Raw genomic sequence first — 144,179 nt, 5'->3', positions numbered from 1 at the left:
TAATATTTTCCTCCTAGACTTGCAGCTCTATTTGGTCCAAAAAGATCCATGTGTATCTGTTACAATGGTCTAGTAGTAGAAATATGTTTCTTAGTTTTAAAAAAAGTTTTTGTTTGTTTACCAAATTAGCATGCATTACAAATTTTGTCTTTAAGAAAATTTATTTTTGGTAAACCTCTCACAAGATCATTTTTTGAAAGTTTAGAAATAAGTCTCATGTTGGTATGACCTAATCTTCTATGTCATAGCCAACTAGTTTCATTTTGAGCTGAAAAGCAAATAGCGTCTTGTGAGGTAATTATTTTTGGGCCAAAGGGGATTTTTTGGCGTGCGTGCAAAAATGTGAATTTTTTGCACATCTTGTAGTGTTTGGATTATTACTTACCTGCAGCACTATTTTTGGTACCGTAGATTTTGATGCAGAAGTTGAGGAGGAGGAGGCTGAGCCCGAGGAGGCGGCTCCGCCAAAGTATTGACTTGGAGTTGTTTTACGTTGAAAATTATCTTTACTTGTTTTTCTGTTATGTAATTTGTATTGGAAATAATATTGAAACTTATAATATTTTATTACGTGTGTTTTAAGCTAGTTTGTATTTAAACAAAATTCTGGTATTTAGTTATAAGACTTTTATTATCCGTTACGTGGTTTTATTGTACATATGTTGCATGTACACACACTTGGCACTTACCGATAGGATGCGTGACCCATGTTGTCATCATCACAACCCCTCGAGAGGGTTGCTTGATGGAGTGGACAAAATCTTCGGTGTTGCTGATTGACTTGGTCGATTGAGTGGGTATGGGAACGGGCAGTTTGTTTGAGTGTGGGAGAAGCTTTTAGGGGTGACATGGGAGGTACCAGTACGGCATGGGGGCTGGGTTGGTGGTACTATGGGGAACCATAGTTGCTTGTAAAGAGGATTAAGTCAAGAGGGAATGGGAAGGTGCAAATTGATTGGGTGAAGGGCAAGGGTTGTATTGATTTTTGGGGTTTCAAGTTCAATTTAAATGGGGGTTAGTCTTGGGCAGTACAAGGGTATAAGTGGGAGGATGGTGTGTGTAAGAGGGGTGCAAGGATCTAACACCCCATTTAAAAATACCTTAGGCTTTAACCCTAGTAGCTTCAAACCTAGCGAAGTAGAAGTTGGAATACTACAAGAAAAGGAAATTTTTGGAGCTTGATTGATTTAGTAATATTTTTTTGAAGAATTCTAGTGCTTTAATAATTTTGAAGAAATGTGCCAAGAGGCCAATGGGAGAATGACACATGGCAAGCTTGACACATTAATGGGCTAAGTGACTTGGTTAAAATATTTGATGGATTTGGAGAAAGCCCAAGAGTGGTTTAATAAGAATCTTAGTTTACTAGGACGAGATGGACTAAGGATAGATACAAAGATTTTAAACCCAACTTGATGGACAGAAGACATCAAACCCAACTTAGAAGACACAAGACTATTGGGCCCACCTTAGTCAGATTCAAGGCTATGAGCCCAATTCAGGAAGACCCAAAGTTAGGACCCAACCTAGTAGACTATTGTTGTGCCTAAACTTTGACTCAAATTAATGAACTAAAAATTTAGTGCAGTTTTACCTGCAAGTATACAGGTGTTGTAGTATCTTACAGGATCGAATCCACAGGGATTGACTTTTGTGATAAAGAAAATAAATTCAGACAATGAAACGAAATTACTAAAAGAAACGTGCAATCAAATGAAGATTGATAAAATAACTGAATCAAACTAAAATGATAAAATGAATTGATATAGAGAAAGACTAAGGTTTCGAGGATCCGTCTAATAATTTATGATATTGTTTCCGATCGATTTACTTCAATTAAACTAGAATAATGATTCCGTTTAATTGGAAGATTTAACATTTAAGATCAAGAAAAATAGTCGCTTATGATTGAACGTGAACGATTGATGATTAAAACATTTACAAATATATTTGAATACCACAGGGATTCCTCAAGCATTCACTGTATTCAGAAATCATAATAAATCAAGATGAGTATATAGATAATCAAAATATCCAATAATAAAATCCTTCAATCGATCAAACTCGTAGAATAAATTTTACATGGATCCGAAAACAATATTTAAATTATTAAACTTCACCTCTAACCTTAGTATGAAAATTTAGCCAATCATATTTATTATAAGTGCTATAAAAATCACATAAATATTATTCATTAGAAAACTAAAATGAAATACAAGAAATATTAGAAAACAACTTAGAAATAATAAAATTTGGAACCTAGTTGATTAATGATCTGAACTACAAAACATTAAGAAGGAACTAAGCAAGCTGCGAAAAATACAACAATGAAAACGGAAGAGAGCTGCCACTAACTCCCAACTTTCTCTCAAACGAAAACACTCCTTTTCATCCAGCTCCCTCACTGAAAATTTATCAATTCCTTACAGCCGACTCACTCAACTCCCTACATGTCTCTCCAACTCCAAACTCATGCATCGACACCTTTTTTACTCTCCAATCAAACTTAACCTCAGCCAATTAAATTCCTTCACGTCTACCCCTCAACTCCTACACCCACCGACTGCTTCTCTCTACACGTCCAGCACAACATCTCAGCACAACATCTCTCTCTCAACTCACACTTCTCTATTCGGTGCTTCCTCAATTACCACACGTCTCCTTTCCAACATAAAAGAGTAGAAACAACCAATTAAATTCCTCCAACCAATTCCCTTAAATCTAATTAATCTCAACTCACCGACTCCCTCTCTTCCTTTTCACAACACAACAAATTAATTCCCACCAATAAAAATAACCGACACTCCCACTTAAGAAACCGACTTGCTCTTCCTTTTCACAACTCTCTCTCGCCTACAGACTTCCACGTCCAATTCTATTTAATTTCTCTACTCTCACCACCCCTCTCCTTTTACATCCAGCACTATATATATATATATATAGCTGCTTCAAGTCTCCTCCAATCACAATTCATTCCACTTCAATCACCACCGATTTTCACTCTTCACTCCCCTTCAATCACGGCACCTCTCTTTCTTTACACACCAACCAACTAATATTCAACTCATGCACCGATTTCTCTCTTCAATTCAATCAAGCACCTATTTTCTCTCATCACTCCTACACGTCTCCCTTGGTTGAAAAATTAAGCACAACACTTCTCTACTCACCCACTCTCCTATCTCCTCTCCGTCCACTTTAGCTGCACCAACCTTCTTTCTTTTTTATTTGTTTCCAGCCCACATGCCTTCACGTTTCAGCTCCCTTTTTAGACTTTGACTTTGCATGTATTTGTCCACCGCAAAACATTTTCTTCATCGCATGTGTTTATAAGCAATCAAGATAAGAAAGTCACCACCGAAGAGTCATCTTCAGTATCTTTTTTCAGCTGCCATGTATACTTCTTTCCTTCTCTTCTCAATTAATATGCACTTTTAGTCGAAAGTTCCAACCGAATTCCATTTGAATTTTATTTAAGCTGAAAATAAAAAGAAGAAAAATAACATTAAAAAATAAATTAAAAGAAAAATAGATTATAAAAATAGACTATATATGTGAGAAAATATTGTCCCATTAAATCATAGTTATAAAATTAAGCAAAAACATGATATCAATCAATTAAAAATCACAACTCGTATTTATGCTTATTAACCATTTTTTTTTATCTAAAACCAATAATAGTGTCACGAAGAATTTAAAATATATTGGTTTTAAATAGCTAAACTATGTAATATTTCAGCTCAATCAACTATTGAGGCCAAGAAAAGGCCCAATAAATCTAGACATGAGACCTATGGATAACTCCACTCCTAGATACACAACAAAGGCTTGTTCATATGGCCCAATTAGAACCCAATACTTGAAGTCCAAGCCTTGTATTTCATTTCACTCTTCCAAATGGGACCAACATATGCCATACTATTGGTTTTCATCTTACCCAAGCCCCAACCACACGCCCCTAGGGCTCTCTTCCAACCATGCTAAGGCTCCTAAGATTACTCTTCATCTCACTCATGAATAGTAACTCAAGCATCATGACTTGCATAGTTTTCTTGAAACCCTTTTTTTCATAATTTTAGATCTGAAATCTCTGTCTTTTACACTAATTTTGCATCACTCTTAGGCAATCCTTGAAGGTTAGATTAACCCAACCCATGTCACTTGAGGCAAAGGCATGTCATTGTCACCACAATGCACCAATAGTCACTCTTGGTGCAAAACCATGCAACCTTTCAACAAGCCACCAAAAACCAATGCCCCTTCCATATGTTTTTCAAGAGGCATTCTACACCTTTCAACCCTCATTATGTCACCTAAGAATTAGACCTACCAAGAGGATGAAATAGTTCCAAGGGTGTAAAAATTAACCGGGATGCTAAAAAACTGGACTAGCCCGACCCGAATTGGTGGAAACTGTCCAGTTTTGGACCGGACCAGTCCAGGACCCAATCCCTTAGTTTCGAAACTAGCAAGTACCGGTTCGGTTCCAGTTCTATGCTTTTTAAGATAGGACCAGTTCGCTATATTATATATTTTAAATTAATTTTTTTAATATTATATATAATATATAATAATATAAATTAAAATTATATATAAGATAATATTATAATAATTTATAACATAAAATTTTAATCTTAAACATGGAAATTTATTTAATTATATGCTTTAATAATAATATATAGATATTAGTAACATTTTATGGCCTAATAAATTCTCAATATATTATTTTTGATAAGTACAGTAGTAAATTAGTAATACTAATCTACATTAGTATATAATGTATATTAATTACAATTTACATTTTATGGCCTAATACTAATAATCTAATACTATATTACTATTAGTAATATATTTTAAGTCCATATATAAATTACTATATAAATCACTATTCTAAATAATTATATATGAAATAATGATATAGTAATACTAATACTATCACTATCAATGATATAATTATAATAAATTAAAATCAGTATGACAAATATTAATATATAGTTATTCTAATTACTATAACTAATACTAATATATATACTAATACTATTAAAACCGGACCGATCCAGACCGGAACCGGTAAAATCGGAGATATCGGTTTAAGAGGGTAACCGGTGTATAATCAATTTTCAAAAATGAAAAACCGGTACATACCGGTTTGGTCTCAAATTTTATCTAAAACCAAACTAAACCGGACTGGTTATACCCTAGTTCCAAGAAACAAAGCCAAGAACTCAACTATTCACCTAGAAACTTGAGGTGTTGACTAAAGCCAACTGCACCCCCATCTTCAAGGAATTTCTGCACCAAAATCAGCCATACTCCACACACCACCTCCTTTGATATTTAGTCACCAGGATGTGATTCAAAGCACTCAAGTACATGCTTTTCCAATTAACTCCCAAAGGCAGCAAAACCGGTTGGCAAAAGTAGAGGTATATATGCATAGGTCGCTCGGCTGAAAGCACCACCATTCCATCTTCTTTCATTTTCTGTCAAACATGATCATTTGGCAGCCAATCACCCCTCCTTTCCTCACTTGGAAAAGCTACCAAATAAAGGTTACCATACCCACCCACAAATCAGACCAAGAAGAAGGGGCCGGACAGAAGAGGAATAAAAACTGGACGTACAGTAGTTTTGGAGGAACCAACCATCAGCCTTGCCTTGCTTCCTTGTGAGGAACCAAAACCACCACTCACAACACTAGCACCTTTATTGAAACGATACGTTTTGCACCTTTGTTTTTTTTTTTTCTTTTTTTTTTTTTTTTTTTTTTGGGCCTGTTGTGCTGGGTTTTTGGTTTAGAACTTGTGGTTGGCACAAAACGTACTGGGCGATTCATTGCATTGGATGCCTAAAAATCTCAATTGTCGAAATTGAAAAAATTCAGAGCTAATTAGAAAATATTTTTGTGAAATTACCTGATTAGAAAAACTCCAATGGTCTTTCTGGTTAATTTAGAACTTAGGGTTGGCACAATGGTCTTTCTGAATTAGAAAAAATTGTGTGAAATTACCTAATTAACCTCCATCATGTATATTATGCCAATTTTGTACACTTATATGTATGATCAATATGATCTCAAATTGTCCAATATATACTAATATGCATGGTATCATATCCCTCTTATCTTTTATCAGCCAAAAGACAACATACAATGAATATATCCGCCATGCATATTATCCTTCAAAGGAATATTTAATTACCCCAGACACATATCAGAGCTAGAGAAGAGAGACTTGAAAGGAATATATTTTGGCGTTTATATGAAGATCACTATGACAAAAAGAAATCGGAATACTTATTAACATTATCATCAAAATCAAATGATTCCTTTCTTTATCTTTTTAACGAGAGGACGAGATCATTTCATATCTTATTGACCAGTGTTCTCATTTTCTGCGGAGGAATATCATGTAAAAAAATCGAGTAATTCCAAGAAACATGCTTGTTAATGAAATACCTCGAATGAAAGCCAATAGGAATCATTGAAGTACTAATCATAGACCAGTTTGAATGGATTATTTCAGCCTGATTCTGTTCCAATCATCACATGAATTATTACTTTAAGTGATATTGGTAGTACTGATCTTCGTATACAAATTGGAATCCAATATTTCTTGCCTGAAAGGGTTAATACATTAGTCGAACAAAGTCTATATAATCTTTTGATTAAGTATTTGAGAGATTCAGATCAAATAGCAACATACTCAAGGCTATAAAACCCAGAAAGCTAGAGAGGATTTATTGTACGTTAACTAAATAAGAAAGCTGCAGCTTGCAAAGTATACAACCCACATGTTTTCCACAAAGTATACCAATACTTTTATGATCCCCCCATCTGCTATATGTATATAACATAAAGTTAGGCCTTGGGAACGGTGCTGAGTTTCAAGGCATATTTTATGAGCGTACCGAACTCGCTCAAGCTGATGTATCCATCTTGATTTTCATCAGCATGCCAGAGTACTGATTTAGCTCTCAAATGAGGGAATTCAACTCCCATCTCTGTTAAAACATTTTGCAGCTCTGCCTGGCTAAGCCTGCTGTCTTTGTCCGTGTCACAGCGCTCATACAAAGATTTCAACTGTGCATCACTGCATTTCGCAGATGCATCCTTGACAGCAACTTTCTGAGCCATAGGCGCAGGACAAGACCTTAGTCTTCTGCTGGCGGAGTGGGAGTTTTGGTTTCCCGTGCTAAAAACTAACAAGGGAATATTATGGGTATCTGAAATGATATGTAGTTTGCTGGCTGTGGGCTGGCCTGTATGGAAATGACGGGTTTATATAGAAAATCAGGTGCATGCATGCAACTTCGTTTAGTATTGATGCGAATAAGTTTTTATTCATTTGTTGATTTTTTTGAGAATATTTGGGCCCATAGATCGATCATTACTGCATAATTCATTGTTGTGGAGGACAGACGTGTTTTGGTAGTGATATTTCTTTAGTGGAGTAGAATATACGACTTTTTTTTTTTTTTACTGCGCCAGATGATAAAAGAAATGATATTTCTAGAAGAACATCTCCTCATGTTAAGACTTCAACGTACGACCAGCATTGCATGTTGGAGAATGACCTTGCAATTTTAATAAAACTAAATTTGAAGAGACCAGTGAGAATGTCCTTGCATTTGCTATGTTATTTATGTGTTTGTATATAAATATATTATTCATTATAAATATTAAAAAAATATAAAAATATATTTGATACTAGTTATTATATTTAATTAATGGGTAAATAGACGGTTTTTTTTTATTATTAGCGTGTTTAATGGTTAAATAACTATTTTTATTTTTATTTTTATTTTTTTATTGAAACAATTACGTATAGGATGCAATGTGTTGGGCACATAAAAGAATAAAGTTATTGCAAGTGGAGGACAAAATTTCTTTATTTTTTTAATATTTATATTTTTGCTAGTGCCAGCGTGGAGGACATTAATATATTTTTTATTTTTTACTATTTATAATAAATAATATATTTATATATCAACACATAAATAATATAGCAAAAACAAAGATCTTTAAAATTTATTTTTAGTAAAATTCTGACAAAAATTAACAAATCAAATATTACTCAACTTGAAGTCCTGATCATGTGCAATCAATTAATCGATCACATCATGAAATTATAATTTTCATAGTCAAGTAGCTAACATAAACCAAGCTATATATATATATATATATATATCAGAAATGCTATATGTTCCAAATTGGTGTCCCGAATAAGTGTACCGAATCCTTTTTCTTTTTTCTTTTTACTTAGTGATTAAGGAATTTTTTTTAAATAATGTTATGATTTTTTTATTTTATTTTTTAAAATGTTTATGATGGTTAAAAAATGCATAAAAAATAAAATAAAAAATAAAAAAACTGTAATGCACCTTTTGAGAGGTTTAATCGGGAGCACCTTTCGGTGACTTTAGAAGCACCCTATATATATTATCCAATTACATTGCTATGTAAGTCTCGTGTAATCTCTTCAAGAAAAGTAGGGTCTACTAGTAATAAGTGGATATTTTCATGTGGGTCCTAGATCTGTACACTTCTTTCAAATAGAATATACGAAATTTACACAACGTAAGACTATAAATTATTTTTCATAATATTTAATTACAAGGAATGGTGACTATCGAGATCTAATTAGAGGTTGTTTAGATTGAGAAATAGAACTCTCAACCTATCTCATGTCATTTCATCATCATTATAATTTTATCAAATTTTCACATAAAATATAATAAATAATTTAATTTTTTTAAATTTAAAAATAATAATAATATTAAAAAATAAAACTCTAATAATATTTTATTTAACTATCATCTAAAATTAATACGTACCTCGTCTCATTACAATATCTAGACAACCTGTAAATCATCCATACATATTATTACTTTCTGTGATAAGGACATGTTATTAATCAATCCAAGAAGTCACTGTTTCAATGCCTTTAAAAAAGAGAAGAAAAAAGTGAGTAATATGGCCTAGTGGAGACCGGCTCGTGATGTTATCTGGGGATGAAACGGCCGGGCAGGACATGGCTACAGATCAGTAGGAATCCAGTCCCCACTAATCTAACCGTGAGGGAAAATAATCCAAACATGATCGTCATCCCATCACATCGTCATATATATTATTTAATCATTTATAAATCTTTATAGACATATAATAAAAATCACATACATATGATGTTAAGAAAAGCATATATAATAAATCACATAATATTATATGTGTATATATATATATATATCTAAACAATTGATATATAGTAATACGTGATCTAGCTATCAGAAAAACGAATTTTTGCGATCAAAATAACTATTTATGATGAAAAGGTACTCGTGACAGAAAAATATTACTAGTATATAATATTATTAATTACTTAATTTATATATTAGTCCCTATGCCTATGATCATGACAGAAAAATATACGTACGTGTGGCTAAGATTTTGACGATAAATACATGTATATAAGGATCTAAATGAGTATCTAAATGCATTTCAACGCTATAATTCAAATATTAATGATCAAACAAGCAAAGCAACCAGACTTGTCTTTAACTTCATATTTTGGAATACCAAAACCTAGCTAGCTATAATTGGAGCTCATGATAATCATCTTGAGCTTTTGATAAGGTTTATTAATCGATGATGGTTCAGGAAATTGAGGAATAGTACTTCCAACCTCCAGGGGTGAGATATCGCATTCTATCATATCATGAAGGGCATATTTTCCATATCCACTTCCAAGCATAAATACTTTTTGCTCACTTTGCGTACATTTTAAGCTGGGTTCCTTGATGTTACAGGTAGGAGATCATATCAAGTGGCCGGGATGGGTGCTATCTCTAATTAAAGAGCGGGGTCTTTATATATGTCCCATGCCAAAGATTCTAGAGTATATATTTCGATACCCTAGCTGTCTTCTTGTTGAAAAAACAAAACCAACAAATTACAATATCATGAGTGATGATCCCCAAAAAAAAAAAAAAAAAAAAAAAATTAAAAATTAACTATATAAAAATAACAAAATTGATTAGAAAAAGAAAGAAAAATACACACATCATGAAAGAGATCATATATATATACAAGAAATATGTAGTATCATTGATCTTAAAATGTCTGAAAACATGCAAGGAAATAATATCTAGTTATACCCATATATATATAGTTCAAAATAAATCCGAGGCCCTTGTTTACAGGTTTTTAATCAATTATATATTAACCAGGTACCGATAATTAATCGGTTTCAAAAATAAGAACATGGACAGGTAGCTAGTAACATTGGAGTACAAAACCAATTTTTAAAGCAAAAGTCTCTGCGAAAATATTGATACCATGACCCAATTTACAAGAGAGATTAAACGAAGCAAAGGCCATGTATGTGAGATCTTAGAATTCAGTGTTATTGATATTTAGTATATTAACATGAAAAATGATAGTAGTCATGAGTATGCAAGCGACATGTAATCATTTTGAAAAAAATAAATAAATACATGACCCCCGGCCATAAAAAAAAAAAAAAAAAAAAATTTTAATAGTAAATTTCACTTTTTTTCAAAACAACTACATGACATTTGTACACTCCACGAATATATATAGCATTACTCTAAATTAATTTACTTATTTAAATTATATATTACATAAATCTATCCTCAGGTGTTATTTAACGTACAATGGAAAAATATTAATTTAATTATTTAAATTATATTTAAAAGCCTAAATTGATTGAAGTTGAAGAATCATGCAATTCGCCGGAGTCAAATGAGGAGGCTTGATTTTAACATGATTTTAATCTAAGAATATATATATATATATATATATATATATATATATATATATATATATATATCTAGATAGATCCGTGATTCCCTTTTTCATTTATTCTTTTCTTTTCCTTAGCCAAACCATAACCTGAATTTCTTTCCGTAGGTGCATAATCATGTCCTAGTTAGGCTAATATCCGATCTAGATAGACATTACAACAAATATTGGTTTTTCTCACAAGGGAATTTGGTCGAAATAGGTGGGGACTATGTGAGAAAAAATATTTTTCCAACAATTTTGTTTGTGAGATATTGGTGGAATATAATTCATGAGCAATAAACTTTTCCTAGGAAAAAGTTAATTCGTGGGAAAAAACTACCTCTCGTCATGACTAGAAGTTGTGACAAAACCTATTTTCATCCGTGACAAATGGAGACAGAAACCTAACCCTTTGTAGTGACAGTAACATCAATTTCACCAGAACCACAGTCCGAAAAAGTGTATTAGTCACGTATGATTTTGTCACACATTTAGTGGTATAAAGTTTTTGACCACTCCCTAAATCGTGACTATTATTAGTATTGAGATGATACTATTTGGTGATAAATATGTTTTAGTCATCTCTATATTTGTCGAAAGAACTTATTATTCTCTAATTGTACTATTGGAAATAAGTATTCCCTGTGACAAAAGCAATGGCAGATGATTTAGTGTGGTGGCTTACTGTGTCATTTCCGTGAGAATAATTAGTCGAAAAAAGTGGGGAGTATGTGAGAACAAACCTTTTTCTACCAAATTTCCTGGTGAGAGGCTTGTGGCATATAATTCATGAGTAATAATAATTTACCCACCATTTCTATGCTCATTGGACAAATACTAGTATAATTAAGAAGTAAATATTAAATCTGTCCACTACAATCTAAAATTACTCTCGAAACCCATGAACATACTATTACTAAATCCATAGTCCAGTTAAACTCAAGCCAAAACATAAGGCTGCATACAATCAAAATAGACCATATGTTTTCAAGCCACCAAGTTTTCTTGAGGTAGATGATAGTTCTGAACCTACATGAAAGGAAAAGAAGATCTAAATCAATTCAAAACTCCATAGCCAACATAGGCAAAATAAATAAAGCATCATATTCCAGTGAAACAACCCTGAATGTTAGGATAAAATAAAAACATATAAATTAAAACCAGTAGGGAGACAGAAAGCGACTAACCCATAGCTAGTGGCAGAAGCAAAAAAATGGGTACTAACTTCAGGGCTTTTGAGAGGCCATTTCCCAATTTCTTGCTTTATCTTGATATTTTCCTGTCAACATATAAACATGACAAAATATAAATAGCTCATGACTATTAAAAGTGCAAAATTCAGAGAAAGGAAATCTAACAAGAAAAGATAGTAGCTAAGCATCCTTACTACTAAGGTTTCTGGAATGTGATAAAAATAATAGTTAGCTAAGCATGTTCAGAAATCCAAACAGTAAAATGTAAATAATAATTTCATTTTTCCAGACAAAATATCCATCTATGTTGAGTTGTAAACACTCACCTTCCAATTTCCTGTATGGTCTCTAAAACAACCATAACTTGTGCATGAACTTGGGGAGTAAGAAGATGACTAGTCGTGCAGGTAAGAAAACTTAGGACTAATATTATTGATAGATATATTATTTCATTGGATTGGACTTTATTGACATATCGATTATTTTATTGACATATCTAGTAATTTTCAAATGCCCTTTCTCTTAACTTAGAACAATATAAGGTTGACATTATGCAAAACACTAAGTTTCCTAGCCACTGATGCTAGACATTTATACTCTCTGATTTTGGCTTTTGAATTTAACAAATATCATAGGGCCCAAATTCTATAAACTAACCATGTTTTGTTAAACACTATGCATGCAACAATCACTTCCTCTGTTGTGTGTCTTAGCACAAGAGAATAAGTGTAGTCAAAGAAACAAGTTACAACTACAAGTATTGTATAAAAAATGTACAAAAAGCAACAGAATGTCCACACAAACCAAGTTCTTTCCATTATCTGATTCCTAAGATAACAATCACTCAATAAGAAACTGATTTCAAAAGCACAAAGGAACAACTTAAAGTAACTATAGCTAAGGAACAAGCCTCTAGCTGCATCTTTCCACCACCACCAATTCCTTCCAACTCCACTACCATTTCATGTGAATATCCCAGTAAAAGACATATTCAAACAAAACTTGTAGCCTTGCATTGAACTAACCTGCTGAACATTAGTACGATTATTATTAAAGAAGTTGGACATATCTTTACCATTACAAATACTACAAATAAAAACATGCTTCAAGTTAGAAAAGTTGAAACAAAAATAAAAGTTTTACCTTGGTACCAAGTCCAATTCTTTTCTTCAATTTGAAAAAGTCGTGTGTAAAATATCTTCAAAGGTGCTTCTTTTGTGGAAACCCCCTTGTCAGAGAACTTCTTTACGACATTACAATTTTTTAAAACAATCAAATATCCCAAGTTAGCTAATATCACACTTGAAAGGGCCTAATTGGTATGAACTACAAGTTATTGGCCTCCACATATACAGAATCAATTCAATTTACACTAAGTAAACCATTCTCATTTCAAATGTAAAACGAATGAAATAATCGCCCACTTCAAGTTCTACCAAAAAAAAAAAAAAATTAAGCAATAAATATAAGGATTAATTATCATCAATCCACTTCAAGTTCTACATACTTGAGCAAAATCAAGCACTTAGAACCAAAAATTATATTACAAAGAAAAACGAAAATAACCTAAAGGAGGACTTACAGGAGGTGAAGGGTGGGGCTTCAAAGGTGGCGGATTGGGAGTGGGAAAGGGTGATTTCGGTTGCTAGAGGACCGGTAATGAAATGATAAGAAGATGGTGGCCAATGGTGGTGCTGGTGGAGTTTGGCGGCGCGAGAGGGGCTAAAAATAGAGGGGTGAGGTCGCCAACTGATGGGGAAGAGAATGGGAGCAACAGCGACAGAAATGGGCAGCACATGGCGGCGCAACAACCCACAACCAGAATGGATTTTGCACGGCCAACGGGGATGAGAGAGAGAGAGAGCGTGTGTAAGGAAGGTTGGGGTGGGAGAGGTAGCCGGAGTGTGGGGGAGCTGGTGAGCTGGGCGATGTTGCCAGACGGCAAGGCACGGTGTGGCTGGGTGGAGGATAAAAGATCGAGAGGCTGGGTCCCGCACGAGCTGGGGGAGAAATAAGGAGGAGAAAAAGAAAAAGAAAGAAGAAAAAAGAAAGAAGAAAGAAAAAAGGAAAAAGAAAATGAGGAAAAGGAAAAAAAATGAAGGGAAATAAATAAGGTGTAGTATTTTTAATCTGAGTCTCAAAATAGACCTAACAAAAAAAATTTCACAATAGAAAATTTAAATAATATAATTTAAATGCAATGATTTAGTAAAATAAAATAATAAAATTTATTAACTACAAAACAATAATTAATAACAAGAAAGTACATCAAAATAATTTTCATAACTAAAAAAATCATAAAATAAATCCAGCGAGAAATTTGATAAATTTAAAACAAAAGAATTAATCTTTTAAATCTCTAAAATAAATCTCTAAAAAAAAATAAAAGAAAGATAATCGACGTCAGGTGTGGACGTGGGATATACAGTACGCTGATGTATAGTATTCCTCTATTTAAAAATATTTAGATATTTTTATGGCGAGTAATATTTGTGGGAATTACTTATTTAGTAGCGAGCAAAAACAATAAGCCACGGTGATGAGGATACAAGTTAAATAGTAATTTTGCGGCAACTTTAATCCGTGGTAAAAAGTCAATTTAACTCGTTATAATAACTATTTTTCTACTAAAGGCGCATATGTTGCCCATATTTATTACCAGGAAACAAGTTGGTCACAAAAATTACAGACGTGATAAAGAAAAATCTTTTGTCATCAAACATTATCGATCAAGACAATTTCATAGGAAAATGTCTATATTTATTCTCTCCAAATATTTTAGTGACAAAAAGCCACTTTTTCCCACGACAGTTAGTCGCAGAAAAAGAACCCGTGGCAAAAGCCACAAAAATTTGTAGATATGTGATTCCCTTTTTTATTTGTTCTTTTCTTATCCTTAGCCAAACCATAACTTGAATTTCTTTCCGTAGGTGCATGATCATGTCCTAGTTAGGCTAATATCCGATCACCAAAATATTTATGGAAATGTTGAGCCAGCTTCATGAGGAAAGGATCGATAAAGTTGAGAACGAGCATTAATATTGAGGGAAACGGAATTCAAATTTTCATATGTGGATTTGTCCCTTTATGCGAAAGATTTGCACTAGCTCTTCCCAAAAGTATTCCTTTCCGATACGTCCGGCCGGCTGTTTTCTTTGTTTAATTTTTGGAAATGCTATGGCCACGGAGAAAGGGGACCCCTACATGTTGTACCAATAGTGTAAATTACATTTTTCTTTTTCAAACATTTTTTAAACCTTTAAACATTTAAAAAACACTTTCTTAATAACCATTAAGTTAAAAAATATATATATTGGTCACTTTCAGGGGTCACATGATTTCTCAATGGAACAAGCATTTTCCTTTTTTTCTTTTTCCTTTTTAATTTACTTCCTTTACAATAAGCTAGCTACATATATGTTGATGCTCGTAATCTTTTCCGATGTTATTAGACATCTTAGAATTACTTTTTTGGTTACTAATTCATGTTGGGCCTGTTTTAGTCCTGAGCCTGGTTTTCTTTATGGCTCGGTTGATGACCTGATCCACCCACTAGATTAGGTTAATTAATTACTTGTATCTTGTAATATTATCTTTTGTATAAGTACCGTTGTATATCATCATCTAAAATAAAAATTCTTTATAATTTCTAGGTGTTGATGTGGACATATTGCTAAACTATGTAAACAATTTTATATAATTGTTATTCCTTGGCCAGGCCATGGTTTCTTCAAAGCTTTTGAGGCAAATTAAATAGTTTCAGGCCAGTTTAACAATTTAATATTTCAAGTTGATTGATTCTTATTTTGTTTCTTATTTTTTTATTCCTTAATCAATTTAGATTATTAATCTAACTTGGAATTATTTAAAATCTAATCCTAATTATATTGTTAACTATTAACTAATTTGCTGAGGAGTTCGATCTTTGCAAATATTTGTCTAATATATGGTAAAAAGCTCACAATATTGTTACAGATAATGATCTCAATCTAACACTTTCAATCATCACACATAACTTTATTCGTGACCATTACATCAAACTTTCTAATTTCTTGACAAGTTTTTTGTTTATTGTAGCAATATCAAACAATCAACGAAGAATGAATTCATTACATGAAAAGAATATAGTATGAATTAGAAGGGAACAAATCATTGAGAACTGCTATGAATATGTAGAATGGAGGTGATCATGAACAGCCCGAATTCAGAGACTAGTAATATGCATGAACGTGCTCCATGTGTGTAGATTTTCCGGCCTCTCGACACTTTTTCTCTTGAGAAAGTTTTTTCGCTAACCTGCAGAAAGAATTTATGTGTTAATTATTTTTATAATAAACTATGAGTACAACATCGAATAATGAAATGTGTAGTACTTAATGCGAGTTCAATCATTTCTTTTTCATACATTCTCAAAGCCTCCTCATTTGTACCACAATTTTTGACCGGTTCTGAATAACCCGTCTGCAAATTCACCCTTGATACTGGTTTCTTCAATAGTTTCTCCCCTATCTCAACAAGTTTGTTCAAGTTCTCTTTTGTAGAGTCATCAACCGAAGCTGCTGTCCCAGTCAAGGTGTCATCCTAAACCAATATTTTATAGAAATAGTAATTAATAATATAACTTGAAATTTTAAAACCCTTGCAAGCTGCATTCAAACCCTAGATCAAAAGAAGTTTCCTACTTGAATTCGGAGGTAATTCTGTTCTGAATGAAGGGCTTGGAAAACCACAGCAAGATGCAAATCAACCATATCTGCACTTGCTTGAGTAAACACATCCACTATGGGAACTGAACCGCCATGAACTAGCCAATCAAGAAGGCCCCACTTTGCTGCCATTTTAGCACTGTATTTTTTCTCTATCTTTCCCGAGCCAGTGCCTAATGAGATTACAAGAAAGCGACCATAGTCTGTGGGCTTTATTGGGAAGAAATCAGGATTGGCATCGAAGATCTCTTTAGTCACTTGGTTTATGGCAACTAAGGCCTGGACCAGGGAACCAACAAAACGCCAAGAAAGAAAGAATATCAGCTCAACTCTTTCGAAGTATTATAAAACTTTAAAATGTCACTTTAAAGATTATATAATATTATACCGGATTGTTTGCAGCAACACCTCCATCTATAAGATTGAATTCAGAAACCTTTCCCGCCTCGTTTTGGTGCTTGAACTGATGGGCAGGAAGGTATGTTGGAGCTGCCGAAGTACCAATGCATATGTCGGATAGTCGAGCATTCAAACAGGAGTGATGTTTCTTCGCCTGCAATTAAGAGGGACGAGGTCAATGACTTTGAAATACATATTTCTCGCCCTGTCAGACTCGTAAAACTGAAAAGAATTCGATTTAGCCCGAAATTATTCACGTCACTTTTCTGTGTCCTGCACCAGATAGAAATACTTTTAGAGCTATTTATATCATTCTCTCCAAATTTATGAATACTAATTTTATATGAAAGGAAACTAACATCTGAAGCTCATGATTCTAGAGAGAGAGACTAGAGAGAAAGATCAGACCTCATAGGATGTGAAAACTGTTGGCTGCAGATTCTTGATATCAAAAGTTGGAATCACAACATTGGTCAATGTGCTATGCAGCCGAGTTTCTCCTAATTTCTCCCTTAGAACCCCGTGAAGGTATTTCCCGTCATACTTGGGCCCTATCAGTGATTTGAAGATTCCATATAAGCCACTGCAATCAAAAAGATTCAAGACCAGTACATTTTCACTAGTTAATATTTAAATATGCAGATTATACAAAAGCTTTCATGTGCCGTACAAATAAAATACACAGTACGCTACTATTGTGAAGGAGGGAGTAGTGAAGTATATATCATGAATACCCCTTCTGTGGGAAAATCCGAGGACCATGTTGGAGATAGAAGGGCTTGATATTCTTCGCATCAAAGAGAGGTCGATTATTTTCATTTGGAGCAGCTAACATGGCGGTCACAAGACCACCTGTGCTTGTTCCTGCAATCACGTCAAAGTAGTCTGCAAGTCTAGCTTCCTCACCATCCAACTCCTATATATACATGCCATGGTTATATCAAACTTGTTAGTACGTGGTGACATTCATATGCATAAAATTTCGGCTATGTACATATGTATTTATGCTTATGGAAGACCTGAATCTTGAATCTTTCCGGTAACCCAAATTATATATATTCATGTACCTGAAGTTGTGATTCAAGGAAAGCTAGTATAGTTGCAGGGATAAGCCCCCTGATACCACCCCCATCAATGCTTAAAATGGTGATGAAATTCCTGTATGTTGTGTGCTGAGGCTGAACTGACATTGTTTTTTCCATGAAGAAGATGAAAATTTAAGGCACGTACGTAAGTGATCGTAAGTACGTAGCGAAAGATCAAAAGATTGCCTTGGTTGTTGTTTATAGGAGATCAAAGGAAGCTTAAGTTTCTGCTCTTGACTTTGATCGATCCATCGATAAACACGTATTTATAGCCTCAGTTCCGGAGGCCATCTTCAATTAATTATTATGTCCTTGCTTCTCTTGCTGCAATTCTGTTCATAGGGTACGTGCATGTATGGCGCCCGTTCAACAAAGGATCGCGCGAGGAACTGCATATGTTAGTCTCCTGTTGAAACTTTCCAAACATCTTTCTTGGACCATATATGTTTATGATTTAATAATAGCTCGATAAGAATTAATTATTATATAGTACCGCATATCATGATTTGTGTCATATTCTTAGGCCGATCGTGTTTAAATATATATAAATATATATAATACACGTGTTTAATTAATTTCTCATTACGGGTCCTATTTAGCAAAAGTATTGCATGCTTATCCATCAACCCTAGCTGGATGGAAATCTCTGCTGTGAGAAGAACGTACGTTTCAAATTTCTTTGGTAAACTAGTTGGTCAAACAACTATTAGTAATATATTTTATTTGAAATCCTCCTGAATTTAGCGTACGATGATTCAACATGTCTCTCTGCAATGCAAAAGTAGTATATATATTTTGGGATTGCTGACCTGTTCTAAAAATTACATCATGTATTTTTCATTATCCTGATTAAAGAACTAATTATTTGGCTTTGTTATCAGGAAGGCGGTGCATTGGCAGCTTGACCAAGATATTGGACTCGCAATCCGTGGCTGCAGGAATGCAGATACCAATATTTTCACGTAAAAGTACTGATTCACCCAGATCATGATCATCAAGTGCCGGCCTCTCTGGTCCTAACACCCAAGTTCACCTTTAACGCCATATATATATATATATATATATAATACGTTTGTGTGATTGAGTATATGTTACATGTACTTAAAAGTTTTTCTTAAAAAAAAAAACGTATAAGACTCGTTTTATTAATTTTTTTTAAATTTAAATTTTGAATTTCAAGACTATTTATAATTTTTATAATTAGCATATCAATAATTGATACATCGAGAAAGAAATCTTTCATAAGTATTCTTAAATGCAATTAACATTTCTCTTTTGTGTGTGTGTAGGTTTTCCATGTATATTTTATCTTGTTCTGCATATATGCTGCCAAAGAGAGCACTCCTGAGCCACTCTCACTACAAGAAATTAGGCCTTTTTCAGTGCTCACAATCGTTGCAAAAAAATACGAAAATCACTATAAATAACTATTTCCAGCGATTTTAACTTCTTTGCACGTTCGTAGCAATTATCACGTCTTTTTTGCTCAAAGCGGCGATAACAAAATAATAGTTGCTAAAAATACTTTTAGCAGTGATTTTTTTCCCTTGCAAATAGTCCCAACATCACTGTAAATATCCTCATGCCTTTAAAGATAAATTCGCTGAGAAATCTCAATTGCAGCATTTCATATTGTCGCAAATACTGTATAAATCGCTGCAATAGATCTCAGGTATTTCCAGCGAAAATTTAAAAAATTGTTGCAAAAGACCATTTGCAGCGTAAGCGGACGCTACAAATAGAACCAAAAGCGCTATAAATAATCACAAACTGCTGCAAATGGGGTAATCCATTTAAGGGAAAATCGTTGGTAAAATTTAATTGCAGTATTTTGTATCGCTACAAAAGCTCTAAAATTGCTGCAAAAAACTCTCCCTAATTTCTAGCGAATATTAAATTTTGGTTGCCAAAGATTTTTTGCAGCATAAGATGACGCTGCAAATAGAACCAAAAGCCCTATTTTAAGCTTGTGATTTAACCTTAACATGTATAGTATTTCTCCTCATTTTAGTGCCCTGTTTTTAGCCAACGTGTGCCCCTATTTTTGGTTTAAATCCATGAGCCTCATTTTCAATTTTTGGTATTTTTGTTCTAGCCGTGGGTCTCACATTTTTTCCAGCCACTATATTCTGAGTTTAATTTAGTTAATCAACCGTTGTATTTTGAATTTATCCCTTCAAAACTAATTACTTATTTTCGAGCCCCTTTTTTAGTCTCTTAAATTGCGATTTTTGGTGAATTTGTTTTGAGCTCACTTTTGGCGTTTAAGGGATGCTTGATCTTTCAAGAATTTGCCTTTAAAGCACTGTAAGTATTTTACCAAATAACTTTTGAGATTTGAATATATTTTGCATTAACAAATATTCTGTAAAAATTGGTTGGTTGTACTAGACTGAGTCTAAGGAGTCGGGGGTCAGTTGGATTGGAAAACGAAATTTTTTGTGTGATTGGTTGATGTTGAGATTTGTTGGTTGTTGGATATATTTGTGTCTTGTCATTCATTGCATAGTGCAGAATGTTCATGTTTGTAAAATGAAAACTGGATTTTCACATAATTACATACATGTACATGTGTTGGAAATGAAAACTGGGTTTTCATGGGTAAAAAGATTTTTGGGTGCGTGTGTTTCACAACCCCAAACCGAGATAAGGTATTATCTCAGTGGAGCTCTTCTAATCACTTGGGAGCAGAATATACTGAGTGATATCTCTTGAGTTGTTGCTTGGGTAAAAGAGGATCAGACGGGATGGTAACGCTCTCATGCCAACTTCGTGGACCCTCTGCTGGCGGGGGCTAAAGGATACTTGGCTACGAATGCGCTTGGAGCGGAACTAGGCATCGCTCGTTACAAAGTCACATGCATGGTCGTTACCCGTGGTATGGCTAAGGGAGCCAAGGTGTGCGAATGGTCCCTATGGGAGATCATGATGTATATAGTTAAAAATTAAATATGTGAGCCATTTTTTGGAAAAATTGCCAGATTTGATTAAAGGATATATGTGGGTCATTTTCTGAAAAAATGACAAGATTTGATTAAAGGATATATGTGGGCTATTTTCTAGGAAAATGGCGGGATTTGATTAATGAACATATGTGGACCATTTTTCAGGAAAAATGTAGGTTTTATATTGGGTCATTTTCTCAATGGATTAGATTTTTGGTATGTGTGGAAAATTATTCATTTTTGGAAAATAATGACTTTTGGGTCTCATGTATCTGTCATCATGTGCATGCATATTGTTGTTGCATGAATATATTTTTATCCTGTGGACTGTTTGAATTATTACTTACCTGCGGTATCGTAGATTTTGATGTAGATGATGAGGAGGTTGAGCCTAAGGATGCGGCTTCTTCAGAGAAATGATTTGCTGCCACTTGCTTATATTGGGACTTATTTCCTCGCTTTGGATCTTGTACTGTGGTTTTAAGATGCTTTTACTGGATAACTGTATTTTTTTGAAACTCCTGTATTTAAGTGAACTTGTATCTAAACAAATTTTGATACTTAGTTGATCGACTTAACTTATCCGCTGCATCTTTTATCTTACACGTGTTGCATGTGCACACACTTAACACTTGTCATTGGGGTGTGTGACCCAGGTTGTCATCATCCCAACGCCTCAATTTTCACGTGCCCATATGTAAGAGTTAGGGGTGTCACATGTGATATTAGACCAGAATATTTTAAAGGTGTAATTTGAAATTATTTTATTTATTTAATTTGAATTGTTTTTATTTAATTTGATTGGATTTTATTTGATTTGAAATTATTTTTATTTAATTTTATTTTATTTATGGGATTTATTTATTTTATTTTGTTTTGTTTTATTTTGTCTGGAGTTGAAAATTGGGTTAAAGGTTAAGCTATGGCAGGAAGATAGTACGACGTGACGCCCCCAACTCCCACACACACAAACACAAGAATCGAGGCATCGGGATGATGATAACACAGGTCACGCATCTCATCACTAAGTGCCAAGTGTATGTACATACAACACATGTACAACAAAACAACGCAGTAGATAATAAAAGTCAGTCGACTAAGTACTAAAATTTGTTTAAAAGACAAACTTGCTTAAATACAAGCGTATCAAAATATTACAAATTTTCAGTAACATCATAAAATCAAAATACATACGCAAGGAAATCATTTTCAAATAATACAAGCAAAACTCCAATCAGACATCCGATGGAGCTGCCTCGTCGGGCTCAGTCTCCTCGTCATCTGCATCAAAATCTACCATATCAAAAACGGTACTGCAAGTAAGTAATAATCCAAGCAACCCAGAAAATGAAAATACATTAAAGCCACAACAATATGCATGAACGTAATGTCATATGCATGAGGTTTGAAAATAAATATTTTCCAAAACTAATCCTTTTTTAACGCATGCCAAAAATCCCATTTTTGGCCCACAATATTTCCTTTAAAATATTTCTTCGCCATTATTCCAAATAATGGCCCAAAAATCCAATATCGCCATTTTTTCAAAAAATAGCCCAATAACCAACTATCAGAACACTGTAGGCGGGAATCACAGACAGAACTCTACCGCCATCCCTACGCGTGCACTATAGGCAGGAATTACAGGCGGGACTACCACCGTCCCTGCTTACCACCATCCCTACAGTGACTTTCTATCAAACCGTTCAATCAGTACATTTCAAACACATCTAAAATCCTTTCTAGTATAAAAACCCAGTTTCCAAATATACATACATGTAATTACACAGAAACCCAGTTTTCCTTTTCCAACACATGTACATGCATGCACCATGCAATGCAAATGACAAGACAAATTATCCAATAAACCCAACATCATCCAAACATAAATAACTCCATCCTCAAATTCATCCAACCCCTGATTCCTCAGACTCAATATGGCATAACCAACCAAATCACAATGTATTGTTAAAGTAAAAATATATTTAAATTTTAAAGGAAGTTTAGAAAATACTCACAATGATATAAGGCAAATTTCTGGAAGATCAAACACCAACTTTAACTCCCAAAAGCTAGCTTGAAAATAAACTACCAAAAATACAATTTTTGGGACTAAAAAGGGTTTTGAAAACAAGATGATTTTAACGTCGAATTTTTTAATTTAAATGACAGATTTTCTGAAACAAAACTTGAAGATGATGGCTGGAAATATAGTTACACGGCAAGGGAAATAAAAGGCCAAGAACACACGCACGGATTGCTCAAAAACAACGATAATGAGATGTGACGCCCCCAAATCCCCCTGCACGGACACGGGAAAATCGAGACATCCGGATGATGACAACCCGGATCACCACCCTCTCAACGAGTGTCAAGTGTGTGTAAGAGCAACAAATGTGCAACAGGAAACGCAGCAAATAACGAAAGTCATATAACTAAGTACCAGAATTTTTCTTAATATAATACAAGCTGTTTAAAACATACATAAATAAAATATTACATAACACAAATATAGTTTTAAAAACAGCTACAAAGCATAACTTCAACTCAAAACTCCGGCGGAGCCGCATCCTCAGGCTCAGCCTCCTCCTCCTCATCGAATCCTACACCAAAATCTACGGAACCAAAAAATGGCGCCGCAGGTAAGTAAAATCCAAACACCACCAGATAAAAACATATAAAACTCAAACAATATGCATGAAGTATGCCCAATGCACATGTCTCATAAACCACATCTCAAAATCCATAAAAAAACATATTTTTTTCCACGCACGCCAAAAATCCCATTTGACCCAAAAACATATCCTTTCCAAATATCACGCCAAAAGTCACATTTGGCCCATATCCATCTCAAACCATTATCCAATTAATCCGTATGCACCATGACCTCCCCTAGGGGTCATCCGCACACCCTAGCTCCAGTGTCAGACCGCAGGTTACGACCACGCATGTGACACCTAACGAGCGATGCCCAGTTCCGTGCCCCGCACGTTCATAGCCAAGCATCCTCTAGCCCTCGCCAGCGAAGAGCCACGGAGTCCGTGCGTAGAGCGATGCCCGGTTCCACGCCCAGCGTGTTCATAGCCAAGCATCCCCTAGCCCCCGCTCCCGTCGTAGCCCAGCGACAACTCAGGGGACGTCACTCAGTTTATTTCGCTCCCGAGTGACCAGAGGAGCTCCACCGAGATAATACCACATCCCGGCTTGGGGTCGTGATACACACGCACCCGAAAATTCACTTACGCCAATAAAATAGGCTTTTCCCAATTAAATAAAAATGCATATGCATGCACCATGTAAATGCGATATCAATGCACAAAATAATCAACCATCCATAAATTAATAAAACCAAGCACTCCGTCCACAACCCATCCGACCCCCGAACTCCTCGGACTCAGTCCGGAATCAGCCAACCAACAGATAAATATTTATTGAATGAGCAAAATATATTTAAATCTAAAAGTAGAGTTTGGAAAATACTTACAGCGCTATATGGTATTTTTAGAAAACACGCGGCGTTGCAAACGGCGGAAGGAAAGCAACGTAACAGTGAAAATTCACTGTGGCCGTGGGTTGTAAAATACCCACTTTTGAACGGGGACAAACCAAGGCTCGGGATTGATAGGGAATGGTCTGAGGATGTTTATGAAGCTAATGGAAGTGAAGTTTGGCCGTGGGTGGGGACGGAAACGGCAGAGGAAGGCCGGATTTCCCAAAATGGAAAGCTAGCTCGTGGGAGCTGTTCCGGTGACTATTAGAGGCCGGAAATGGGTGGGTTAGGATGGAAAGGAGCCGGTGATGAAGTGGTGAAGAGATGGTGGCCTGAGGTGGAGCGACGGCAGTGGATCGGAGCAAAATCCGTGAGGCTTGTTGGGCTTTTTCCGGCCAAACAGCGGCTCCGTTGGCGGTGAAAATTGGTGGGGTGGTTCACCGGAGGGAGGGGAAGATTTTGGTAGGGGTGGTCGGTGCGGTGGGTCTGGGCTGATGATGTTTCCGGCGTGTGAGAGGAGAGAGAGAGAGAGAGAGAGAGAGAGAGAGAGACGAACGGGGGGGGTTACGCGTGGGAAGGGGAGGGGAGAAAGGATGGGCAAAAGAAAAAAGAAAAAAGAAAAAAAAGAAAGAAAAGAGAAAAAGAGAAAAAGGAAAAAGGGAAAAGAAAATATGTAGGAAAGAAATGAGGTCCAATCCTCACTCTGGAAACCAAAACGGATCCGTCGAAAACGACATTAAAAACCGTAAAACGACTAATTAAATAAAACACATCATCAAATAAATAAATAAAAACCAATTTTAAAACGCAATAATTTAAAATAAATAAACCAATATATTAATTAAATTAAAAACAATCCTTCAGTGAAAATACGCGCAAAAGCGGGTCATCACATGAGAGGCTTTCAATCACAACTAGGACCCGAAAATACTAGAGGAAAATAAGAAAAACAATCGGGCAAGAAAGTGAAGCCAAAAACAGAGTATATTTTTTTGCACAAAACAGGGCAAATCCGACTTCAAAGAACACGCTAATGGGTCCCAATCAACAAAAAAACAACAAGGATCAAGCCACAAACTAGGACCCAAAAATACAAGATGAAAATGAGAGAAAATTCGAGCATGAAAAATGGAGCTAAAAACAAGGGCAAGACCCACGGTTTCACCTGCAAAAATAGAGAAACAAATGAAATAAAATGAAGAAGAAGAAGAAGATTATGCACGACAAGAGAAGAAGAAAATAAATGGAAAAGAAGCGGGGTTACTGGGTTGGGTCAAGGGGCTACGGGCTGAGCCCGGTTTTGAAAGGGAATTAGGCCCAAAATCACAATAAAATGACACTAAACAAGCCCACTTCGAAAAATAAGCTTCCAAGAAAGGAAAAAGGCACATAAAAATAATTCAAAGCCAAATAAAAACACTACTATCCAATATGAGTAAAATAAAATATTTAAAGTTTAACCATAGAATGTTTTAAAGCTAAAGAGAAATTTAAATGCAAATCAATAATTAATAACAAGAAAGCATAATAAAATAAATTACACAACTTAAAATCTTAAAATAAATCCAACAAATAACACATTAGATTTAAAACAAAAGAGCAATAAACTATAATAAATTAAATAATCGTTCAGAAAATATAATGTAAAAATGGGATAATACAATTGTTCCACAGATGACTAACACAAGAGGGGAGTGAATTGAGTTATATTTGAAAAAACAACAATTATAAATCAAATATACAATATAAAATATAAACAAAATGCGAAACAGTAATAAATATAAAGAGTAAGGATAAAAGAGAAGTAAACTCAGTATATTAACGAGGTTCGGCTCCACTATTTACGTCCTTGCCTCAAGCTACCCCTTAAGGATCCCCAAATTCACTATTCAATCTCCTTCAGGTGGAGATAGAAACCATTATACCTTTGAACAACACCGCTACAAAGGATCCGTATAGAACACCCTCTACACTTGCAATCACCTTACACATGGTGATTCAACTATTTCCCATGTAGAACACTTTCTACATGCACAAGGGTTATACACACCATTTTTCTTATACAAGAGCTGATAGTAGGTAGGTTATCAGAAAACACTTCTCAATGAGTGAAATAAGAACAATACAGTGCAAACTATATCTCTCAAAATGAACAAGGATTAAAGCTCAATGCTTAGAGAAGAGAGAATGAAAGCTTTGAATAAATGTTGTATGCTCTAGATGTTGTGAATGTGAAGCTCTCAAATGATCTATTTATAGGCATATGACACTTCATATTCAAATTTTAAAAAATTCACATGTCAAAGACAACATCATTCACTTTTTCAAAAAAATCAAACCTAATTTTTTACTTTTGGCATATGACAAAAGGAGCACACTTTCATTTTCAAAAAATTCAAACCTAATCTTTTATTTTTTGCATATGACAAAATGAGCACACTTTCCTTTTCAAAAAATTCAAACATAATCTTTTACTTTTTGTATATGACAAAAGGAGCACACTTTACTTTTCAAATTTTTTAAACAAAATCATCTACCTTTTGTATAAGTCTAAAAAAGCATCAATCACTTTTAAAAATATTCAAATAAAACATGCACATGTGAAAGATGACAATCAATCATTTTTAATATTTTCAAAATTCAACCCTTTAATCAAGGCATGCACATGTAAAAGATGACAATCAATCATCTTTCAAAATTTTTAAATTTAATTTTCAAAAATATTCATGCACATGTGGAAAATGTATTTTAATGCTTTATGATAAAATATTAATTTTGAGCATTAATCCTAATTTCAAATTTTGAAGAGATTTACAACATTACTCTATAACTTTAATGTGAACTTATTCCCTTATTGCTCATGCTTGTTTCCTTGATGTGCTTGACTCCATTGTGTAGACAACTTGAACTTGAGACTTCTTTATTCTTTGAATTTATTTGTTATCATCAAAATTCATGTGTAGATATATAATTACACAAAACTTGAAACCTTGGGTTTAACAATCTCTCCCTTTTTGATGATGACAAATACTTGATAGAACCTGAGCCTGTATTGATACTTAAGCTCCCCCTGAGAATGTGCGTTAGTTTTTCAAGCAAAAGTATAAATATAATTCCAAGCATATATAATAAGTTTAGCAATTCAAACAATGTTAATGTTCTAATCTAACACTTCTGCCCCTTTTGGCATCATTAAAAAAGATCCACAACAAGTAAATGGACTAAAGAAAACGGTGCATTAGTAGACACTATAGATAGTTAAAAATAAAAAAAAATAAAAAAAATTGGATCCATCCGTGACCCAACAAGTGTGGCTGGAGATTTGAAAAAATCGCCTGATGTTGTTGACAAACGAGATGGAAGGCTCCGAGTTTCTAAACAAAATGTCATTTTCACCGATCGGAAAAAAATCACATTGCTCTTTGACTTGGATGATAGCTCGTCTGGTTCTTTATGCTATCTCTATAAAATCAGTCTTAAAGTTCATCCAATCCGCATCAAGTTTTCTTCTCATCTCTATAACTCATCTGCATTCTTTCAACATTCTCGTTTTAAGCCTTCTATTCTTTTCTCAATGGCTCATTCTTCTAACATTTCTCTAGATCCATCCATGAGGCATTCTGCACCTCAACCTCCTGTCCTTTCTGCAGTTGCCATTGGTGCCATGTTGCAGCAAGAAAATAATAATCTGACTAATAAGTCAGATTCTGATGCTATCTATGACTTGGTGAGTCTTGGAACTCGCTACTCTTCCTCTATTGTTGCTTTTTTCCAGCGGCTACAAGCCAAAAATCATGAAGTTGAAAAGCTCAAAGAACAAATTATTGTACTTCAACGAATTGTTCAAAAGTCTCACACAAAGGAAGAAATCATTCGGCAGAAGAATAAACAGTTGAAATCTTTATTAGATTCTTCATTCCGCTTGCCGGTTCCCATGAATAAGAATGACATGATATTGTATGAAGAGAATTAAAAAAATTTATCTCTATTTTTATTGACTCTGGTCTATCTTTTAAAAGATATTCATAATATGCATCATACCTATTTCTCTTCTGATCATACATAATCTATCTTCTGGTAAAGATTTTGTGAAAATATCTGCTAACTGATCGTATGTGTTTGTAAACTCTAATATTATATTGTCTTTCTACACATGATCTCGAAGAAAATGATATCTTATTTCAATATGCTTAGTTCTAGAATGTTGTATTGGGTTCTTTGAAAGATTTATAGCAATTGAATTATCACATTTAATTAGAATGTGATTATATATGAGTTTAAAATTTTCAAGTTGTTGCTTCATGTAGAGAATTTGAGTACAACAACTACCAACAGCAATATATTCTGCCTCAGCAGTAGATAGTGTAACAAAATTTTGTTTTTTACTAAACCAAGAAACTAGTGCATGACCTAAGAAATGGCATACTCCACTAGTGCTTTTTCGATCTATTTTACAGCCAGCATAATCTGCATCTGTGTAGCTGATTACATCAAAAGATATATGCTTAGGGTACCATAACTCTAGGTTAATTGTAACATAAGATATCTAAGAATGCGCTTAACTGTAATTAAATGTGATTGTTTTGGAGATGATTGAAAGCGTGCACATAAGCACACACTAAACATAATATCTAGTCTACTGGTTGTTAAATATAATAAGCTACCAATCATACCTCGATATATCTTCGAGTCAACTGGCTTACCGGATTCATCTTTATCAAGTTCAGTTGATGGGCTCATTGGTGTTCCAATTTCCTTAGCATTTTCCATCTCAAACTTCTTCAGTAATTCCTTAATATATTTTGATTGATTGATGAATGTCCCACTTTTTACTTACTTAATTTGCAATCCGAGAAAGAATGTAAGTTCTCACATCATGCTCATCTCAAATTCTTCCTGCATAGTCTTAGCAAAAACTTGACACATATTTTCATTAGTAGCACCGAATATTATATCATCAACATAAATCTGAATCAAAAGAATATCATCATTTTCATATTTAATGAAAAGAGTTGTGTCGATTTTTCCTCTTGAAAACCTTTTTCAATCAAGAAACCACTGAGTCTCTCGTACCAAGCTCTAGGAGCTTGTTTAAGTCCATATAGTGCTTTTGTGAGTTTGAAAACATGATTTGGGGAAATATGATTTTCAAAACCTGAAGGTTGTTCAACATATACCTCTTCATTTATAAAACCATTTAAGAAAGCATTTTTAACATCCATTTGAAAAAGTTTGAAATCTTTATAACAAGCATATGCAAGTAACATTCGAATAGTTTCTAATCTTGTGACTAATGCATATGTCTCATCATAATCGATTCTTTCTTCTTGATTAAAACCTTGGGCTACAAGTCAAGCCTTATTTCTAGTAATGACTCCGGACTCATCTTCTTTTTCTAAAAACCCATTTTGTCCCAATAATAATATGATTTTTGGGTCTAAGAACAAGTGTCCAGACATCATTTCTTTCAAATTGATTCAACTCTTCTTGCATAGCTAGAATCCAAGATTCATCAATAAGTGCGTCATCAATATTTTTGGGTTCAATCTGAGATAGAAAAACAGTATGATTGCAAATATTTCTAAGAGATGATCGAGTACTTACACCTCGTGAAGGTTCTCCCAAAATTTGTTTTATTGGATGATCTTTCACAAATTTTCACTGTTTGGTTGCATCTTATATTATATTTTGATGATCTTTCCTAATGGTTCCATGTTGAACTTCTTCTATTGTGTTTACTGAGATTGAGACTTTCCGTGTTATTTATACCTCCTGCTTCTTCATCAATAGATTTATTGGAGAGTAGAGAATTAGATTCATCAAATACTACATGCATAGATTCTTGTACAGTTAAAGTCTTTTTATTGAATACTCTATAAGTTTTACTATTAGTAGAATACCCGAAAAAAATACATTCATCAGATTTTGCATCAAACTTGCATAAATTATCTCTGTCATTCAAAATAAAACATTTGCATCCAAATACATAAAAGTAACCAATGTTGGGCTTTTTCTCATTCCAAAGCTCATAGAGGGTTTTATCGAATTTAGACCTTAGCATAACTCTATTTATAACATAACATGCAGTACTTACTGCTTTTCCAAAAATAACTAGGCAAGTTGTTCTCATTGAGCATTGTTCTTGCCATTTCTTGAAGAGATCTATTTTTCCTCTCTACTACCCCATTTTGTTGAGGAGTTCGAGGAGTAGAAAAATTATGCACAAAATCATTTTCATCACAAAATGTTTCAATATTTTTATTAACAAACTATTTTCCCCTATCACTTCGGATACTTGAAATAGTATAACCCTTTTCATTTTGAATTCTCTTGCATAACTTGGTAAAGGCATTATGTGCCTCATCTTTATGAGTAAGAAAGATGACCCAATTATATCTAGAGAAATCATCAACAATAACAAATGCATAATATTTTCCTCCTAGACTTGCAGCTCTATTTGGTCCAAAAAGATCCATGTGTATCTGTTACAATGGTCTAGTAGTAGAAATATGTTTCTTAGTTTTAAAAAAAGTTTTTGTTTGTTTACCAAATTAGCATGCATTACAAATTTTGTCTTTAAGAAAATTTATTTTTGGTAAACCTCTCACAAGATCATTTTTTGAAAGTTTAGAAATAAGTCTCATGTTGGTATGACCTAATCTTCTATGTCATAGCCAACTAGTTTCATTTTGAGCTGAAAAGCAAATAGCGTCTTGTGAGGTAATTTCTTCAAAATCGATTGTATAAACATTATTGTTTCTAAAAGTAACAAAACAAATATTACAATCATGATCATTCAAAATAATGCACTTATCCATTTTGAAAGTAACTGTAAATCTTTTATCACATAATTGACTTATGCTCAAAAGATTATGTTTTAGACCTTCAACAAGTAGAACATCTTCAATTATGAGAGAAGATTCATTACCAATTTTACCTATTCCCACGATCTTCTCTTTCGAATTGTCTCCAAATATCACGTGTCCTTCTTCTTTAGATCTAAGATCAAAGAACTTAGTCTTATCTCCCGTCATGTGTCTTAACATCCACTATCTAAAAACCACTTGTTTTTGCTTGTGGATGACTTCATGCATACATATAAAAACAATTAAAATGATTTTTCTTGGTATCCAAGTTCTTTGGGTCCTTTATTTATTAGTATTAGAAGAAACAAGATTTTTAGGTACTCATATGGCCCTAATAGTCATTGTATGATTTCTTCTAATAGGACAAGTATGATAATTATGACCATTTCTATTACAAAAATTGTAAATAGCATGTGACATATATGAAAAACTTGAATGATTATAATAATATCCTTTTTTAACAAAATTATTTTTATGAAAAAAATTTTGAATATTAGTCTTTGACGTAGAATGATTATCAAAGAAATTTTTATAAGATTTGTATTTTTGTTTTGATATATATCCCAAACCTGCCTTGTCAAAAACGTATCTTTGACTACTAAGAAGTTTTTCAAAATTTCTTTTTCCCTTCGTAAAGTTTTCAACAATATTTTCTAAATCGGTTTTCTTCTTATTAAATTCAAGATTTTCATCTTTCAAAATGATACTTTCTTTTCTTAAAATTTCAATTTCATTTGTTAAAGAAGAATTTTTCTTTTTCAAAGCAATATATTTGATACCCAATTTTTCAAATTCCTCATATACCTCTTCTAAAACATTTTACAATTCTTCATATGAATAATCTTCAATATTATCAAGATTTGTTACCTCAATGTCACCTTTAGCCATAAGACAAAGATTTGCTGATTCTCCATTGCTTGCTTCACTATCTGAACTACTTGAATTATCATCCCATGTAGCTTTCATTGCTTTCTTGCCCTTGTTTCGATCTTTCTTTAGCAGAGGATAATCTGGTTTGATATGACCAGGCTTATTGCATTTATAACAAATTAAAATGTCATTTTTACCTGAATCTTTCTTTGAAAAATTTTTGAAAGATTTCCTAGGAGGAGTTCTATTTTTCTTCAAGAACCTCTGAATTTTTCTTGTTATCATCGCAACTTCTTCATCTTTATCTTCATTTTTCTCATCTTCATCACTTTCACTTTCATGAGGAACAACTTTAAATGCTAAGCTTTTCTTTGGCTTTCCTTCTTCTTCTCCTCTTTTCAATGTGTACTCATGGGTGATAAATGACCCGATGAGTTCATTGATTTCGAGCTTCTTGAGGTCTCTAGCTTCAAGAATCGCTGTAACTTTTGATTCCCAATATTTTGGTAAATAGTTGAGAATTTTTATCTCCACCTTGGAATCAACTTTGCCAAGAGCTGTTAAGCTTTTTATGATGTTAGTAAAATGAGTGTGCATACTAGAAATAGATTCATCATCATTCATCTTAAACATTTCATATTCATGAGTAAGAATATAAATTTTTGATTCCTTGACTTGCGAAGTTCCTTCATAAGTTACTTCTAAGTTATCCCAAATTTTCTTTGTTGTAGTACAATAATAATTATCTCTACAAAAGAGTGGAGGCCGACTACTAGATTGACATTCACCAAATGAAACTGCAATGTTAGCTATACGATCTTAACTCAAAAGATAGTTAATCTTATAATAGAGCTCTTAGCTCTGATACTAATTGTTGCCTAGATGACTAACACAAAAAAGAAGGTGAATTGAGTTATATTTGAAAAAATAACAATTATAAATCAAATATACAACATAAAATATAAACAAAATGTGAAACAGTAATAAATATAAAGAGTAAAGGTAAGAGAGAAGCAAACTCAGTATGTTAACGAGGTTCAGCCCAACTGCCTCCGTCCTCGCCTCAAGCTACCCCTTGAGGATCCCCAAATTCACTATTCAACCTCCTTCAATTGGAGATAGAAACCTATTACACCTTTGAACAACACCGCTACAAAAGATCCGTGTAGAACACCCTCTACACTTGCAATCACCTTACACGTGGTGATTCAACTATTCCCCGTGTAGAACACTTTCTACACGCACAAGGGTTATACACACCCTTTTTCTGATACAAGAGCTGATAGTGGGTAGGTTATCAGAAAACACTCCTCCATGAGTGAAATAAGAACAACACAGCGCAAACTATATCTCTCAAAATGAACAAGGATTAAAGCTCAATACTTAGAGAAGAGAAAATGAAAGTTTTGAATGAATATTGTATGCTCTGGATGTTATGAATGTGAAACTCTCAAATGATCTATTTATAGGCATATGAGACTTCATATTCAAATTTAAAAAGATTCACATGTCAAAGACAACATCATTCACTTTTTCAAAAAAATCAAACCTAATTTTTTACTTTTGGCATATGACAAAAGAAGCACCCTTTCCTTTTCAAAAAATTCAAACCTAATCTTTTATTTTTTGCATATGACAAAAGGAGCACACTTTCCTTTTCAAAAAATTCAAACCTAATCTTTTACTTTTTGCATATGATAAAAGAAGCACACTTTACTTTTTAAATTTTTCAAACAAAATCATCTACCTTTTGTATAAGTCTAAAAAAGCATCAATCACTTTTAAAAATACTCAAATAAAACATGCATGTGTGAAAGATGACAATCAATCATTTTTAATATTTTCAAAGTTCAACCCTTTAATCAAGGCATGCACATGTAAAAGATGACAATCAATCATCTTTTAAAATTTTTAAATTTAATTTTCAAAAGTATTCATGCACATGTGGAAAATGTATTTTAATGCTTTATGATAAAATATTAATTTTGAGCATTAATCCTAATTTTGAATTTTGAAGAGATTTATAACATTACTCTATAACTTTAATGTGAACTTATTCCCTTCTTACTCATGCTTGTTTTCTTGATGTGCTTGACTCCATTGTATAGACAACTTGAGTTTAAGACTTCTTTATTCTTGAATTCATTTGTTATCATCAAAATTCATGTGTAGATATATAATTACACAAAACTTGAAACCTTGGGTTCAACAACAATATCGATGCTTGAAGGGAATGACATAGTTTAGGCGATTTCTTTGGAGTAGGAACTCAAGTCGCAATTAAGGAGGGGGATAGCTTTAAATTATTTAGGCTATTTGAGGTTTTAGATTTCGCAGAGTTATGAATTGAGGTTTTAGAATAGGAAGTTGTAAGTTCAACAAACTCGATAGATTTATGAGAATTTCATCTTAGATTTGAGGTCTATAGATTTTATGAAGCAAGTTTATGGGATTTAAGGTGGTAGGTTCAATAAGCATTTAATGGATTAATTAAATTAGAAGTTTTAGATCTTGACAACTTTGATAAGAAGTTTGATAACATTTGGAGCTTTAGAATTTACAAGCTTTAGAAAGCAATTGTTTTTAGATCTAAGTTCATAGGTCTTGAGCATTTTAAAAAATGATTTATTATCCATTAATGTTTTATATTTTGAAAGTTTCAGGAGTCGATTGTTTAATTATTAGGTATAAGTTCATAGATTTTACAAATTCCGGAAAATGATTCTTGTATGATTAAGGTTTTAGAATTTCAAACTTGAATAACTGATTTATAGTAAGATTTGAGTTTTTAGTTTCGCAGACTTGGTGCACTAGCTTGATCTAATTTGGAGATTGACTAGTTTGTAACCATTAAAATAGGATTGATCAAAATTGAGTTATGGATATAAGAATTTTTTTCAAGAGGGTGTTTCTTCGGGAATTGAAGGTAATGATCTAGTTCGTGTATTTTTCTAAGGATTGAAGATATCGATCTAGTTCAAGAAATGATTATTATTAACTCAAGGTTGTAGTAGCAGATTTTAGGAAATAATTTTTATCGATTCAGAAGTTATAGGTGCATCAGGGTGTTGGAAATAGTAGATTATGTGTTAGTATTGAATGTGATTGAATTTGAGGCTATATGTTTCGTAGACTTTTGGAAATGGATTCTTAGCAGGTTTAAGATCAGTCTCGGTACAAAACTTAAGCAATAGTTGTTTGCTGATTTTAAGGATATAAGTTGAGTAGATTTAAGAATGATTCTTGTTGATTTGAAGATATAAGTCCAAATGATGGAAATGGTAGTGATGGCTCACTTGCACGTTTGGAGGATTATTGGTTTTGGCTAAGGGTGCATGAGGTCGATGCGTAGTAGTGTTGAGTGTGTATGGATTTCAGAGAGTACTGGTCCTAGTTTCATTTTCGGCTTGAAAGAAGTGGGTTTGGTAGGTGTTGAAGAGGAGTCAATACGATAGTATTAAATTCAATAGATCTTGGTTTGAGTTTTTGGTGAATTGATCGGAGTGAACAGTCGAAGCGAGTTACTCAATGGAATGTTGGTTGGCTGTAATTATTATGATTATCTTTAGAAATTAGTTGTGACTTGAGGTCACATAGGAATTTAAATTGTGAGGCTATGCTTTCATTTGGAGATTAAGCATTTAGTTGAGATAATTATGGACATTGTTATTTAACTTGAAGAGAGATTGTTGGGTCATCATGTGTGGTATATGATAAGTCTTGGAAGTTGAAGATTTGGCATCAATGGTAAATAGCATAACCAAATCTATGAGGTAATAAAGCATTAGGATCCAAGAGTGTTGTGCAATAGTTTTTTATGGATTGGAGATTTGAGCAGTATGGTCTGCCTTAAGGTTTTTCATCATAAATAGTCCTTTTGGTTGCAAAATTTTGGTCGCAAAAACCTGTTTCTCTTGTAATGTCTTTAGTGCGAGCATATTTACGATTAATTCTAAAACATGGAAAAAAAAAAAAAAACCAACAACAACAACAATAACAAAATTTGTTGTAGTATTAATACAAGAATATCTAAAAATGTTTGAAAATATGCAAGGAAATAATATCTAGTACCCATATATAGTTCAAAATAAATCCGAGGCCGTTGTTTACAGGTTTTAAATCAATTATATATTAACCACCGATAATCGGTTTCAAAAATAAGAACATGGATAGGTAGCTAGTAACATTAGGGTACAAAACCAATTTTTAAAGCAAAAGTTTCTGCTAAAAAATGGTTTTGTCATATATTATAGAGTAATGTATGCTACATATATATAGTCGTAGAGTATATAAGTGCCGTATAGTCGCTTTGAAAAAGAGTAGAGTCTACTTTTAAAAAATTAATTTTTTTTCATGTAGGTCTCATATCTACTTACTTTTTCAAAGAGATTCTTCGGCATTTACGTACTCCACAATTGTAAATATCATTTCTCTATATTATATTATCTATATATTGGTTTTTCTCATGAGGCAATTTGGTCGAAATAAGTGGGGACTATGTGAGAAAAAATCTTTTTCCACCAATTTTGTTTGTGGGACGTTGGTGGCATATAATTCATGAGCAATAAACTTTATCCAGGAAAAAGTTATTTCGTGGAAAAAAATTACCTTTTGTCACGATTAAAAGTTGTGGCAAAACTTGTTTTCATTCGTGGCAAAAGGTGACAGAAACCTAACCCTTTGTGGTGCCAGTAACATCAATTGTCACCAGAGTGGAGACCGAAAAAGTGTATTAGCCACGTATGATTTTGTCACACATTTAGTGGTATAAAGTTTTTGGCCACTCCCTAAGTCGTGACTATTATTAGTATTGGGATGACACCGTCTGGTGATATATATGTTTTAGTCACCTTTATATTTGTCGAAAGAACATTATTCACTTGTTATACTATTGGAAACAAGTATTCCCCGTGAAACAATATCGTAGCTAAAGTCTTTTTTCCACCAAATTTCTTGGTGAGAGGCTCGTGGCATATAATTCATGAGCAATAATAATTTACCCACCATTTCTATACTCATTGGACAAATACTAGTTTAATTAAGGAGTAAATATTAAATCTGTCCATTACAATCTGAAATTACTCTCAAAACCCATGAACATACTAATAATAAATCCATAGTCCACTTAAACTCAAGCCAAAACATAAGGCTACATACAATCAAAACAGAACATACTATTAATAAATCCCTACTTCACTTAAACTATGGATTTAAGTGGTGTTGAACAAAGAAAGGAACTGTTGCACGGCACTCACAAACTGCAGCATGTAGATGAGTCAAATCCAGGGGGTAGATTCCCACCAGAGATGGGCTCCCTCTGCAAAATTAAAATTAAAAGGAAAAATGAACAAAATAAAACCTAGCAGTTCCAAGATAATGTCCTAGATAAAATTAAACAAAGATGCCAAAGAAAACATAAGCACCTAACAGAATCTGTATTATTAGCATTTGCTGATACTCATTATTAGAATCTGCATTAACATTATTAGCATTTGCTGATACTATTTTGATTGGATGAATGGAAATCATGTCTGGGTCTCAACCCTTTTAATGTGTCTCTCAACAATCATGGAGTAGTAAGTACTAGAAATTCCTTGAGAAATGTTTGAATTTTCCTCCCTTAAAATTAAAGCTTCACTAACATAATAAAACTTTTAACCTTGGCAAGGGACCAAAGTTCATGGGAAATTTTTGATCAGGGCAATAAAATGAAATGTCAGAACTTGAAAGTGACCTGTGTTAATGCAGAAGATACTAGAATTATGGTTTGATAATTTAAGGACAATAGCATGTAGCTCGATGGCCACCCCCCACACACATATGTCAGTAATCAGTCAGTAATCTGAATACATAATACATGGGCAATTCTACTAATTAATGCGGTTTCTCATTTACTTGGAATGATATGATTGATTCAACTCAAGACTCTCACTACACCACCCTCGTCCCTCCTTTCCTCCAAATAAGAATAAATTCAGTCCTTCTACATACCCAACAAATATTTACCCCAATATTAACTCAAACTCATCAAGTGCAAGTCTGCAACATCCATCCTATTTTAATTACTCATGCGGGTTCAAGATTAACATACACATCAATATTTTCCCATAGAAATTTAAGCACAGATCAAATATAAATTCAGTTTAGACAAAATTTTCAAAGACAAGCTTGCATTAACTATATATAAACGAATTTCAAGAGAAAGTTTAAAATCCTGTTTTACCTTCAGGTTCTCCACAGCGCTAGAAATGTCGTTCTTGCCCTAAACTCCATTAGTCCTACAGAAAGGAAAACCAAAACAATTACATTTATTTACAAAAAAATTGTAAAACAATAAAAACTCAATGTATTAAAATCATGATTCTAAGCATTCCAACCAATAAAGCAAATATTTACATGATGGCTAATCATAGGTCCAACCATTTTAACATAAAACATGATGGAGTAAAAGATTAACATACACATGCACGAAGGCGTAAATATATCAAGAAACCCACATCAAGTTCTACCAACTTCAAGTTCTACAAAAAAAAAATTAAGCAATAAATATAAACTAAGCAATAAACTAAATTAAGCAACAAATATAAACTAAGCAAAAATTAAGCAATAAATATAAACTAAGCAATAAACTAAATTAAGCAATAAATATAAACTAAGCAAAAATTAAGCAATAAATATAAACTAAGCAATAAACTAAATTAAGCAATAAATATAAACTAAGCAAAAATTAAGCAATAAATATAAACTAAGCAATAAACTAAATTAAGCAATAAATATAAACTAAGCAAAAATTAAGCAATAAATATAAACTAAGCAATAAACTAAATTAAGCAATAAATATAAACTAAGCAAAAATTAAGCAATAGATATAAACTAAGCAAAAATTAAGCAATAAACTAAGCAATAAACCGGAGGTGGCGGAGGTGGCGAGTGGGGCTTCAAAGGTGGCGGATCGGGGCTGGGGAAGGGTGGTTTGGGTTGCTAAAGGGCCGGTAATGAAATGGTGAGAAGATGGTGGCCAATGGTGGTGCGACGGCGGCGTGGGGAGGATTTTGGGCCGCGGCTTGCAGCCGTTCGTGGAGGAGTTTGGCGGCGCGAGAGGGGCTGAAAATAAAGGGGTGAGGTCGCCAGCTGATGGGGAAGAGAATGGGAGCAACGGTGACAGAAATGGGCGGCGAACGGCGGCGCAACAACCCACAACCCGAATGGGTTTCGCACGGCCATCGGGGAGGAGATAGAGAGCGTGGGGAAGGGAGGTTGGGGTGGGGGAGGTCGCCGGCGTGTGGGGGAGCTGGTGGGCTGGGCGGTGTCGCCGGACGGAGGCGGACGGCGTGGCTGGGTGGAGGACGGCAGATCGGGGGGATGGGTCGCGTAGTGCTGGAGGAGAAATAAGGAGAAAAAGAAGAAGAAAGAAGAAAGAAGAAAGAAGAAAGAAAAAGGAAAGAAGAAAAAAGAAAAGGAGGGAAAAAAATTGAAGGGAAAAAAGTAATGTGTAGAATTTTTAATCTGGCTCTTAAAATAGATCTAACGGCTATAATTTTATAATGATAAATTTAAATAATATAATTTAAATGCAGTGATTTAGTAAAATAAAATAATAAAATCTATCAACTAGAAAATAATAATTAATAACAAGAAAGTATATCAAAATAATTTACACTTTCTAAAAAAATCAAAAAATAAATTCAGTGAGAAATTCGATAAATTTAAAACAAAATAATTAATATTTTAAAAATCTGAAATAAATTTTTAAAAAATTAAAAAAAGATAATCGACGTCAGGTGTGAGTGTGGTGTATACAATAGGCTAATGTATAATATTTTTCAATTTAAAAATATGTAGAGATTTTTGTGGGGAATAATATTTGTGGGAATTACTTATTTAGTAGCGGGAAAAAACAATAAGCCACGATGATGAAGGTATAAATCAAATAGTTTTTTGCGACGACTTTAATCTGTGGTAAAACGTTAATTTAACTCGTCACAATAATTATTTTTCCACTAAAGTTCTATATGTTGCCCATATTTATTATCCACGAAACAAGTTGATCACAAAAACTACAGACGTGGTAGAGAAAAATCTTTTGCCATCAAACATTATCCACTAAGACAATTTCATGGGAAAATGCGTATGTTTATTCTCTCCAATCAATTTAGTGGCAAAAGGTCACTTTTTTCCACGACTGATATCCGCAGAAAAAGAATTCGTGGCAAAAGCCACAAATTGTTGTAGTGTATATACCGCTTATGTTAAATTTATGGGAATAAATTAATTTAATTATTTAGATTATATATTAAATCTACCCACAAGTACTGTCACTTTAACAAGGGAAAAATATTAATTTAATTATTTAAATTATATTTAACAGCCTAAATTGATTGAAGTTGAAGATTCATGCAATTTTTTTTTTTTTTTAAGAAATAGACTTCATTCATTCATGAAAGCGAAGTTGCATCTGTAACCTGATACAATTACAAGCCAACTACTCACAATTAGGGCTCCCTCAATATATAATACCTTTGTGACTGGTATGGTCTTAATTTTTATTATTCTCTATAGATAACCGTATGAGAGACAACACTCTATATAAAGCAAAGATTTCATCCCCCACCCTCTAGAGGAGAAGAGGGCTTCCAAACCTCACCCTCCAGAGAAGGAGAAGACTTTCACTCTATAGACAAAATATCCCAGAGACTATTTATTCTTTTATTTTTGTTATTTGCTTTTATTTTTACCTAAACAAAAGTAAATAACATAAATAAAAAAAAATAGTTGCAAAATTGACGAATTACAGTTTAGAAAATTGTAGATCTACATTTTCAACATTGCAAGAAAAAAAAATACAAAAGTAAATAGACTGTAGGGACACGCGCCATCCTAGAAGTGTAGCTGACGGTCGGGTCTGAAGAAACTGAAGGCTCTGGTCCCAAAAATACCGTGTGTGGTAGCAACAGGAGCTTCCCCATACAGCGTCGTGTGGAACTAACACACACTTTGACCCATGCGTATAACTCACACGCCACTCCGTTCAATAAAATTATTTGCCCATCTGAATGATGATCAACAGCTTGGGAATCTTATAGTAGGGTGCGTGGTGGTGGCTAGGCTATAAAGAATAGCAGATCAACGTTTTGACACACTTTGGATAAGAAACACAACAAAAAACTAGAAAAAAAAAAAAAAAAAAACATTAGACAATGTCTAGTCTAAATAGATGGGAAAAGGGAGGGAGGAGCCGAAGCTCCACCCCCCACCCCCCTCTAGCCTGATTTTTGCTAGAAGCGAGATTCAAGAGAAAAGGGAGAGAGAGAACAACAGAAACCCTAGCGTAAAAAGATTAGATATTCATTCCATTTTCTATAAATGTTTATTGTTGTACTACGTACTAAGATTCATGCAATTGGAGTCAAATGATCAGGAGGCTTGATTTTAACATGATTTTAATCTAAGAATATATATATCTAGATAGATCCGTGATTCCCTTTTTTATTTGTTCTTTTATTAGCCTTAGCCATGACCATAACTTGAATCTCTTTCCGTAGGTGCATGTCCTACCTAATTATATCCGATCACCAAAATATATATGGAAATGTTGAGCCTTCGTGAGGAAGGGATCGATAAAGTTGAGAACAAGCATTAATATTGAGGGAAACGGAATTCAAATTTTCATATGTGGATTTGTCAATTTATGCGAAAGGTTTGCACTAGCTCTTCCCAAAATTATTCCTTTTCGATACGTCTAGCTGGTTTTTTTTTTTTTTTTTTTTTTTGCAATGCTAGGGCCACCAAGAAAGGGGATCCCTGTGTTGTACCGATAGTACAAATTGCATTTTTTTTCAAACATTTTTAAACCTTTAAACATTTAAAAAATTTCAAAAAGTCACTAAAAAACACTTTCTTAATAACCCTTAAGGAAAAAAAATATCGGTCACTTTTGGAGGCCGGGTCACATTTCTCAGTGGCCAAAGCATTTTCCTTTTTTCTTTTTTTCTTTTTTTTTTTTTTTTTTTTTTTTTTTTTTGAATTTACATCCTTTACAATATATAAGCTATATGTTGATGGTCGTAATCTTTTCGGACGTCACTAGACATCTTAGAATTACTTTTTTGGTTACTAATTCTTCATGCCGGGCTTGTTTTAGTCTAGAGCTAGCCGCCTGGTTTTGCTTATGGCTAATTAGTTGATGACCTGATCCGATAAAAATTCATTGCGATTTTTATTTTTTTAAGATTTGACTCAATCTAGCTAAGACCTGATCGATCTGCTTGATTAGGTATCTTGTACGTAATATTATCTTTTGTACAACTTTTGTAGTCTTTTATCATCATCTAAAATAAAATTCTCCATATAAACTTTATGTTTCGTGTGATTGATCCTAACAATTCATGCTGCAAAGCTATATATCATTCACACATGACATGACTGATCATCAGCTCACATATAATTGTTATTCCTTGACCAAGCCATGGTTTCTTCAAAGCTTTTGAGGCAAAATAGTTGCAGGCTAGTTTAACAATTTATTTCACGGTACGTGATTGATTCTTATTTTTTTGTTCTTTAATCAATTTAGCTTGTTGAGAGCTTTTTCAGCAGGATCAAAATCCTTTACAATTCATAAGCTTCTCTATAACTTAGAATTATTTAAAATCTAATCCTAATTATATTTTTAATTAATTTGCTAAGGAGTTCTTTGCAAATATTTGTCTATTGTATGGTAAAAGGCTCACAATATTGTCACACATAATCTCAATCTAACAATTTCAATCATCACACATAACTTTATTCGTAACCATTACATCAAACTTTCAAATTTCTTGACAAGTTTTTTGTTTATTGTAGCAATATCAAACAATCAACGAAGAACGAATCCATTACATGAAAAGAATAGTATGAATTAGAAGGGAAGAAATCATTGAGAACTGCTATGAATATGTAGAATGGAGGTGATCATGATAGCCCGAATTCAGAGACTAGTAATCTGCATGAACATGCTCCTTGTGCTTAGATTTTCCGGCCTCTCGACACTTTTTCTCTTGAGAAAGTTTTTTTGCTAACCTGCAGAAACAATTTATGTGTTATTTATTTTTATAATAATCTATGAGTACAACATCGAATAATGAAATGTGTACTTATGCGAGTTCAATCATTTGTTTTTCATACATTCTCAAAGCCTCCTCATTTGTGCCACAATTTTTGACTGGTTCTGAATAACCCGTCCGGAAATTCACCCTTGATACTGGTTTCTTCAATAGTTTCTCCCCTATCTCAACAAGTTTATTCAAGTTCTCTTTCGTAGAGTCATCAACTGAAGCTGCTGTCCCAGTTAAGGTGTCATCCTAAACCAATATTTTATAGAAATAGTAATTAATAATAACTTGAAATTTTAAAACCCTTGCAAGCTGCATTCAAACCCTGGATCAAAAGAAGTTTCTTACTTGAATTCGGAGGTAATTCTGTTCTGAATGAAGGGCTTGGAAAACCACAGCTAGATGCAAATCAACCATATCTGCGCTTGCTTGAGTAAACACATCCACTATTGGAACTGAACCGCCATGAACTAGCCAATCAAGAAGGCCCCACTTTGCTGCCATTTTAGCACTGTATTTTTTCTCTATCTTTCCTGAGCCAGTGCCTAATGAGATTACGAGAAAGCGACCATAGTCGGTGGGCTTTATTGGGAAGAAATCAGGATTGGCATCGAAGATTTCTTTAGTCACTTGATTTATGGCAACTAAAGCCTGGACCAGGGAGCCAACAAAATGCCAAGAAAAAAAGAATATCAGCTCAACCTTTTGGAACTACAAAACTTTAAAATGTCACTTTAAAGATTATATAATATTATACCGGATTGTTTGCAGCAACACCTCCATCTATAAGATTGAATTCAGAAACCTTTCCCGCATCGCTTTGGTGCTTGAACTGATGGGCAGGAAGGTATGTTGGAGCTGCCGAAGTGCCAATGCATATGTCGGATAGTCGAGCATTCAAACAGGAGTGATGTTTCTTCGCCTGCAATTAAAAGGGACGAGGTCAATGGCTTTGAATACATATTTCTCGTCCTGTCAGACTCGTAAATGTGAAAAGAACTCGATTTAGCCCGAAATTATTCACGTCACTTTTCTGTGTCCAGCACCAGGCCGTAGAAATACTTTTAGAGCTATTATATCATTCGCTCCAAATTTATGAATACTAATTTTATATGAAAGGAAACTAACATCTGAAGCTCATGAATTTTCTAGAGAAAGAGACTAGAGAGAGATCAGACCTCATAGGATGTGAAAACTGTTGGCTGCAGATTCTTGATATCAAAAGTTGGAATAACAACATTGGTCAATGTGCTATGCAGCCGAGTTTCTCCTAATTTCTCTCTTAGAACCCCGTGAAGGTATTTCCCGTCGTACTTAGGCCCTATCAGTGATTTGAAGATTCCAAATAAGCTACTGCAATCAAAAGATTCAAAACCAGTACATTTTCACTAGTTAATATATAAATATGGAGAATATGCAAAAGCTTTTTTGTACTGTACAGATAAAATATACAGTACGCTACTATTGTGAAGGAGGGAGTAGTCAAGTATATATCAAGAATACCCCTTCTGTGGGAAAATCCGAGGACCGTGTTGGAGATAGAAGGGCTTGATATCCTTGGCAGCAAAGAGAGGTCGATTATTTTCATTTGGAGCAGCTAACATGGCGGTCACAAGACCACCTGTGCTTGTTCCTGCAATCACGTCAAAGTAGTCTGCAAGTCTAGCTTCTTCACCGTCCAGCTCCTATATATACACGCAATGGTTATTTCAAACTTGTTAGTACGTGGTAACATTCATATAACTTCTTCTGCAGTACTGAATATATAAAATTTCGGCTGTGTACATATGCATGCAGTATGCTTATGGAAGACCTGAATCTTGAAACTTTCCGGTAAACCAAAGTACATATATTCATGTACCTGAAGTTGTGATTCAAGGAAAGCTAGTATAGTTGCAGGGATAATCCCCCTGATACCACCCCCATCAATGCTTAAAATTGTGATCAAGTTCCTGTATGTTGTGTGTTGAGGTTGAACCGACATTGTTGTTTCCATGACGAAGACGAAAAATTAATAAGGTACGTAAGTGATCGTAAGAAGGGAAAGATTGCCTTGGTTGTTGTTTATGGAAGATCAAAGGAAGCTTAAGTTTCTGTTCTTATCTTTGATCCATCGACAAATTACACGTATTTATAGCCTCAGTTCTGGAGGCCATCTTCAATTAATTATTATGTCCTTGCTTCTCTAGCTGCAATTCTGTTCACAGGGTACGTGCATGTATGGCGCCCGTTGAACAAAGGATCGAGGAACTGCATATCATGTTAGTCTCCTGTTGAAACTTTCCAAACAATATCGTTCTTGGACTATATATGTTTATGATTTAATAACAGCTCTATAAGAATTAATAATATTATTACTTTTCACGTGGGATATATATTGAGGATCTTCAAACTAATACTGCCTATCATGATTTATGTCATTCTTAGGCCGATTTTGTTATATGACGACCCAAAATATATATAAATATATATATATATATAAGACACGTGTTTAATTAATTTCTCTTTACGGGTCCTATGCAGCAAAAGTATTTCATGCTTATCCATCACCCTAGCTAGCGAGCTGGATGGAAATCAGTGAGAAGAACGCTTCAAATTCATTGGTAACCTTGGTCAAACAACGATTAATAGTATATGTAATTTATTTACAGTACTCATGTTTCAATATTTTATAAGCATCACATCCTCCTGAATTTAGCGTACGTTAATGATTCAACATGTCTCTCTGCAAAACTAGTATATATATTTTGGGACATGCTGACTTGGTCTGAAAATTAGTATTTTTCATTATCCTAAAGAATTTATCTGAGTTTGCTATCAGGTAAGTGGTGCATTGGCAGCTAGTTTGACCAAGATATCGACCAACCATCTTGGACTCGCAATCTGAGGCTGCAGGAATACAGATACCAATGTTTTCACGTAACAGTAGTAGTGCTCATGATTCACCCAGATCATGATCATCAAATGCCGGCCTCTCCCATATATTATATTATATATATATATATATATATATGTGATGTGTGTGTGTACATAGGTGTTCTATGTACATTCTATCGATGAACATTGTTAAATCTGATTCAAACAACGAACTTCAGAGTTTATCTACGTACCAAACACATGCAAGGCCTTAGGACGAGGTTAAATAATCTGATCTTGCCATAACAGAATTCGATCTTAAAACGTATCTATTCCATTTAATTAAAAAACATTTGAACTTTTTATTTACTTGAGAAATTGGAATGAAGAGAATTAAATGAGGTCATCATAATATATATTTTTACCAAATTTCCTCCTCTCTTATCCGATTCCGGTCCCGTCCGGCCTCTGCTCTTCGTAGTATCATGACAACGTTTTCTTCTTGGTCAGCTTTCGAAATTCAATATAATGCAGGTCGATGGTGCTAAAGGAGAAAGTCCATTAAATTATTTATTTATTCATTTATTTTATGCATGCATGAATTATTAATTGTCCCTGACTTCATCGAACCATGCATAACGATAATATTGGCTCCTTAAGCGCCATCTCAATTATTTTCCCACAAAACTTTGCACTAGTAAAATTGCTAATGGGTAACAAAAACATATTGAACTTTAATTTTTTTTTTATTTTTTTTTATTTTTTTTTTACTCTTTTGATCTTATAATGAATACGACACAAAATAAGCTAGTTTTGGTTTAATATAAATAAATTTGGATCAAAACAGGTTGACCTAACAAGATAAAATTAATAAACTATCAATTGCAGGTCAATATGTGAAATTTGTATAACACGAATAAATCCTATTTTTAAATTTTATAAATCTTTAGTTTTATATGTCTTTTTTTAATTGCTGGGAATGTTTAATATTAATATTAGTATTTGATTACTTAACATATCAAACTATTAAATTTTTTTGTTAATATGGAATTTTATTTTATGAAAATACTAATTTTTCCTATATATTGTAATTAGTTTGGATATTGATAATAAAATATTTTATCATGAATCCAATTATAATTGTGAATAATTTATATATTTATTCTTATATTATATATGAAATTATATTATTTGGGTTAAAAAATAAATATATAGGTCAGCTCAACTCATTTATATCAAATAGGCTAAACAGGTTAAATGGTTCGTGTCTAGGTTAACCCAATAAAAGTTAATTATTAAACTGATTAAGTAGATCATATCTTGCCACCCATTATTTATTAGGATTTTAAGGTCTCACTCGTTTAATTAAACAGATCGTGTTCAGGTTGACACATATAGTCTAGTACTTATAACTTGACACAACATAAACACGACCTGTAAAAACAAATTGCCACCCATAGACTATTAATGTATGGTTTTATAAAAAGCATTTGTGTAATAACTTGTAACGCCCTATACCCGAATGGGTTGGAGAGTCACCACTTGTCACCAATAATCATGTCTCCCAAATACATATATAATTTCCAATGACTCCAAAACAAAACATAACTTCGTCTATTTCAACTTACTGAATAAATTCCTCTACAAGGTCATCAATGCAATAATACAATAACATAAATCAACGGTTCCACAATTTCCCAATAACCTCAACTTAATGAACTAGCAATTACACCATTCTCAATAAACCAAATAAACATAATGAAATCCAGACTACCAAATACAAATATTTTATCAACAATGGTACTCTTAGGTACTCAACTTTCTATCCTTAGCTAATCTTGCTTGCATTTCCTACTCCTAATCTCCAGCTGAACCATCAACATCATCTGAAAATATTGTGAAGATAATGGGGTGAGTCATCAACAACTCAGTAAGCAAAGAACATATACTAGTATGTAAACATGAGCCTTTTCACAGAATTCAAAATTTAGAATGCAGAACAAAACATTTTGGTTTCAGATTACAAATCCAAAACATATTATCAAAATATTAAAGCGATAGTTCAAAATGTTCATATTCAAAAGTCATTTGGCATAACATAACTGAACATCATCATCTTATTATAGCATATTATATCAGAGCATCATATCATAACAAATACCATATTTAACCCCCATAATAGGGTTGTGCTATCCCTAGTGGCAAAACCAGCCACTGAGTAGATGGAATACTAGTTGTATCGATTCCGGCAATTTCTCAGTAAGTTCTCAATTGGCAGAGGTGGAGTGAACCTTTGTATAAGAGAGGAGAGAGAGAGAGAGAGAGAGAGAGAGAGAGAGAGTGAGAATGAGAATGAGAGAAATCAGACTAGAGAAGAAGAGGGGAAGGGGAAGAGGACGGGCTCAAATTGAGACGATGTTGTTTCACTTATATTTTTTTAATATGATACATATAAAATGAAGTCATTTCACTTATGTTTCTTTGTACACGTTGGGTCTGAAACAAAGCCATTTCACTTATATTTTAAGTGAAATTGTGTTGTTTTACCTAAGATATATATAATATATATTTATTTAATCAGCCAATTCGGCGGTTTGAACCAGTTCAAGCCAGAACTAAACCGGCCAATGTCAATTTTAAGAAATTTTTACCATCGGCAGACCGGTTTGGAGGGGAACAAGATCTTCTCCGACATACGATGGAGGTCAAACTGATCTATAGCCATCATGGCTTTTTAACATGTGTGATATCCCCATTTTACGTGTATTTTTATTGAGTGATTTTATTTAAATTATTATAATTAGTGGTTTTCTTGTTTTAAATTAAATATGATTTTCGCGGCATTATTTTATGATTTTTAATTTATGAAATTATTTTAATATGCTTTCTTGTTATTTATTATTTTTTTGTATTTAAATTAATTTTTAATTTAAATTAGTTATTTTTGGGCTTTGAAATTATTGTGTTTTTAGATTTTATTATTTTATTTTATTTAATCGCTACATTTGAATTATTTGATTTTATTTCTTATTTTGAAAATAACTTCGGTTGGATCAGTTTAGTGACCCAAGTTGTGAGGGTCGGACCTCACTTCTTTCCTTTCCTTTTTCTTTTTTCCCTTTTTCATTTTCTCTTCTTTTTCTTTTCTCTTTTTCTTCTTTCTTTTTCTTCTTTCTTTTCTTTCTTCTTCTTTTTTTTTTCTTTCTTCCTCCTTATTTCTCCCCAGCCATGCAACGTCTCTCTCTCCCCACTCCACGCTGTTTTCTTCGTCAGCCCTAGCACCACCGTCATGCCGATGTGGCAATCACCGCCCGGCCCTTTCTCTTCCCCTCTAGCCAACGAGCTCCCCCACCTGTTTTCAACTCCTCCCTCGCCACCGTTAGCCGATTTGCCCCTCTCCAAGCCGCATGGTTATGTTGCTCCTGCACCGCTGTGCCTCCACCTCCGGCCACCATTTCTTCACCACTTCATCACCGGCCTCTTGCCGACCTAATCCACCAATTTCCAGCTCCAATCTGTCGTCGGAGCAACCACACGAGTTAAATTTCATTTTGGCTTTTTTGGCCTTCCACCGCCGTTTGTGCCACCACCCACGACCAACTGCCACTTCCATTAACTTTACCGACATCTCTAAGCCCTACCCTAGCTTTCCCTAGTCTTCGTTGAAAATTGGGTATTTTGTGACCCACGGCCACAATGCATTTTGCACTATTACATTACTTTTCCGCCACCTTTTGTAACTCATTGATCATCCATAAATTATTTTATAGCACTGTAAGTATTTTTCAAACTTTTTTTAAAATTTAAATATATTTTTACTTTAACAATAATTTATGATTGGTTGGTTGTACCGTACTGAGTCTGAGGAGTCGAGGGTCTGATGGATTTGAGGATGGAGTTATTTCTGACGCTCCCAACTCCCACCTACGAACACATAGAAATTGAGGCGTTGGGATGATAACAGCACGGGTCACGCATCCCATCGCCAAGTGCCAAGTGTTTGTACATGCAATACGTGTACACAAAAGTAACGTAGCGGGTGATAAAAATCTTTCAACTAAGTATCAGAATTTTGTTTAAATACAAACTTGCTTAAAACAAGCGTATCAAAATATTAAAATTAATCAACATAAATATAATACAAATCATGACAATAAACAAAAGCAAAAAATATATCATAATCCACGAGTGATCCCCAATTATTCTTCCGACGAAGTCGCCTCCTCGGGCTCATCCTTCTTGTCCTCTACATCAAAATCCATGGTACCAAAGACAGTACCGCAAGTAAGTACTAATCCAAGTAACCCACAAGATTAAAAAAAAAATACATTAAAACCTCAACAATATGCATGAGCAGGATGCCATATGCATGAGATCCAAAATAAACATTTCTCAAAATAATTCATTTTCCAACTCATGCCAAAAATCACATTTGGCCCAAATTATTTCCTTTAAAACATTTTCTCGCCATTTTTCTAGAAAATTGCCCAAAATCCAATATAGAAACCAATATCCAATTTAATCTGCATGCACCATGGTCTTCCCTAAGGACTATCCGCACACCTTGGCTCCTATGTCACACCATAGCTAATGACTACGCATATGACATCTATACGAGCGATGTCCAGTTCCGCGCCTAGTGCGTATGTAGCCAAGCATCCTCTAGCCCCCGCCAGCAAAGGGGCCACAAAGTCGGCACGAGAGCGTTACCATTCCGTCCAATCTCGTTGTAGTCCAGCGACAATTCAGGAGACATCACTCAGTATATTACGCTCTCGAGTGACCAGAAGAGCTCCACCGAGATAATGCCCCATCTCGACTTGGGGTCATGATACACACGCACCCAAAAATCCATTTACACGTGAAAACTCAGCTTTCAACATCTAACATATGTACATGCATGCACCATGCAATGCAAATGATAAGACACAAATATCCAACATCATCCAAACATAAAATAACTCCATCCTCAAATCCATCCAACCTCTGACTCCTCAGACTCAGTTCGACATAATCAACCAATCATAAATTATTGTTAAAGCAAAAATATATTTAAATATTAAAGGAAGTTTGAAAAATACTTACAGCACTATAAAATATTTTTCGAATGATAAAGTGGCTGCAAAAGGTGACGAAAAAGTAACGTAATAGTGTAAAAGCACTGTGACCGTGGGTTATAAAATACCCACTTTTTAATGGGATGAACCAAAACTTAGAATTGATAGAGAATGGCTTAGAGGTGTTTGTGAAGCTAGTGGAAGTGGTGGTTGGTTGTGGGTGACGGTGAAAACGGCAATGTAAGTGAAAAATGGCCAAAACGAAGTTGAGCTTGTGGTGGTTGCTTCGGCGACGGACCAAAGGTGGAAATAGGTGGCTTAGGTTGACAAGACGTTGGTGAAAAAGTGGTGAAGAGATGGTGTTCAGAGGTGGAATGACGACGGCAGAATGGAGGAAAAACCGTGCGGCTTGAAGGAGCTTACGGTAGCTAACGGCGACTCGGTTGGGGTTGAGATTTGGTAGGGGTGTTCACCAATCGGAGGGGAGTCGAACGGTGGGGGTGGTGATGGCCACGCTAGCAAGCAGCGGCGGTCTGGGTAGATGAAGGAAAACGACGTATAGGGAGAGGGGGGCTGGTCGCGCGGGAGAGAGGAAATGCAAGGGAAGAAAGAAGAAAAAGAAAAAAGAAAAAAAAATAAAAAGAAAGAGAGGAGGGAAAAAAAGGGAAAAAAGAAAAAGAAAAGAAAAGAAAGGAGGTTCAATCCTCACATCTTAGATCAAGAAACCGATCCAACGAAAACTATTTTCAAAACAATAAGTTATAATTCAAACGTAGTGATTAAATAAAATAAAATAATAAAATCTAAAACACAATAATTTTAAAGCCCAAAAATAAACTAATTTAAATAAAAAAAAACAATTAAAATATAATATAATAATAAATACCAAGAAAGCACGTTAAAATAATTTCACAACTTAAAAATTATTAAATAATATTGCAAAAATCACCTTTAATTTAAAATAAGAAAATCACTAATTATAATAATTTAAATAAAATCACTCAATAAAAATACACGTAAAAAGAGGATATCACATTATTTACGTTTGGATGATGTTGGGTTTATTGAATAATTTGTCTTATCATTTGCATTGCATGATGCATGCATGTACATGTGTTTGAAAAGGAAAAATGGGCTTTCGTGTAATTACATGCATGTACATGTGTTGGAAATTGAAAATTGGGTTTTCAAGTTAGAAATAATTTTGGGTATATTTGAACAATTGGATTGTCTAGTTTGAGTCAGAGGTACTATAGGGATGGTGGTAAGCAGGGACGGTGGTAAAGTCCCGCTTGTGATTCCTGCCTACGGTGCATATGCAAGGATGGTGGTAGAGTCCTGCCTGTGATTCCCGCCTACAGTGCTCTGATGGTTTAATTAATGGATCATTTCTGGGAAAATGGCGAGATTAGATTTTTGGGCCAAAATGGGATTTAGGCGTGCGTGTAAAATTGGTTATTTTAGGAAAAGAAGATTTTCGGGACATATACATATGGCATCATGTTCATGCATTTGGTTATTGCATGAATGTATTTTTATCTTGTAAGTTGTTTGGATTAGTACTTACCTGCAGAACCATCTTTGGTACTATAGATTTTGATGCAGAGGACGAGGAGGCTGAGCTCGAGGAGGCCACTTCACTGGAAGAGTGATCGGGGATCACTCGTGGATTGTGATTTATTTATTTCCTGCATTTGTTTATTATTTTTTATTTGTATTATTTATGCTTGTTGATTGTAATATTTTTTATACGCTTACTTTTAAGTAAACTTGTATTAAAACAAATTCTGGTACTTAGTCGACTGACTTTTATTATCTGTTATAATCTTTTATTGTACATGTGTTACATGTAAATACACTTGGTACTTGGAGATGGAATGCGTGATTCGTGTTGTCATCATCCTAACACCTCAATTTTCACATGTCCGCACATGGGAGTTGGGGGCATCACAATATGAACAACTGTTCATGAGGATTCCTTGATGCAATTACTTGGTGGTTAGGCCAATGGTTTGTGTGGGATTGGTGGTGCAAGGTGAGGATTACGGTGGCTAGATGGTGGTCAAATGAAGGAAGGTGATTGCGGCTTTGTGGCTCATAGAATGAAAGCAAGTGCTCTGTTTTAGGTTCCCAAAAAATAAAGGACATTGGGCATGTCCATGTGGCTTTAGTCTTGGTCTTCACGATTGCTCGTGAAGGTTTGCCTCTAGGAGGTGCACAACATTGAGTAAGGCTATGACAGTTGATGTGTATAGGGTTGGTCGTGGCCTTGGCTTGGTTTACATGGGACATGCGACTTGTGGTTTGTTGTGAAGGACTGAGGGTGGCTTACTAATCTATGGGTTAGCAACAGTGATGGTGGCCCTTGGTTGGAGGTGTTACGGCCTGGAACAATATCAGAGGGTGGTGGTCACAACATGAAGGGAAGAGAAGATGATGGCTTGTGGCTATGGTTTTTTGAAACCAAAAGGGTTTGTTTGGCTTACAGCAGTGATGATGGCACAACACAGAGAGAGAAAATAAAAGAGAGAGTGGCAAGAGAGAGGAAAACCAAAGAAAATCTGTGGGCGTTGAGAGAAATTTTGAAGATTGAGGAGAGTGGGAAGAGTAAAATGGAGAGAGAATAATGAGGTGGAGAGAAACATGGGGGGAGAAAACCGTCGAAGGAAGAAGGAGAGGGAAAAGAGAAGAGAAGTTTATTTACCAAAATGACACCAATTTACTGGCAGGAAGGCTTCTCTATGGTCCTGGGCCGTATCTTAGACATGGGTGTTGCATGCCCAACTAGGCCCAAGGCTCTAAAACCCAGTTTGATGGTCCAAAAAATAAAAAGAGCACTAAAAAGGTGCCTTTTATGGCTCAACCCCTTAGTTCCCTCACTTCTTTCCTCCCTCAGCTCAATACTCTCTCTCCTCTACCTCACGCTACCACCCTCCATTCTTGGTTTCCTTCATCAACTCCGGTATGTTACTCCAAGTACCTCTCTTTCTCTTTATTGTTTGTCTCTCTCTTCCATCCCTCTTTTGCACACACTCTCTCTCTAACTTTGTTTCATTATCTCTCTCCCTCTAGAATTTAGACTAACCACGGCAACCAATAGAGGTCATCAGAGCCAACGTGTCGTCTCACGCCACCAAGGCATTTTCTAGTTCTCTCTCTCCCTGTCCTAATCTTTCTTTCTCACTTTGTTTGGTTTTTTCTCTCCCTTCATGTGTTTTGTCACCATCTCAAACTAGTATTTGACTCTTTTTCTTAGTGTCATATATAATCTCGAACATCTCTAGGCAATACCACCTCACTCTCAAACCCGACCAACCTCCACTCTGATATTGTCTAAGGTATCCTCAAGCTCTAGCCTTGTAAACACCCTTTATTTTTCGTGACTATATGTTTGGTGTCTACTAAAAGTTCGTGTTGTCCATGTTTGGATTTTGGAATTGTTGTTGATTGATTTCATGGCTTAATTGGTAGATGTTCGAAGGGTCCCTTGATTGTAATGTATGGTCAAAGGAGTGAATGATTGTAAGAATGTGGGTTGGTGTTTTTGTGTGTCGAGATTATGAATGTAAATGTAAAGTGTATTGGGATGGGATTTAAGCAAATTCAAGTGGAGTAGTGCTTTAGGACATTTTACTTGAGCCATTATAAAGTTGAGGCATCACGATGAACTATGTGTCAAGGGGCTATTTATGTGCTCATGGATTTTGGCTCTAATTGAACTATGGTCCGAGTTATAGAAATTTGTTAGTTTTGTACTAGTATGAATTATTAATATGTAGTGATATTTTTCTGAATAAGGTTGCAATACTACTACTATTCGGGTTCAAAGCTTAGATAGTATATTTCAAAAGTCATGTAAGCGGTGCTCCTATATTAGACTTTGCCAAAAAACAAACTTACTAAAGTTAATTTTGTGAAAAACTTGCATATGTTTTGTTATGAAAATAATCTCAGTTATTTTATGCACTATTTTTTGTATCTAAATATGCAAAATGAAATATTTTTGTCATGACTAGTATATACATTAGCATTTGTTATACTCTGTTCTCAATTGCATAAAAAGTGACTTTGAAGTCTAGAACTTTTATGTGATTATAATATGATATTTATATACTCAATACTTTGTCATGTTATGATATTGCATCTGAGAACCCTATGGCATAGCTTTCTATTTCTCCTTCTGCTATAACCTTACCATAGGTGTAAAATTATAGTCTCTGTTATTATGTTAGTATCAACATCTCTAATTTTAAGTGCGCAACTTTGGAGACAAAGTAGTTTTATGTGCGGGTAATTCCTATATGCACACTCTACGCATCGATTTTAAAAGGGGGAGATTTCACTCTCTGTTTCTTCCCAGTTAACTACCAGGGTTTGCACAATGATTGAGCTGAAATATTGCATATCTTATATATTTAGAACCAATATATTTTTTTATTTTATTACATTATTATTGGTTTTATATGAAAAAAATGATTAAGATGCATAAATTCAAGATGTGATTTAAATTAATAAATAGTATGATTTATGCTTAATTTTAGAACTTGTGATTTAATTGAACAATGTTTCTTTATATGCACAACATATATTTTATATATATAAATATATATATTCTATTCTTTTTATTTTATTTTATTTATCTTTATATGCAACCATGGGCCAAAAGAAATGGAGTTTTGAACATTTAAAAGTCACATATTTGAGGGGAGGTTTTAAAATTCATTACTTTCATTTGAAAAGTCAAGGGCATGGCTACACATATTGAAACAAGGGACGCTGCACACTAATTTAATTGAGACTTTGACTTTGACCAAGCACAACGCATATTTGCTATGGGTATTTTCAAGCCGCATATATTTTTTTCTCTTTGGTGGAGTGCCGCACGCTTTTTAATGGGATGTGGGGATATAGATGACTTTTGGCTTTTGGAAAGTTGAAGACTTGGACGGCAACATTTATTCTCCTAGAACCAAAAGAGGCCGCATAAAGTTTCTCTTTTTCGGGCATTAATTCAATCGCGTCGCAGAACATATATTTTTTGAGAGATTTTTCAGCGTCGTTGAATAGTTTTTTAAGGAGTTTAATTGCTGCTACAGTCCAGCCTCCTCTACTGCTTTCAATCTTAATCTCTGTTTATTTGGCTTGTTCTTTTTATTTAATTTCAATTTGAAATTTATGATATATTCTTGATATTTTTAGATTAAAAGTTTAGGCATTTTATTTGCTATTTTTTTTATTTTATGTCAGTTATTTTTCTTGTTTCTTTAAGCTTCTATAAAATCTGCATTACAATTACATTTTAGATTAATTTTAGTTTATTATTTAATTTTCAGATTAATTAAAATTGTTTAGCATAGTTGAATCTTTAATTGTTAATTTCAATTTGTTAGTCTTTTACATTCCATTTCAGCAATCAAAAAATCTAAAAGTATGAATCTAGTCTATGACTAGTGCCCTTTTTATTTCTGTTGCATCATTCCATTCATTATACATACCACAACTTTTGTTTGTGAAACTTTTTACCATTTTATACGAGTTTGGATTTAAACAACTTTTCTCGAGGAGACGATTTGAGAATTTTATTTCTAATTATTACACGGCATCCTCCTGCACTTGGAATAGCCTTTGTGCTACTCATTTTTTATTGAGTCAAGTTTTTGGCATAGCTTTATGATATTGCATCTAAGAACCCTGTGGCATAGCTTTCTATTTCTCCTTCTGCTCTAACCTTACCATAGGTGTAAAATTATGGTCGCTATTATTATGTTAGTATCAACATCTCTATTTTTAAGGGCACCAACTTTGGAGACAAAGTAGTTTTATGTGTGGGTATTTCCTATATGCACACTCTACGCACCGTGTTTAAAATGAGGAGATTTCACTCTCTGTTTCTTTCCAGTTGGCTACTAGGCTTTGCACAACCTTACCACGAGGTAACAATGGCCTCTATTATGTTAGGATGTATTTTCATTTATGCTTATATCAAAGGTCTTTTGTCTATATTATTATTGCAATTACATATTTCTGGAATACCTCTCAGTTTTGTTTTAGACTTTGTTTTGTTTTGCATTCGACAACTGATTCATATTTATATACTAGTATAGGTTTGTTACTTATTGAGTTGTTGAATCTCAGCCATTTATCTTCATATTTTCTAGCTTAGGATCATAAATAGGAAGCGTGGGCAGAATTAGTTGAGCGTAGTGAAATAAGTGCCTAAGGGGCATAATTGATTTAACATACTAGAATTAGTGCTAGAAAGGTACAAGAGAATTATTAGAGAATTTTATTTAGTGAGTTAGTTATTTCTTTCGAATGATACCTTGAGATAATGATACATATATTGTGATTTTGTGGAGTTTCTAATTTTATAAATTGGAGTTCAAATTCATCTCGTTGGAGGAATGCATTATTTGGAACATGAGTTTTGCATGTTATTGATGCTTTTCCTATATTATCTGGAATCCATATATTCATTTCGGGATTTAATATCGTAAGTGACAGTTTGCTTTCTATCTTTTTTTTTGGGGGGGGGGATAATATATGTGACGTCTCCAACTTCCACATATAGACACGTGGAAATCAAGACGTCGGGATGATGACAACACGGGTCACACATCCCATCGCCAAGTGCCAAGTGTGTGTACATGCAATACGTGTACAACAAATCAACGCAATAGATAATAAAAGTCTTTCAACTAAGTATCAGAATTTGTTTAAATTCAAACTCGCTTAAAAACAAGCATGCTAAAAATATTACAAATAACCATTAAAAATATAATACAAACCAAAAGTAATAACTAAAATCGAGAAATAAGTCACAACCCACAAGAGAGTGATCCTCGATCACTCCTCCGACGGAGCTGTCTCCTTAGGCTCAATCTCCTTGTCATCTGCATCAAAATTTACAATACCAAAGACAGTACCACAGGTAAGTAACAATCCAAACGAACCACAAGATAAAAATATATCCATGCAATTATAACCAAATGCATAAACATGATGCTATATGCATATGTCCCAAAAATCATCTTTTCCCGAAATAACCAATTTTACACGCACGCCAAAATTTTGTTTTAGCCCAAAAATCCAATCCATTAAAACAACTACCATTTTCTAGGGAAAATGGCCCAATAACCAACCATCAAAGCACTATAGGCGGGAATCACAGGCGGAACTCTACCACCATCCCTACACATGCACCGTGGGTAGGAATCACAGTCGAGACTCTACCACCGCCCTTACTTACCACCATCCCTATAACTCCGTCTGTAGATGAGAATCACAGGCAGGACTCTACCAACATCCTTGCTTACCATCATCCCTACGCGTGCACCGTAGGAGGGAATCACAGGCGGAACTCTACCATCGTCCCTGCTCACCATCATCCCTACAGTACCTCTGACTCAAACCAGTCAATCGAATCATTCAAATATACCCATAATCATTTCTTGCTTGAAAACCCAATTTTCGAATATGCACATGAACATGCATGCAATTACATGAAAATCTAGTTTTTCTTTTTAAACATGAACATGCATGCACTATGCAATGCTTACGACAAGATATCAAAAATAACCAACAACAACAATTTTCAACATCAAACAATTAAATATACAACTTCATCTTCCAATCCAACCGACCCCCGACTCGTTGGACTCAGTTTGGCACAACAAACCAAATCACAATTATTGTTAATGTAAAAATATATTTAAATCTTAAAGGGGGTTTGGAAAATACTTACAACGCTATAAAATAATTTTTAAATTATCAATGAGCTATAAAAGGTGGTGGAAAAGCAACATAACAGTACAAAATGCACTGTGGTCGTGGGTCACAAAATACCCACTTTTGAATGGGGACAAACTAAATCTTGGAATTGATAGGGAAGTGCTTAAAGGTGATAGTAAAGCCAGTGGAAGTGGTGGTTGGTCGTGGGTGACGGCAAATATGGCGGTGGAAATCAAAAGTGACCCAAACAGATTTTAGCTCGTGGTGGTTGCTTCGACGATAGATCAAAGCTGGAAATGAATGGGTAGGTGCAGCAAGAGACTAGTGATGAAGTGGTAAAGAAATGGTGGCCAGGGGTAGAGCAACGGCGGCGGAATGGCCCAAAAGCCATGCTGCTTAGAGGATTTCGTAATGGTTAACGGTGGCACGGGAGGGGCTGAAAATTGGTGGGTAGGTGCGCCGGCTGGTAGGGGATCTAATGGTGGGGGTGGTGTAGGTCACAATGGCGATAGGGGCAGACGAAAAAAACGACTAGGGAGAGGGAGGGCTGGGTCACACAAGCTGGGGGAGAACCAAGGGAGAAAGAAGAAAAAGAAGAGAAAAAGAAAAGGGAAAGAAAAGAAGTGAGGTCCAACCCTCACAACTTGGGTTACGAAACTGATCAAACGAAAATTATTTACAAAACAATAAATTAAATAAAATAATCCAAAGGCAGTGATTAAATAAAATAAAATAATAAAATCCAACAACATAATGATTTTAAAGCCCAAAAATAACTAATTTAAATACAAAACAATAATAAATAACAAGTAAACATATTAAAATAATTTCACAACTTAAACTTCATAAAAATAATACCGCAAAAATCACATTTAATTTAAAATAAGAAAATCACTAGTTATAATAATTTTAATAAAATTATTCAATAAAAATACTCGTAAAATAGGGATATCACAATATTCATGCATGATCAAAGTCTTCATATCGAAAAGTGGAAGTGGTTTCCTCATAGTGGTTGTTGATGAAATTCTTCGGCATCGTTGGAGCCCAACATTACAGTCGAATGGCCCATGATGATAGCTTAGTCATTGATACCGTAATGCTCAAATTCCCATCCATAGAGTAAATAATGAATAAAGAATATATATAATATAAATAAAAAGAGACAAGGATATTTATGTGGTTCAGCATGAAAACTTACGTCTGTAGATTGTTTAAAGGTGAAATTCATTATGTTTGGTGATTGTACATTTCTCATGACCTCACATGGCTCTTAATACAATGGAGAAAATAGGGTTTATGAGAGGTTAAGGAAAATGCCATCCACGTAGCAATAGAGAGAGAGAGAGAGAGAGAGAGAGAGAGAGAGAGAGAGAGAGAGAGAGAGAGAGAGAGTGTGGAGGTATGAAAAGATTACCTAGCTCCTTTTATAAAGGTTTCATTCTTTCTTTGGAGTAGCTTAGTCATACTTGCTTTATGTCATTTCCACATTTTTGTATATTAATCAGTTAAGTCTTCTTTATATTATCTCTTCTTTTTATTCTTGACAATGAAATTTAATATATAGGTTGGACTCTAGTTCATTTATATCCAATCATGACTATTTTTTGTAATATTACTTTTTTATGGATCAACATTTGAATTAAGTTTTGAGCCATTTTAATACACTTCATGATCATAAATGTTATCATCCTCAATCCTCCTCTTCTCAAAACTTTTCCAAATCCCAAGCTGAACAAGATCAACATGATTCAATAAGGGCACCCGTTTCTTTTTCATTTTAGTGCCGAGAATGGTCATGACATAATGCAGCTACTTTAGTATGGTACCATTCAAATATAAATGTGCATATATATTAATATTGTTGTAATTAATATATATAATACTCTCCACGACATTTACCACTACTAAAAGAAGCTGTCATCATCATAATTCGTAGGGAACTCATGACCAAAATCACTACATAGTGGAGTTGTTGAATGCGGTTAAAAAATATGTAGGATATAGTACTACTAGCTTATCGCTAAATGTCTATGCACAATTCCTTAATTTATTACGTACTTCTCTTCCTTTTTTTTTATTTTAATGTTTCTTCCTCGTTTGGGCTATGTTCGATCTTGATAATCACTAATTGGTCATTTGATTCTGTGTATTTATTTGTTGGGTGGAAGGGAGAAATCATGTAATTGGAAAATGCTCACATTCTTTATCGGAATAATGTTATATACCATACCAACATATATCTCACTCACTCTCATCTTATTTTATAAGATAAAATAAGACGTGGTATATTTATTATCATTAGATAAAAAAGAATCATCTAATAAAAATTATCTAATTATAATAAATATGTTACATCTTATATAATAAGATAAAAATGAGATGGTAATATAATGTATAGAAGTTTTCTTATATTCGTATTGATTAACTTTTTGAAGTAACAAGTAGCTAGCCAGAATACCTGCAATATTTTGAAGCTACCTCCCATGGATACTCCATCTTTCTTTCTTCTTCTCATCTTTCTTTTACAAGTTCTTTGTCCATATTGTTCATCTAGAACATCTGATTACCTCATCAAAGGCTCGTTTCTTTCTGTAGAGAAGCCAAGTGATGTCTTGGTTTCAGCAAACGATGATTTTTCCGCAGGGTTTTTCTGTGTTGGGGAAAACGCTTTCGTCTTCGCCGTATGGTTCACAAAATCCTCGTCTCCTACCACAGTTTGGATGGCAAACCGAGACCAACCAGTAAATGGAAAGGCTTCAAGGCTTTCCCTTTTGGAAAGTGGAAATCTCGTACTTTCTGATGCAGGTCGAGCCACCGTTTGGACCTCCGCAACAGCTACACCCTCCTCGGTGCAACTAGAACTACTCGACACTGGTAATCTCGTTCTCCGTACATCGAACATTGCTGTTTGCCTCTGGCAAAGCTTCGATTCACCTACGGATACCCTTCTTCCTCAACAATTTCTGACAGAAAATGCCGGTCTCATCTCATCCAAAAGTCGAAGCAATCACTCTTCTGGATACTACAAGCTTTACTTCGACAATGATAACATCCTTCGCCTTCTGTATAAAAGTCCAAACTTATCGAGCGTGTACTGGCCGGAACCATGGCTCCTACCTTGGGATGTCGGAAGGACATCATACAACATCAGCAAAATGGCAGTACTGAATTCGACAGGCCACTTTAAGTCATCTGACAATTTGAGATTTCAAGCTGCAGATTGTGAAGAGGGGCCTAAAAGACGGCTAACCCTTGATCCTGATGGTAACATTCGACTGTACAGCCTAGAAGAGAGCGAGAAGACTTGGGTTGTTACTTGGCAAGCCATCTCGGACCCATGCAGGATTCATGGCATCTGCGGAGCTAATAGTCTCTGTAATTATGATCATATTTTGGGCCGGACATGTTCTTGCTTGCAAGGATATAAGATCAAAAACCCAAATGATTGGTCTGGTGGATGCGAACCAGAAGTCAAGATCTCTTGCAATTCTAGTGGTCAGTTTCACTTTTCCAAACTTGCCAATGTTGAATTTTTTGGCTATGATAAAAAGTACTTTGGAAATTCTACGTTACAGGATTGTGAAGAGCAATGCCTGAAAATGTGCGACAATTGCAAAGGTTTCCGGTTCAAGTTTTCCAACAAGACAAGTGCCTATGCTTGCTACTGTAAGTCATTCCTGCTTAATGGACACCACAAGCCAAGTTTCGACGGAGATATGTACTTGAAACCGCCGAAACCATATAGTTTCACTAATAAGAAATCCGGTAGAGAATCATTAATATTAGATTGTCGAGGGGAGCTGCATGTGGCGCTAAATAGAACATATCAGAAGCCCCATGAGAAGAAATCATTGAAGTTTTTCCTTTGGCTTGCCATTGCTGTGGGAGGTGTAGAGTTGACCTGTGGCTTCCTGTCATGGTGCTTCTTGTTTTGGGCGAGAAAAGACCCGGACATAGCTGCGCAAGGATACAGTACCTACGCTGGATCTCGGAAATTCACCTACGCTGAGCTCAATAAAGCAACACGAGGATTCAGGGAAGAGATTGGAAAAGGAGCCGGAGGGGTCGTGTACAAAGGCATATTGTCTGATCATCGAGTTGCGGCAATCAAGCGACTCAATAAAGCTGGCCAAGGAGAAGCTGAGTTCCTGGTAGAAGTAAGCTTCATTGGGAGGTTGAACCACATGAACTTGATAGAGATGTGGGGATATTGCGCAGAGGGAAGACACAGACTCTTGGTTTATGAATACATGGAACGCGGATCCTTAGCAGATAATCTCTGTTCTGCTGCAGCCGCACTGAATTGGGAAAAGAGGTTCGAAATTGCCTTGGGGACTGCCAAAGGATTGGCATACTTGCACGAGGAGTGCTTGGAATGGATCATGCACTGCGATATAAAGCCGCAAAACATTCTCTTGGATTCTAACTACAGGGCAAAGGTGGCAGATTTTGGCCTTTCCAAGCTCTTAAGTAGAGGAAATCTGAACAATATCACCTTCTCAAGAATCAGAGGGACAAGAGGTTATATGGCACCTGAATGGGTTCACAAACTTGGTATACCCTCAAAAGTAGACGTCTATAGCTATGGAATCGTCGTGCTAGAAATGGTAACAGGAAGGGGACAGACAAACATCCTCGGAGCTAACATCAATGGAGGAATGATAGAGTACGAGGGGGTGGCCGCGTGGGTGAGGGACAAAGTCAGTAAGGCCAGCTTGGAGAGGAAGAGCGACAACTCATGGATTGAAGAAATTGTTGACCCCATGATGATGGCCGGAAAATACGACCTGGCTAGGATTGAAGTTCTTGTTAGAGTAGCTTTGCAATGCGTAGAGGAAGATAAGGAAGAAAGACCCACCATGAGTCAGGTAGTAGAGATCCTTTGCGCTGTATAAGGATGGATGTTCCATGATCTTCTCTACGACCTGCTTTAGCCATGGTAAAATCTTCGAGCTTGGAGTTTTGCTGCTGCTCATGAATATTTCCCCTGCGTTATTTTATAGGGCATGCTAGACTTGAACGTCCTAGGTAATGCTTTTTCTTTTCTTAAAATGTTGTCGTTCATGATTTCGTCTGCCGGACTTGCATTAGGATATAGTAATGTTAGTTATAAGTTATAAATGAAAAATTTTGTACAGATCTTTTGTAAAAAGATATGTACCACTAAAAATAATAGTTTTTTTTTATAGTTTTTTTAAGTGGGATTTGCTTTTATACAAATGTTAGAACTTGTCTATTTGAGATTTGTATAAATTATTTTTTTAAAATTTATTTTTTATTATATGTGATGCTTCAAGGGAGGGAGATTCAAGTAATATCTAGATCTATACTCCAAAAGGACGCGTACTAGTCACTAATGTAATTGAAGCTCCATTAAAATCATTATAAAAAGTAATAACTTTTCCATCTCAAATAACATGGAATCTCATATATAAATATATATATATATATATCACCCGTTCTAATTATTTTTCAAAAACTTTATTATTATTATTTAAATTTATTAAGTACGATTATAAAAATTTATTACTGTACTCTAATTTGAACTATTTTTTGTTTATATGTTTTCTATGAGTATTGAATAGGTATATTTTTCCTTTTTTTCTTTTTTGGGGAGGGGTTGGAGGACCTTAGGGCCTGGGCTTTTATTTAAGTTGGATGCAGACCGAAGTGACTGAACTTTGGGCTCAAGGCCCAAAAATGTAAACCAACACCTTCTATTCATACTCGCTTAACACTCACGTTTAGTATAACCGTATTTTTCTATATCCTTTCCGAAGCCATGGAGTCCCCAAAACCCTACGGCCCCACAAACCCCCTTCTCTCGCTCTCCACCTTCTTCCACCAGCACTGCCACCGGCTCTGCGCCGAGCTAGCCAGCCGCTTCGAGGACACCAAGCGACTCGCTGGAACCCTATCCGAAGGCTGGCCACCAGTGGCAAACCGGCGTCCCCGTTCGTCGTATCCTCCGCTGTTCGCGTCGGTAACACAGCCTAAGCAAGCCTTGGCCGCAGGTCTGAGCTCCGAGCACGTGGCCAAAACCCTAACTGGCACGGCAGTCTACACTGTGAGCAATTCGAACAATGAGTTCGTGCTTATCTCTGACCCCAATGGTGTCAACTCGATTGGGTTGCTTTGTTTTCGCCAGGAGGATGCCGAGGCCTTCCTTGCTCAAGTTAGTAATTCTGTCTCACGTGTTCAGTTCCCGAGAAATGATAGGAAAGTAATACAAATGAATAGATTTTCTTTTTTGTTTATTTGCTTACTTTTAAGCAATACAAATGGAATGGGTCTTCTACATTTTCTCAGAAACCGAGCGGAAAGTTTTCTTTTGTCTGTTTTGAGATATTGATGGTTTTTCTGCGCCTACTCTCAGGTTAGGACACGGAAAAGAGAACTACGAAGTGACGCAAAGGTTGTTCCCATTACTCTTGACCAGGTACTTAGTTGGAGTGTATTTTTTATCTCCAATTAAGCGAAATTCTTAGCGCTTGATGGTGGGTTTGGTAGATAGTTGTGAATATTATTCATAAATCTATGTAGCCGTTATGGTTTCTCAGGTGCTTATAGTCATTGTTAGATGCATTTTCAGAAATATAATTTTTGTTCTTTTCTTTTTTCGAATTCTAGGTATATATGTTGAGGGTCGAAGGAATTGCATTTCGGTTTTTGCCTGACCCTGTTCAAATAAAGAACGCATTTGAGGTTAGTTTGTGTCACTTCCCGTCACTCTAAGTCACATCAGTGCCGCTTGTTTTAGATTGAAGGCAATGCCTATACTGTATTATCTTATCTCTCAATTTTGAGAGCGATAACCGAAACTCTTTATGCTCACTAAGCAACTAACATTCACATGGTCATGGCTAAAAGTAGAGTTAGATGATCCGCCATTGTATTTTTAACTTCCTTTATACTCTCTTTTTTTTTGTTTTTTGGGGGGTGGGGAGCCGAAAAACTCTACCTGTGCTTTGAACTTTGATATTTGATCTTTTTTACTTGTTTTTTTTATTATGAGAATAGAACTGTACCACTCTATCTTATAATGTGCCATAATTTTTCTGCTATATTTATCATGTATCAATTTCAATCTCTCATTGTTTTGTACCTCTGTATTGAATCTTAAAATTTTACTTTGTTAAGTAGGGCCATTTGCTGATATACATATGACTTAATATAATGCCAAAAAATAAGAAGAAAAAAAGTAGGGTGGCATACACAATGCAAAGACCATTTGGTTTTGGCTTCTCATGTGGATAGCAGGAAATGTGAAGTTCCACTGAGCGAACACCTTAGCTGTGATAGAAAATTTTGTGAGAGAAACTCCTAATTCTTGTTATGAAAATGCTGTATACTTTTCTTTACCTATCAAAAAAGGAAAATGTTGTATAATTGTCTTTGGATATTGTGTGATTGTATTAATCTACCATTTTTTGATGGATTCACAATTATCTTTTATGTTGATTAGCTCAAAACCGGAGATTCCAGGAATGGGTTTGATGGAGTTCCTGTTTTTCAGGTTTGTGAATCTACTTTTGAATCTAGTTCTCGTCTTTGAAAGCAGAAATACATTTCTAATACCGATAAAATTTTATTAAAAAGGGCTAAAGGTGAAACCCTAGTACACATGATGTATACAAGAGAGCGAAGGCAAAAATATGTCAAACTGAGCTATTAGGTAAAATAACCCATGGATCTAATCCGTTCCATTGATGGCTTATACACACGTCCATAATTGAAATAATTTGATGTACAAATATAAAGAGGCTGGTATGAAGGAGAAAGTAAGAAACAGAAAATCTATGATCTAAATGACACTCTTGTTTTTTATAAGATCTGGTTTTTCTCCCAACTCACAGCATGTTTTTCTATGTTCCATTATTTTTGTGAATTCATTTTGTGTTATTTTAGTGTGGATTTTCTCAAGTATTACATTGATAATGCGTATGTGTAAAAAACTATTTATTGATATGTGGGGGTGTATCCATGACAAAGAAGTAGAATCATGGATATTGTCTGCCCTTGACAGTGCTGGGGATGAGTTTGGTGACCAAAACTTGCTTCAGTGTATGTTGAAATGAAATTTTGGGCTTTTAGATTGCTCCAGCCATGACAAAGAAGTAGAATCATGGATATTGTCTGCCCTTGACAGTGCTGGGGATGAGTTTGGTGACCAAAACTTGCTTCGGTGTATGTTGAAATGAAATTTTGGGCTTTTAGTTGCCCTGGAGCAATCGTTCTTCTTCATTTTTGTCTAATGAGTTGTTTGTGGCTACAGTCCGACCTTCTGGTTGTCAAGAAGAAAAACAAGCGTTATTGTCCAATTTACTTTACAAAGGTTGGTTTGGCCAATTGAACTCCTTGTAGATGCTATTACGTTTTAAGATGCAGATATGAGTGTATGATTTACTAGCAGCGGCCTTTGCGTGTTCCTACACAGGAGGATATAGAAAAAGAACTGTCCAAGGTCTCTAGGGCATCAAGAGGACCAGCATTATCTCAACATATTATGGTACAACAAGCAGCAATTCTTTTGCCCACCTCTCTTTTAATCATTTAGAGCTTATGGCGGAATCTTTTCATTGAAAAGACTTTGCATAATAACATGTAATCTAGAAGCTTGAAGAAAATTTCAAAAATATTTTTTATGTAGTTCATTTTTTACTTTTTACATGGTTCATTTTTTGCCTTGTTTGCACCACACCAAGTTTAGTATCTTTTCTTGTTTCTTCAGGTAGTATGACACTTCATTCTTATGTCCTCTTTAGGGCACCAACTGCTAATTTTGTCTCACAAGAACCAATGTTAGTTCTCTTTAAAGTTGGTGACAGTTCGAAGGAATCATTTGTTCAGCTCAATTTGAAGGGCTTAACGTTACTGATGCTTATAGAAGGATTCATTTATTACAAGAATGAAGTCCATGGGGCTTTGTTCAAATTCAAAATAGGACCCATTAACTGCTTACAAGAGTCAAAAGGGTGGAATTTGTAAATCCCTCCACTCCCCTTCATAAACGAAAAAGCAGAGAGAAATGATGTCTGATCAGAAACTATTTCCCTGCAATGTGTTTTGGGAATCAGCCAGTAAAGGTTTGAATGATACATCTCAATTGACATGGTTTACTCATAGTCCTTTAGGGCAGATTTCTGTACAGGAAACGTTTCATGTTTAATGACTTCTGCACATCATCTCAAACAGTCCAATGCTTTTATTCTTGGTACCATCTCTATTACATTAATTAATTAAAATTTTTTCTACAGGTTGGTAGCTTGGAAGCTGTTTTGAGAAAAATGGAGGTAATGAATGTTGGCAATTCCTATGTAAATGGTATTTTTCATTATAGAAATGCGAAAAGCAAAAAATGAAAATTGAATCATGATTTGGTTCCTCATAACTGATGCAGACGAGTGAGCGTAACTCAGGGTGGGAAGATCTGATTTTTATTCCACCTGGCAAAAGCCACTCTCAGCACATTCAAGAAGTGCTTAAAGCATAATTTATGTGATGCGTGACTTCAACTGACCATTTGAAAGGATCTGGAAGCTGTTAGCATACTGCATGTTTTCAGGGTCAAAATAAAGCAGGTCAGCCATCATGACTATCAGTAACCCCTCTATGCGTGTTTGATTATGTATGTACTACATACTTGAATGTAACAAAACAAATTCCTTGACATGCGGCTAATGGCGTGTAGGAAAATTAAAGCTCCAGAGTGCGGGTGTTTTTACAGCTAAAAAGAGATCCATTGAAGGTCAGGGAAATCACCATGTTGAGACAAAAATTGTGGGACTGTTGTAATTTGTGTACAGTCTCATTGCATCGACACAAATGCGCCCTATATATGTTGTTAAACATATATAGATCAATTTCAAGCGAAATCACACCTAGCAAGAGAGCTCAGCAAATCACTTTTAACTGCGCATATATGATTTATGGAAACATAATGATCAGACGCTCATACAAACGGTATCTCTGCATCTTTATGTTTCCTCAGCCACATATAATTGAAATGGCAATATCTTTGTTGGAACATGGTTGTGTTTTATACCCATCCAAAAAAGGGGTTGGAATTTTTGTTTTGTATTGACACTGAGGCTTGAAGAGAGATAAGGTACGTGGCTCCATGATTTTCTTAATTTACGGCGGCTTGCATTATGAAGCTAACCGGAGGAGGAAACATGCTTCCATTTGGATGGCTGCAGGTGGGGATGGATATGAACCGTCGATACGGTGGTTTGTAGTCAAGACCTCTACTCTTTTTAAGTTACATGTCGGTCGTCGCTGGTTCTGTTATCAGGAGAAACTTAAAAAGAGAACTTTTAAGAGAACCTTTACGACTGCCATTTTTAGGGTAACTTGGTTTGCCATCTGCCAAAGTTAATACCCCATTTGCTTGGTAAGTATTGCCACATCTCACATAGGGGATTTCTAATTTTGGACCTTTATTTCCAAAGATCGAGTATAAACGTGTGCCTTGCCACTTTGGACTCTTTATGATGGGTCCTCTTTGCCACCCGAGTTGTGCAATGTGACACCAAAGCATGATACTGCCCAATATTCCATTCTTTTTGATTTCTCAGAATAAAAGCAATCCAGGGCCCAAAATGGATGCAGCCTAAAAAAGGGATGCACCATCTCCACATGGCACATTTATGCACAAAAATATTATTGATTTAGGGAAAAATAGCCCGTTTGTCTATCAGCTAGAACCCCACTTCGTGTTCGTCATTATCAGGAGGCTGATTAGCTAATGTGATACTTCACCATAAACATACGACGCTAATGTGATAGTTCACCATAAACATAGGCACAAGGTCGTGTAAAACATGGGCTACATTCATCTTGATGAGTTGTATGATGTGCTGATATTTAACCTAAAGCAACCATATAAAATAAATAACAATTATGAATAAAAGATGAATATAAATGTGTAAATGATTAGAAATAGAATATGGTTGGAGATTCACGATTTAATAACGGATAACAGCGACATTATCTTTTGTGAAGTCGACTGCCCAACCGAAGAGTTGTTGGACGGCCTGCTTACCTGCCTCTTTCCAGATTTCTACCTTTGTTTTATTGTTTTTTTTCTTCCAGAGAATATGCCAATTTTCTTCAACTAATATGGCCTAGTTTTACACTGGACACAATTTTTATTTGAATAACGGATCCTATGAAAATAAGACTCACAAATTGACGTGGTTTGATGTAATACGTTAGTACTTATCAAAAGAAAAACCTATATGCGTATAGATAGGCCGGGAAGGGAACTCAAGAAAATTGTCTAGAAATACCAGCATCCTACAGCATGGGAAAAAGAAAGTAAAATTAAGCATGATTTGCACCGACGTATTTGTCCCCAAGTAAAGAAAACCAACAAGATTACAAAAGGAAATGCCACTTGGAGTTGTTTAAATTTAAATGGTTTTGGACCTTTTGATTTTGAGATCATTTTCTTAAAAACACTCCCTAAGCTCTCTAACCACTGCATCCAAAACTTTCCTTGAAGGTCCCAATCATGATAATTAACCATTATTACGCTTCAAAGCGAAAATGCAGGAGTAATTAGTTAGATATTATATATATATATATATATATAAAGCTCTCTCTCTCTCTTTTTGAGGCATGCACTACAGAGTTTTTGCATAACATAATGCAGGGATTTGGTCTTCAAAAGATGATGAAGGTCATTCCTTCAAAGGCTTTGGTGATCAAAATCAACTTGATCTTCCTTGCTTTCTTCCTTATAGTTTATGCATCTCTTCTTCTCCGGCCATCTACTTCAGTTTACTTTGAGAATGCTGCATCGATTGTTAGGTGTTCATTGCGTGAGTGCCATCACAAGGTAAGGTGAGCCGGCACGAGCTATTTTTCCTGCCCACAACCCCTCTGAATTCTTCTCTCTTCTCACCTTTTTGTCTTCTTTTTTGTTCTTTTCATGATTCTGAACCTTCGAGTGCTTTACAGGTGGACACAGGTCTTAAGATGAAGGTGGTTCTAGAGGAGACAGAAGCTTCAAATTCACAAAAGCCTAAAGGAAACCGGACCAAGGTAGAAATGCCAAGCTTCATGTTTGAAATGGGGGGAGGAATGAAGATTGGGATGGTGAATATGGAAGACCTGGATGTGAGCGAATGGAGGACACGCAGCTTGGAAACAATACCGGTCACATTTGAACAGGTCTCCGAATATTTTGAATGGAAAGATCTGTTTCCTGAATGGATAGACGAGGAGGAAGAGATGGAAGTTGCAACCTGCCCCGAGGTGCCAATGCCGGATTACAGAAGGTACGAAAACATGGACATGATTGTAGCTCAATTGCCATGCAAGTTTCCGGAGGAGGGTTGGGCAAGAGACGTGTTGAGGCTCCAAGTTCATCTTGTGGCAGCAAATTTAGCAGTGAAGAAAGGGAAGAGAGACTGGTACAGCAAGACCAAGTTGGTGTTTTTGAGCAAGTGCAGGCCGATGATGGAGCTGTTTAAATGCGATGATTTGGTGAAACAAGAAGGAGATTGGTGGTTTTTTGAATCGGACATGGGGAGGTTGGAGCAGAAGGTTTCATTGCCAGTTGGGTCTTGCAAATTGTCTTTACCACTTTGGGGACAAGGTAAAAATTCTTCGATTCCTCCTTAATTTGCTTCAGTTTCAATCCAAATTCCCCGTTTTCTTATTCATTCATAAGAATAAATAGCACATGCCAGAGAAATCTTCGAGTCTTTTGTTTCAATTGGAGTAGTCTTCTCAGTTTTCTTTATGCATTCATGTAATTCACAAAGCATAGGCAAAAAAATTGAAGTACAAAAGTAGAAGTCGCGCCAGATAGGGGTCGAACCTATGACCTTCTGCTTAGGAAACAGACGCTCTATCCACTGAGCTACAGGCGCTTCGTTTAAAGTAGGATATTGTAATTTATTTAACCTAACTAAAAGGATTTTTCTCTATAACTTGGCATAACTTGATGTCTTAATATTGCATATTAGATATTAAAATAATTATTTTTATTATAAAATAAATTTAATGTATCATATAAAATACTGTTAGTTTATAAATTCATTTTTATAAAATTTTTTTGTGTCTGTTAGGTCCCGTTTGGTTACACAGATGAGATGAGATGTTTTAAATAGTAATAAATAAAATAGTGTTATAATATAATTTTTGAATATTAATTTTGTATTGGGATTTGAAAAAGTTAGATTGTTTATTATATTTTGTATTGAAATTTAAAAAATGTGTAATGATGAGTTGAGATGAGATGAGATGAGATTTTTAGTTTTGGCTAAACAAACAAGGCACTTTTCCCTTTAATTTCTTGTTTAGTTCTTACATTTATTTTCGATACCATAGTGGTTTAGTTGGCGGCATTATCACGAAGTGAAATATCAATTAAAGAGCACACGGAAGTGTGTTTGCTTGCTTTTAGTTATGGCATGATCTAGCTTTTGGTGGGTGGGGGCCGGCATTTCTTTTTCTCTAGCTTTGTTTCTAAGAAACATTCATAACTACTTCCTAGGAGCCAAACACAGTTGTTTTCGTGCATACGTGTTGTCTTTTAGAATTTGGAAATATCTATATATTTCTCTACCATATAAAATCGTAAATATGGAAGTGTCGTATAATTATTTAAAATAAATAAATATAAAATTTACATAAAAGAAATTATCTTTTTAATACTAAACTTTATTACTTTTAAAGATAAATGTATAGGACTTATGCAATCTATCATAGCATTACTCTTATTTGTTGAACTTTTACCGCATAGTACTAGTACTGCATGTTGTTCATAGATCCAAAATTAATACAGTTGTTGGGAATTGATTCGCAGGGATACGGGAAGTCTTCGACATCTCCAAGATTCAAAGCTCGACAAAGACACCAAAACGAGAAGCCTACGTTACAGTTCTTCATTCCTCTGAATCCTATGTCTGCGGAGCCATAACCCTCGCCCAAAGCCTCATCCGAACCGGCACAAAGCGCGACCTCATACTGCTCATAGATAGCTCCATCTCCACCCACAAACGCGACGCCCTCGCCGCTGCCGGCTGGAAGATCCGCACCATCGAGCGGATACGCAACCCTAGAGCCGAGAAGAACACATACAACGAGTACAACTACAGCAAGTTCCGACTTTGGCAACTCACTGACTACGACAAACTCATATTCATTGATTCCGACGTTCTTGTTTTACGTAACCTCGACATCCTCTTCTACTTCCCTCAGTTGTCAGCCACCGGCAACGACGTTTCCATCTTCAACTCCGGCATAATGGTTATCGAGCCCTCCAACTGCACGTTTCGAGTGTTCATGGATCATCGAGAAGACATAGTTTCGTACAACGGCGGTGACCAAGGTTTCCTCAACGAAATCTTTGTGTGGTGGCACCGGTTCCCGAGGAGGGTGAATTTCTTGAAGAATTTTTGGGCGAACACGACGGTGGAGACAGGGTTTAAGAACCAGCTGTTCGGGGCAGACCCGCCCAAGGTTTATTCTATACACTATTTAGGGTTGAAGCCATGGCAATGCTATAGGGACTATGACTGTAACTGGAACATTCCGGACCAACGTGTTTATGCGACCGATGTGGCGCACCGGAGGTGGTGGAAGTTTCACGATACCATGGATGAAGGGTTGCAGCGTTTTTGTGGGTTGACGGAGAGGAGGAGGATTGAGTTGGATTGGGACACAAAGAAGGCTAGGGAGATGGGGTTGCCCGATGAGCATTGGAGGATTAATATTACAGATCCTAGGCGGTCTCATTTGATGGATTAGAACTAATTTTCAATATTTTTCTCTTTTTGTTTTTCTTTTGGCTTTCTTTTTCCCCCTTTTCTCTGTACGTAGAAGGATATTTGGGATTTGATCTACATTACACCACATTATTTATGTGTGAATAGATTATGGTTAGAAAAACACTGCCTAAGATCTTGGTCTCAGCCATGCATATAATATGGATATCTATGCTCTTGATCATCATCTACTTTTATTTTCTTTTTGGTTGTGCTATGAAATAGATTCACGTACGCTGACGGCCTAGTGCCTTGCCAAGCCCCAATCTAGCTAATTCATCTCTTGAGCTAGGTTTAGTTCATTCAAATTATGAAATAATTAAAAAAATATTGTTACCCACCATTCCTTTTATGGTCATCATCTTCCTACCATTCTTTGATATTGTGGTACTATCAAATAAATTCAAACTATTAATTATCATGTTTCGCTTATGCAGCGATCATTTAATACTACATCAAGAGATATTAAGAAAATGATAATAAATGCCAATAATCAATTAACGGAGTTTATTTATCGGCACAACCAAATGCCGGTATGGGAGGGTCACTATTTATGTGTTCTAGTGTTCACCCAAACGCCGGGAATAGAAAAATTCATTATTGGATTTTTTTGACAAATTAACGGCATTTATTTTAAGATTTTTTGTAATCAAAACTTTTATATGCAGTCACTTTAATGTATTCTTTTGTACACTCTATTAATATGATTAGTTGCGTCACTTTTTTTTAATATAAAATAATTGTTTTGGTCAATCACATCAGTTAAGTGCGTAAAAAATATACAAAAGTGACTGTATATGACAAAATTATTTTATAATATATGACAGTACTTGATATCACACCTTGCAGACTGGTTATTAGAGCAGTCGTCAAGAGAGAAATTATGGATACGCTACAAAATGATGATGACATGTCTTCATCAACAAAGACGTAGTATCCAAATTAATCAAGGGAAAAAAATCATGTAATCCCATCGAATTCGACCATGCATCTGGTTTTGGAATATGCTGTATATAAGTGATAGAAAAATTGGTGAGGTGGGATATATGTTGAATCGATGTGAAATAATTAAGCAATATCGATCACAGTGCATATTGCCTAAGAATTACAAACCGTACTACGTAGTACGTACGTTATAATATGGAATTAATGAGTTTTGTGTCCATGATCAATAGCTACAAGTAAATCATTAACGTACAGTAAGTCGTTGGATAATTAATAATTAGATGTAACATCTATTAATTAATATTTGCATATCTTATCATTGTTGGTGGGAATATCCTTTTCAATAATCTTCTTATTAATTTGATGCATGATCAAGACTGCATTTGGATCAATCTTCTAGACTTAATATATCTATTTCTCTTCCGCCTTAAGTCTTCTAACAAAAAAGTCTAAGAAAACGTAATCCAAACGTGCCTTAATCGATCGACATTACAGCCGGCCTTGTAAAGACTCTTAATTGGTACGTGCCAACCAATTAATTAGTTTATTCTTTTTTACAGAAAAGTACGTTGAGCTGTTCCTTTCTGTAACGAATTTTGCCGTCTGATGAACTGATAAAATCTTGTTTGGGTGCAAGGAAAGTTTGTATATATATATATAGTGTGTGTGTGTGTGTGGTAGAAGAATTGGCTAGTGATTACGAAAGGATTGGTTGAGCAAACCCATTTAGGTACAACTACTGATGAAGGCCCCTAAAAATACGTCTATTACATGGCCCCATAAGAAAATGACTTCACATGAGATGCAGCTTAATGACTTAATATAGTCAATTCCAATAAGATTAATAATTAATTCAACTACCATTAGGTTTAGAAAATATATATGTAATACATGATCAGCCTAACCTTATGACAAAACCATATATCCGAGAGAAGTGGTTAGAAAGTTCTTTGAAAAATGAGAATATATATATATATATATATACTGATGTGGTTTGATGTGATATGTTTAATTGTAAAGTTATTTTTATTATAAATTAAGTATATCTAACGGATTTCATAAAGTTACATCAGTTTGTGAGTTTACTTTGTATAATCATTTTGTATCCATAACAGTTCTCTATTAATATATATATATATATATGCACATTCTGATCATTTTTTGTTTGAAAATGCTGAACTTATAAATTTTATACAGCTATTTTATAATTCTATTCCAAAGGGAGGATAGTTTTGAAAACTTAAAATTATTTTTAATGAAGTCTTAAAATTACATTGGTTAGTTGTTGTTTAGATATAAAATAAATAATAAAATCTACCTAATTCTATTAGTTTAAGTTTTTGGGACAAGTGGTGATTTCATATGATATCAGAGTAGAGGTCCTGAGTTCGAATCCTGACTCTACACTATCCTATTTAATTAAATATTCTACGTGTTGGGCCACCTCGATCTTGAGAAAGAATTTGGCTCACACGTGAGAGAGAGTGTTAACATATAAAATAAATAATAAAATCTACCTTATTTCATTAGCTTAAATTTTTTAGATAAGTGGTGATTTTATAGTTGTAAAATGAATTATAAAATAATTGTAAAAGATGTTATACGTTGTGGCCTTTGTGGGTGTATCATTATCAATGCCAAAAAATAAAAAAAAGGAATGAGAGATTGTTTTTCATCGCAGATTTTAAAATGGCTTCATATATCTAATACTGAAATAAAATAAAAGAATAAAACAAAATCAATAGTCGAAATCAACCCTCGAGAGCCTTTTCTCACGTACTTTAGGTGTTGAACAAAAGAAGAACAAGAAAAAGCCTTCAAAAACTCAAATAGTTCATGATTTGTATATGATATTGGGTGGAGTTAAGAGGTGGTTGAAGAAGTATGAAGTCCAACAAGTTGGACAAGAAAGCAAAGCCACCATGATCTAACAATGGGCCAGCAACCGCCCATGTATGTGCAATTATGGGTTGGGATTTTGAGTTAATTGTTTTGGACCTCATCAATTCGATAAGCCTTTAGAATATTTGTATGTACATTTGGGCCTAAACATCTAAGCAAATCAAGAAGTCTTTTTTACTTACCTTTTTCTTTCTCGAGTCCTCTTTTGTTTTCATAATTATTTTTACTTCATCTCATCTCATATAATTATTATAATTTTTTAAAATTTTCGTACAAAATAAAATAAACAATTCAATATTTTCAAATTCAAAAACAAAAATAATATTAAAAAAATATATTCTAACAATTTTTTATTCAACTTTCAATTTTTATCTCTACTCATCTCATCTGTAAAGACAGAGAGGAAAAATCGTCTTAGAGCTTTTTATTTTGGATATGAAATAACTTTCCTCGAAGAGGACACTGGAGATCATTTGACTAAATTATTGGCATTTTTAGGCTGTTTGTCTTTATGAGCATTAAGTAATAACAACACATGATGGTATTATCATAGCATAAATTAGGAGAAAAATATACCAAGCAGGCTTGATTTAGATCACCAGATAGAACAGGAGTTTGATTCAGAACAAGACTCATTTATAGCCAACTGAAGTTCACTTCATATGTCTAAAGCAGAGAAAGAAGAACATGTGCTTCATCAAGCATTAATACAACACTAATTGCTGGGAGACATCAAATCGCTTGCAAATTGCAAGACAATCTGTAACTCTCCTTTAAAGCAGTCAGAAAAATTAGAAACTATCAGTTACTGACTTCATTTTGAAACATGCCCTAATGAAACAATAATCTAGAATACAATAAAGTTCTAAACCAAAGCATTTGAAGCTTCATTGATTAAGCTAAAAGAGCAAATAAGTAAGAAATGACTGAGAATGTCATCGCCTGCTGGATATGCTGAAGGAGCTGACTTTCATGGGGGTTGCAATGACCAGCGGGGCCTCGGGTGAATCGGTGACGGCAAATTTCTCATGCATGAAGCGACTATCAACTATGGAGTCATCCTTCAGGACTATCTTGTAACAATAGCAGCTCTTGAGACCATCCTGATTGCGGTAGCATTCATGAGAGCTATTCTTCACCTGTAAGAAGTTCCATATCACACTAAATTTTCCCACTGTTGCAACCAAATGGCGCTCCTGCTTTCCATTCTCCGTGACCTAAGAATATGTGCATGAAATTGTTCAGAGAGCACCCAAGAACTAATGAAAATCACAGGAAAACTAGAGGTTCCAAAAATTGCTAGGGTATATGAAAGACAATACTGAGGGTCAAAGAGCTCTAATAACACTTTTCTCACAATCGGCACAAATAACATTCATTAAAAAATAAGATCAAAGCTCCAATATTAAAAAAGTCTAAGGTTCGGTTTGGCACTTCAGAATTTTCATCTTAAGCTTAAAATTTTCATCTCATTATTACAACTTTTCCCAATTCCCATATAAAATATAATAAATAATTCAACTTTTTCTTAACTTTTTCAAATCCCAAAACAATAATAATATTAAAATATAATATTTTAATATTTCATCTTAAAACTCAAAATAGAGAAGAGAAAAGGGCACAACCATGACAGACCACAGCCCTAAATTGGTATATTGATAAAAAAAAATTTCCTAAATAATAAAAACTCTTATCACTATTTTGCGCCATAAATCCGTATATTATTATATTGATAACATATTTTGTATCTTCAATTATATCTATAATATATATATATATATTTTGCATCATATATAGACAATATACACAATGAATATATATATGTACACATATATATAAACTTAATTCAACTGATATATGGATTTCTTCATTTATGAATTTGAGCATAACCTTCAATCACAGAAACACAAACAAATTGGTTATAAAGAAGAAATTATTTCACATGTAAAGATAAAGAAACAGAGATCAAAGAAAAACATCCAGGGACTTCTGAGCAGCTTCTACAGGAGAAAACCCTGCTCCCCCAAGTAGAGGGCCATAAAATTGCTAAAGAAACGCAATCTTTATGATGGTGCTCATCAACCAGATTCAGCAGAAATTCATGATAAATAACAGCATTAAAATAACTGCAAGAAATGCTAGCCAGGTTAATCAAATAGCTGATTGCCAAACCACTAAACCAAAGTATCCATGAGCTGCAAATTCAACAGCACAAAATCAGCATAATGCTAATATAACAATATTTACAAGGAAAATTTCAAGTTGAAAACTCCCAATCTGACAAGAGGTATGAAACCCAATTTCATGTGTGCACGTGCATGTGTCAACCGATCAAAAGCTGGAGGTACAAAGAGGCTCAAGCAAAGATAGAAAGGTGAGGAGAAGATTCTTCTTGCTCCCTGTAAACACTCTATTATAGAGTGTAGAGTTGACATGACATATATTTCAAGGACAAGTCTTTGCTCAATATGCTTTCATAATAATACTTTCCAAATCAAAATTTCAAGTACATGGCAAGATTAATGAGACACATCAAGAGCATGCAATTCATCTCTCAAGCAGCTAGTTTGCAGTTTCAATGCATAAAGCAAAAAAGAGATAAAAGCAACAATAGAACACATCAAGAACCAGCTATTCCATTAACACACTGCTTTGAACCAATTTATGAATCCAAATTCGAAGTCAATTAATTTCTTTAAATAGATAAGAACAGGAAATATAAACTAAATTCATATATAACAACTAAACTCATATATAAAGTGAACTTGTAGACATCAGAATCAAATTTAATTGTTTGGAGCAGACATGAAAGAGTTTGGCTTCATTTGATACTTGGAAAAATAAAAAATCAAAAAAAAGGATGAGTTTTCCCATGCTAACCCCTAGATTAATTTAGTATCTAAATTTGTAAATCAGTAAAAGGAAAACATAAAGTGTTTGATAGAGAGATAGAGAGGAACACGAGTTCTCTAATGTCAGTACATAATGTGGGGGTATTTGATAAAACGATTCTTACATGACATGAAATAAATTCAGATCAAATTTGATACAATTCCGTCCGTAAGCCAATTCACATGAATTCTAATTCAAGTCAGTAGGAAATTTTAGGCTTGAAAATATGAATTCGAATTCAATTCATGTGCCAGGTAATACATGAAATAAATTTGCACTCTATTCGCACCAAGCACACGAAATAGGCTAAATGAATTCCAATTGAATGTAGTTTTTTGCCAATTCATGGGTTCCCAAACGTGTTAGGTATGGTTAACAACTAGATGCATGAAATTATGGAATTAAAGCAGATGAAATACATATGGAAACAGCCTAGATCTTGTATGTGGCCTTGTACTGATTTAAATAAACATTACAGGGATCAAAAAAATAAGAAAATTAAACTACTCTACCAGCTATACGATCTGCTATACATGGAAACCGATGACTATATGTATTTACAATATGCAGAGATAATGCAAGGAATAGGAATGCCAGATATGCAATCATAATTATATTCTAGCAATTACTCAAGTTGAAATGTTCTACTATCTACGCACCCAATTCCAAATGCAATTGCCATAAGAATCAAATAGTAACTTCTTAACCTATTTTTGCGGCTAGCAGCTGAACAAAGGTGCAAAGAACAGGCACAGAATATGTATACTTACCCATGAAAACTGAGCGTTTCGAAACTTATTATTTACTCCAGCTAGATGCGAATCCAGTGGATTTAGCTTCAACAATCTCGGAGCCGAAATCCTATTTCCCATACGGCCACTAAACCCATTCTTTGTTTTCCCATCCTTGTCAGTAAAGAGCGTGCAGATAAGGATCAAATAGGTATCCGTAGTGCCCAAGATCCACTTCCCATCAAAGGTAACATCCACATGAGTAATAGGTGAACCAAGGCCCGGGAAAGCCGTCTTCGCTTGTCGCATAGAGTTGATTGAATACAATCTAATCTTCCCATCAAGAGACCCAACAACAATTGAGCCATCACCGGTAGTTGCAAAGCACTGAAAATTAGTCCCTCGGGAGAACTGATGCCCCTGTGTCCAATTCAAGACTGGGGTGCTAGCATTAGCAAGATTTTGAACCATCCCTTTTCGATCACGCATATCCCACCGGCAAAGCCTGTTGTCATCCAATCCCAAAAATGTTGAGCCCGAGGGATCCAATTGTGCTCCTTTACTCTCATTTGTCACATCCCTCATTGTAATATCAGTTCCATCTTTCTCAAACTTCCACTCCGTAACAATCCTCCCAGTTTCAATATCAAGCTGATGGAGCCCTTTGGAGTGAGGCTTCCCCCCATTCATTGGACTCATGAGGAGCATATTAGTCTCTGCCTTCATAAGCAGTGCCTTTCTCGGCGTGGAGTGCGCCATACTCGAACCACTCCTGTAATCCCCACCGTCGAAATTGACACAAACGCCTTTCCCTTGAATTCCATGAGCGAAGTTCTTGACAACCTGAATGCCCGAATCACCAACTAAGAAACTATTATCCAACGCCCCCAATGCCAAGCTCTGTATCCCACCGTTGGCCACCTCCTCAAACTCCTCCCTCAAATCATGGCTCGCTCTCACCGGCGTTTCCGAACTCGGGCTCTTTGAGAATGCATCATCAGCGTCTTCCCACATAGAGTCGTCCAAAGTTTCCGGCTTCAACCACCCAATGAAGTCTTTCCCGTACAACTTCACCTTATTCTCCTCCGTGGCCTCCACCCCGTACGTATTCTCAAACAAACATTCCTGAAACTTAGCAACAAAACCCTTGTAGTCCTCGTCGCTATAAAACTTCATCGCCCAAACACCTTTGGACACAAAATCAACGCGACGCTGATCCCCGAAAGTCTTCAATTGCGCCTCCGTTGAAACCTTCACCCTAATCTTGGAACTCACTTTCAAAAACCACCAAGAATCTCCGCCCTCCTCGTCATCGTCCCCGTCTTCGTCCTCGTCATTGTCACCGTCGATTCGAGAGGTCTTGACGAAAGAGTACGAAGTGAGTTTCTCTGAGACTACCCATTTGGCGATGGGGGTGTTTCCGCCGATGTGGAGGTAGAGCTTGACGGCATTCTTGAGATTGGGATTCTGGTCTGAGGAGGGGTATTTAAGCTGCAGGGCCTTGAGCTTGGCCTCTACTTGATCAAGCGAAGACGGTGTTTGGGGTCGGCGCTCCGAGGACCTATCTTTTGCGTCATGGTAGTTTTCTTCTTCTTCTTCAGCTTCTTCTTGATCCGACTGTTCTTCGTAATTTTCTGCGTCGGAGTCGGAGAGCTCCAGATCTTCGCGGCTGTGATTGGCACCCATCTCTGTTGCTTTGTGGTGAGGAAGAGACAGAAACAGAGAAAGAGAAAGGCTTGACGATCTGACAAATGGGAATTAGGGATCTGTGATTCTGAACTTGAAAGAGCGCCAAGTTCGAATTTTGAAATTTGAGCTTCTTCCTTTTTGCTGGTTAGGTTAGGATTTTTGTTTTGTTTAATCGAAAGAGGTAAAGAGATGAATCCGGTTTGATTATAAAAAACAGATATATCTTATTTTAGTTCCTATCATATAATCATTATAACTTTTATAACTTTTCAAAAAAAATATAATTTTTATAAATTCTTAAATAAAATATAATAAATAATTTAATTTTTTTTAATCATAAAATAAAACTAGTAATAAAAAGTTATATTATAATAATATTTTATTTTACTTTCAATAAAATATATCATCTCATCTGACTGTATAACCAAACGAGACCTTAAGCAGAAAAAAATTATTTGTTTAGAGATTTTTTTTTTCTAATCAAGCATGAGATATATATATATATATATATATATGAAAGAGGTACAACTAGTTCAAGGCGGATCATTTCCAGTATCTAAATACAGGAAACAACTAGATAAATAATCAAAGGATATACTTCCAAAAACAAGATTGATAGATGTCCATTGCAATGCTGAGTGCGCACATCGATTTACAGATCAATGAATCTTGACTAATTTTCAATACCAATGAACATGAAAGAGATGTTGGATATCACCAATGATGGAAGTTATAAGCCAGTGAAGAGTAGACTCTGGGTCTTCGATTTTTGAGGTGACTAATTGTAGATCTCCTTCAAAAATAACCCGAGAATACTAACTGGAATTGACAATTTTAGTTATAAGAAGAGTTGCTGATACTTCCCCCACGAGAGGGTTTGGAGAGAGAATCTTTTCAATCTAAATTTCAAGGATGTCACCTAAGTGATTTCTGCATATGACCGAAATAGATGAAAATGCGTCTCTTGTTGCAACATCGAAAGAGTAACTTAAATAGTTTGATGGGGGTACGCCATTCTTCATTCTTTATTTTTTTTTTATTTTTTTTATTTTTTGCTTTCCATTACAAGCTTCTTTGTAATTTTGGTAGATATGCCCCACTTGAAGTTTTGCCTCTTCAATGGAAAGAGAAGAATAATGGACAATTTCATTTCCCTGCCTCCATATGTAATCGATGATTATAATTGCAAAGAGTTGAAACTTGAAAGAGGTGTTTTTGATTTGTTTAGAGGCAGGCTATGTATATTTCTTGAGTACTTAGAAGGAAATTCTAGCCTTCTAGGGTAGACACATTACTATCATCTCGTTACAACATGTCATGCCAATTAAAAATAAAAGATTTGGTAATATATTCTTATAAAAATTATATATATAAATATATATATATATATCCGTTTAAAAAATGAATCAACAAAATTGCTTTAATTGAAAAAATAAAATTTTCCGATCAATCTTCCAATTTTGTTCATTCATTTTTCAACAGATTTATCAAGTGAATTTTTAACAGGATGTAAATCAGACCCTAAAATTAAAATTAACCTCAATTTTAATTACATTGCATGTTGATGTAAGAGTATCACATTATCTTATTAAAATAAAAAGAATATCATATCATCTACATTTTGAGAGAAATCCTCTATTTATAAATTCATATTTAATATTTCTAAGAATTAATTCAAATAGTTATAAATATTAACTATCACACTTTAAATATTTCTCTATTTTATTCTAGAACATGGAGCTTGGATAGGAATCGTGGGAGAGGGGATTCAAATCCTCTACAAAGAACAAGAATCACTCAAAAAAATAAAATTAAAAATAAAAACATAAGAACAAGAACAAGAATCACTAGTGATTGTGCTAAAGTCGCAATCCAATTCAACTGTATATTTGGATCATCATTCAAGGTCATTAAGAGCAATTGTTTTGTATTAGCCAAATGCTAGTATTTGTAAATATTTACATTGTTTTTCTAAAAAATGTCTGCACTGGATTAGCCAAATACATAATTTTATGACTTTGAGCTACAGTGATTTCCTCACATCGGTTAAATTTGGCCTATACTATTCATAGATCAAATGAATAATTTACTAAAAAGAAATTCCATCCAACTGTCATCTCTCCTCTTTCCCTCATATTGCCCAAGCCTCCTTCTTCTCTTTCTTGTCTCTGGTTCTGTCTTCCCTCGAGTAGAGAATCTCTGTTTACCGTCATCCATGGTCCCTGGTTACCGTAATCCCTAGTATGTGTGACAAAATACCCCATCTTTAGGGTGAGGATTTCTTATAAATTACAAATCTGGACTCCTACAATAATCTCCTACAAATTTCCCTATAAATACCCCCCCTTTAGGGTAACATTTCCTTATAAAGTGTGTTTTCCTTTATTTTAGGCTGGTGTTGCAGAATGACATGAGGAATAGAAGATGTTTCCCTATCGATTTGATTGTCCTGATGATGGCATCTCTAAGTATTAGCTCTATCTAATCATTATCGTAATGTTCATCAATATGTTATCAGGAAAACAAAGTTCTAGTTTCTAACGTTGTTGTGCTAATTGTTTGCTAGAGAGATTTGGTGTTTTGTTTTCTAATGAAATAGATCTTAACTTGTGGTATGACCCATTATGGTATGTTATTAGGAAAAGTGGAAAACAATGTTTAATCTTGTAACACTAGCTACAACTATGCCCTGTTCAGCAGCTGAGTTTATCTTATGTGAATTGGAATCGGTATAGGGTTCTATCCTCCTTGAACGATAACATACATGGTCTCTAAAGCTCTTGATATCAAGATTTATTTCATGATTACCGAAATAGAAGTTGGTAGTATTTTTTCTGTCTTTTAATTTATCAATGACTGAGTTTGTGAATTTACTTGAATATCTGGAAAATTTGTATTCTTAAAATTTTTATTTTAGCATTTGTATTGTAAATTTGTAATGCATGACCCAAATTTTTCTCTCGATCTTTTTTGTTTATTAGCAAGGATATCAACTTGGTTTTCTAAATTTGTAATATACTTGCTCCTTCTGCCCTCTTATATTGATTGCTTTTGAACTAGAGGATTTATCAAACTTTGATTGTTGCTTATTGGTATTTGTAGGATGATTTGCAAAGGACTTGGTTGTGCAAAAGGTGTGAGACTATGAGTGCAAAATTAAGGGTTGTCACACTGTTTCCTTGTTTCCTTGTGGCTGTGTTGGGTTTTGGCATTTAATATCCCTAGCATATGAATGAAACTTGTGGTGGATTTTGCTTGTGTCCCAGTGTCCCTGTTGCTGTTGTGGTATTGTGGAAAGTGTTTGAATTGTGGAATGCTGCTTTGAATTACTGGGCAGTGTGGAGTTATTACTATTTTCATTGTGGAATGCTGTTGTGGAATTAGATGTTGTGGAATTAAATGTAAAATTAGCTAGATGCTGCTGGTTACTAATTGGTGCAATTAGATGTTGTAATTTTATTGTCTCTAGTGTAGAAGAGTTGTTTTGTTTAATTATACAGTTTGTCTCTACCAATCTTATATTTTTAATTAATACTCAAATTATAATTATCATATGATTGGTAGAATTGTAAAATATGACAAGAATAATTAGGAAAAAAATTATTATTATTAAATTAATAATATTTTATTATTATTTTGACTAATATATGGATATTCTAAGGTAGAAATAGGTTTTGAGTGGAATAGCCAAATGCAATCACGTGATATTATGCAAATTATGACTTTGCATTTGCATAATCCAATGCTAATGCTTTAAGAAATGGATAAGATAGAAGAGATGAAAATTTACAACAAACTACAAAGTAACCCACAACCTAAATTCTTTTTTAGAAAGACATTTTGCAATCAGTACAAAAGTGGCTAAATTAGAGCAACCACAACTATTTATCAATTTTATATATAGAGAAAGAGTAAATGTTTTAAAAATTATTAGCTAAAATAAATAAAGTAATTTCTTTTAACAATTTTAGATAGAAAATTAAACAGACCATTGAAAATTATCTAAGAACAATCTCTAAAGAGATACAACAGAACTTTGATTAATTTTATTAGATCTATTGCATTCCAAAGCAAGCTTAGCCTAATTTCTCTTTTTTATTGTTTAGGCAGAAGCTTACCCTATTCTAAATTAAAAATAATGATCACTTGTTGCATACTTCAATGATATCTTGGATTAACAATTTCATGCTGAGATAGGAAGAACCTCCTTCTTCAATTGCACTCTTGGCCATATCCCCAAGCTCTCTAGCTCTCTTTCTTCTATCTTGTCCTACCTGATCTCCTTCATCCATCAACTGATCTATTGCTATTTTAACTTGTTCCCTCTTCACCACCACTCCATGCTTCTCTTCCAGTCCCCAATTCACAACAAATTTGGCCCCCACAGGCACACCAATCTTCAACACTTGCACAGCCAACTTCTCGTTGTAAAATTGCTCAGCAAACAGCGGCCATGTTATCATTGGCAAGCCTGCACATATTCCTTCAAGTAATGAGTTCCATCCACAATGTGTTAAGAACCCTCCCACTGCAGGATGTGACAAAATCAACAGTTGCGGAGCCCAACCCTTAATCACAAGCCCTCTCCCTTTGACCCTTTCCTCAAATTTTTCTTCTGAAATCCATTTCTCAAGCTCAGCTAATCTGTCTCCTGATCTTATCACCCAAATGAAAGGTCGGTTTGATGCTTCTAAGCCTAATCCAAGCTCTATCAGCTGTGCAGATGTCGAGCGACTGAGGCTTCCCAAACAAGCGTAGACTACGGAACCTTGTCTCCACGAATCAAGCCAAATCAGACATTGGTTTTCATCAATGGAAGGTTTGTCACCTCTGGCTGCCTTATCTAGGTTGTTTTGGTTGGTTAGTGACACCGGCCCTATACACCAAACTTTCTCTCCTCTGACCTTTCGGTATTCTCTAACATATGCTGTTTCTAATTCCTCGAAGGAGTTGACTATAACCCCATATGCTGCTAGTTCAGCCTCTCTAATTTCTTTGCGAATACCCGCTGTGTTGGAGGGGACAATATTGACAGAATTAGGGAGTTGGGATTTAGTTAGCTCGATTCTATCCGGCAAACCAGGCACAACAAAGGGCTCCGACTCGGACACATGCTCACAAACCTTGGATGTGATTATGTTGTGTGTACAAAGGAGCGCAAAACAACTAGTACCATCAAAAACAATTCTGGGAATCCGATACTTACGGGCTGTGCGGTCAGTCCAGGCAAAATATTTGTCGGAAATGATGCAGCTTGGAGAAGGCTTTAGCTCGATCAGAAGCTGCTCCACTGGTTGTTGCAGCATGCTGATGCCTGTCAAAAAATTTTGCAACATGTCTTTTGAGGGGAGGGCGTCCATGCTTTCACATCCTTCAGGCAACCCAACTTCAGAGCATGGAAATTGGACCTGGAGAAGCTGGATATGGAGCCCGGATTGGGTGGCCTGATCTATGACTGGTTTAGATCGAGCGCCATTGATGGGGGTGGTGATAATGGTGACGCTCACACCATGCTGTGCTAGTAACTTGGCCATGTCCGCCATGGGGATCAGGTGGCCATGGGACAGGTGGGGGAGCAAAACGAAGTGAAGGTTTTGGGTTTCAAGAGCCATTAGATTTGAGTTTAGTGAAGACTGAATGATGAGAGAATAAGCAGTATAGTTTGACGGCGTACAAATGAAATTAAACGAAAAATAGAAATGGGATGAGATCAACTACCAAACGGCTCGCAATGATGGAAGAAAGTTTATCTCGCAACTACCATTCCAACTCTCAAAGCTCGATTGAGTCGAATCGAGAGAAGTCTGAGTGGAATAAACTCACGTGGTGTGTTCGTCTGATTGTCTCAAAATCGATCCCTTCTTCCCCTCGGTGTCACTCATCCGTTGCAGGGATCTACTCTCTCCGCCCCACAGGAAGAAAGCAGAGCGCTCTTTCTCTCTCTCTCCCACACAAAAGGCCTACCAAGGCTTAAAAAGATGGCCCCATTACTGTCGGTATTTCGATCCCAGCATTTATGTTAAAGTTCAGTTGTTTTCCAGTATTTCGTGAGCACAGATTCAAACAAGAACCGAGTTCAGATCGAGTTTTGCGCTTCCACCACTGTTACAACTCAAAGAGTCAGGCAGAGTGGCTTGTCCCTGTAACCTGTCCTTTTTTGCTCTAAAAGTTTCTAATGTACGCAAAGGGGACTAGAACTTCATCTAAGAACTGGGTTTCGCAAAAAAGGCTTTTTTTGTTTTATTTTAATTGAAAAAATGAGCTTCTGAAGAAGAGACTAGAGAGGAGGATGAGAAAAGGGTAGTGATAAGTTTATTATTTTATTACTATCTATCTACTATTTTAAGTGTATTATAAATTTTTTTATTTTATTTTATTTTCTTTTAAATATTTTTTTAACATTCTTAATTATTAAGAAAAAATTTAAAAAAATATAATTTTATTGACTTTTTTAATTATTAAATAAAATAAAAAATTAAAAAAAAATTAAATATAAAAAGAGTAATAAATGAGTTAAATGGAGTAGTAAGTATATTATTTTTCATGATAAATATGAAGGCCAGTTCTTCTATATACCACCGGCTGATGCAACCTTTGGTAACCGGATGACGTGGCATGTCGATGTGTTAAATAAATAAATAAAAAGAGAAAAGTATACGAGAAACGGGAGGGAAGAATTCATTTCAATGCAGCAATAGAAAACGGGAAGCTGCTTTTCCTCACTGCGTCGTCGTCGTCTTTGGGTCTCCTGTGTGTGAATCATAGCTCTGTTTCCTTCCTCACTGCGTCGTCTCCGTGTGTGAATCATAGGGTACTAGTTTGGCCAGTTTTACGCTTTTTTTTTCTTTTTGTGGTCCATCTCTGTTCGACCAGTTTGACAGAGAAGAAGGTAGATCTCGTCGTGAGCGTGAAGAACTGGTAGATCGATCTTGTCGTTTTTGTAGCTTCGTGTTGTCTCTGTGGCTAGCTTCAGGTAATATCCAAATGATCAACCCCTCATATTTTGTTTGCTGCTGAGTTTATATTTTGTTTGTATTTGGGCATTTGAAGGGGAGATTTCCGTGTGGATTTGGTTGTTGAGGTTATATTTTGGCTTGTTTGTATTTGGGTATTTGAAGGGGAGGTTTATCGTCTTCAGGAAGTTATGGATGGTCAAATATCAACCCAGTTTTTTATTGCTAATGTGCTTGCATCTGCTGAAGGGGCTTCATGTCTGAGAACAATGCATTTATGGTGTTCTTTACTTCAAAGCTGCCATTTTTTTTTTTTTTGGAAATAATGCTCCACTGGGTCTGTGAAGAAAAACTCGATGTCGATTTCGGGTCTGGAAGAAGGAGAGATCGCCGCCATTGTCGTCGTCTTCGTGTCTGGAAGAGAAAAACCTACTCGATCTCAGTCTGGTTTCTTTATGGTTTCTGCAAACTCAACCTTATCCTTCTCATTTTTTTTTGTTGGTTTTTTTTGCACAGTGCATCCCATCAAAACAGAACAAAAATTTAGAAAAATCATGGAACATTCTTTTTCCTTTTTTTGGGTATTTTTGGTTATGGGACTTTGAAAAGGACTGTCTAGTTTGAAGCATGATGGTAATTTAGATTTTGATTTGTTGTGTGAAGATTTCATTAAGATGGGTATATGAGCAAGGGGTTAGTGTTGCGAAAAGTTTCAACAAATAGAGGATGAAAGAAAACTTAGACATATTTGACTAGAAACTGAGACCGGATGAGTTGCAGAAGATAAGTGGAATTCCACAGCGCAGAGGAGGTATTGCAAGTGAATTAATCTCTGATGAAGGCCCTTACAAGTCTCTTTCGGAGCTTTGGGGTCTGAAAGCAAGACTTGGGAGAGGCCTAGAAGCAAGAAATCTTCTTATTCATTTTATAAATGTTATCGACTAAATCTTCTGTTTGATGGTTTACCAATTGTATTCTATTTCAGAATATCTTATATTTAAGTACGAATTGTATCTCCTTTATTATACTGGCTTTGTTATAAGATATAGAACTAGTAAAATCAATTAGAAAATACATCAACATGACTATATGGGATGCTTGAATTTTTCACAATGAAGTGAATGGTTTCATTTTGTGTTCATTTTATTGCACTGAACTGAACCTCCCAATTGCATTATCTGGTTTGGGTGTTGGACATGCTGTTTGGAGGCATTGATTGCATTAGATATGTTAAGCTAGCTAATAAAAGGCTTTCTTGGCTTCTCAATGTTCTCCCAAAAATAAAATAAATAAAAGGCTTGAGTAATGTGACATGACTCAAAACAGTGATTGCGAGTCAAGAAAGTATAAGTTCACAAAAATTTAAAATAATTGAATAGTAATATTGATATCACATTAATATTTGAATATTATTTGTTACATATGCAATTTGAGTTGGATGGATCACAACTGATGCAACTTGACTTGGATGGATCACAACCGGCAGGAAAATGAAGTGGTTTATGTATTGAATGTAATTCATGGACACATGACAATGCACCATTTTTGTGTATTGGAACCAATGGCTATATTATATTGGACAATTATTTGTATTTTTGGATGGAATATGGATAGCTTTTTATTTGTAGTTATTTTTGGATGGTATGAGACCTTCTATATGTTGCAATATGATGTTGGTTCCAGGTTTTTTATCTCAATACCTTTGAGTGTTTTAGACGATGGTAAAAGTTTTTCTCTTATTTGATTCCAGTATCCATGATTCCAACATAATCAAATTTCTGCACAGGTTCCCAATTAATCAGAAAATTCACCAAAGCAATGTTCAACGTGAGTCACATTGATTTGTGCACAGGTTCCTGTTTGTGTGGTTTTGGAACAATAAGATCACCACCTATTATTTCATGATTAAGTACTAAAGGAAACTCCTGACAAGAACAAGAAAAAAGGGAAAGCGTTTCAGACATGGATTTGCAAACCAATAAATGGACTTAAGTTATACATAAACATAGACTTGAGTTCCGATCCATTAATAACTTTACATACTATATCAATCTATTAATAACTTAGATACTGTCAAATACCAAACAACATATACCAAGTTCCAAAATCACTTAGATACTACTAAGTAACATGACAACTATAGAAGTCCAATACATCTGGAGTAGTGTGTTTCAAGTTGTTGCTCCAAAAGCACCAACTCTCTCTTCTCGATCTCAGCCGCTCTTTTATAGAGCTCAATCTCCCTCTTCTCGATATAATCGAGTTTCTTTTGAACTTTTCTCCTTCCATCATTGTTTCTTTCTCAAAGTTGGTGCTTATTCTCTTGATTATTATCTGCAGGATAGACCAATTGTAAAGCATAAAAAATAATAATAATAATAATAATCAAATAATGTAAAGTTAATAAAGTAAAACATAGGGCATGTTGAAATCTGAAGGTTGTGTAAAACATAGGGCATGTGGCAATCATATAACTCTACACGTTTGAAATTTAATATTAATATCGATAAGCAAGCAAGTGATCATGATCTCTCCCTGCTGGCCCATCTCTCTCTCGAGTCAAATCTCCAGGACAAAACCATATATATATATGCATGGGCATGGGTGTCTTAAAGATACCATGCCTGTCTTCATTGTTGTAAGCAAGATAAATTATGATCTTTGTAATAATATCGTGTCTTTTCTCTTTTGGAATTGTTCAATCTATCTGAACTCGATCTTAATAATTGGAACATTCACAGTACTGCATGCAGATTTAGGGACAATTTGAAATGCACATATTTGATTTTTGATTGAGCTACTTCAACCATAGACTTAAAGTAGAAAATATATGATGTTTAAAGGTATACCAATAGCACCAAATCAAATTAAGTGGTTATGAAAATTGTACATACTTTCTTGCGTTTGTTGGGTTGGAAAGTTCTCAAAATATGGTATGTTATTTATTGGTACTCTTGGTTGCTAAGAAGTGATTGATAATTTTGGTTTGCTAATACGCGTTGGTCGATTTTGCAGGCTGGGCATTCTTATGGGTTTTTTATGTTGGTATGACTTGAAAATCCCACCATATGGCGAAAGGGGATCAATCGATTAAAAACCGAAATTCAAAATATATAACTAGTAATAGATATCCAAACAACTCGAAATCGACTAAAAATAGAGGTTGAGAGGCACAAGAGAAAACTTGAGAATGTCAATTTATTTATAGTAATTTCAATGACGTGAGTACTTTGTTTAGGATTTTATTTTGAAAAATTATGAGAAAATAATGTGAGCAAGATGCAATTTTCATGTCATGGTACTTTGTTTTGAATTTTATATGAAGTTGTTTTCATTTTGGATTAATTTTCATCTTTTTAGTTTTATTTATTGAGCCTGTCATTCTTTGTTGATCAATCTATATTAATTATCCATTTTGCACAGGAGCATCACTGTTTTGCATTGATTATATTAGTTTTGTGACTGCCAAGTGCGTCATTTATTAAAAACTTGTACATCATTTTCTGCTCTCTGAAAAAGTTATCAAAACAGAGTGATTACAGTGGTTCTTGAAAAATCCACCTTCTGAACATGGCATAGCATTCCTTAGGCATGTGTACTACGGAGCTGTGTGACCCCCTCCCTACATAATTATTGCCCATTATAATTTCACTTACTTCCTTCCACTCGGTCAAATAAAATAAAAAAACATTCACTCTAAAAGTACAACATAATTCTTGCCTTTATAGTTGCACAATGGAATAAATGAGGGCAGAGAATTTAAACTGCTCATTTTTATTTTTTATTTTTTATTTTTGACTTATTTTTGTAATGAAGATGGGAGGGCACCCATGTGTGCGTACTGCCTGCCCCCTCTCCTCTGTGAGCATGAATGATGTTGAACTCATTGTTCTAATGCTATTTGAGAGCTAGCTTTTGTCGATGTAAAATATTGCATGGCGAAAAGCCGCGTGTTGATCTTCTGAAAGTCTAATAAATAACAAAAGAACTGATATGGATCAAACTTGAAAACTGAAACCTGAAAAGTAATTGTCAGTGATCTTTAAATGACAGCGTAGTTTCATTACAAAAAACTTGGATCAAACTTCATCACTAAAGCATTGAAATACTCAAGAACAACGTCTTCTAGAATTTACAATAGCTACATGTTTATGGAGACAAAATGCACTAAAAACAGTCATCTCCACCAAAAAATATAGCATCTCCACTCCAATGATACTTCACCAAAAAGGGAGGAGCAGTTCGTCTATCACCAATACCTGCAAATATCAAGCAAGTATAAAGCAAAAATCTGCATATATCAAGCAAGTATAAAGCAAAATTTGCATATATGCAAGTATAAAGCAAAAATCTGCATAAATGTAACTCTCATTCAAGCAAGCAGATGAGTAGAAAATGCAGCTGCAAAAAGACTGACTAAGAAATAGGAACAGAATATTCAAGCTAAACAAACAAACATCACAGAAAAATTAACCACAAAACGAAAAAAAGTGGATCACATATACTAATGGGTTTTGGATGAATAAAGGGTAGGAGTTTTTCTTCTTAACAATGTGGAGCCTATTCACTAAAATCCGGGAAATTACGAGAGATTTTTAACATAATTCTTGAAGTTTAGCTCAAAGTAAAGATCACTGTCATTGCAATGTCTGCATAGTAATCCCTTTAATGTCTGCTTGTCAAAAAGTTATCTTTGTGGACCGATTTCAGCACCATTGAAATGGGAATATAAAAAGCATTCTTGTTTTAACGGCTAAACTTAATCAACACTTGAGAGCTTTCCTTCGAGCTAAAACTTTGCTTTTCATCATCACAATTATTAAAGTGTTACTCAAATCCAAACTCCGAAGGGATAAAAAAAGCACAAAATATAATAATGGTTCTTGCTTGTAATGGATAGCTGCAACTCCAATTAATGAAGCATGATGCCAGGCCCAAGATTGCCCCGAAGCATTTCTGGTAGAGAGAGGTCAAGGAATGCCGCGTACAAAAAAACAAACAAACAAAGGAGAATATCAAGACTAAAAAGATGATTCAAACCTACCGATTTCATCGTAATCAGTTTAAAGATCAAAACCCTATTTGATTTGGTAAAAATACATGCCTAGGTTTACTAGAATTATTGGTAGGATTGAAGGGACAATTGGTATATATAAATAAAAAATAAAAGGAAAAAAATTACCAAAGAAGTTGAAGGCAAATCAAACAGTAGTGTTGTTTTGTATTGACTCACCTTTGCCTCTCCGGAGCGACGCACAAAACAGCTTTTCTCTCGATTTTGCTTTATTTTTTTCTATAATCTTAGAAGCGTTGCTCATTTGTTGAGGTGAAGGAATGCCGTGTAAAAAAAAGCAAACAAACAAAGGAGAATATCAAAACTGAAAAGATGTTTCAAATCCACTGATTTCATCAAAACCTTCTTCGATTTGAGGGAAAAATATAGAAATGTACCTCTCATATTGGAGGTCATACGGAGGAGAGCCAGAAGACTGCGCCGGAAATGAAATGGATCTCTTCTGCCACGCGAACTGGATTTTGGTGAAGGTCTGACGAATGAGCCAGAGGAAATGAAGGCAAGCTTATCGGGGGTTGGGGATTTTCGACTTCTGAATAGGGCTGAGCAAAAATTCGAAAATCCGACTCCGACTCCGACTTGTCGTCGGAGTCGGAGTCGGAGGATTTTTCCGGTGGGAAGTCGGAGTCGGAGTCGGAGTCAGAGGCCAGGCAGATCCGACTCTGACTCCACTCTGATCCGACTCCGATGCTTCGACTCCCTATTCCGACTCCGACTCCGACTCCGCATCCAACTCCGTTCCGCTAATGTACATATTTTATAAATAATATGTGTTTTTCTATATATTAATCATATAAATATAAATATAATAACATGTAATATTAATGTATAAATACTAAAATGCTTAATAACATGTAACATTATAATACTAATGTATAATATAACATATAACACTAATATATAAGTAATAAATTTATAATAGCATTTAATACTAATGTATAAAAATTAAAATTGATTATATAGATTTTATATAACTATATCTTATATATTAACATCATTAGTTAAATTCAATAATATACTAGTAATTCGTACTAGTTATTAGTTATAAACTTATAGTAAATAAGTTAATAAATATTACTAATTTACTATATACTAATAGACTAATGGTATTAGACTATTAGTATATAGTAAATTACTAATATATATAATAGTATACTATTAGTTATATATATTAAATTAATATCTTTAAGTTATTATCTATTAGTACTAGACTGTTAGTGTAACTAGTGTTATCACATATTATTAGTTACTAGTTATTAGACTATAAATAAGTTAATAATTATTACTAATTTACTATATATTAATAGACTAATAGTATTAGTATTAGTATTAGTGTATTACTAATATATATTATATATATAATAGTATAGTATTAGTTAATATATATTAAATTAATATCTTTAAGTTATTATCTATTAGTACTAGTGTAACTAGTGTTATTACATATTATTAGTTACTAGTTATTACATCTAGTTATTACTAGTTATAGACTATAGTAAATAAATTAATAAATATTACTAATTTACTATATATTAATAGACTAATAGTATTAATATTAGTATATTACTAATATATAATACATATAATAGTATACTATTAGTTAATATATATTAAATTAATATCACAATATAATTACATAATTATTAAATATATTCCCTTGGATATAAAAACAATAAAAAAAATTTGTCAAATTTCTAATATATAACTCTCTAAGTTAGTAATAATTAACTAGTGATTTTTTTAGTGAGTTAATTAAATAATACACATTAAATTGTTACTTAAGTTTATTTTTACTAACTTAAAATATATTGTTACTCACTTATTATTTATTATTTTATTTTTATTGTTTAGAAGTAGAAAGTGGTAAACGGCGCCGTCATTCACGCAACCCTTTATTTTTTTTTCAAATATCTGTCACTGAAACGACGTCATTTGGGGTGAAAATAGCCCCAAACGGTGCCATTTCAGTGCTTTGTATTAGGTCTCCCCCCCTTCTTCCCTCCCCTTCGAGTCCCCTTGCGCCGAATCGCTCTCTGTCTCTCTCACCTCTCATCTCAGATTCTCATGTTGTGGTTTTCGTTTCTCCCCCCCCCCCCCCCCCCCCCCCCTCTTCCCCCACGATTCCCTCCCCTCTCTGGCTCCCCCTGCGCCAGAATTCCGAATCGTTCTCTCTCACCTCTCATCTCAAAACCTTATTATTGGGTTCCCCCTTCTCCCCCCCCCCCCCCCCCTCGATTCCCTCCCCTCCCCTCCCCCTGCGCCCAATCACTCTCTCTCACTCTTCAAAAATCAGAGTGAATTTTTTATTTCTCTTTTATCTGTTATGGATTTGGTTTTGGTTTTGATTTGTTTTTTGGTTTTTTTGAAGCTTTCAATTTCAGGTGCCGACTTCGTCGTTCTTGGGTTTGTTTTTTGAAGATTTCTCACCGACTCCGCTCCGACAAGTCGGAGCCAGAGCCGGAGCAGAGCATATACCCTTCGAAGCCTGAGTCGGAAGTCGGACTCGGAGTTGGACGACCCAAATACCTACTCCGATCTGTCGGTGCTCAGCCCTACTTCTGAAGAGGACATGAACCAGGGGGGGCCTTGGGCTGGAGCCGTGTTTTGCTCTCTTCTTATTCTTTTTCTTAGATTAAAAAACACATTACATGCCACGTGGCATAACACGTCAAGCAGAAAATGAAGCGGTGGAACTCAGCGGTATCTGTAGCATTGCCTTCTGTACAGCTACTTTTGTTTTGATTGGTTTCATATTTTGTGCAAGAATTTTATTCTGTACAGATAAAATTACGTATTAATTTATGTATTAATATTAATTTTTTTATATTTAAAATTTAAATTAATATTATTTTTAATAAAATTTATTTTTTGATTAATTATATTAAATTGATATTTATATATATATATATTAATACATAATTATATTTGTAAATAAATTTTTGGTTTGTACAACTGCCTCTGCCCTCTTTATTTTAGTTCCCCCACCCCACCTCTTGGAACTACTGTTAGTTATATATAGTCTTCTTTTTCATTTTTTTATATGTATTTTTTAACATTTTTAAATATCTTTTTTTTTTTTTAAATTCATGACATTATTAAAAATATTTTCGTAATCAAGAAATATAAATATAATAATAATAATAATAATAATAATAATAATAATAATATGAGCGGTAGCTCCTAGTCTACCTATCATTTTCTTTATCTAAAATTCTTTGTTGGAATGTTGGAGTCTTATCAACTTTCGAGCGGTCCCTATATGAAATTTTAAAACTAAAATTAAGGGTCAAAAGTCAAGATAGGCTGCGTTTGGTTGCTTAACTTCATCAACTCATTTTATCTAATCATTATAATTTTTTCAAATTCTAAAATAAAATATAGTAAATTATTCAATTTTTTCAAATTTTAAAATAATAATAATATTAAAAAATAATATTCTAATAATATATTATTTAATTTTCAACTTTCATCTCAATTCAACTCAACGTCTAAATCGGTCCACTCAAAACCTCTTTATGTTAAATTATGAATTAGCACAAAAATATAAGATGACAGGTCAAGGTGAATTTTTTTATATATATATATATATATATATATATTTAATGATACTCGTTCTTAATTTCAATATGGTAAAGTGGATTATTATGAGCTTCGCACGTAGTGAGAGAAGCTCTATCTTCTCTCTAGGTTAAAGAGAAAAGAGAAAACCGTCGAGAGAGGTGGAGCTTCGGCTCCTCCCTCCCTCCCCCACCCTTTCTTCTTCTGTTTTTCACTGCTTTTCTTCTGAAAATAAGTCCGGACACCGGAGGCTTCCATCAGAGGCTGTGTCCCGAGACCTTTATTTCTTTTTACACCCAGCTGGGCGGAGAGGTTTTCATTTTAGGGGTAGAGGTTCTCGGTTCGCTTTGGGAGAGATTCCTGACTGCTTTGGTGTAGTCTTCTGTGGGCTTTCTCAAAGGGTTCGGTGTGAGTTGATTCGGGTTGCTTTCTCCTGGGGATGACGTTTTTTGCATGTGGGTTTGGGGTGCCTCCCGCGGGGTAAATGTCCTCTGGTTTGGCCATGGAAAACAGAGGTTTTTTCGGGTTGCAAGCCGAGCTGCATGGAGGTTTGAAGGGTTTTGGGGGGGAGTCCGGAAGCAACTCATGGTGGTCACTCCTTTGGTTGGTGGCGGAAACCGGGTGTTTGGCTCAGTCCTTCTCTGTTTTCGTTTTGGTAGGTTAGATGGAGTCAGGGTGCTGATCTGTTTTTTTGGATGGGTGTCTGGAATAAGCCTCGGCTCGTCCCTGTTTTTTGGTCTTGGTTTTCGATTCTGGTTCCGTTTAGTCTAGCCGAAGTGGATGGTGGTTGTGGGCTGGCGGCGGTGACGGGAAGGAAACCGAAGGGCTCTGTTTTGATTGGTTTGTTGTCAGAAACCATTGTGCAAGATTTGAGTGGTGCAAGCTAGCGTGGTGCAGGAAGTGGCTCTGTGCGTGATGGGTGCTAACAGAAACCGTTTGGGCAAAAAGTTGGGCGAAAGGCCATTTGGCGTACGGCGTAGTGTTTTTTTTTTTTTAATTAGCTTTTTCAGTGTCTGATATGTTGCTTTTTCAGTGTTATTTTAATTTGCTTTGTTTTAGATCTGAATAAATAATTTGAAATGGGTAATACCTCTCCTCTTTTGAGGATGGGGGTTGTGAGTCCTCTCCTCTTTTGAGGATGAGGTATGAGTCCTCTCCTCTTATAGAGTGTGAAGGTTGAATAGTTCCTCTCCTCTTTTAGAGGGTGAGGATGGTTGGTGTTGTTTTTTTTTTCTCGCGGACGAGCCGGGATGAACACTTCTGTTTATCAGAGTCTAGCATCTCAGTATGGTGTCGTCATTGGAGAGTTTAGAAGTTTTTAGACATAGCCCGGCGCAATGAAAATTGTGTTCGGGGGAGCGTACAACCGAGGGTTAGTTGGCTTGTAATCGAGGCTTGTTACTCGCAATTATTAGTCACAGCTGTAACTTCCTTCATTCAGTAATGAATTGAAGTCTATTTCAAAAAAAAAAAAAAATATGGTAAAGTGGATTTGAGACTCTTCCGCCTTAGATGCAGTTCTTTGTTTCCTCTCTGTATACTGCACTCTAAATTGGTCACGACTCATGACTTGACATACTAAAAGTTGATTTCTAATTTAGGTTTGGACTGGGAAATTAATATGAAAATCAAAATGAAAATTCTAAGATGAAAAATGAAGCATCAAAATTAGGAGAGCAAGCATTCTTTGTGTTTTTTTTTTATTTATTTATTCATGTTTCTGGTATAGACCACTAGCTATCGAAAATGGAGAGAGAGAGTGAGAGAGAGAGAGAGAGGAAGGAGAGAGAAACGAAAATGGAGAGAGAAGAGGTTAAGAGTTTGAGAGAGAGAGAGAGTAAGAGAGAGAGGGGGGAGGGGGGAGGGAAACTTAGTGTGTGAAGTAATGAAAAGAACAAAAAAAAAATTGAAATGACACACAAGTGGGTTGAAATTTTTATGTGGGATTATTTTGTATCTAGTTTTCATTTGTAAAAGATATCCTGCTTGAGCACATACTGTGCTGCAATTTCCGGGCCTAAATATTTGTGGCTAAGAAACAATCTACTTCAGGTTACCATCAAGGTGGTAGGCCAGTTGATATAAGTTAGTATTTTATGATTTCAAAGTTAGGCATTTGAATAAGAACATAAGTTAAAACTACTAATTATGATAGTAAAATTTGACCTTTCGACTATGCTTCAAATCATCTAGATATTTTAAAAGTACTGTAGTGATATTCTACAGCGATAAGGGATGTCTGTCGCCCCCACTTCTTCCTTTAAGAAAAGCAAAAGATCTGCTTTTGGTCAATACATTTGCAGTGCTGCCACTATACAGCAGTGTTCCTGAGGTTTGGTATCACCTTCTTGTTTGGTTTGGTTTGGTTGTGACGTAAGAGCATACATAAGCATAAAGGAATGATAATTAAGGCACGTTTATGATGCCATGAATTCTAATAGAGAAATATCGTGACAACAAAAATACATCACGACAAACCCTAACTGACTCCACTAATTTCTAACATAAGGAATATTCAAACTAGTTGAGGTTGAAAAGAATGTAAGCATCAAAATAAGCTGTCTTGACTACTGAGAGGAACATTTTACACAACTGACTCCACTAGTTTCTAACATAAGGAATATTCAAACTAGTTGAGGCTAAAAAGAATGTAAGCATCAAAGTAAGCTTTCTTGACTACTGAGAGGAACATTTAGAAACATTTTACACAACAATCGCAGCTTCTACATTATGTTATCTTTCTCAATTTGTGATGCATTCTCAAGAACACTAAGGAATACCTTTCAATAAAAAAAAAACAAACAAACACTGAGGAATAGTGTAAGCATGAGTCGCTGCAGTCAAGAGACAGCATAGAAGAACTACCCATTCTCGATTAGGGTGCTCAATCCCATTTTGACTTTGTCCCTTCAAAGTTACTATTAATATAAATTGTATTATTTTTCCATTTTCTTTCTAATATATTTTAAACTTCATTGACCATTAAAGAAAAAAAATTACAACTTCATTACTATTCACTTTCTTAATCATTAACAAACAATTAAAATATTCAAACGATAACTTGAATACAAAAACATAGGACTAAGTATCATTTTCCCAAATCGATGAAGGTGAATACTACTTTAAGCTTGAATGCCCATCATGCCCAGTTTCCTTATATCTTCAATTAACAATGTAATGTTAAGGAATGAAGATCCGCCATTTTCTGTTGCCTCCTTTGCCATCTCTGCAAGCTTTCTTACTCGTTCTCCTCTCTCTTCCCTTTCTGTTCCTTCAGCCATTATTTTTTGTATAGCTTCCCTAACTTTCTCCCTCTTCACCAAGACTCCAGACTTCCCATCCTCCCCCACGGGGACAGCTGTCTCATTCCCTACGCTCTCACCAATTTTCAAAACTTGCACAACCAACTTCTCATTAAAAAACTGATCAGCAAAAAGAGGCCATGTCACCATTGGCACGCCAGCACAAACCGCTTCTAGCGTTGAATTCCAACCACAATGGGTCAAAAACCCTCCGATTGCAGGGTGTGACAAGATCAGTACTTGAGGAGCCCAGCCCCTGATCAAGAGGCCTCTCCCTTTTATTCTCTCTTCAAAACCATCCTCTAATATCCACTTTTCCAACTCTTCTTTTCCATTATCTCCTCTAATGACCCAGAGAAATGGCCTGTTGCAAGCTTCCAAGCCTAGACCAAGCTCTATTAATTGTAATGGTGTGAGGCGACAAAGGGTTCCAAGACAAGCATAAACGACAGAATTCTCAGGCCACGAATCAAGCCACTTCAAGCACTTGTTTTCGTCAATGGATGACTTGTTACCTCTCTGAGCCTTCTCCAAGTCTGTCTTGTTGGATAGTGAAACCGGCCCAATACACCAAACTTTATCATCTCCTTTTGCCTTTCGATACTCCTTGACATATGCTAATTCCAACTCCTCAAAGCTGTTGATCACTATTCCATAAGCTCCTTCTTCAGATGCTCTTACCTTTGCATGAAGATCTTTAGAATTATCTTGCATGGAGGGATTCAAGCTCGATGGTAGTTGTGCTTTAGTTAACTCAATTCTTTCAGGTAAACCTGGCACTACAAAGGGTTCTGAATCGGAGGCACTCAAATGGACCTGAGATGCGTGCAAACTTTGACAGCACAAGAGATTGAAACAACCTGTGCCATCAAATAAAAGTATCGGTATGTTAAACTTTCCAGCAACATCAGTTGTCCAAAGAAGATTCTTGTCGGCCAATATGCAGCTCGGACTCGATTCCATGTCTTTAAGTAATTCTTCCATTGGTTGTTGCAGCTTATTAACAGCAGCAAAGAAGTTCATAAACAAGTCGCGTGAAGGGATTGCATCGATACTTTCACATCCCTCCGGCAAGCCCACCTCATGGAGTTGCAACCGGAGTTGGACAAGTCGGATTGGGAGCCCAGATTCAATGGCACGGCCAATGATCGGCTTGATTCGGACGGCATTTAAGGTTGTCGTGATAATGGTGATGATAACACCACGTTGTGCCAGCAGCCTAGCCATGTCAACCATGGGAATAATGTGTCCCGGACACAAAAACGGTATCATCACAAAGTGAAGTTGGTGATTGGTGCCTGAATATTGTGGTGCCATTGCAGTATTCGGATTGCCGAGGAATTGAAAATGAAGCCAATATTTATAAGGTTCAAAACTTGTGCGAATACAATATTAGTTGTGGCTCTTCCTGTACTATCAATGCGCTAACTTCGATAAGATCTATGCATTTTGGCCTGTATATGACCTTCATTTATCTCGTGCATATAAATATTTTGGATACACTTATCTATTTTGTGGGGCCTCATGTTTTGAAGATCTTTGCATTCTGGCCTATATGTGACCTTCATTTATCTCGTGCATATAAATATTTTGGATACACTTATCTATTTAGTGGGGCCTCATGTTTTGAAGATCTATGCATTCTGGCCTATATGTGACCTTCATTTATCTCGTGCATATAAATATTTTGGATACACTTATCTATTTTGTGGGGCCTTGTGTTTTGAAGATCTATGCATTCTGGCCTATATGTGACCTTCATTTATCTCGTGCATATAAATATTTTGGATACACTTATCTATTTTGTGGGGCCCTGTGTTTTGGATACACTAGTGCATATTAAATATATATCCAAACTGTAGGTATATAGAATAAAATATATATATATATATATTATTCTATATATAGGCTGGATAGTCTATACACAAAAAATGTCGTGGCTCCCTCAGAAAAATTGATGGAAACCATTAGTCAAACATGACATGCCAACCATTCCAGAAAAATTGATGGAAACCATTAGTCAAACATGGCATGTCAACCACAAAAAGACTTGTTTATCCAAGTTGCATAAAGATTCTGATGATTCTGAAGCTATTGGTTTTCTATTCCAAGTAAGTTTTTCAATATATTATTTGCAATCCCCAAAGTGAGTATTAAAGATTATATTCCTTATTATTATTTGATAAAATTCTATATTTATTGACATAGTTTACATCTTAGTTATATCTATGGTGAATTAAAATTTGCATAATTTACATTTCAATTATAGATATTGTTAATTTTTATTCACATAGTTTATATACAAGTTTTATTTATTTTTTATACTTGTTATGAATTATTGATGATATGATTCATTTTGGAATAGAAATGGAGCATCCCTGAAGGATCATCTTAAACCAATAATTTTATTGGGTATCTCATATTAAGTTTCATCTTGGAATAGAAATTGAGCATCCATGAAGGATTGCTCTAAACCAATAATTTTATTGGGTATATCATATTAAGTTTATCTTGAAAGAGAAATTGAGCATCCCTGAATGATCGCTTTAAATTAATAATTTTATTGAATATCTCATAATTTAAATGAGTGTTACGTGTACCAAAAGTTCATTATGATTAATGCACTTAAAGTAAACCACTAAAGAATATATGTTTAAAATGAATGTCTCAAATGTGTTCCTGAAATAGCAATATCAAGTACAAAAGTTCACAATATATTCTAAATTTTTATCTGGTCTTCTAGTGGCTAAGCAGAAAAATGAAATTTTGTTAAAAAATCATTAGTCACGTCCTGATAGTTCCACATCATTCCCTGAAATGAATGATGTTGGATTTATATCATTTTATTCCTTGAAATGAAGTGAATGATGCATTTTATTTAAAGAAACTAAGAGATTGAACGTGATAATGAATATCTTTATAATACTTTTATGATTTCGGGCTAGAAGTTCGTATTGGAAAAACTACTAACTTTCTTTTTGAGATGATATTATACAACTATTGAATCAAATATTATGATGCATCAAAAGTGATATGATTCAAAATATTTATATGTTTTTCATGATTATCTTGATAATTCAAAATCAATTACAATAAGTCTAATAATTTTCATATGGATGTCCGTGAAAGAACCTTTTAGACTATAAAGTCTTCCTACCAAGAGTGGAAAGAAAAATTTGCTAGAAGTAAATAAAATGAAATAATTCAACGTTATCTTGATTATCATAGGTGAACTGGAAGTTCAGATGATAATTAACTTATAGATGCAATAAGATAAAAATGTCTCATATTCTAACTGCTAAAATCCCGGCGAGGATTGAAGTTTCTGTAGGATAATTAAGAAATTTAGCAGTCTAATGAACATAAGACATGTCTAAAAGCATGTGAGACTTATTGATACAAAAGATAAAGCATATCGAAAGAGAAAAGTACAAATAAAAGAAATTGGTGCTCATGAAGAAGCCGTACCCACAAAACAAGCAATAAGATCCATCTAAACTTTATGTACAAAATTCTCTCATAAAAACTCTTAAAGAGTATAATCCTCTAGAAAAGTGCCTCCTGAAGAGAGTTTTCATGAAATGCCTTCCCTTGAAGAGTGATAGGTACCTGAAAATAACGAGATCTCGATACATTTCATGAATTTTGGAGAAATTCTAGATAGAAATAAAACCGTTGTTGATAACATATTTTCATATAAAATGGCAATTGACATTACCATAAGTAATGAAAAAAGTGAATCAAGAACCGTCGAAAAATGCCGACGTAAAAATATTGGCTAAAATAGAAGCAGAATTGATATTACTAGTAAAATGTGATACATATAGACTCGTAGTCCAAACACCTAGACAGGTGATACTTGTTGAATATCAGTGGGTATTTATATAAAGAAAATGAAAATGTAATATATAAATCACAAGTTAGTTTCTCGCAAATAATTCCTGCAGAATTGATATCACTAGTAAAATGTGATGCATATGGACTAGTAGTCTAAACACCTAAAGATGTGATGCTTGTTGAATATAAGTGGATATTTATATAAAGGATATAAAATGCCTGTAACTTTTAATCTGAAAATGTGATATATAAATCACGAGTTGGTTTCTCACAGAAACAATATTGATATGCTTTTAAAGTAGTTGAAATTATATTGAGGTTTTTATTAATTTGAAAGTTACCAAACGTTTGGATATGCATGATTAACTGTATATTTATATGGATCATTGGATCATGACATATATATAAAAATCCTTGAAAGATATAAAATGTTTGAAGCTTCTAATCTGAATACATTCATAAATATGTACTCTATTAAGTTTCAAAAATCCTTATATGGTCTAAAAATAATTCAAACGCACGTGGAACAAGCTATTTTTCATATATTTTCAGTATCTATGTTAACTTATTACAGTTTATATAGATGATTTAAATGTCATTGAGACTCCAAAAGAGCTCAAGAAAACTGCACATATTTGAAATATAAATTTGAAACCCTTGCAGCTTCAAAGGGGAGATGAATGAAATTATTAGTTCTGAAATATCATCTCTTAAATACAATTAGTATTTCAGATTCATATTACGGTTTTGTAAGAAGTGTGCATTATTAAATGAGAAATAAAATGGAGCACACAGAATATCTACCAGAAGATAGAAATACAAATATGAACAAATATAAATATTTGTGAAATATTATTTTATTATCTCGAAACAAAATTACAGAAATTTGAGGTTCTTTGCCTCATTTTTTAAACGCTCTTACTCTTTAAAAATCTACATGGGATTCCTATCTAAAAGAGTAGGCAATCGAAAATAAGATTTAAGTAAGGATTTTAAATTCATATTCTCTTACTTTATTACTTCTATCTTCATTTTGGACTCCAGAAGAAGTCACTGAACGATAGAAATATTATCGTTGAGTTTGTCAACCCCACAAGTTTTGAATTGTAGTCGCTGAGAAAATGCGACAATGATTGATGAGTATGGGTACCGAAACTCACAAGTTTGTAGATAACTTCATTATCTGACTTATTAGTCAGATCATTATTGTATTGCATTATAGCACCTACGGTAAAAGCAGAAATAACTGGTGAACGAGGTGCAAAATATCTCATATATTGGTCATAAGGAGATTGCTAAGTCATTGCAGAGTGAGAATGCAGAAAGAGATTGCAGAGTAAGAATGCAGACTAATTACAGAAAAATGAAGAAGATGAGATGCAAATGAAGATGAGCTGGATATTTTTTTTATAGAGAAAATTATGACAAAGCATCTCTATTACTTCACAACATATCTTGTGAAGTATTTCTCTATAAGAGACAAGAGATGTAGCATCATAACTCGACGGCGCCTGACAGCTACAGAAAAGCTGTAAAATTTTGCAATGCTTGTCTGGTATAAAAAGATGACCACTGTTTTTGTAGAAAAAGGACGGGTCAAGTGAGACGAACTCGTTAGGTGGAGAGAGTAGCTAGGCTTACATAAGGTTAGCAAGTAAATTTTAATAACTTCTCCACTAATTATGTTATTTATAAGAACTCTAGAATAGCACAAATCCAAAAAATGAGTGAATTTAATGATCTTCAGTTAATATGGTGAATTTGTTTATCAAAACATTATCAACTGCATCATTTAAAGAGTTCGTACATAATATTGAGATGCATCAATGCAAAGACCCTTCACTATAAAGTCTTGAAACACTTTTATGTGGACAAAACTTATCTCCTGAGTACTCCAATGATTACTCGATCATTTGATGAGCAGAAAGATCCATTTCGTCATTATAAAGACGATGAAGAAATTATTAATCTTGAAGTACCTTATCTCCAGTTCAATTGAAATCCTGAATATGTGATTATTTTATTAACATGGATCAAGTCTACAATTAGTTAGATATAAGAATGTAGATTGTCTTTCATATCCACAGAAGAATATCATTGCAATTCATGAGGAGAAATGTGAAATTGATGTCAAACAAATACGGTCAAGTAATAATTTGGAAAATTTATTCGCTAAAGCATTACCAACTGTAACATTTAAGAAGATTATGCAGGACATTGGAATGCAGGACAATGAATAATATGATCATCCAAATGGGGAGTGTTATAAACCAACTTGTATTGTATGATCACATTTATCCTTCATAATTGACCAGGTCTTAGCCGTCAATTAAGAACTTTGTACCTCTATATATATAGGTATATTTTTAAGTTCATTATATAAAAATAAGAATTCTCTCCCATTCTCTTTCTATCTTCGAAGCTCTCTCTCTTTTTCATTTAGTTTACAACAATTTTATTATATAAGTGATTAAATAAGTGAAAAATTTTATATATTATATCATCATCTTATATCTCATTAAATAAGATATAATATATTTATTATTATTAAATCATAATTTATTACATATTTTTTATTAATAAATAATTATAAAAATATCACATTATATATAATAAGATATAAATAAAATGTTGGTGTATTATAAAATATTTTTGTTAATAAATTATTTATTATATTTTGTATAAAAATTAAAAAAAATTATAATAATAAAATAAAAATTTTTAATTAAAAAAATTTTGAATTGAGATTTATTTTCGAGTTTTGCTATATACAAGCGCAGTTGCGCACTAATCTGTGTACTAACACTGATTTATTTATACTTAAAATTTAAATTAACACTGTTATTAATAAAATTTATTTTTTAACCAATCACATCACATCGATGCACAGATTAATACACAATTATGCTTGTAACTATACTTTTCCTTTATTTTCAAACCTACCCGTTAGATCGTTCCATGCATGCCAAATCGACGTACGTCCCATAAATTCCCAGACCTTGACTCAGAAGATTCCTTTTCAGCAATGGTGGGTGGGCGAGCAGACAGACATCAAAGAAACAGTTGTAGGGTGAGGGGAAGGGAGAGAGAAAATAAAATATTGCGATCATCTGTATGTGATTTATTATATTTGCAGTGTAACCTATATGTGGTAGTGTCTTATACGCGGGTGTTTCTTTTGCCACGCGACCAGTGGGAGTGTCTCTCGTGTATATATATATACTAGTAAAGCAGCACGTGTGCCCAGTCGATATTTTTCTTAAGTGTAACAATTTAAAAATTTTTCAATTTAGCTATAAATAGACAGAATTTTATCTATATTTTAACAATTTTCTTCCTCTTCATAATAAACATTATATATATTGTTTGCAAAATATTCATTGCTATAATACAGCACTCTGATAAACATAACTACAACTATACATGAGTACCATGTACTTATATATTACAATAGTCAAAAGTTTCAAAAGAAAAGTCTGGAAACTCATTCTGCTGTTCCTGGGACGTTATTAACAGATAATACAGTAAGTTTGTTTTGGCGTAACCTCCCAGATTCATTCATCTGCGCGCCCAAGACTATGATCCACTCATTATTTTCAATGTTGTTTGCAATGTTTTCAATATAAGGCAGATGTTCCTGTAACAATAAAAAAACATATAAAAAGATAATGTATCAAAATTTTTAAACGTATTTAAATGTATAGATTTTACCTCGTCTGTACGGTCTATAAGATCAACAGCTGTGCATCCCAAAATTTCCTCTGCCAAAGATCCAAAAATAACAACGGGTGTCGATGTGGTATCATCATACACATCTAAATAAACTCGACACCTGACAGCAATAAATAAATTATCATTCGTTGATATCAGCAAAGAAAATGTTCTAACTACCATGTAAAAATTTTTAATTTCAAAATATGAGGAAAATGTTTACCTTGCCCGTGCAATTGTTGCATTCTTGCAACTATAACATATGAAGTTTTCACCGAGGTCATAGCCAGTTGCCTTGTTACAATTCTCGCATGATACGTAGTGGAATGACTGGTGAAAATCAACCATTCTAAATTTGCCTCTAACCAAATATGTGGACCTCTGCATTAAGACAAAATAACTATGTGCACTAATCAACATCTAAACAATACCCCGTATAGAAGGATTCGAAATTCACCCTTATTACATAAATTAAATCCAACAAACAATCAACATTTCAAATTGAAGCATATGCACAGTTCTGAATCCACAGCACACAATTCACAAATTGCCATCCTCCATCTCCATTTCATTCCAACCAACCTCCAATCTCCATGTCCCAAAAACTTAGAATAAAATTAAACAATTCCAAAGAGTGAAAAAATGAATTGTATTCTTTAAAATAAGAAATTTGGCTTTAAAAAAAAAAGAGAAAAATATACCGCCATTGTTGGAGCAGATATCAGTTTTTCTGCGATTTCAGATACTTTTATGATTGGATCGGTAGAACTACTTGAAGCTGATCCAAAACTATTTCCAATGATTTCTTCCAGCAATTTATCATTTTGTGCTGCCCTGAAAATTTGAATTAGTAAATAAAGTTAAACATCAATAGAAACAAAGAAAGATTTACAATGAAAAAAATCACATTAAATTTATAGTGTATTTAAATAAGTTATTTACCATGTACGTAATGCAACAGAAGATGAAAGAAGGGGTTCAACAATAAAGACACTCGTCGGTCTTGATGACAGCGATAGGCCTATATTATAAACATGAATGAATAAATATACAAGTATAAGATGTACAATTAACAACAATGTTAATATTAACAAGAAGTACCATTATAAGAAGAAACTTTGATCCGTGTTCCTAAAATAATTGGCTTTGCCAGAATAAGGTCAGAAATTTCGCGGCATTCGTCATGAACAAAGCGATTCCACATTGTTAAACGCAGGAGTTTTAGACTATTAAAAATGATAAATGGTGTTAAATTCATCATAATAAAACAATTATAATATATTAATCTAAAAATTTTACCAATGTGAGACAATATACGTTCATACCCTGGATCAATCAAGTATATCTCTTGGATCAACGATTTTCCATGGTTCGTATTCACTTCATTTGGCGGGTTCATATGAATTGCAAGTGCCAAAATATCTAGTTTAGGAAAAAAGAAATTGTTACTTTGCAATTAGAGGGAACTATATAAAAATATCGACATTTATATAGTAGTTACCTATTTCAGCATCTGTGTCTATGTGTACGCCAAGTTCATTCAAAGGAACAAGGTTATATTCTGGCAGTCTAAGTGCTGGCTCGTCTTCTTCGATCTCTTCAACAATGGTCTTGGAGTTTATTGTCCATTGAAACTGATATGGTCCTCTTTGATGCCTTGGATCCATTGTTCTTACCAAAGCATTTGCGATATAGTATGATTGGTAGATATACAGTGTATCATTACGTAGATCGATGTCTTTCCCAAAGATCACTGCTTGCACGCGATTTCCCTGTAAGAAGACAATGAATAAATTTAATTGTTTAATTTTGAACCATACACAAAATAATGATAAGTAATGAAGAGTAATATTTTAATACCTCAGAATCTAAAAGTATCAAATTTTAGTATTTTGTTGCTGAATTTTGCGCCGTACGTTTTGGTGACTTTTCTGTAACGATCATTTTGATCTTCCAATATCTTGTGGCTGGAGTAATGTCCCTAACAGATGTATATAAGGTCCGCATGTTCACTGTAATTAAAAATTAGATGACAAACAAATGTGAATATATAACAAAAAAAATTTATAGAATTATAAAATGAAAAAAAAAAAACAGTATATGAATAATAATAACATAAAAGAATTGGAACACTCACATGATATTACAAAAGACATCAAAATAATTAGAACACTTGCATGATATTATAATGAATTTGTTAATCTTAAAAAATTTCTATATACAATGTTTTTTGTATAATTTGTTTCATAAACAGCACTTGTCGTTGGTCTTATGAGCATTTTGACCGAATCAGCAGTCTTAGCTCTTGAAAGTGCAACATATAACTGTCCATGAGAAAAGACAGGTTCTGGTAAGTATATTCCGACAGAATTTAACGTTTGTCCCTGTGATTTATTTACTGTCATTGCAAAACTTAACCTAACAGGAAATTGTGTCCTCTTAAATGGGAAGCCGTTATTTTCAGTTGTTTCTGGTAAAAATGCAATTCTAGGTATAAAAACTCTTTTACCACTGTGGTGACCAAATGAAATTCGTGCATCGATCAGATTATGACTAAAATTGCAACAAGTTAATCGTATTCCATTGCAAAGACCTTCTGAAGGATTAATATTTCTAACTAACATAATAGGACAATTTCTTTTAAGTAACAATTCATGTGGTGGCAATCCGTTCGGTGTCAATATATTTAAAAAATCTTCCATAATACCTTGTTCAGATACATCAATTGTTTCATCAAAGCTATAATATCGTACAACGTCGCCAGGGAATTTGTTAATGAGAATAGTATTTATTTCATCAACTGACCGATTTTTTGGAGTTAATACAGCTCGATTTGACATTTCTATTAAATTGTCTGGATAGTTAGAAATATTTCCAAAAACAGCATCTAATAAAGAATTTAGAGAGTCAAGATCATTGGTATAGGGAATGGTCATTTCTTTGGGAATTTCGATATTTTCGTCAATAGTTATGGGTGCGTTACCATTGCCAACTTCAATTAAATAATGCGAGAAATCTGGATCTAATCTGGCTCTCATATTTTTTGTTAATTTTATTTTTTTTAAAATAGACCATAAATAAGAAGAAGCTAAGCTTGAATCAATCTGTTGTTCTTTTGTGCTATTACGAATCACAGGTAATACTTGTCGAAAGTCTCCACCAAAAACAATAACTTTCCCACCAAAAGGGAGATCTGTATCATTAATATCTTGCAACATTTTATCTAATGCTTCTATTGAATGTTTTGTAGACATGGGTGCTTCATCCCATATAATTAATTTTGCAAGTCGTAATAATTTAGCAAGATTTCCCTGTTTACTCACATTACATGTGCTGCTTTTATCTGCATTTAATGGAATCTTAAATCTTGAATGTGCTGTTCGTCCTCCAGGTAAGATGGAGGCAGCAACACCGGATGACGCAGTTGCAAGTGCTATCATATTTTTCGATCTAATTTCTGCTAGAAGTGCTCTGTATAGAAAAGTTTTATCGGTACCAGCAGGGCCATCAACGAAAAAAGCACCAGCTTTATTTGATACTAATGTATGCAATATCAAATCATATGCATTTTTTTGTTCAGAATTTAGGACTTGTGATGCAAGTAGATCTTCAGTTGGAATTGTGACTACTCGTTCGTCGTCAATTTCTCTATTTGTAAATTCATCTTGACCGTAAAATATATCGGCAGGAACAAAACGATACATATTTATATCTTTTCCCATAGATTCTAGTGTGGAAGCAATATCTTGTAGAACCATCTTCCTAACAACTGTTGACGACACGTTTCTTATAAGAAAATCTGTAGACATTTCTTTTTCAAATCGCTTCCAAAGTTCTTTTGGGTTCGTAGGATTGCAATACACCAAAATTGTTGAGAAAAGGTGTCTTAAACTACTTGGTATCTGATATAGACAAGCTTCTTCTAAACAATCTTCTAAGCTACTATCTTTGTTTAACAAACCATGAGAAGTAGCTGCTTCACGATACGTTGGTAGTACAACACCATTAACTGTTCTTAATTTCTCAAATGACGTTGCTCCGCTGATATGATTCAATAACATCTGTAGATAATATCTTTCACCTTCAAATGGATTGGCTGTAACAATTCGGCCTATAACAGTTTTTTTTTTTCCTTGGAGTCCAAATTCTACATTGTGAATCCCAAACAAATTTTTCAAGAAATTCTCTATACAACAATTTTCGTGCATTCTCGTCAATTTGGTTTCTATAAAAGAATTCTGTCAACATCGATTTTTTGGATGTATACAAGTTTAACACATTGTTTAGATCTTCGTGTGCACGAAAAGACACCAAATGTTGATCTTCTAGGTATAGGTGCAAACTATAAACTGATGGATACATTTCGTTAAGCGTGAAACCGTATATTCTCCACATTGCTTCAGGTGGAGTAATCCATCTTCCCGATTGAAATTGTTCGATTTCGTCAATTTGTTGGTTATTTTCTTTGCTAATGATATTGAAAGCAACACGATCATGTCCTTTATAAATATACTTGTATAGATATTTAACAGCTTTAACTGTACAACAAATCTCAACGTTAATATGACAATTATATTTGGAAACAAGATACGGATTGTATGGAACAACCCACCGATTGTCTAAATCTTTTCCTCTAATTCTAGCAATGACTCCATTGTTAGAACGTTTGTATGAAGGGAAACAATCAGTTTCAACAGTTGTATTAGCTGTAAATTCTTTGGGGTATCGATTCTTATAGATGTCGTCTTTGTCCATACATATATTGGCTGGATTTAATATTCCGCAAGGACCATGCATCATGTGTCTAAGGGCGTTTTTATATAAATGTAAATTTCTCGTTTTGTTAGGTATTTCTGCTGAAACAATTTCGTCAAAAGTTTCAGGTGCATAAATTCTCCAATCTTTCTGAAGTATAATTAAGAAATGAACATGTGGTAGACCTCTTTTTTTATATTCGATGGTATAAACATATGCTGCAACCTTACCAAAAATTTCTCGCTTAAACAGATCAATCTTCAATTCTTCTAATTTTGCTCTAAAGATTCTTGCAATTAAATCAGGGCGGTTCTGAACTTCTTCATGTGGATTTAGTTGTTCTAAGATTTCTTCCCAATTTGGATTACATGTCATGGTTAGAAATATATCAGGTTTGCCAAAACGTTAAACTAATGCCATTGCTTCCATATATCTCTTCCGCATATCTCTTGGACCTCCAATAAAAGATGAAGGTAGAATAATCCGTTTTCCAATATTGGATGCGCAAGTTTCTCCAACTGAAAGACTATCTACAATACCTTGATACACATCTGATCTAATCTCATGTTGTTTCGAGCGAAAATAATCTAGTCTTGACGTTTCAATTTTAATGTACATATCGACAACAAATTGTTGCAGCAAACGACCAGATAGTAACAAAATCGACATGTACATATCTCTTATTTGTAATTTGAAACAATAATATTCACGACATGAAACCGTTGGTACTTTCTTCTTATTCTTCAAAACTGAAAATATGATAAAATATAGTTTAGAAAATTTAGATGAAACTAAAATACATAATTAAATTTACATAAATTTTTTATTACCTTGGCCTTCTTTTCGAAGAAATTCTTCCGCGCTATTTGAATGTTCAATAAAGTGTGATTCTAATGCCTGGGCATTTAACGATATCGTTCCTCTTTCTACTTTTTTTATTCCCTGGTGCCAATCCGAGTCACCGAAAGAAAACAATAATGGGTATTGTAATGGATCATAACATCCAAAATAATACTGAACAATATGACTGCCTCATGCTTCGTTAAAAACAATAATGTCTCGAGCTTTTTGTTCTGTACAGTTGTCAGTTTCTGTCCATATAGCTGCTACTTGCGATACCGACGGAGCATTGTAAACACGTTGGTCTAAATCAATATCTGTTCTTATACGAATTGTATGATTTTCAAGACTTGAAATGTTGCTGAGGGTTCTAAAGAAGCGACAATATGGATTAACCTCAAGTATATCCATTAATCGAGCAATGATAGAAGGATCTAATCTTTCTGCGTCATGAATACGATTTTCTAACTCGTGCTCCGTATCGAAGAAATATAGTTGTAAATATGAAGGATGCCCATCTTCAGGAACTAAATCCTCAATATAATGATACATTTGTCCCTGAAATCTAAACATGTAGATTTCTCTGTTTCGTTTGCATAATTCTTTATCAAATATAACTTCAAATGATGTGAAAGCGAATTTATTATTGTACGTGCGTGCATATGTACAAAACTTTTTAGACTCGACTGAATTAGAAGTGAATAATTGATAAAGCTCATCTGAAAATTGATTACGGCTCAACGCTATTGTCCCATCAGCGCAACAAAAGCCGTTTGGTTCATGGTAAAATTTTCTTGCTCCACAATATTGGCACGAAAGCACAAAGGGTAAGTGGTTTGCCTCCAAAATGTCAGTTTGTAATATTCGTCTGAAAGAAGTACCAACTGATAAAGTTTTCTGAACACTGCCAGAGTTGCAAGTTTCTATTCTAGATAGAGTAGATGTGGTCCTATGTATAATGTTATCAGAAGTGTTAATATTTGACGAAGATCCGATTTCTCTTGTACAAATAATTTCATTATCGTTTGAATTATAAGATACATTACGTTGAAATCTTGTTTCTGTTTGTTTTTTCTTACTTCTGCATTGTTTCAGTTCAGCATACCTCTGCCGCTTTTTTTGACGTAGTTCTTCTTTCTTCTCCTCTGATTGAGCAGCGTACCAATTTTTTTTTTCCAACACCATTTCCAGATTCTTCAAAATTTATTTTTAAAGAATTTTAGATACAAATTAGTGAAAATACAATTTATGAAATTTTAATGTTCTATGTAATAAGATCGGCTTACCAGTTAGCATTCTTAGAACGAATCACAAATTTTGTAGGAATTTGACAGACTAAGAAGACATAAATAACAACTTGTCAAACACGCAGACATACAAAACAGAGAAACGAATATCCAAGGAAAGAAAAAAAAAAAACAAGCTTGCAATTATGTATCTCTAAAGCATAAAGAAATATTATATATAAATAATAGCATATGATTAACATTCATATCAAACCAAATATTAAATAACAATCTTATTGATTTGTAAAATAACATAGACAAATGAATTCATAAAATAATACAAAATAAATAGAGGAACATTTATTTATATGGATAATAACAAAACATACCTGGAGATAGAGGACAAATGAAAAATCAGTGGAAAATGAGGAGATCACGACCCAGCAAATCGAGGAGCACAAAGACAACGACACATGCAACAACTTTGCTGTAAATGAATATATTATAAAACATCACACAACCACTCTGATAATATATTATTATTTATTAAATAAGACTATATTAACATATCAAAAATTAATCTATTAATAACGTTAATATAATTTAATTTGTTAACACTTATTTATTAAAATTTTAATAAGATTTTTCATATTATGAATCTTTCAATTGGAGGGAATTGCTGCTAGATGCTTTTTGTTTAGCATATCTTTCTCTCTGTTTTCTACGAAGTTCTTCCTTTTTCTCTTCTGGTAAATCTTTATACGGGATATTCTCCGCTCGTTGTTTTCTTTGATCTTAAAAAAATAGTCTCCAAACTTAACTTTTACAAAATTAATATTACTATTTCAAAAAAAATGCTACATAACTTATTAACACAATCTTACCACTTCTCATTATGTTAACGAAGCAAATGATTCTTCTAAAAGTTGGATACTGTTCAACACAACCAAAACTAAATGAATAAATAATAATTGCTTAATGCGAAATCCATATCTCCATGATGCATTTTAAATGCTATAAACAATTTCGTTGATTCATATGTTGAAAAATACATACAACCAAATTATTTATACTTCAAATCAACAAGGAAATGAAGATAAGAAAATAACACATAGAATGAAAAAATACCATGAAAATGGAACTTATAAAAAGCATAGATCGATATCACATATCAAAATTCTTGAATAAAATATTTTTCAAAATTAATTTGCCATTCAAAGTAAGGATCCACAAAAAAATTATAAGTAGAGACCAGCAAAAAGAGATATATATATATATATATATAAAAGCACTTACAGGTCTTGAAATGAACAATAGAGAGTCTTTTATATATTTAGATCTCTTGATGAGGACAATTCCTGTTTAGACACAAAAGGCATTGTAAGTTTTAAGTGTATTATATATATATATATATATATATACACAGGCAGATTATGTGTAGGCAGATTTTCCTTACCATGAAGAAAGAAATAAAACTAAGGAAATACGTACCTTCTGAAACAAAAACCGAATCAGCAATACGAGACGAAGTGAACACAAATGAGCCATAAAGACCATTTTAAGGTGCTTATTGTCCTCAATCATCCAGACGTCCTATCACGCTGCAAAACTACTGCTGCAACCAAATCTTTTTGCTGATTCATGATGATTTATAATCTATTACTGTATACCTTTAGTCATATTTGTATGATGTCTACCCAATTATTTGACACCATTGTTTTCATTACAGAAGACAAAATTTAGTGAAAGATGGCTCATGCATGGTCTATTATTAGCGCGCATGCATTTTTTCTTGTGTTTGGTATTTTTTTTAAAGTGCGATATGATTCTTGAAAGTAAATAAAATCATATAAAATGTGAAAAATTTCCAAGTGTTGAAAATTTGAAATTGTCCATACTACCACTTACCATCTCAGAAAAGAATCAAGTAGTCTTTTATATTTTTTTTTAATGTTTTTTTATTAATGTGCATACATCATTTTAAATGACTATATATATTTAAGTGATTAATTTACAAATGAGTCACGTCAATAAATAAGACCAAGAATACTTTTATTTAAAAAGATGAAATGACATGCTCAAGTTGCTTGAAGATGGAAGAAGCACGTCTTTTTACCGAGCTTAAAGTCTCTTGTTTTTGTTTGGTTATTGAGTAGTCAGTGTGACGCCCCCAAATCCCCACGCCCGAACACGGGGAAATTGAGACGTCCGGATGGTGACAACCCGGGTCACCATCCCATCGACGGGTGCCAAGTGTGTGCAAAGGCAACAAATGTGCAAAAGAAAACGCAGCGGATAACGAAAGTCATAACTAAGTACCAGAATTTTTCTTAACGTAATACAAGCTGTTTAAAACATACATAGATGAAATATTACAAAACACAAATACAGTTTTAATAAATAAAAAGATAGCATCAGCAACCCGGCGGAGCCGCATCCTCGGGCTCAGCCTCCTCCTCTTCGTCCTCTAACTCTGCACCAAAAGCTACGGAACCACGAATGGTACCGCAGGTAAGTAAAACCCAAACACTACCAGATAAAAACACATAAAACTCAAACAAGATGCATGAACCATGCCCAATGCACAAAGCCCATAAAACCCAAGTTTTCCACACACGCCAAAAATCCGTTTGGCCCAAAACATATCCTTTCTGAAAAACACGCCAAAAGTCACATTTGGCCGCCAAAAGTCCATTTGGCCCAATATCTCGCCAGAAGTCCATCCGGCCCAATATCTCGCCAGAAGTCCATCTGGCCCACACCAAAAGTCCCATTTGGCCTCATAAACCATTATCCAATTTTTTAACCGTATGCACCATGACCTCCCCTAGGGGTCATCCGCACACCCTGGCTCCAGTGTCACACCGTAGAGTACCACCATGCATGTGACACCTAACGAGCGATGCCCAGTTCCGCGCCCCGCGCGTGCGTAGCCAAGCATCCTCTAGCCCTCGCCAGCGAAGGGCCACGGAGTCGGTGAGTAGGGCGATGCCCGGTTCCGCGCCCGGCGCGTTCGTAGCCAAGCATCCCCTAGCCCCGCTCCCGTCATCTCTCTCGACAACTCAGGGGACATCACTCAGTTTATTCCGCTCCCGAGTGACCAGAAGAGCTCCACCGAGATAATAACCCATCCCGGCTTGGGCTCGTGATACACACGCACCCGTAAAACCACTCACGCCAATACACAGGCTTTTCACATAACTCCACAACACAAGTGCATGCACCATGTAATGTCACAACAATGCATAATAAAATAAACCAACAATCATAAATCAAATAAACAGGCAACTCCGTCCTCCATCCATCCGACCCCCGAAACTCCTCGGACTCAGTCCGGAATCAACAACCAACAACAGTAAATAATTGAATGAGCAATATATATTAAAATCTGAAAATAGGGTTTGGAAAATACTTACAGCGCTATAAGGCAATTTTAGAAAACAAGTGGCATTGCAAACGGCGCCGGAAAAGCAACGTCACAGTGAAAATTCACTGTGGCCGTGGGTTTGAAAAACTCACTTTTGAACGGGGACAAACTAGGATACGAAATTGATAGGAGGTGGTCTAGGGATGGTTGTGAAGCTATTGGAAGCGACGAACGGCCGTGGGTGGCGGCGGAATGGCCGGATTACCCAAAACGGAAACTAAGCTCGTAGGAGCTGTTCCGGTGGTCGTTAGAGGCCGGAAATGGGTGGGTTAGGACGGCAAGGAGTCGGTGATGAAGTGGTGAAGAAATGGTGGCCGGAGGTGGAACGACGGCGGTGGATCAGAGCAAAATCCGTGCGCCCTTCTTGGAGCTTTTCCGGCCAAACGGCCGGCCGGTTGGGGGTGGGTTTTGGAGGGGTGGTGCACCAGAGGGAGAGGAAGAGAATGGGACCGGTGGGAGGCCGAACGGTGGCCAGACGGCGGCGGTAGGGGCTAGAGAAGGTGACGCCGGCGTGAGGGAGAGGGAGGAGAGAGAGAGAGAGCACAGGGGGGGTCCAGATCGGGGAGAGAGAAAGAAAAAGAAGAAAAAGAAAAAGGAAAAAAAAGAAAAGAAGGAAAAAAGAAAAAGGGAAAAAGAGAAAAAAGAAAAAAGATGTGAAAAGAGATGAGGTCCAGTCCTCACTCCGGGAAAACGAAACAAACCGCCAAAAAGATTAAAACCACAAAACAACTAAAAGAAATAAAACACAACCTCAAATAAATTAAATTAAATTAAAAACCAATTTTAAAACGCAAATAAATTAAAATAAATAACTAATATATTAATTAAAATAAGAACAATTATTTCAGCGAAAATACACTCAAAAGCGGGTCATCACAGTCAGCAGTCTAACCATGTGAGTAGAAGAAAATGACAACACTCATCTCTCTCTCTTGAAGTCTTCCTTTTATCTTTATGTCGATCGTTCGATTTTCTTCTTGATAAGATTGCTAAATTTCTTAATCAATACATTAATAAGAAAGAAAAAAGCGCGTAAGGAACAGATAATAAGACTGTTATGAGTTAACTGTCAACCTCCTCTTACCCTTTTTTTTTTAAAAGCGCCCCCTTTGAATGTCAAAATCAGCCTAATTACAGCATCGATCTATGGGTTTCTTTGAATGGGGATCGATATACATATCGCAAACACTTGCATCGATCGACATGACATGATCATGAATTTGATGGCATAACTTAAAAATAAATTGTTGTTAATAATACATATATGCAGATATAATAATTGTAATTATATATGTAACCTGATCATGATGGCCGTTATTGATCATCCCATTAATTAAGTTAGTTAGCTAGCTAGCTAGCGCAGGCCCTAAATGCAAATTGCAAGTGTATTTATGGATGACAAGGATTTGCGAGTATATATTGTCATGCTAGTAGCTTAGAAACTCACCAGTTCATGCACAACCAGGATTAAGCAAAAACCCACTTCACCCATCACTACAAGAAAAATAGCTTTTTGCGACCAATTTATAGCCGCGATTAGCATGAGATTTGAGACTTTATCAAAAGTTTTTTATTTTTTATTTTTCAGTAGTGCAGTCAAATTCTGCTTGGAATTTCCAGAAGACAAAATTTAGTGAAAGATGGCTCATGCATGGTCTATTATTAGCGCGCATGCATTTTTTCTTGTGTTTGTTATTTTTTTAAAATGCGATATGATTTTTGAAAGCAAATAAAATTATATAAAATGTGAAAAATTTCCAAGTGTTGGAAATTTGAAATTGTCCATATCCTAAAAGACTACCACTTACCATCTCAGAAAAGAATCAAGTAGTGTTGCTCATATTAGACATTTGAAAGTTCAATTATAGGTTCTGCGTCTAAAAAGATTTTGAATTGAAAAAGTTGCGATATATTACCCAAAGGTTTATTTTTCTTCAATTGTTTTTGGCGTGTGTTACCCACCATGATGACAAAAGGGATCCTTTAAAAGCTTGCTATTGACATGTTACCTAACGTCTCTTCATTCATACATAGCTCTATTATTATTTTTTTTTAAATCCTACTTTAGTAGGTTTAGAGACTATAATTTGAAAGAAAGAGATTAAGCTTAATCCATTGTTTAATTAACAACATGTCATATCCTCAATCCAATCTCTTTCTTTCGAGAAGACTTTTTCTCTCGGCCTCCGCAATTAGCATGAGATTTGAGACTTTATCAAAAGTTTTTTATTTTTTATTTTTCAGTAGTGCAGTCAAATTCTGCTTGTAATTTCCTGCTCAACTTCACATTCCATGACACATGTTTAACGACTATGAAGTACTTGCACATTGCTTTAACTTAAACAGTGATCTGTACCTTTTATGTCTGAGAAGAAATTATGCCGCTCAGTGTTTATTGCTGAGCATGCCGCCCTTAGTGTTTTTCTTTCTTTTTTTTATATAATTTTTTAATATATTTAAACATTTTTAAAAAATAAAAAAATCTACCAATATATTTAAAATTATTTTCTTAATTATTAAATAAAAAAATTAAAAAAAAAAATTGTGACTAATGACCACTTTGAAAAGGCAAATAGAGAAGATATACAAACATTTTCTAATAATAACTTTAGTATAAAATAATAAGATAATGATAGATTTACTCATTGTACAAATTGTGATTTTCATCCAGAGGTTTCTCGGTCGTCCAAGAGTCATGCGGGAAGAAGCGTCGAAGTCCCCAAGTCCTCTTTCTTCCTCCTCCTTATTTTCCTTTTTTCTCAATTTTACACTTTTATCCTTCTTGTCACTTACCGCGTGATTGTTAAGGTTCTTTTTCTTTTTCTTTTTTTTTTTCACAAAAGAACTTTATCAAAAATGAATTAAATTTTACATTTCACATTTATATAATCCAAGACCAATATTATAAAGCAGGCATTTGCTTTTGAAAAAACTTTAGAAATACAAAACCCGACACAAGCTAATGTACTTAAACAAGTGCAAAACTAATCACCTAGTATAATAAATAAAATTCTTGATTTTTAATATATTTGTTGAGTCTTTTTAAGGTTGAGATCAATTTGAGGAAAATATGCACAATCATCTCAAAACAGTATCTATTGCAATCATCTCCTAAACTATCAAAAACTTGTAATGGAGTCCCTTCTCCCTTTAAAATAGTCCAAATTAGCCCTAACAATTTAAAAAAATATATAATAATATAAAATAATAAAAAAAAGTAAGGAACCCACAAGAAGGAAGATATGTTTGCTTTGATTACGGAGGACAAGCCGGGACCAACATTGAATAAGGACTTGTCATCTACTTTCCAATGACAATTCGAATCCACACGTCTAATATCAGTTATCCAGTGCACTATCACTATTGATAAAAAAATTTTTAATATACGTAATCCCTGACATCACTTCGGTGGAAAAAATCATTTAGCTCGATTCTTTTTCATCCATGTAATTTGGCACCCTTGAGCTTCCTTTTATTGTTGCATGTGAGACATCTGCTAAAATGAAGTTTTTGCTATTCTGTGAGCATTAAAACATATCAATAATTTGTAGAAGCAGATAATAGCACAAATTGATTAGGAAATGTGTTGATTACATATAACATAGCAAATTACTTCATTTTAGTACACTGCAGGTAGAATTCCATGCATATTATGCAGTAGTCATCAGTTCATCTTCAATTATGTTATTACTACAATAAATGGCAAAAGTTCAAAATGTCCTAAAATAAAGAACAAAATAAATAAGTACATCTCATTCAGTATACTGAAGCAACTGAGGTTATTCATGTGAATCAACCTGTTTAGAAGGAGACCAGCAACACTGTCATGATTGTTGATATCTTGATCCACTGGAATTTTTCTAAATAACAAGCAAAGATTTTACAAGTGAATTGTAACTAAAAAATTTGTAAAATGACAAGCTTGAATTGGGATTTAGAGAACATTCATGGAGGAGATGAATGAAATTATTAGATCTAAAATATCATCTCTTAAATACAATTAGTATTTCATATTCATATTACGGTTTTGTAAGAAATTGTGCATTATTAAAGGAGAAATAAAATGGAACACATAAAAGATCTAACAGAAGATAGAAACACAAATATGAATATTTGTAAAGTATTATTTTATTATCACAAAGCAAAATTACAAAAATTTGAGGCTCTTTGCCTCAATTTTTAAACGCTCTTGCTTTTCAAAAATCTGCATGCTTTTCCTATCTAAAGGAGTAGCCACTCGAAAAGAAGAGTTAAGCAAAGATTTTAAATCTCTGTTCTCTCGCTTTAGTGCTTCTGTCTTCATGTTGGACTCCATAAGAAGCCGCTGAAGGATAAAAATATTCTCGTGAAGTTTGTCAACCCCACCAGTCCTAAATTGTAGTCGCTGAGAATATGCGACAAGGGTTGATGAGTATCGGGTACCGAGACTCACAAGGTCGTAGATAATTTCATTATCTGACTTATTAGTCAGATCATCATTGGATTGCATTATAGTACCTACGGAAGAAGCAGAAACAATTGGTGAACGAGGTGCAGAATACCTCATATATTGGTAATGAGAAGATTGTCGAGCCATTGCAAAGTGAGAAAGCAGAAAGAGATTACAGAGTAAGAATGCAGACTAAATTTAGAAAAGTGAAGAAGATGAGATGCGAAAGAAGATGACCTGAATAATTTTTTTATAGAGAAAATCATGACAGAATATCACTCTATTGCTTCATAACATCTTTCATGAAGCATCTCTCTACAAGAGACAAGAGATGTAGCATCATAGCTGCGGCGCCTGACAGATACAGAAGAGCGATGCAGTATCATAGCTGCGGCGCCTGACAGCTACAGAAGACCTGTAAGAATCTTACGGATCAGAGTTATCTGGTCTAAAATAGAGGGTCACCGTTTTTGTTGAGAGAGAGAGAGAGAGAGAGAGAGAGGTTAACAGCTTAATTTTGATGAATTTTTTACTGAGTATGTTATTTAGAAGAACACTTCAAGTATATCATTTATGTTTTTCTAAAGCAATTGAGAGTTTACCACTGAAACCGAAGATGTTAGACATGGGTACAACTGAAAAAATCATGGGAGGTCGAATCCGCACCGTTTTCTATCAGAAAACCCTCCAAACAGAGCAAAAAAGAGAAAACCAAAGAAGACAACGACCAAAATCTCTTCGTACAGAGCTTTATCAACAAAAACAGAAACCCACATGCAAATTCTATGAGATAAGGCAAAACAAAGTAGAGAAAATAAGTGAGAGGAAAGAGAAGGTGAGGAGCGAAATGATAGGAGTCGGGGTGGGTCAATGGAGAACAGTTTTATTTCGTGAGAGGAATGTGGGAGGTTTGTGTACGTGACAATACACACAAGAGAAACCCACATGCAATGTGTCTGTGCTGAGAAATGGATTCTCTCCCACCAAATGAAAACCAGGCGTCCTTAAAGTGGTTTTCGGTTTTACTTTTTGGTGAATTACGACTTGTTTGGATGCTTGACTAAGTATGTCTTCGATACAAAATTATATTATATTATTATAATTAAATATATCTGATGCGAGTTGGGGAATGATAATCCAATTATAACATATATTAATGTGCAATACTGTATGCATCTAATCTTCCCCAGCTGTCCAATTAGAATTTCTGATTCCGTATGGCGTAGGCAAACTTAACGAAATTGAATTCATACCTCACAAGCAATCTAGAGAGAGAGAGTAGGTGAGTGGTTGCTTTCATTGGAGAAGCATTATTGTCAAACTTAGGGCAAATTGCTTTTATAGTTTTTGCTTTGAAACATGAAAGAAATGTAAGATAAGGAAAAGGATCCCACAACCCTTGCAACCGACCCTACCCACTTACTATATTAATACAAACTGATATTTTTCTTAAGTTTAACATTTTATATCATGTATAAAATACAAACTGATTGTCAAGTTTCAATAAAAATATCATATAAATATAAATAGTTTCAATAAATATGTAATTTATTATTTAATCTTAATTGTTGATATTTTTAGCTTATATAGTACGAAGAAGATAGATTCCATTAAGTTATAAGGATATGATAAATATAGTATTTTATGCAAAAGCATAAATTTAATATTAAATACTCATTCATCTCTTATTTTTTTTATTCAATTAAAAAAAACTACATATTTTACTTTGAAATATTTTTTACAATTTTTATTAAATATAATAATAAATTCACATAAAAAATAAATAATTTTTTAATAATAATCATCACTTTTTTTTAAAGTAATTATACGATAATATAAATCATCTTGTTCAATAAATAGCCTCTTCCACTGTAAAACCGGCTGAGCCTTCAGCCATCATCTTGATGTGAGTGGCTATTAATATGCCAACAACTAACTTGACTAAATTGCAAGACCACGTGGGAAGTTAAGAAATGCAAAACAAGACAGGAATGGATAAAAAATGTCAAAACGTGCATTGTTTTAAGATTCTCGGAATGAGCAGACACGATAATGACGTATATCATTATCTATTTTGATGATTGATGTTTGTCTGAATTGGCTTAATTTCAAAGTACTTTATCACGTTTCAAGATGTAGGTCCCTCATGTATAATATACAAACTGATTGTCAAGTTTCAATAAAAATATCATATAAATATAAATAGTTTCAATAAATATGTAATTTATTATTTAATCTTAATTGTTGATATTTTTAGCTTATATAGGTACGAAGAAGATAGATTCCATTAAGTTATAAGGATATGATAAATATAGTATTTTATGCAAAAGCATAAATTTAATATTAAATACTCATTCATCTCTTATTTTTTTATTCAATTAAAAAAAACTACATATTTTACTTTGAAGTATTTTTTACAATTTTTATTAAATATAATAATAAATTCACATAAAAAATAAATAATTTTTTAATAATAATCATCACTTTTTTTTAAAATAATTATACGATAATATAAATCATCTTGTTCAATAAATAACCTCTCCCACTGTAAAACCGGCTGAGCCTTCAGCCATCATCTTGATGTGAGTGGCTATTAATATGCCAACAACTAACTTGACTAAATTGCAAGACCACGTGGGAAGTTAAGAAATGCAAAACAAGACAGGAATGGATAAAAAATGTCAAAATGTGCCTTGTTTTAAGATTCTCGGAATGAGCAGACACGATAATGACGTATATCATTATCTATTTTGATGATTGATATTTGTCTGAATTGGCTTAATTTTAAAGTACTTTATCACGTTTCAAGATGTAGGTCCCTCATGTATAAAATACAAACTGATTGTCAAGTTTCAATAAAAATATCATATAAATATAAATAGTTTCAATAAATATGTAATTTATTATTTAATCTTAATTGTTGATATTTTTAGCTTATATAGGTACGAAGAAGATAGATTCCATTAAGTTATAAGGATATGATAAATATAGTATTTTATGCAAAAGCATAAATTTAATATTAAATACTCATTCATCTCTTATTTTTTTATTCAATTAAAAAAAACTACATATTTTACTTTGAAATATTTTTTACAATTTTTATTAAATATAATAATAAATTCACATAAAAAATAAATAATTTTTTAATAATAATCATCACTTTTTTTTAAAGTAATTATACGATAATATAAATCATCTTGTTCAATAAATAGCCTCTCCCACTGTAAAACCGGCTGAGCCTTCAGCCATCATCTTGATGTGAGTGGCTATTAATATGCCAACAACTAACTTGACTAAATTGCAAGACCACGTGGGAAGTTAAGAAATGCAAAACAAGACAGGAATGGATAAAAAATGTCAAAACGTGTCTTGTTTTAAGATTCTCGGAATGAGCAGACACGATAATGACGTATATCATTATCTATTTTGATGATTGATATTTGTCTGAATTGACTTAATTTCAAAGTACTTTATCACGTTTCAAGATGTAGGTCCCTCAACTATTTTTTAATCTCTCCGATGATTGATATTTGTCTGAATCATCGTTGGCTTAATTTCAAAGTACTTTATCATGTTTCAAGATGTAGGTCCCCCAACTATTTTTGTATCTCTCCTCTGTCTCAACGTCTGCATCCACTCTTCATCCCTTCAAGATTTGATTTCAACATTCTTTTATATCGGTGATCATACAATGAGTCTCGTATAACACATATTTTATATTTTTATTTTTAAATGCTTTTTTAAATTTTTTTAGATTTATTTTTTAAAATTAATTTAATTTTTTTTATTTATTATTCATATACTAAAAAATTAATAAAAAATAAAAAAATAAAAAAATAGATGATATGTAGTATATTGAATGATGGATTTATATTTAAAATTATATATATATGCGGGAGCACATGCAATTTTATTTTTTATTTTTTTAATTCTCTCATCTAATACTATAAGAAAAAGAATATTTTAATCTAATATGGTAACATCCGAAAATAATTAACATATATGTGATCTCCCATTTGCTAAAACATTTGTATTTTTCTTTGAAAGCCATCACCAACTCTTGCACTCATGTCTAAAATAAAAAACCCATTAGGCTTTCCTAAGCAAACAAATGAAACATTGGTTATGATAAACAAATACATAAAAAACAAGGCACGAAGTTGAAATTACTGTGATCTTTGAGCCAATCGGAGTAATATTCTCATTCCCCTGCAAACAAAAATCACAGAACATATCATCAAATCCATAAAGAAAATAATACATAAATTAAAAAAGTGCAGAGAGAGATCAACAGAATAAAAGCCACATATGCTTATATGCATATGATCCGATAGATCATTTTCTCACAGAAAATAACCCCAACAGAAGGAATGAAAATCATACGGATGTCCATCACACCAAAAAAAAAAACCCAAAAACATTGAACAAAATCTTCCGATTTTGATGGTTCAGTAAAGTAATCATTCAAACATTCGTTGTTTTAAAAAAAGATTTTGAAAAAAAACATAGCTTTGGGAAGATCCATCGGAATTCTTCTTCACCGACCTCTATTTCTCATTCAGATGGAGGATGGTATTTCTCTGCCTTTGTCTCCATCTTCGTCTTCGTCGGGCTGAGACCGGAGGCATGCGGGGTTGAAGTTGGAAAGGAGGATGGATGATCAAACCACGGGTCAGAGATCCGACGCGAGAGACTGTGCTTCACTGACGGAGGCGGTGGTGTCTCTGTTTTGCTTTGCTAGAGGCGAGGGTGTGGCGGTGAAGAGGAATAAGTGTGAGAGAGAGAGAGAGAGAGAGAGAGAGAGAGAGAGAGAGAGAGAGAGAGAGAGAGAGAGAGAGAGAGGTTTGTGAGAAATGGGTGTGAATGTCGAATAGGCAACAAGAACAAAGAAGAAGCGATAAGTTCATAGATGTGACGAAGACATTAGAACACGGAGGTGAAAATAAAAAGACCAAAACATTTGTCGGCAAAACAAAAATATAAGCAAACCGATCGAAATTTTGGAATAAAAGTAAGGGTAAAATTAAAAATGAAAATATTAGACGAAAAAATTGTAGCTCAAGCTATTGGCACTCATTAATAATAAGATACACACTTGGCAACCGCTTGAAAGTGAAATCGAAATGGCAAAGGCATCGGACGGTCATGGCAAAGGCATGCATCTAATTCATTAATTATTTGACAGAACAACTACTGATGATCCATGGCGTCACTTGACCAGCTTCCAGCCTGTGAACAGCCAGATATCACAGAATTCCAGCACAGCAATGTTTTCACACGCATCTCAACGAACAAAGAACAGCTTCTATCTTATCAAAGTTGGACTACATACATGGGTCAGAACATTGACATTGATTTTATCGAAGCCATCGTTAAAATTTAATTAAAAGCATTCTATATGCATAAAATCAAAACTATTAAAGTTAAAATCTGGGGTTGGATTAGTTAAAATAATATGATATTATTTTTTAATAATAATATTTTTAAATTTTTTTCAAATGGGCATGAGTTCAGTAGATTCATTTTTGAAGGGGTGCCAATGAAAAATATAAAAGAGATGGCTTTCACCAATTAAGAATGACATAAAGTCTGGTAAATGCAACAACAACCAATGATCATGACCTGGCCTGCTTGTCGCTTGATGACCATACATGCTACATGCTTGTATCTCCAATGATGATGACCTGAAGTTCTAAAAGACCATAGCATGACCCTGCATCGGTATGTATGTATGTGTGTGCTAACTGACCAAGATGTTTTAAAGGATCTAAAAGGGGAAATCTGATCGCATCTGATTACTAACAGTAATTGCAAATGCATTACGACAATACGACCTATTCATTAACAATAAATTAGAAGTATGGTTACCACAATCCTAGTAACTACTAACCAATCACATATAGCAGGAATAAGGCTTCTCTAAAAATAAATGCACATGCTTAAGCTAAAGTAGAAATAAGGATCACACCACATATACAATCAATTGAATTTTTATCCCAATTTGATGATGAATGGAAGCATCCAAACTCTAAGGTTGCATTTGGTTCCTTGATTGCATTCAATGCAATTCATATTTAAACTTACATCAATATCCAAACACATGGTTTATACTGTTTTAAGTCCAGTTCAAATTGAATTCAACGTGGGGCCCATAATTGACAAACTTTAATAGCTCTCTCTCTTGATTTTCCATCTTTATCACGGGGCTCACATGGCTGGCAACATACTAGTAAACCACCCGCATACCTTTTATTACTTTATATAGTATTTTTTTGCTTTTGCATATTGGCGCCATGTTTGCGGGTAATCAGTTTGTATAAAAAGAAATTTGTCTTTTACGTCGGCAGGGAGAAGGAATGCTAGGCGAACAATAGAATTTAATAATGAAATTAATTTATTTTTACAACTTTATATATATATATATATATATATATATATCAAAACTCATCTTAATATCCAAACATATTTAAACTAATCTCAAGTGAATCTCATAAAACTCATTCAACCATTTTAATTCACTATTATTCATAAAGAACTCAACTCAGTTCAGCTGATCAGCTCTATATCCAAACACAGCCTAAGTTGAAGGTTTTTCTTACAAACTTAGGTTGGCTTCTAGCAAACGCTACTCGAAATGGATTCTGGCAAACTCATATCCATGTCAAGATAGGGTAGCAAATGGAACGAATGAATCTACTATGTTGTTCGGCCCAAGTGTACCGCTCTATTTGACAGCTCATCAAATTAATTTTAATTTTTTTTTTACTTAATAATTAAGAAAATGATTTTTAGTGTATTGATATATTTTTTATTTTTTTAAATATTTAGATATATTAAAAAATATAAAAAAAATAAAAAATAAAAAAATATATTTGTGCTAGGCGGCACGGCTCGCCCACGCCCACGCCCACGCCCAACTATCATTGTTGGGCCGCCGCATAGCACAACTCATTTTATTTCTCTTGTTTTGCATATGGAATGATCAATGTTAATTGTAATCCCACTAATCCCACTAAAGAGCCCATCTGCTCTCACCCTCTAGACATTTAACAGCAACAACCCAAAACTGCCACCCTGCTTATTTCTAGGACACAAGAATAAAAAACCAAATCAAGAATTTGTAGAGGAGCTTGCAAATAAATAAATAAACAGACACAACATAAACCTATAACTCCCTACGATGGCAAACGAGAAAGACAAAGGCAAAAAACTCGAGAAATCTGAAACTAGAATTCCACCATGAAATCAATAATGACCAATATAAACCCAGATCTCGTAGCCACGGAAAAATACAATATCTCCGTACCAAATAAAATCGGCCGAAGTTTAGGAGATTCTCGAAAATCTAGAAAATTAACATTGAAAAATAAAATAAAATAACAGATCATCTTATCAAAATTTTAAATATAATTTTGGTGATCATTTCAGTTAAGATATTGAAATGCAATATTTCGATATTGATACTGTTTCGAGATTAATTAGATATTATATATAAATATTTATATGTATATATAAACTAACAACTAATAAAATAAATATATATATATAAATACATATATATATATATAAGTGTGTATCATATATATATATATAATATGGAAGAATTAAAAATTTATATAAAAAAAATATATGTTAAAAAAATTATAAATTTGAATTGAGACACAAAAATGCTTCGCCCACCACTGAGTTTTACCGCTGCCTACTCCCGCTTGATGTGGCATGTCCGTGGCATCAATTTAAAATATTAAAAAAAAAATTGAATCAGTCCGCTTTCTTTCCACTTCATAGCATTTTTCTTCCCCTGTTCTTGCCTTCTTCGAATCATTCATCCCAACTCCACATCGTAGAAGGCTTCTCGTTATTCTCTCTTCCACATCATCTCCTCCACCTCGTCAGAAACACTGTCTCGACGGATGAACATTTGGTCACAACCCAGAGCCTCAGGTGAGAATCAACGTACAGGCCACAGCCCAGATTTTTTACTATGGATGCTTTTGGTAAAGTTAACTATTTTTTTTAGTCCATCTTGTAAACAAGAAAACAATTTTTCTGCCTTTCCATTTTTTTCCTCTTCATGGATTGAGCCGGAACTTTCCCTTGTTGGGTTTATTTTTCTGCAATTCTGAATAATCCATGAGAAAGAAAAACGTATTCTTTTTTTATTAATTTAGTTTTGTGCTCTGGGATATTTTAAAGGTATTTTGCATAAAATTGATGGCTTTTTCGATGGGTATTGATGTTGAGCTCAGTCTTTCCCACCGATGGTTGTTAATAAATGTCTCAATATGAGCACAATCTATTTGACGAAATGTCTCAGTTTTCCTTCTTCCAAAATGCTTGCATATCTCTTGGTCTAAATAAATCCATCTGCACTGTTTTCTGGCACCATTTTTATTCTATGTTTGTTGATGTAATATAACTGTTTGCAGTTTGTTGAAGCTAAATGCACTATCCGGGGATGTATCAAAACTCCAACGTCCCTTGGGCAGTCACCAAGTGTCAGCGAATGGGGATATGTTCCTTCAATTGGTCAACTTGGCTTTCAGTCACAAAATGTGGGCTTTTTCACACTGGCATATAGACTCTACAGATGCAGATCAAGTTTCACTCAGATAACAAATATAAGATACATACTTACATCATAATCAACATACTTCCATCATAATCTCACAATTCCTGATTTCTAGTGCATATATTTTCCTCTTAATACAGGTTGCAAAGGTAATGGAGTTTGTTGGTGGTGAAATGGTGCACTGGGCAGGGTAAACGAGTATTTTTGGAAAAAGGTAAGGGAAAATATCTCAGAACCATCTCTCTGTCGATGCTTGCTTTTAACAGCAAGATTGCTGGCTATACACTGCAACAGGAATGAAAATCTGAGATCTTAGATACGTTGTTACAGGAAAAAAAAAATCTTGAAGTATGTTGCCATTAGAGTTATTGGCTTCAAATTTAATGTCTCATCTGGTTGTAACTTTCCTTTTATGACCTGAATAGCGATGATGGATTTGTGCATTTGGTACTAAAAGATTTCAAAGGGATCCAATTCCTTGGGATGAAATGCAGAGATTTGATTTTTGATAGAGCTACTTCAGCCATAGACTTAAAGTAGAAATATATGATGTTTAAAAGTTTACTAATAGCACCAAATCAAATTAAGTGGTTATGTAAATTGTACATACTTTCCTGCGTTTGTTGGGGTTGAAAGTTCTCAAAATATGGTATGTTATTTATTCGTACTCTTGGTTGTTCAGAAGTGATTGGTAATTTTGGTCTGCTAATACATGTTGGTCGATTTTGGAGGCTGAGCATTCTTGTGGGTTTTTTTTTTCGGTATGACTTGAAAATACCACCATATGGCGAAAAGGGGATCAATTGATTAAAAACCGAACTTTGAAAAATGCAACTAGTAATAGAAATCCAAACAACTCGACATCGACTAGAAATAGAGGCGTGAGGGAAAACTTGAGTGTCAATTTATTTATAGTAATTTCAATGATGTGAGTACTTTATTTATGATTTTATTTTGAGAAATTATGAGAAAACAATGTGAGCAAGATGTAATTTTCATGTCATGTCATGTACTTTGTTTTGGATTTTATCCGAAGTTGTTTTCATTTTGGATTAATTTTCATCCTTTTAGTTTTATTTATTGAGCCTGTCATTCTTTGTTGATCCATCTATGTTAATTATCCATTTTGCACTGGAGCATCACTGTTTTGCATTGATTATATTAGTTTTGTGACTGCCAAGAGCGTCATTTATTTTTTGCTCTCTGAAAATGTTACCAAAACAGAGTGATTACAGTGGTTCTTGAAAAATCCACCTTCTGAACATGGCAAAGCATTCCTTAGGCATGTGTACTCCGGAGCTGTGTGAACCCCTCCCTACATAATCATTGTTCATTATAATTTCACTTACTTCCTTCCCCTCGGTCAAATAAAAAAAAAAAAAAACATTCACTCTACAAGTACAACATAATTCTTGCCTTTATAGTTGCACAATGGAATAATTAGAGGGCAGAGAATTTAAACTGCTCATTTTTTATTTTTTTATTTTTTACTTATTTTTGTAATGAAGAGGGAAGGGCACCCATGTGTGCGTACTGCCTGCCCCCTCTCCTCTGTGAGCATGAATGATGTTGAACTCATTGTTCTAATGCTATTTCAGAGTTAGCTTTTGTCGATGTAAAATATTGCATGGTGAAAAGCCGCATGTTGATCTTCTGAAAGTCTAATAAATAACAAAAGAACTGATATGGATCAAACTTGAAAACTGAAACCTGAAAAGTAATTGTCATTGATCTTTAAATGACAGTGTAGTTTCATTACAAAAAACCTGGATCAAACTTCATCAATAAAGCATTGAAGTACTCAAGAACAACGTCTTCTGGAATTTACAATAGCTACATGTTTATGGAGACAAAATGCACTAAAAACAGTCGTCTCCACCAAAAAATATATCATCTCCACTCCACCAATGATACTTCACCAAAAAGGGAGGAGCAGTTCGTCTATCACCAATACCTGCAAATATCAAGCAAGTATAAAGCAAAAATCTGCATATATCAAGCAAATATAAAGCAAAATTTGCATATATGCAAGCAAGTATAAAGCAAAAATCTGCATAAATATAACTCTCATTCAAGCAAGCAGATAAATAGAAAATGCAACTGCAAAAAGACTAAGAAATAGGAACAGAATATTCAAGCTAAACAAACACACATCACAGAAAAATTTTCCACAAAACGAAAAAAAGTGGATCACATATACTAATGGGTTTTGGATGAATAAAGGGTAAGAGTTTTTCCTCCTTAACAATGTGGAGCCTATTCACTAAAATCTGGGAAATTACAAGAGATTTTTTACATAATTCTTGAAGTTTAGCTCAAAGTAAAGATCACTTTCATTGCAATGTCTGCATAGTAATCCCTTTAATGTCTGCTTGTCAAAAAGTTCTCTGTGGACCGATTTCAGCACCATTGAAATGGGAATATAAAAAGCATTCTTGTTTTAACGGCTAAACTTAATCAACACTTGAGAGCTTTCCTTCGAGCAAAAACTTTGCTTTTCATCATCACAATTATTAAAGTGTTACCCAAATCCAAACTCCGAAGGGATAAAAAAAGCACAAAATATAATAATGGTTCTTGCTTGTAATGGATAGCTGCAGCTCCAATTAGTGAAGCATGATGCCAGGCCCAAGATTGCCCCGAAGCATTTCTGGTAGAGAGAGGTCAAGGAATGCTGCGTACAAAAAAAACAAACAAACAAAGGAGAATATCAAAACTAAAAAGATGATTCAAACCACTGATTTCATCGTAATCAATTTATAGATCAAAGCCCTAATTGATTTGGTAAAAATACATGCCTAGGTTTACTGGAATTATTGGAAGGATTGAAGGGACAATTGGTATATATAAATAAAAAATAAAAGGGAAAAAATTACGAAAGAAGTTGAAGGCAAATCAAACAGTAGTGTTGTTTTGTATTGACTCACCTTTGCCTCTCCAGAGTGATGCACAGATACAGCTTTTCTCTCAATTTTGCTTTATTTTTATCTATAATCTCAGAAGCGTTGCTCATTCGTTGTGGTTAAGGGATGTCGTGTAATAAAAAGCAAACAAACAAATGAGAATATCAAAAATGAAAAGATGTTTCAAATCCACCAATTTCATCAAAACCTTTTTCGATTTGAGGGAAAAATATAGAAATGTACCTCTCGTATGGGAGGTCGGACGGAGGAGAGCCGGAAGACTGCGCTGGAAATGGATCTCTTCTGCCACGCGGACTGGATGTCGGTGAAGGTCTGACGGAGGAGCCATAGGAAATGAAGGCAAGCCACGTGGCATAACACGTCAAGCGGGAAAACTCAGCGGTATCTGTAGCATTGCCTTTTGTACAACTACTTTTGTTTTTATTGATTTCATGTTTTGTATAAGAATTTTATTACGTATAAGTAAAGTTTAGTATTAATTTGTATATTAATATTGATTTATTCATATTTAAAATTTAAATTAGTACTATTTTTAATAAAATTTATTTTTTGATTAATTATATTAAATTAATATATATATTAGTTTATAATTGTGTTTGCAACTAGATTTTTCGTTTATACAACTACCTCTACCCCACCTCTTGGAACTACCATTAGTTGTATATAGTCTTCTTTTTTATTTTTTTTTTATTTTTTAATATTTTTCAATGTCTTTTTTTAAAAAATTTACAATATTATTAAAAATATTTTCTTAATCAAGAAATATAAATATAATAATAATATCAGCTGTAGCTCCCAGTCTGCTTATTATTTTCCTTATCCAAAATTCCGCATTGGAATGTTGGAGTCTTATCAACTTTCAAGCTGTCCCTGATGTGGAATTTTAAAACTAAAATTAAGCGTTGAAAATGAAGATAGGTTGCATTTGATTCCTCAAACTCCTCTCAATTTATCTCATCTAATAATTATAATTTTTTAACTTTTAATATAAAATATAATAAAAAATTTAACTTTTTCAAACTTTAAAATAATAATAATATTAAAAAATAATATTCTAATAATTTATTATTTAACTTTTAACTTTTATCTCAATTCAACTCAGCGTCTAAATCGGTCCACTCAAAATGTCTTTATGTTAAATTATGAATTAGCACAAAAATATAAGATGACATGTCAAGGTGAATTTATAAATATATATATATATATTTATATATATATTTAATGATACTCATCTCACCCTTCTAATTAGGAAAAAGTCCCTTTGCCGCCTGGGGTTGACCGCTAGGCAAATTTTTTTTTTTTTATTTAGTGATTAAGAAAGTAATTTTAAATGTATTGATGTATTTTTTTTACTTAATGATTAAAAAATTGTGAAATAAAAAATAAAATAAAATAAATGCTGGGCGTATCGCTGGCGATACGTTTGAAGCGGCGTAGTAGCCGGACCCTTCTAATTAACATAATTTTCGAGAGAAGTTTTCCTTGATTAAGTTTGTTTGGGTTAGGTATGATCATTGGTGGAGCGGCGGCAACTGTTTTCTTCACTTGAGCTGCCTGTCATTGATTATGATCTTACACTTCTGTTTCAGCCAATGTTGGTGTTGGGGATCAGTATTGGAGTTACTTTCAATGTGAGTTTTCCTGACTGGATAATCACAGTCTTGTTAATGGTCACCTTCATCGGTATTTATTTTTTGAACTGCTATTTCTGCATGTTCCTCTTGGACAGCCTCCCTGATCCGGTCATGATTACCTGCAGTGACATCAAGCAAGGCATTCATTGAGTGTGTTGAGACATGGTAAAAGGAAACCATAATTCAAAGGTATGACTCTTAGGCTGTGTTTGGGTGTTGAAGTCTCTTCAACACTTCTCACTACTATTCATTACTTTATTATTACTTTTCACCTACTTTTTTTACTATTCATTACTTTTTACCTACTTTTTATTACTATTCATTACTTTATTATTACTTTTCACCTACTTTTTATTACTATTCACAACTCTCCTTAACACTTCTCAACACCCAAACCCACCCTTAATTATAGAGAGAGTTGAAATAGATGGTATGTCACAAGATTACAACAGTAACGTGAGATAAATACCAGCTAAGATAAGTGGATTTGTGAGATTTGAGAGAATATTATTGGTGTCGAGTTTACTTTCTTTTAAAGGGTATTTAAGTCATTTAATTTTAAAAGATTATTGTATGTAAATTTATGCTATTATAAATTTCAAATTAAAAGGATTGACCTATGGGAAAAAAGAAGAAGTAAAAAACGACATTTGTTTAAACCATTTAAGAAAAATAAGTTACATAAAAACTTGGTTTATTTGTAAAGAGTCTTGTTAGAGCACTAGTAATGAGTTCAACAAAATTAAATTTTAGTCAAAAAATAATTAAAATATAAAATAAAATGCTACAATAGTCTCAACAAATGAATAATGAATTTAACCTTTGGCCATATGAGTGAAAGAGACTAGCAAAAGTTCAAAATCAATATTTTAATAGAATAGTGAAAGATTTGTTGAGTCTATTATTTAGTGTTGTAAAAAGTGACTAGTTAAAATTTATAAAAATAAATTTTTTAACTAAATTTTAACTAAAATTTGTTGAGGCCGCTACTAATGCATGTTCTAAGGACACAAATGAATCTCGTAACGTAATGTGTCACCATATTAGTTAATTTTATTTTGAGTTTTGCTACATACAAGTACAGTCGTGCACTAATCTGTGTACCAATATTGATTTATTCGTACTTAAAATTTAAATTAACATTGTTTTCAATAAAATCTATTTTTTGACTAATTACATCACATTGGTGCACAAATTAGTACACAATTATACTTACAACTATATTTTTCTTTTTTCTTTTTTTCATTTTCTCAGTCTACCCCTAAACCTAGCCCCTGCATTTTTGGTGTTTCCTCTTTTTTTTTTTTTTTGGTCCCACTTGGTGTCCTCACTCCTATGTACGTCCATTATAAGACAATGTTTCTCCATTCTTGTTCATTACATTGCCGATGACTGTTGTTTCATCGTTAACGTTGGTATGTTTACTCTCTTAGTGTTTTTTTTTTCATGTTTCTGGTATATACCACCAGCTGTCGAAAATGGAGAGAGAGAGAGAGGAAGGGAGAGAGAAACGAAAATGGAGAGAGAAGAGGTTGAGAGTTTGAGAGAGAGAGAGAGAGAGTAAGAAGGGGGGGGGGGGGGGGAGGGAAACTTGGTGTGTGAAGTAATGAAAAGAACCAAAAAAAAAAAAAAAATGAAATGACACATAAGTGCATAGAAATTTTTGTGTGGGATTATTTTGTATTAGTTTTCATTTGTAAAAGATATCCTGCTCGAGCACAATTTCCGCGCCTAAATATTCGTCGCTGAGAAACAATCTACTTCAGACCACCACAAGGTCGTAGCTCAGTTGATACAAGTTAGTATTTTATGATTTCGAAGTTCGGCGTTCGAGTAAGATCATGGGTTAACACTAATAATTGTGATGGTAAAATTTGACCTTTGGGTCATGCTTCGAACCATTTATATATTTTACAAGTGTTGCGGTGACAGACTCATCTTTAAAATGATAATTATGATTTAAACTAGACATTCTATAGCGATAAGGGACTCTTTTTCTGAAGCGGTAGTTACGCCTGTCGCCCCCACTTCTTCCTTTCAAGAAAAACAACAAATCTGCTTCTGGTCCATAAATTTGCCGTGCTGCCAATATACAGCAGTGTTCTGAGGTTTGGCGTCACCTTCTTGTTTGGTTTGGTTGTGACGTAAGAGCATACATAAGCATAAAGGATTGATAATTAAGGCACGTTCCCGATGCCATGAATTCAGTACTGTACGTACCCTCTTCCCTCCAGGCTCCATTAAGATACAGAGCATCAAATTGAAATGGGTAGCTGGGACTCGAGCACAGTGCGCTGCCACCACTCAAGTGAGCTACTCCCTCTCAGTATTATTAAAAAAAATCTTTAATTATAATAGAGAAATATCGTGATAACAAAAATACATCACGACAAACTCAAACTGACTTCACTAATTTTTAACATAAGGAATATTCAAACTAGTTGAGGCTGAAAAGAATGTAAGCATAAAGATAAGCTGTCTTGACTACTGAGAAGAACATTCAAGAACATTTTACACAACCGCAGCTTCTACGTTACCTTATCTTTCACAATTTGTGATGCATTATCAAGAACACTAAGGAATAGTGTAAGCATGAGTCGCTGCGGTCAAAAGACAGCATAGAAGAACTACCCATTCTCGATTAGGTGCTCAGTCCCATTTTGATTTTGTCCCTTCAAAGTTACTATTAATATAAATTGTATTATTTTTCTATTTTCTTTCTAATATATTTTAAACTTTATTGATCATTAAAGGAAAAAAAAATTACAACTTCATTACCATTCACTTTCTTAATCATTAACAAACAATTAAAATATTCAAACGATACCTTGAATGCAAAAACATAAGACTAAGTATCATTTTCCCATATCGATTAAGGTGAATACTACTTTAAGCTTGAATGCCCATCATGCCCAGTTTCCTTATATCTTCGATTAACAATGTAATGTTAAGGAATGAAGATCCGCCTTGTTCTGTTGCCTCCCTTGCCACCTCTGCAAGCTTTCTTACTCGTTCTCTTCTCTCTTCCATTTCTGTTCCTTCAGCCATTATCTTTTGTATAGCTTCTCTAACTTTCTCCCTCTTCACTAAGACTCCAGACTTCCCATCCTCCCCCACGGGGACAGCTATCTCATTCCCTACACTCTCACCAATATTCAAAACTTGCACAACCAACTTCTCATTAAAAAACTGATCAGCAAAAAGAGGCCATGTCACCATTGGCACGCCAGCACAAACCGCTTCTAGCGTTGAATTCCAGCCGCAATGGGTCAAAAACCCTCCGATTGCAGGGTGTGACAAGATCAGCACTTGAGGAGCCCAGCCCCTGATCAAGAGGCCTCTCCCTTTAGTTCTTTCTCCAAAACCATTCTCTAATATCCACTTCTCCAGCTCTTCTTTTCCATTACCTCCTCTAATGACCCAGAGAAATGGCCTATTGGAAGCTTCCAAGCCTAGACCAAGCTCTATTAGTTGTAATGGTGTGAGGCGGCAAAGGGTTCCAAGACAAGCATAAACAACAGAATTCTCAGGCCACGAATCAAGCCACTTCAAGCACTTGTTTTCGTCAATGGAGGACTTGTTACCTCTCTGAGCCTTCTCCAAGTCCGTCTTGTTGGACAGTGAAACCGGCCCAATACACCAAACTTTATCATCTCCTTTTGCCTTGCAATACTCCTTGACATATGCTGATTCCAACTCCTCAAAGCTGTTGATCACTATTCCATAAGCTCCTTCTTCAGATGCTCTTATCTTTGCATGAAGATCTTTAAAATTGTCTTGCATGGAGGGATTCAAGCTCGATGGTAGTTGTGCTTTAGTTAACTCAATTCTTTCAGGTAAACCTGGCACTACAAAGGGTTTTGAATCGGAGGCACTCACGTGGACCTTAGATGCGTGCAAACTTTGACAGCACAAGAGATTGAAACAACTTGTGCCATCAAATAAAAGTATTGGTATGTTAAACTTTCCAGCAACCTCAGCTGTCCAAGGAAGATTCTTGTCAGCCAATATGCAGCTCGGACTCGATTCCATGTCTTCAAGTAATTCTTCCAGCGGTTGTTGCAGCTTATTAACAGCAGTAAAGAAGTTCCCAAACAAGTCGCGTGAAGGGATTGAATCGATACTTTCACATCCCTCCGGCAAGCCCACCTCATGGAGTTGTAACGGGAGCTGGACAAGTCGGATTGGGAGCCCAGATTCAATGGCACGACTGATGATCGGCTTGATTCGAACGGCATTTAAGGTTGTTGTGATAATGGTGATGATAACACCACGTTGTGCCAGCAGCCTAGCCATGTCAGCCATGGGAATAATGTGTCCCGGACACATCAACGGTATCATCACAAAGTGAAGCTGGTGGTCGGCGCCTGAATATTGTTGTGCCATTGCAGAATTTGGATTGTCGAGGAATTGAAAATGAAGCAATTTATAAGGTTCAAATCTTATACGAATATAATATTAGTTGTGGCTCTTCCTGTACTATCAATGCACTAACTTCGATAAAATCTATGCATTCTGTCCTATATGTGACCTTCATTTATCTCGTGCATATAAATATTTTGGATACACTTATCTAGTTTGTGGGGCCTCGTGTTTTGGATACACTTATCTCATGATTTTATATATATCCAAACTTATTTAATATATATATATATATATCCAAATTGTAGGTATATAAATATATACATATATATCTATTTTATTCTATTAGTGACTATGTAACTATACAGTAATTTTTCTTATTCTCCGTTAATTTACTTAATGACTATGTATTTTCTTATTTTTTTATTAAGAAATAAAAATACTATTATCATTAAATAATTATTTATTATATTTTTTATTAATAAATAATTATAAATATATCACATTATATATAATAAAATATAAATAGAATGATGGTGTATTCTATAATATTATTGTTAATAAATTATTTATTATATTTTATATAAAAAATTATTATTATTATTATTATTATTATTATTATTATTATTTTTTGAATTGGGATGTATTTTCAAACCTGCCAGTTTACATGCATGACAAATCGATGTATGTCCCATAAATTCTTAGTCCTTGACTCAGAAGATTCCTTTACAGCAATGATGGGCAAAGTTTTAAAATTCGTTCCGTTCCGGTCGGAATGGCCGGAATTTTTCGTGCCGGAACAGTGACCGGAATGGGATAGGTATCTGTTCCGTTCCGGGTCAAATTCCGGCCATTCCGGTCAAATTCCGGCCGTTCCGGTCAATTCCGGCCGGAATTCCGGTATTCCGGCCGGAATAGTAATTCCGGTCCGAAAAAAAAAAAAAACTTTTAAATAAGTTAAAAAATAATGAATAAAATTGTACTTTAAGAATTCAAATACCTCTTTCCGTGCATTAGAAGTATTGTTACTTTTAATAATTTTTCTATTCTTTAATTTTTTTCCTTTATTTTTGTGTCTTAACTCAAGTTTGTAAATTTTTTCAATATATATTCATTTTATAAATCTTTAATTCTTCTATATATATACACATATACATATCACACACTTACATATATGTATTTATTTTATTAATTGTTAGTTTATATATACATATAAATATTTATATATAATATATAATTAATTTTGAAACGGTACACCGAAACGTATCGGTATCGAAATATTTCGTTCCAGTGCTTCAACCGGAATAGTCTGAAACGGATTTCAAAACTTTGATGATGGGAGGGCGAGGAGAGAGATATCAAAGCAACAGGTGCATGTACGTCCCATAAATTCTCAGGCCTTGACTCAGAAGATTCCTTTACAGCAATGATGGCTGGGCGAGGAGACAGATATCCAAGCAACATGTGCAGGGTGAGGGGAAGGGAGAGAGAAAATAAAAATATTGTGATCATCTGTGATTTATTATTTTTTCAGTTCAACCTATATGTGGCAGTGTCTTATACGTGGGTGTTTCTTTTGCCACCAGACCGGTGAGAGCGTCTCTCGTGTACGTATGTCTATAGACACACTTGGCAACCGCTCGAAAGTAAAATCGTAATGGTAAAGGCATGACGACGGTCATGACAAAGCCATGCATCTAATTCATTAATTATTTGACAGAACAACTACTGATGATCCATGGCGCCACTTGACCAGCTTCCAGCCTGTGAACAGCCAGAGATCACAGAATTCCAGCGGAGCAATGTTTTCACACGCATCTCAACGAACAAAGAAAAAACAGCGTCTCTCTTATCACAGTTGGACTACATGCATGGGTCAGCACATTGGCATTCATTTTATCGAGAAAAAATATAGTTGTAAAGATAATTGTGTATTAATTTGTGTATTAATATAATGTAATTAATTAAAAAATAAATTTTATTAAAAATAATATTAATTTAAATTTTAAATGTAAATAAATCAGTATTGATATATAGATTAGTACGCGACTGTATTTATATATAACAAAACTCTTTTATCGAAGCCATCGCTAAAATTTAATTAAAGGAAAAATATAGTTACAAGTATAATTATGTATTAATCTGTACATCAATATGATGTGATTGATTAAAAAGTAAATTTTATTAAAAATAATATTAATTTAAAATTTAAATATGAATAAATCAGTATTGATATATAAATTAATATGCGACTATACTTGTATATAACAAAACTCTTAATTAAAAGCATTCTATATCCATAAAACCAAAACTATTAAAGTTAAAATCGGCCGTTGGATTAGTTTTTAAAATAATATAATATTAATTTTAAATAATAATATTTTTAATTTTGTTCAAATGGGCATGAGTTCAGTAGATTCATCTTTGAAGGGGTGCCAATGAAAAATATAAAAGCGATGGCTTTCACCAATTAAGAATGACATAAAGTCTGGTACGTGCAACAACAACCAATGATCATGACCTGGCCTGCTTGTTGCTTGATGACCATACATGCTACATGCTTGTATCTCCAATGATGATGACCTGAAGTTCTAAAAGACCATAGCATGACCCTGCATCAGTATGTATGTATGTATGTATGTATGTGTGTGCTAACTGACCAAGATGTTTTAAAGTATCTAAAAGGAGAAATCTGATCTTATCTGATTACTTACAGTAATTGCAAAGCTTGAGAAAAAGGTTGAAGAGACTGAAATTTAGGTCAAATGCATCACGACCTAGTCATTAACAAATAAATTAGCAGTATGGTATACCACAATCCTAATAACTACTAACCAATCACATATAGCAGGAATAAGGCTTCACTTAATAACTTTATTAAAAATAAATGCACGTGTTTAAGCTAAAGTCATAATAAGGATCACACCACATATACAATCAATTGAATTTTTATCCCAAATTGATGATGAAGGTGAAGCATCCAAACTCTAAGGCTGCATTTAGTTCATTGATTGCATTCAGTGCAGTTCATATTTAAACTGCCATCAATATCCAAACACATGGTTTATACTGTTTTGAGTCCAGTTCAAATTGAATGCATCGTGGGCCTATAACTGACAAACTTTAATGGCTTGCCCTCTTGATTTTCCATCTCTCTCAGGGGGCTCACATGGCTGGCAACATACCAGCAAACTACTTACATACATTTTATTACTTTATGCAGTACTTTATTACTTTTGCGTATTGACACCATGGCTGGAGGTGAGTTCGTACAAAAAATTTTTTGTCTCTTGTGTCGGTAGTGAGCAGGAATGTTAAGTGAACAATAGATTTTAATAATGAAATTAATTTATTTTTACGATTATATATATATTAAAATTCATCTTAACATTCAAACACACTTAAATTTATCTCAAGTGGATATCACAAAACTCATTCAACCATCTCAACTCACTATTATTTGTAAAGAACTTAATTCAGCTCAATATCCAAATGCAACCTAAACTGAAAGTTTTTGTTACAAACTTAGGTTGGCTTCTGGCAAAAG

General features: G+C 34.3%; 13 protein-coding genes, 2 long non-coding RNA genes and 2 other non-coding genes across 25 annotated transcripts; 6 read left to right on the top strand and 11 right to left on the bottom strand.

Annotated features, from left to right (window-relative positions):
• Positions 1-15,963: 15,963 nt before the first annotated feature.
• LOC122297361 (patatin-like protein 2) lies at positions 15,964-18,407 on the bottom strand. The gene is made up of 7 exons (XM_043107399.1): positions 18,167-18,407; positions 17,834-18,015; positions 17,508-17,682; positions 17,089-17,253; positions 16,677-16,979; positions 16,400-16,575; positions 15,964-16,290 (listed from the first exon to the last, which is right to left on the bottom strand). The coding sequence occupies exons 1-7, from the start codon at positions 18,299-18,301 to the stop codon at positions 16,206-16,208; spliced, it is 1,221 nt and encodes a 406-aa protein (XP_042963333.1). The 5' UTR covers positions 18,302-18,407; the 3' UTR covers positions 15,964-16,205.
• Positions 18,408-43,107: 24,700 nt separating this feature from the next.
• On the bottom strand, positions 43,108-45,564 carry LOC122297340 (patatin-like protein 2). The gene is made up of 7 exons (XM_043107382.1): positions 45,304-45,564; positions 44,946-45,127; positions 44,621-44,795; positions 44,200-44,364; positions 43,791-44,093; positions 43,516-43,691; positions 43,108-43,410 (listed from the first exon to the last, which is right to left on the bottom strand). The coding sequence occupies exons 1-7, from the start codon at positions 45,436-45,438 to the stop codon at positions 43,326-43,328; spliced, it is 1,221 nt and encodes a 406-aa protein (XP_042963316.1). The 5' UTR covers positions 45,439-45,564; the 3' UTR covers positions 43,108-43,325.
• Positions 45,565-61,572: 16,008 nt separating this feature from the next.
• LOC122296647 (putative receptor protein kinase ZmPK1) lies at positions 61,573-63,984 on the top strand. Its single transcript, XM_043106450.1, has one exon. It carries the CDS (start codon positions 61,573-61,575, stop codon positions 63,982-63,984), a length of 2,412 nt encoding a protein of 803 aa, XP_042962384.1.
• An 850-nt stretch (positions 63,985-64,834) lies between these two features.
• On the top strand, positions 64,835-69,222 carry LOC122296444 (protein TIC 22, chloroplastic). Of its 3 annotated transcripts, none has more exons than XM_043106166.1 (9): positions 64,835-65,264; positions 65,466-65,528; positions 65,720-65,794; positions 66,555-66,605; positions 67,365-67,424; positions 67,527-67,598; positions 68,347-68,382; positions 68,490-68,670; positions 68,781-69,222. In XM_043106166.1, exons 1-8 carry the CDS (start codon positions 64,872-64,874, stop codon positions 68,580-68,582), a joined length of 843 nt encoding a protein of 280 aa, XP_042962100.1. In that variant the 5' UTR covers positions 64,835-64,871; the 3' UTR covers positions 68,583-68,670; positions 68,781-69,222. The 3 variants fall into 3 exon arrangements, with proteins under 3 accessions (XP_042962100.1, XP_042962101.1, XP_042962102.1); XM_043106167.1 differs by lacking the exon at positions 68,781-69,222 and adding an exon at positions 67,821-68,175 and having other exon boundaries at positions 68,490-68,596; XM_043106168.1 differs by lacking the exons at positions 67,365-67,424; positions 67,527-67,598.
• A 1,416-nt stretch (positions 69,223-70,638) lies between these two features.
• On the top strand, positions 70,639-74,003 carry LOC122296443 (UDP-glucuronate:xylan alpha-glucuronosyltransferase 2). 2 transcript variants are annotated; one of them, XM_043106164.1, is made up of 3 exons: positions 70,639-70,931; positions 71,054-71,693; positions 72,909-74,003. In XM_043106164.1, the coding sequence occupies exons 1-3, from the start codon at positions 70,740-70,742 to the stop codon at positions 73,850-73,852; spliced, it is 1,776 nt and encodes a 591-aa protein (XP_042962098.1). In that variant the 5' UTR covers positions 70,639-70,739; the 3' UTR covers positions 73,853-74,003. The 2 variants fall into 2 exon arrangements, with proteins under 2 accessions (XP_042962098.1, XP_042962099.1); XM_043106165.1 differs by having other exon boundaries at positions 70,796-70,936.
• Positions 71,898-71,970, bottom strand: TRNAR-CCU. The gene has a single exon. It is a non-coding gene; the product is annotated as a tRNA-Arg (tRNA).
• A 3,327-nt stretch (positions 74,004-77,330) lies between the features above and the next one.
• On the bottom strand, positions 77,331-82,207 carry LOC122297480 (protein CYPRO4). The gene is made up of 2 exons (XM_043107540.1): positions 80,379-82,207; positions 77,331-77,933 (listed from the first exon to the last, which is right to left on the bottom strand). Exons 1-2 carry the CDS (start codon positions 82,023-82,025, stop codon positions 77,652-77,654), a joined length of 1,929 nt encoding a protein of 642 aa, XP_042963474.1. The 5' UTR covers positions 82,026-82,207; the 3' UTR covers positions 77,331-77,651.
• A 2,224-nt stretch (positions 82,208-84,431) lies between these two features.
• LOC122298043 lies at positions 84,432-84,519 on the top strand. The gene has a single exon (XR_006239099.1). It is a non-coding gene; the product is annotated as a small nucleolar RNA Z102/R77 (small nucleolar RNA).
• Positions 84,520-85,944: 1,425 nt separating this feature from the next.
• On the bottom strand, positions 85,945-88,273 carry LOC122297599 (UDP-glycosyltransferase 73C6-like). The gene has a single exon (XM_043107708.1). It carries the CDS (start codon positions 87,638-87,640, stop codon positions 86,171-86,173), a length of 1,470 nt encoding a protein of 489 aa, XP_042963642.1. The 5' UTR covers positions 87,641-88,273; the 3' UTR covers positions 85,945-86,170.
• A 221-nt stretch (positions 88,274-88,494) lies between these two features.
• Positions 88,495-90,098, top strand: LOC122295801. The gene is made up of 2 exons (XR_006238274.1): positions 88,495-89,001; positions 89,147-90,098. It is a non-coding gene; the product is annotated as an uncharacterized LOC122295801 (long non-coding RNA).
• A 10,498-nt stretch (positions 90,099-100,596) lies between these two features.
• On the bottom strand, positions 100,597-102,358 carry LOC122297283 (UDP-glycosyltransferase 73C3-like). Its single transcript, XM_043107304.1, has one exon. It carries the CDS (start codon positions 102,230-102,232, stop codon positions 100,736-100,738), a length of 1,497 nt encoding a protein of 498 aa, XP_042963238.1. The 5' UTR covers positions 102,233-102,358; the 3' UTR covers positions 100,597-100,735.
• Positions 102,359-108,136: 5,778 nt separating this feature from the next.
• On the bottom strand, positions 108,137-108,884 carry LOC122297698. Its single transcript, XM_043107839.1, has 3 exons — positions 108,687-108,884; positions 108,464-108,584; positions 108,137-108,389 (listed from the first exon to the last, which is right to left on the bottom strand). Exons 1-3 carry the CDS (start codon positions 108,881-108,883, stop codon positions 108,237-108,239), a joined length of 471 nt encoding a protein of 156 aa, XP_042963773.1. The 5' UTR covers position 108,884; the 3' UTR covers positions 108,137-108,236.
• Positions 108,885-108,959: 75 nt separating this feature from the next.
• LOC122296646 (replication protein A 70 kDa DNA-binding subunit D-like) lies at positions 108,960-110,244 on the bottom strand. Its single transcript, XM_043106449.1, has 6 exons — positions 109,965-110,244; positions 109,789-109,885; positions 109,565-109,689; positions 109,406-109,484; positions 109,165-109,297; positions 108,960-108,983 (listed from the first exon to the last, which is right to left on the bottom strand). The coding sequence occupies exons 1-6, from the start codon at positions 110,128-110,130 to the stop codon at positions 108,960-108,962; spliced, it is 624 nt and encodes a 207-aa protein (XP_042962383.1). The 5' UTR covers positions 110,131-110,244.
• Positions 110,245-110,646: 402 nt separating this feature from the next.
• On the bottom strand, positions 110,647-112,524 carry LOC122296645 (ATP-dependent DNA helicase pif1-like). The gene has a single exon (XM_043106448.1). It carries the CDS (start codon positions 112,522-112,524, stop codon positions 110,647-110,649), a length of 1,878 nt encoding a protein of 625 aa, XP_042962382.1.
• A 14,606-nt stretch (positions 112,525-127,130) lies between these two features.
• LOC122297640 lies at positions 127,131-128,054 on the bottom strand. The gene is made up of 2 exons (XR_006238845.1): positions 127,686-128,054; positions 127,131-127,349 (listed from the first exon to the last, which is right to left on the bottom strand). It is a non-coding gene; the product is annotated as an uncharacterized LOC122297640 (long non-coding RNA).
• Positions 128,055-130,828: 2,774 nt separating this feature from the next.
• Positions 130,829-132,380, top strand: LOC122295611 (cryptochrome DASH, chloroplastic/mitochondrial-like). 6 transcript variants are annotated; one of them, XR_006238184.1, is made up of 4 exons: positions 130,834-131,084; positions 131,570-131,695; positions 131,853-131,926; positions 132,043-132,380. XR_006238184.1 is itself a non-coding variant. In XM_043104680.1 (3 exons), exons 1-3 carry the CDS (start codon positions 131,054-131,056, stop codon positions 131,904-131,906), a joined length of 264 nt encoding a protein of 87 aa, XP_042960614.1. In that variant the 5' UTR covers positions 130,829-131,053; the 3' UTR covers positions 131,907-132,380. The 6 variants fall into 6 exon arrangements, 1 of the variants encoding a protein (XP_042960614.1); XM_043104680.1 differs by having other exon boundaries at positions 130,829-131,137; positions 131,853-132,380; XR_006238182.1 differs by having other exon boundaries at positions 130,840-131,084; positions 131,570-131,926; positions 132,138-132,380.
• A 6,642-nt stretch (positions 132,381-139,022) lies between these two features.
• On the bottom strand, positions 139,023-140,800 carry LOC122297835 (UDP-glycosyltransferase 73C3-like). Its single transcript, XM_043108039.1, has one exon. It carries the CDS (start codon positions 140,654-140,656, stop codon positions 139,160-139,162), a length of 1,497 nt encoding a protein of 498 aa, XP_042963973.1. The 5' UTR covers positions 140,657-140,800; the 3' UTR covers positions 139,023-139,159.
• Positions 140,801-144,179: the final 3,379 nt, after the last annotated feature.

Source organism: Carya illinoinensis, chromosome 15, assembly GCF_018687715.1.
Source record: "Carya illinoinensis cultivar Pawnee chromosome 15, C.illinoinensisPawnee_v1, whole genome shotgun sequence".
NCBI classification, from domain to species: Eukaryota; Viridiplantae; Streptophyta; class Magnoliopsida; order Fagales; family Juglandaceae; genus Carya; species Carya illinoinensis.
This window is presented reverse-complemented; position numbering and strand designations above follow the sequence as displayed.

Bases quoted from the DNA above. Each gene is read 5' to 3' on its own strand.
- LOC122296444 (XM_043106166.1), top strand. From the start codon at position 64,872: ATGGAGTCCCCAAAACCCTACGGCCCCACAAACCCCCTTCTCTCGCTC. The intron at 65,529-65,719 runs GTACTTAGTTGG...TTCGAATTCTAG, and splicing joins TTCCCATTACTCTTGACCAG to GTATATATGTTGAGGGTCGA. The intron at 67,599-68,346 runs GTACAACAAGCA...TTTTTTCTACAG, and splicing joins CATTATCTCAACATATTATG to GTTGGTAGCTTGGAAGCTGT.
- LOC122297361 (XM_043107399.1), bottom strand. From the start codon at position 18,301: ATGGAAAAAACAATGTCAGTTCAGCCTCAGCACACAACATACAGGAAT. The intron at 17,683-17,833 runs GTATTCATGATA...TTTTGATTGCAG, and splicing joins CGGATTTTCCCACAGAAGGG to TGGCTTATATGGAATCTTCA. The intron at 16,980-17,088 runs GTATAATATTAT...TCCCTGGTCCAG, and splicing joins GTGTTGCTGCAAACAATCCG to GCCTTAGTTGCCATAAACCA.
- LOC122297480 (XM_043107540.1), bottom strand. From the start codon at position 82,025: ATGGGTGCCAATCACAGCCGCGAAGATCTGGAGCTCTCCGACTCCGAC. The intron at 77,934-80,378 runs GTAAGTATACAT...ACATATTCTTAG, and splicing joins GAAACGCTCAGTTTTCATGG to GTCACGGAGAATGGAAAGCA.
- LOC122297340 (XM_043107382.1), bottom strand. From the start codon at position 45,438: ATGGAAACAACAATGTCGGTTCAACCTCAACACACAACATACAGGAAC. The intron at 45,128-45,303 runs GTACATGAATAT...GTGTATATATAG, and splicing joins TCCTTGAATCACAACTTCAG to GAGCTGGACGGTGAAGAAGC. The intron at 44,365-44,620 runs GTCTGATCTCTC...TTTTAATTGCAG, and splicing joins CAGTTTTCACATCCTATGAG to GCGAAGAAACATCACTCCTG.
- LOC122296646 (XM_043106449.1), bottom strand. From the start codon at position 110,130: ATGGATCCAAGGCATCAAAGAGGACCATATCAGTTTCAATGGACAATA. The intron at 109,690-109,788 runs GTATGAACGTAT...CATTTTTAATAG, and splicing joins ATATACTTGATTGATCCAGG to TCTAAAACTCCTGCGTTTAA. The intron at 108,984-109,164 runs GTATATTTTTCT...CTGTGGATTCAG, and splicing joins TATCTGCTCCAACAATGGCG to AACTGTGCATATGCTTCAAT.
- LOC122295611 (XM_043104680.1), top strand. From the start codon at position 131,054: ATGAACATTTGGTCACAACCCAGAGCCTCAGGTGAGAATCAACGTACA. The intron at 131,138-131,569 runs GTAAAGTTAACT...AACTGTTTGCAG, and splicing joins TTTTACTATGGATGCTTTTG to TTTGTTGAAGCTAAATGCAC. The intron at 131,696-131,852 runs GTGGGCTTTTTC...CTCTTAATACAG, and splicing joins TTGGCTTTCAGTCACAAAAT to GTTGCAAAGGTAATGGAGTT.
- LOC122296645 (XM_043106448.1), bottom strand. From the start codon at position 112,524: ATGTTATTGAATCATATCAGCGGAGCAACGTCATTTGAGAAATTAAGA.
- LOC122297283 (XM_043107304.1), bottom strand. From the start codon at position 102,232: ATGGCACCACAATATTCAGGCACCAATCACCAACTTCACTTTGTGATG.
- LOC122297599 (XM_043107708.1), bottom strand. From the start codon at position 87,640: ATGGCTCTTGAAACCCAAAACCTTCACTTCGTTTTGCTCCCCCACCTG.
- LOC122296647 (XM_043106450.1), top strand. From the start codon at position 61,573: ATGGATACTCCATCTTTCTTTCTTCTTCTCATCTTTCTTTTACAAGTT.
- LOC122297835 (XM_043108039.1), bottom strand. From the start codon at position 140,656: ATGGCACAACAATATTCAGGCGCCGACCACCAGCTTCACTTTGTGATG.
- LOC122297698 (XM_043107839.1), bottom strand. From the start codon at position 108,883: ATGTTGATTAGTGCACATAGTTATTTTGTCTTAATGCAGAGGTCCACA. The intron at 108,585-108,686 runs GTAAACATTTTC...TATTGCTGTCAG, and splicing joins GCAACAATTGCACGGGCAAG to GTGTCGAGTTTATTTAGATG. The intron at 108,390-108,463 runs GTAAAATCTATA...TTATTGTTACAG, and splicing joins TTATAGACCGTACAGACGAG to GAACATCTGCCTTATATTGA.
- LOC122296443 (XM_043106164.1), top strand. From the start codon at position 70,740: ATGCAGGGATTTGGTCTTCAAAAGATGATGAAGGTCATTCCTTCAAAG. The intron at 70,932-71,053 runs GTAAGGTGAGCC...AGTGCTTTACAG, and splicing joins TGCGTGAGTGCCATCACAAG to GTGGACACAGGTCTTAAGAT. The intron at 71,694-72,908 runs GTAAAAATTCTT...ATTGATTCGCAG, and splicing joins TTTACCACTTTGGGGACAAG to GGATACGGGAAGTCTTCGAC.